Here is a 121896-nt window from a genome sequence, read left to right on the forward strand (position 1 = left end):
GATTAGAACAATTAGGAATTTGTTGTTTTATGCTGTTTTGTTGTACAATTATTATCAGTTATTACTGGCACTTATAATATATACATTAAAACACCAAACAAACTTCAAATAAAAACATCAATAAACATCAATCAACAAAACAACAATCTACTGTCACTTTTGATTAGTGGTATGCATTCTTGCTGAATAAAATTATTATTATTATTATTATTATTATTATTATTATTATTATTATTATTATTTTAAATCTTACTTATTCCAAACTTTTTTTTTATTTATTAAACATTTTTGATTTATAACTTTTTACAGCAGAGTACGAGATCTGCCCATATACAAAAAAACAACAACAACTGTTTTTAACATTTATGATAATAAGTAATATTTCTCAAGCAGAAAATCTGCATTTTATAATGCTTTCTGTAAGATCATGTTGCACTGAAGTCTGGAGTAATGGCTGTAAAATATATTCAAATAAAAAATAGTTTTTAATTGTAATAGTATTTCACAATATTACTGTTTTTTAATTGTTTTGATAAAATAAATGCAACCTTAGCATTAAAATAATTATGAATTATTCTTAATTATTTTTCAGAATAATGAGCTTACAGCTACTATATTAATATTAATATTTTCTATTTTAAATCGAGTTCATATAAAGATAATTAATTATTCTATGAGACCACACAATCTCATATATAGATGAGAATGATGTGACAAAAATTGATATTTCAAAATCTGTCACATCTTTCCCTCAGAATTAACGACCTAAACCCTGAAAGTAAACCACACTAAGATTTTGGGTTGCATATTTATTATAATAATAATTTGTTTATTATTATAAATTTATTTATTTATTTTCATCACTTAGGCTAGCAGCAGTCCTGGTTTGGTTGTTGTCTCCTGGAGGATTATGGAGGGAGGAAAATATAATTTCATATTGCAGTATTGATTGATTTTAATCTTTGCCAGCTCTGTTGTCAGTGTCCTTCTCCAGAATGACCTCTAGAGAAAAGAGGAGCTTTGTGGTCTTATTCCTTTTGGAAACCATAAAACGTCTTTCATCATAAATCATCCTGTAATTCAGATAAAGCATTTTTCATGATCTTCTAATTTTTAGAGCTAGAATAAAATTGCTCTATTTTAAAAGCAGACAATTGGATGGGCACATTGTTTTAATACCACACCTAAAATAAATATATAATAAATAAATAGAAAAAAGAAAAATTTAATTAAGTTGCAAAGAAAAATTTGATTAAGTTCCTGCACACATACAATCAAGACTTTTCGCTTCATATGATCCAACCAGTTTCCACTGTGCGAAGATGCTCACAGTGACAGAACTGCTAATTAAGATGTACAGATAAGTGTGCTGCCCTCACTGTGAAGTTTCAGCACCATAAATTTACGCTGTAATTTGTTTTCCACAGGTCTTTGTGCATGCTTACTGCTTATTTATTCTTGCTTTGAAGTCCCAATTGTTTTACTGCATGATTAAAAATAAAGCAAATGTTGAGTTGACATGTGTTTGGCGCTCATCATTGACCTCATCAGTAATTTCACTGAGCCAAAACTAGCAGTTTATACCCTTTCAGATATCTGGCAACCCATTATGTGACAGATTAATTAAAAGAACAGTTTACTCAAAAATGGAAATTCTCTATTTCCTGTTGCTTTCCAAACAATACCTGGTATTAATTTGAGAACCATTGTGACTGGAGCATGACAGGCGTAGTTCACCCAAAAATGTAAATTTAATTACCCTCAGGCCATCCAAGATGTAGATGAGTTTATTTCTTCATCGGCTTCAACAGATTTTAAGAAAATTAGCCTTATATCACGTGCTCACCTATGGATCCTCTGCAGTGAATGGGTGCCGTCAGAATGAAAGTCCAAACATCTGATTACAACATCACAATAATCCACAAGTAATCCACACCACTACAGCCCATAAATTAACATCTTGTGAAGCAAAAAGCTGCATGTTTATATAATCAAATTCTGATGGCACTCATTCACTGCAGAGGATCCGTGTGATGTGATGCTAAATTTTTCCAAACATTTCAGATGAAGAAACAAACTCATCTACATCTTGGATGCCATGAGAGTAAGTACATTTTCAGTAAATGTTTATTCTTGGGTAAACCATACCCTTAAGTTTGCAAATTCATGATGTAGATGGAATCGTTTGTGAACTGAATCAAATGGTTCAGTGGTTCCAAAAGAACCAGCTCAAAATAATGATTTGTTCACTGATTCAGTTCTTACCCAATACACCCACTTAATCCAGATGCCACTGTTCTTGAATTAAAAGCTTGCTGGAGGGGATGATTATCATTGAATAATGACTGAAATTTAGTTCCAATACACAATGGACAGATTATTTTTTCATGTGTTTTTTAACATAAGAGATCTAGCATAGAATGAGGGTGAGTAAATATTAATACAGTTTTCATTTTTGGGTCAACTGTTATTTAAAATTAAATGATTACTCATACAGAACATCAAACTAATTTTCAAACTTTTTTTTTCTTTTTTATTTACACCCTGTTTAGATGGCTGAAACAAAGGCTTTTGTCTGTGTTCTGTGTTTCAGTTTGCTTTTCAATAGGGCAAAATTGGTGCAGTAAAAAAAATAGATTGTTCATTTTATTTCTGTTACTTTGAGTCACGTTTTCTCCAAGACAAATAGAAATGCAGTTTCCTTTGTGTAACAAGCACAAGTCGGGTAAGGTTTATCCCCTGGAGATGGCCAATGTTGTGTACTTGTCACTAAGGCAGTGGTAAGACTGATGGGAAAAGAGTGAAAGAAAGAAAAGTTGGACTGGGAAGAAATCAGAGAGAGAGAGAGAGAGAGAGAGAGAGAGAGAGAGAGAGAACTTTACAGTCAATATTTATTGAGTGAACTGTGCTTGCACCCTAGGTGCCCTGTGTCAGATCTGCTGCTTTAATTGGGCAAGGATGGTCACTTACCTGGGTAAGACACATCTCCTCTATTTGATTGCTATTCACTTTAATGTAAGCAGCCCGAGACTCTGTCAGAATTGTGTTGCCTTTGTGTATTGAAAAATAACAAGTCTCCCATCCCAGCCCTTGAAATCAATTGGCTTAAATTCAATGAAGTTGATGTGAATGTACAGCAGGCTGGGGAATATTTGCTTTTTGTTTGTGAAGGGTTTTGTAGAGCAGGAGGGATAAATGTCATGTTGTACTGCTTTGAGTGATACTCTTGCTGAACTAGAGCCTGCTTGATGTTTCATTGTGCTGGTAAAATGGCACCAACTCTAGTGCTCACGTGTACTGGCGCAGTATTTTTATTTATTTTTTTACTGTAAAAATGTTAAAAGTTTTACTTTTTTAACTTCTGAAGTACTTATGTACACTCGCATGAAAGAGTATTTTATTCTATGTGGGACAGGTTGCGTCCTCATGGACAGCACCTGTCTATCTGTCTGTCTGTCTGTCTGTCCGGGGTGGTCTGGGCGAATAAGCTGCTCTATCAGCAGCATCCACAACTGAACGGAACAAAAAGTGATGAACTTAAAAAAGATGTTTTTGCATGAGTGCAATTGCTAAATGAGTGCGAATTGTATAAAATGGATCAAACAGAAAACTTTGTTCATTAATGAGCAATTTTATTACATCACAGGCTGACAGAGATGCAGTGTAATAATGCCACTGGTCATCAGTAAGGTGCATACTAAATCTGGTCCTCCAATTTCAGTACATTAAGCCATGGTTAACTGTTTTCCCATGTTTCCAAGTGTTTTAGAGCGTACTCAACACACTTTTTCACAGCGCTCATCCCATACTCAAACTCATCAGGAGTCAACAAGCTGCCAACTTTTCCAAATGACTGCTGCAGGATGGATGTGAGGGAGTGACACGACAGTGCAGATCGCGCATCTCTCTATACTGAAGTAAACTGGAATGGAATTTACTGCATTATGAATGTGACACTTGTAGGAGTTATTAACATTGTACACAATACCCACAACCTCAGGCCAAATTTCAGGCCCTGTAAATAGGCTAGCATATACAGATCATTTAGTAAGCAGAAATCCAAATTTACCTTAACATATTAGAGGAAGATGCTGATAACTCAGCTGAATTGATGCTTGAGGAATGCACTTCCAGCAGCCACGATTATCACCAGCTGGCGGGTAAACAATACCAATCAATCTCTCTCTATCCAAGTCACAAGACCGATTACTCTCTCTCTATCCAATCACGTTGATGGATAAAAATAAAATTAAAACAAGCATGTAAAGACCACAAATGGAGGGAAAATAGTGGAGTAAAAATTACTGATACATCACTTAAAATGTACTCAAGTAAAAGTAACACAATTTTTAAGCTACTCAAAATAGTACATTTTCTAATAATTGTTTAAGATCCTCATCGGAACGCTCTGTTTGAATAGGCGTGGCGGACTGTAGATGCGGAAGTAAATGACCACTGCTATGATTGGCTAACAGTTGTGTATCTTTGACAGCCTACATCCTTCACAGGATGCTTCTGTGATTTAGAGTAAAAACGCATAATTACTCAGTACATATCAAACGATCTGTAATAACAGACAAAGCAACAGTGACCACATAATAAAAAGTTACTCACACTTGTGTGGTGCGGCATTACTGTCGGATCCAATATATTCGGCACAGCATCATCTTTTACATTTACATTTACATTTAGTCATTTAGCAGACGCTTTTATCCAAAGCGACTTACAAATGAGGACAATGGAAGCAATCAAAAACAACAAAAGAGCAATGATATATAAGTGTTATAACAAGTCTCAGTTAGCCTTAACACAGTATACGTAGCAAGGGCTTTTAAATAATATAATAAATAAAAAGAAAACAGATAGAATAGAAAAAAGAATAGAGCAAGCTAGTGATAGAGGTCTTTTTTATAATTGTATAATAAATGAAAATAAAAATAGATAGGATACAAAAAGATTAGAAAGGTATGGAAGAGATTTTTTTTTTTATAGAATTAGAATAGTGAGGGAAAAAGTTAGAGGGTCAAATAAAGATGGAAGAGATGTGTTTTAAAGCCGATTCTTGAAGATGGCTAAGGACTCAGCTGCTCGGATTGAGTTGGGCAGGTCATTCCAGCAGGAGGGAACATTTAATTTAAAAGTCCGTAAAAGTGACTTTGTGCTTCTTTGGGATGGCACAATCAAGCGATGTTCACTTGCAGAAAGCAAGCTTCTAGAGGCACACAAGTCTGAAGTAATGAATTTAGGTAAAGGGGTGCAGAGCCAGTGGTGGTTTTGTATGCAAACATCAATGCCTTGAATTTTATGCGAGCAGCTATTGGTAGCCAGTGCCAATTGATAAATAGAGGTGTGACGTGTATTCTTTTCGGCTCATTAAAAATTAATCTTGCTGCTGCCGCGTTTTGGATTAATTGTACATTCCCAACACAAATTTAAAGAATACCTACCAACATAACTATCAAATATAATAGAACTCACAAAACAAGAGCTTGAACAAGGAGTTGTGCAGCATGTTCGGAAAGAAAGGGCCTGATCTTCTTAATGTTGAATAAAGCAAATCTGCAGGAACGGACAGTTTTAGCAATGTGGTCTGAGAAAGTTAGCTGATCATCAATCATAACTCCAAGGTTTCTGGCTGCTTTTGAAGGAGTTATGGTTGATGTGCCTAACTTGATGGTGAAATTGTGATGAAACGATGGGTTTGCTGGAACCACAAGCAGTTCTGTCTTGGCAAGGTTGAGTTGAAGGTGATGGTCCTTCATCCAGCAAGAAATGTCTGATAGACAAGCTGAGATGCGAGCAGCTACCGATGGATCATCAGGATGGAATGAGAGGTGGAGTTGAGTGTCATCAGCATAGCAATGGAATGAAAAGCCATATTTCTGAATGACAGAACCTAATGATGCCATGTAGACAGAGAAGAGAAGTGGTCCAAGAACTGAGCCCTGAGGCACCCCAGTAGTTAGATGTTGCGACTTGGACACCTCACCTCTCCAAGATACTTTGAAGGACCTCTCTGATAGGTAAGACTCAAACCACTGGAGTGCGGTTCCTGAGATGCCCTTTGTCAGTAGGGTTGACAGGAGGATCTGGTGATTAACCGTGTCAAAAGCAGCAGATAGATCAAGCAAGATAAGTATTGAAGATTTGGATTCCGCTCTTGCCAGTCTTAGGGCTTCAACAACTGAGAGCAAGGCAGTCTCAGTTGAATGTCCACTTCTGAAGCCAGATTGGTTGCTGTCAAGGAGGTTGTTCTGTGTGAGAAAGGTAGAGACTTGGTTGAATACAGCTCGTTCAAGTGTTTTGGCAATGAAAGGAAGAAGGGAAACTGGTCTGTAGTTCTCTAAAAGAGATGGGTTGAGGGTGGGTTTCTTAAGGAGTGGAGTTATACGAGCCTGTCTAAATGATGAGGGGAAAACACCTGTATGAAGGGATGTGTTAATGATGTGAGTAAGTGCAGGTACAACTGCAGGAGAAATGGCTTGAAGGAGATGAGATGGAATAGGATCAAGTGGACAAGTAGTAGGATGATTAGAAAGGATGAGTTTGGAGACTTCTGCCTCAGAGAGTGAAGAGAAGGATGTGAATAAGTGTATATTTGTTTGTGAGATGTGCTTGATGGATTGTGGTGTGGAAAATTGTGCACTGATGTTTGTAATTTTATTAATGAAAAACGTGGCAAAGTCGTCAGCTATTAGAGATGAAGCAGGAGGGGGAGGAGGAGGACAAAGGAGAGAGGAAAATGTTTTAAAAAGCATGCGAGAGTTAGACGAATTGTTAATTTTGTTATGGTAGTAAGTCTTTTTAGCAGTGGAGACCTTAGCAGAAAAGGAAGAGAGGAGTGACTGATACACATTAAGGTCAGTAGTATTTTTGGATTTGCACCACAACCTTTCAGCAGCTCTAAGCTTAGAACGATGTTCGCGTAGAACATCAGATAACCAAGGGGCTGAAGGGGTGGTACGAGCTGGCCTGGAAGACAAGGGGCAAACAGTGTCTAAACAAGATGTAATAGTGGAGCAGAAAGTATCAGTAGCACTGTTAGCATCAAAAGATGCTAACAGTTTAGGGAAAGGAAGCGAAGATGAAACCATTGCAGATAGCCGGGAGGGTGAGAGTGAGCGTAGGTTACGTCGAAAGATGACATGTGGAGGGGTAAATAATGTGGTCAGGAACCATGTTGAGGTTAAGAGTGAGGAGGAAGTGATCTGAGGTGTGCAGTGGAGTAACCAGTACATGATCAGTGGAGCAGTGTCATGTGTAAATAAGGTCCAGTTGGTTGCCTGATTTGTGAGTAGCAGTAGTTGACACTCGGTTGAGATCAAAAGAGGCAAGCAGAGTGTGGAAGTCAGCAGATAGAGGTTTATCTAGGTGGATGTTGAAATCTCCAAGCATAACTAGGGGAGTACCATCCTCAGGAAAGGTTGAGAGCAGCACATCTAATTCATCCAAAAAGTTACCTAGTGGTCCTGGGGGTCGATAGACAACTACAAAATGTATTTTAAGAGGGTAGGTAACAGTAACGGAATGAGATTCAAAGGAACTGTTGATACCCAAAGATGGTAAAGGATTAAATTTCCAATCATTAGAGATGAGCAGACCAGTACCTCCACCTCTTCCAGTCAAACGGGGGGAGTGGGAAAATGATAAATTATTGGAGAGTGCTGCAGGTGTAGCAGTGTCCTCTGGTTTGATCCAGGTCTCTGTCAGGGCCATGAGATTTAACTTTGAATGAGTTATAATAGAAGTAATGAAAATCGGCTTTGTTTACAGCAGACTGGCAATTCCAGAGACCAATAGAAAAAGAAAGTAGTGTATTTGCAGACATAGGCAAAGTGTGTAGGTTGTTAGGATTGCGCTGCCTACATTGTGTGATGCGTGGTTTGCGAGTGGTAGTGATAGTAGGGATATGGAAACACATAGTAAGAATTAGTTATACAAACTGAAACAGAAGTGAAACAAGTAGAAGGAAAAAGGAGTAATCAAAACAATACTTATATCCCTTGCCGGTGTCCCTGCCCAGTGGAGTCGATGGTCTTTACACTCTTCGGTCTTCACACGAGGAGGGCTTATTAGGAGGCCTGCCGGGACCGCTGCCGCGGTTTACTAACCTTTTTTGTATACCCGTCAGACAAAACGGTAATTGAATTCAGCTGAACACACTTTACTGTTTATCACAACAAAGGTCTAAGCAAGCGCACGACACTGACAACGTATGTGATAGAGTACGAGACCAAATGCAGCACGTCTCAACACATTAAACAAACAAGCGTTTCCTAGCAACGACAACGCTAAACACAAATGAGACAAGAAATAAATACACTTACGATCTGCTTTTAACTTCCGCTGATTTAACTGCTTCTCTCAAAGGGCATTTCTGTACAGTCTTTTGCTAGCGCTTGAACACACTTCACTGTTTATCACAACAAAGGTCTAAGCAAGCGCACGATACTGACAACGTATGCGATAGAGTACGAGACCAAATGCAGCACGTCTCAACAGTAAACAAACAAGCGTTTCCTAGCAACGACAACTGCGCTAAACAATTCAATTCAATTCAATTCAAGTTTATTTGTATAGCGCTTTTTACGATACAAATCATTACAAAGCAACTTTACAGAAAATTAAGTTTCTACAATATTTAGTAGTAGCTTATCAGTGGTGACTGTCATTTCATGTGCATATAGCAAATGTTCAGAAAAAATCAATAAAAAGACGTAAACAAGTACGATTAACACTATTAACAGCAATTATGCAATCAAAACTTATAGCAAATGTGGTAGTTCTGTACTCTGGGTTAATCAAACTGAGGTCCTCTGAGGGGCTGGCGTCATCTTTTCTCAGGTGTTCTGGATCCAGACTGGAGCTTGTGTAAATCCTAGGATGTAAATCCCGTGGCAAAGCAGAGAAAAAATAATCACTAATCACTAAACACTAATGAGACAAGAAATAAATGCACTTACGATCTGCTTTTAACTTCCGCTGATTTAACTGCTTCTCTCCAAGGGAATTTCTGTACACTGTCTTTTGCTAGCGCTTGAACACACTTTACTGTTTATCACAACAAAGGTCTAAGCAAGTGCACGACACTGACAACGTATGCGATAGAGTACGAGACCAAACGCAGCACGTCTCCAGTTATCTTTTATAGTTATCTTTTAACTATCTTTTAGTTTCAATCTTTATGAAAAATCAAATTGTGCCTTGTTTTTAAACGTATCCGCTGTGAAATGAAGTGAACAAAGGACCAAGTTCTTACTGACGCGGTCTGGAACTGCATTAAAAATAAAGTTCATCCATTCTTTCCTACTGCTGGGATCAGAAGGAAGGCAATGCAAAGACGGTGTTTTTCCACTACTTGGCACTACACAGCGTATTGTTGTTTTAGGAGCATCTTTATAATTTGATTTCTGCATAGACCTGCAATTATCTCTCTCGTTATTTACCCACTACATACGTGAATCAGTGGGCGGGGCTAAACAGGCAGCGATGTAGAAGCCGGCATTGATCTTCCTCTGCAGAGGCGGTGCTTAGCCACGCTATTACGTCATAAAGAGACACATTCCACAACCTGTCGTTTTGGCAGATTTACTTCAATATAACAATTTAAACTAACAAGAAAGTTTTGAGTTCTGAAACTTACAGGATGTTTTAATAGTAAAATGACTTCTTATATGTCAAAAGATCAAGGGAATTTTGATTTCTCAGTTTATGACCACTTTAAAGATAAGACACAGAGCAGATGCTGGTTACTTCCAGAAAGCTGTACTCCATTAAAACATTTATATTTTTGAATTGCCTTCAGTGGAGACAGACAGATCTTTTTTTCTGCAGTCATTTCCCAGACATGCTAACCAGCCAAACCTTGACCTCCAACAAGCTCTCTGCTCCTTTCTATGAAAGTATACACTGTTGTCCAGAAGTCTACAGTCTGTAAGCTTTTTAATGTTTTTGAAAGAAGCCTCTTATGTTCACCAAGGCTGCATTTATTTGATCAAAATACATAAAAAAGTAATATTGTGAAATAATACAACCATTTAAAATAATCTTTTTTGTTTTTATATATTTTCAAAATGTATTACAGTAATGGCAAAGCACTCTTCAGTGTCACATGATCCTTCATATGCTGATTTGGTGCTCAAGAAATATTGCTTGCTGTGTTAAAAAAGGGACAGGATACGTTGTTTTCAGTATTCTTTTACACTTTATTTTACAGTGTCCTTGTTACAGTGCTATTATAGATTTAAGTACTGAGTAATATTCATACTTGTGCTTACTACTGTATATGCTTAGGGTAAGGATGAGGGTTTGGTGTAGAGTTAGTTGCGTGTAATAAAAGATAATTTATTGTTATTACTGTAGTAAGTACATGTAACAAGGACACAGCAAAATAAAATGTTACCCAGTGTATAGTGATAATTCAAAACAACAGCATTTATTCGAAATTTATTTTGTCTTTATTGCCACTTTTGATCAATTTAATGTATCCTTGATGAATAGAAGCATTCATTCTTTTTATAATATTAATTTAAAAACCATACTGATCTAAAACATTTAAATGAAAGTGTATAAAGAAAAAATTATAAAAAAGTACGAGTTACAATAGGTACCATAAAAGTTGTTATTCACTGACATTTCACATTATTTTTTTCTCCTTTTTTTGTGTGTTCCCACCTCTACTCAAACATTTTTAGCTTGCTTTATTGCTGCACAATACCCCTATTTTTTGTTGTTTTTTGTAGCGGAGAGAGGTTGACAGGCCTAACATTAGTGATTGACAGCAACAGTACAACCTACATTTATGTTGCATTGTTGCATTTATGTCCATTGATGTTCTATTCATATGGCACAACCAAACTCACTTCTAAAATTCATCTATGACTCAGTTTATGATTTATAGTTTCTTCAGTTATAGAATGCAGTTGTCACTCTTTCATTGCCAGACTTCATATGATCATTAGCATATTTGGCACTTTTGACTGCTGCTGTGTGAACGTAGCCAAATAGAGGTCTGGACAGAATTAATGTTTATCATTATCTCTTTTTTCACAAATACATGTGCATTGTTATTTAATAGATATTGTGTCAATAGAGATATTTTGGAACTACTGCACAAACACCACTTCTCAGTTGATTGGATGTAGAAATATATATATTGAAAAAATATTAGTAATATCATAATTTGAGCAGTTGTATTTAGGGGTTGTATCCATTAAAAAAAAAAAATGTTGGTAGACAATATACAAAACTGAACTATAATGAATAAACTTTAAAAATAATGGTTAAGTGTCAATCAGTGTTATTTTAGTATACTCATAATAATATTTTGAATGTTTTTATTTATATTATCTGTTAATATTATTTCTTAGTAATTTTGATGTGATTTTGTAATTTGTTTATTATTATGTTTTTGTCTATATAGTTTTTATTTATTTTAATTTCAGTTTTAATTATATTAATTTTAGTACAACAAGTTAAACTAAAGGAAAGTGAGATATTTCCTTGACAAATAGCTGGAATAAATTTTATTTATTTATTTATTTATTTATTTTTCTAGGTTAAAGTTTATTTCAAGTAACAATTTTTTAAATAACTATTTTTCCAATTTTTATTTATTTATTTATTTATTTATTTTTTGTAAACTAATAACCTTGATGTCAAGGATGTTCATTCCACATGAATGGCTAAAGTGCACATAGAGCCAGTGCCCTTGTTGGCTGGTAATAACTGTAATTTGTAATAATCTGTTGTCGATCTTTTGCCATTACGGTGTAGAAGATTTCCACTGTTCTGCTACACATTGAGTTTAATATAAAATAATTTGTCCTCTGTGTGAGGACCAAATAATGCTGTTAATTGTCAATTCTAGCAGCAGTATGATAGTTTTCCATTTGTCTGTCACTTGGCAAAGCAACTGTGCAAAACGGCTTAGTCACTGCAGTAATTCTGTGATCAATGCGTAATACATAAATGCAGCTTGCAGCCTGTAGATAGAGAAAACTGTGACGGAAAGAGGTGCCACCCCGTCCAATAAACAGCAAACCGGTTAATGCATAAATAAACAACTGGAAGCAACAGTGTTTAGTAACAGAATTATGGTGAATTCAGCCTAATTTACTGGAAGAAACAAACAAGAATAATACATAAACAATGGAACACATTACTACAAATGTGGCGGCAGCCACAATGATGACTTTCAGCACTCTTGTAGACAAGGGAAGCTACTTAGAGACACAGCCTGAAATAGCTCCCTAACCCTGCCATGGAAGAGAAGCTGTCTCTTTAGTTACCATTTACTGCTTCCATTAACTAGGAATGGCGACTATCATTATTGATAAACATTATGCCCCAGCCTTAGGCTATGTCTCATCAGCTCTGTTTCAAAAGGCCTTCTCTTTCTAGCCTGAAGTGAGAGAAAAATGACAGTGAGTTAATGTGAGGGGATGGATGTGTCCCTTGTACCCTTGCCATGTATAACTGCTCTCTTAGATGTCGTTGCAGAGTTAATGGTAGTGGAACTACTGCATCTAGTCATCAAGAACCTTTCTAAGTTTATACAAGTATGCAGAACATCAACAATACTAAGGATTTGTGGCAGTAGTTAAATTTGAAAGGAAATAAATAGCACCATGACAGGTTTTGTTGTGCCCGTGACATACACTACAGATCAACTGAGTGGTTGGAGATCTTGACTGCTAAGCTAAACGTTGTAATTTCAGGTTTCAGATAATGTCATCCATGCACTTAACACCATATGCCCTTGAACAAGGAATGTAACCTCCAGATTTTTCCTAGAGGCTTGTCCCTTTAGTGAAAATGTTCTGTAATAAACTTAGAATGAGAATGTGTCTGCTAAAGGGCGAATAATGCAATGTGGCAATGTACAGGAATGGTTCACCCATAAATGAAAATGTACTCACCCTCAGGCTATTCAAGATGTGGATGAGTATGTTTCTTTATAAGAACAGATTTGAAGAAATTCAGCATTACATCACTTGTTCACCAATGGATCCTCTGTAGTGAATGGGTGCCATCAGAATAAGAGTTCAAACAGCTGATAAAATACAAGTCATCCACAGAAGCAAGGGTTTGAAGTTTAAATTGCCTTGATGAATTTGTTTCTTACAAAAACAGAGCTTTTCACTTCACAAGATGTTAATTGATGGACTTGAGTCATGTGGATTATTGTAATGTTTTATCAGCTGTTTAGACTTTCATTCTGACGGCACCCATTCACTGCAGAGGATCCATTGGTGAGTAAGTGATGTAACGCAAAAAATTTCCAAATATGTAAAAAAACACAATTTATCTTGGATGGCCTGAGGAAATTTTCATTTGGGTGAACTATTGCTTTAAAATGAATCAGCTGTTATTAAAATGCAAAGTGAAAACTGTAGAGCATTATTTAACTTGAAGTTAACCTCTGAAAACATCTCTAGCTCTGAACTGTAGGGTTCATTAAACACTAGTTTGTGATATGCGTGAATCAGCTGCAGCCTGAGTGGAAAGACATGACTTTGATCATCAACAAAAAATGACTGGCATTTATATTTGCCAATAAAAACCTAATGATCCTTATCAGAACTTCTTCTTTTTTGCCTCCCCAGAACTTTATAGTTATCATCATTGCTCTATACTGAAGAATGTATTAGGAAATCTACTGTCTAACATCACATTCAGCACTTGGCTAATTAAATCTTTTACTTTTCTACAGACACAGGCTATACAAACACCAACTGTTTGTAATTGGATGAATGCAAAATCTGCAAAAAATGCTGTTTCTAATGAAAAAACCTAGATGTCTGCAAATATGACTAGAACTATCTTTGCCTATTTGTACTGAACCATACTGGGTAAGTTCTGCTTCATTGCCTCCACTTATTATGTGTTTCTTTTTCATACAACTGCAATCTATATGTTACATGTACAATGGGGTCCTAAATTCTGAGACCTCTAGTAAATATAGGAGCATATAGTGTAATATTAGCCTGACAGTCTGAGTGCACTGATTTTGTGACACTGATTGCAAGAAAATCTTCAGTTTCAGAAGTCAAAATTAGACTTTATTAGAAGAAATAACATAAATAAACATAAATAAAATAAAAGTTGAGATGCCAGCTGACCATCTGAATCTGTCTCTATCCAGACTACCATCTATGTACCATTTCGTTATCGGTCACTGTCCAATGAGCATACAGACTATTCTTTGATAAGACATTCCCAGTACTTTTCCACAATTGTTTATTAGTTTTCATAATGCTTGCTTTCCTTGTAGAAAACCACCTGCTAGTCTGTTTTTCAAGAGATAAGTTCTCATATCTACCACTTTCCAGGTGCCCAAAGATGAAAAGGCATATACATTTTAGGATTTTAATGAGTTTCACACACCTTATCTATTTCCTGTGGCATCTCCCTTCTCCAGTACTTCCTTCTGTATTTTCTATTCATAAGCGCAATCAAGCAGGCCAAGAGGCCTACATAGACAGTTAGTTTGGCCTTTCTAATACACCTAGCTCACATATGAGGCAAACTAACTTTCACAAACATGCAAAGTAACTTCTTCAATTGTTTTCTATAGGGTAAATAAAATGTAATCATCACAGTCTTCAAAGGAATGAATGAAAATGTTAAATATATTAAAGCAGTTATTTTAAAGTGTAACAATATATCATAATATTGCTGATTGTATGTACTTTGATCAAATAAAGACAGCATGCAGCCTTGGTGAACACAAAAGAGAATTCTTTCGAAAACATAAAAACATTCCAACCCCAAACTTCTGAATGGGAGTGCATTTAATTTTACAGCTTTCCTTTTGTCTTACTGAAAGCACAAAAGATGATGTAGACTGTTGATCCATGTTATTAGTGTGATTTTCAAATGTTCAGCATCTTGAGTCAATGTCACAAATTGGCTTATTTGAGTAGTGAAAGTATTTATTTCAGAATATGAAATATTTCCTTTTCATTTTATACTGTAACATTTGTTTGATTTAAATACTTTAAATAATAATTTTAAAAATCTATTTATTTCCAGATTTTTATTTTTATTTATTTTTTAAAGTGGTCCCAGACTTATGGACTCCACTGTGTGTATTTCCAGAATAATGCTCTTCCAGAATAATCTAATCAGAGTTTCAGTGCAAAGTCATCCAGTGGCATTCAGACAGACAAAGATACAGAATGAGCTTCAAGACTGCTGGTTCATTAACTGATTGCCTTTAGCTACAATTTAATTTGTTCACTATGGATCACTGGTAGACAGGAGATAAGGGCTATTGATTCCAGATGATTTATCCTTTATAGAGCAGACTTTGGGTAAGTACGTGCATGACTGTGAATCACAGTGAAATGTGGTAATTGAAGAACATGCTAAGGACATTACAGCTGGTTTGGATATGTTTGCCACTTTGATTTACTTATGTATGTAATTAGCAGCGTCCAGTCTATTTTACAGTAAACTTGTTATGCTATTTTTGAGTATTTGATATTTAGCATTTGCATATTGAAATGTAATGTCTCTGAAGGGAAGAATAAATGGGGAAATAACATTTTATACTTTTATGCCCTCAATAAACCTACATTTTTAAATCATTTTAAACAGAAATCAATTTAATGTGGCTATCTACAACATGAAATTAGTAATGAGTAACAAAAGAGTTTTTCCCCCTCCAGAGATGGCGTCAGATGATGTCAGTCCATTCTCTCAGTCATTGGTATAAAGTTATCAAAATTAATTTGCATTTGGGCAATATTTCATGCAGGAATGCACTCAAAGGAAATTAAATATGAATCAACATCTTGCCCTGGCAGTTTGTATCTAGAATGATGTTTCGTACTAGTTTATTTCTGTCAGTGATTTATGTAGCCTTTCCCCCCGTTCTTATGCTGTATGGAGCATCCCACCTCTTGACATGTTGACTACTGGAATTAAACAAAAGCTGACAGGATTGAGCAGTTACCCACAATTCTGTTTCATGCGGTGACAGGAATAGAGCCAGGCTTCTGTAGTAATGGACATGATAGCAGGGAGGAAATAGAGATGCTATGACAGCCAAACCTCCATGCCTCATAATATGAGAAAGCAAAATATGATGAGATATCATGAGTAATTTTATGAAAAAACAAACAAACAGCATTTTTCTTTCTTCAAGACGACTCACAATGGACAATGACTGGGCCTCAGTTGTACTTTCCTGAAATGCACAGATCTCTCTAAGTGTTACTTTAGTACCACTGAGATATTATTATAGTTTTTATAGTAATATATAGATAGTATTCTAGTTAAATTCAAATATGAGTATACAGTAAATGCAAAAATATAAACAGAGGCTTCATCCCATTTCTAACTAATTACATTTTTATAAACCATTTGGACTCAATTTCAAGCTTTTATTTAAACATTTACAGTTTGGTTACCTATTAACCATGAGCCTTCTCATAGTATGCAGCCATGTTACTTTTGTATGAATAAAGTAAGTTTAATCCAAACTTTTATGTCACTAGTGAAGAACTAAATTTGACCAAAAGTCTGTATATCCCCCAGGATTAAAAAAAAAAAAAAGTTATGGTTGTTTTGTTATTAATGAATGAAGGATATAATACAGTTCATAGTTTAACAGGAACATTTATCAGTCACATGACTTCCATAGAATGCTTTGTTTGTCATGATCTTAATGTATATTTATCATGAACTTCATGATACTCCACCCCAAAATGAAAATTTTGTCATTAATCACTTACCCCCATGTCGTTCCAAACCTGTAAAAGCTCAGTTCGTCTTCGGAACACAATTTAAGATATTTTGGATGAAAACCAGGAGGCCTGTGACTGTTCCATAGACTGCCAAATAAATAACAGTGTCAAGGTCCATAAAAGGTATGAAAGTCGTCATCAGAATACTTCATTTGCCATCAGAAGTGCAATCTGGGTTATATGAAGCGACGGGAACACTTTTTGTAAGCGAAGAAGTGTCTCTCCATATCACCGTATGCTGTGTATGCTCTTCTGTATCATCTGTGCCACAATGATGCAATGTTTCTACATGTATTTAGCTTTGATTTGAAAGAAAACAGTGCATCCTTGTGGCGTGGATGATCCAAAATATCTTAAATTGTGTTCTGAAGACAAACAAAGCTTTTACGGGTTTGGAACGACATGAGGGTAAGTGATTAATGGCAAAATTTTCATTTTGGGGTGGAGAATCCCTTTAAAAGCTATTAATGAGCTAAAACAAACATATATTTGTAAACATTTGACCAATACAAAAGTTTTAATATTTTATAGCTTTAATGACTTTTGACAATTATTCTAAAATGTAAACAATAATTACAAAGAATTAATTTATGTGTCCATACTTTTGACTATATATATATATATTCTGCACGTATGGCATCAACTTCCATTTTTACATTTGCAGGGTGTCAGTACATGGATGGCTAATCATTTTTTTTTAAGTTTAATTCCACCAAAACCAAGAAGAGAATGCCCTTCTTGTTGGGTCTACATGTGTTTTTTTGTTCTTTTTTTTCAAAATTCAACCTTTTACCCTGCTGATTAATAACTCTCTAGTTAATATTTCTACCCACATGAAAAGTTTTGGAGTTATATTTGATAGTTTGCTTTCTTTTGGTTTCCATACTAATATTTCCATCACTTTCTCAGTATAGCACTGAAGTTCTTATTCATGCCTTGGTCACTTCACGGATCGACTATTGTTATTCTCTTTTATTTGGTCTTCCTGATAAACGGCTTCATAGATTTGTTAATTCAGAACACAGCTGCTAGTGTTGCTACCCACTCACATAACTCTGATCACTTAACTCCTATTCTCGTCCAGTTACATAGGCTTCCTGTTTGCTGTCAGATTCAATGTAAAATCTTGCTGCTTACCTATAAAGCACTTCATGATCAAGCTCCAGTTTACCTTTCAAATCTTCTTTAGCTGTACATTCCTTCAAGTTCTCTGAGATCATCCTCTGCAGACTTATTGAGAGTTTCAAATTTTAAGTTGCCTTCTTTTGGTGGCAGGGCTTTCAGTTGTGCAGCACCAAAATTGTGGAATTCTTTGCCACTGCACATTCATTATAAAGCTCAGATAAAAACCTATTTGTTTAGAATAGCTTTTAGTGATTTGATTGTTTGATTTGAATGTTCTATTTTGTATAGTTCTGTTTTTTGCATTGTTTTATATTTTGTTGCTCTTCTTTTATAATGTACAGTGTCCTTGAGTGCCTTGAAAGGCGCCTAAAAATTAAGGTATTATTATTACAGATACAAAAGCACTAAATGAGGAGGGGGGTTGCTTTTGTTTGTACTACTATCACCTGTGCACTCTGCAGGTGCAGGTGGGGTGACAGGTGGTTGTTTTTAGAGGCAGGGGGATGGTTCACTGTGTGGATGCGGGGGAAATGCTTTGCCTCGGAAGTATGCTGACACCTGCCTCTTTTGTTATGCTGATTAAGGCAACAGGCACAGTCTTTTTGTTCAAATCAGAGAACGCGAGAGAGAAAGAGAACGAGCACGGAGGGATGGTCACGCTCCCTGTGACCTATAGCCCCTCCAGTATCCTCTTCTTTAACGTCACAAGGTTCGCGCAACAAAAACGAGCCACCATCAGCTGAGTTCTTCACATCGCGACGCGCGCACGAGCGAGCCACCATCTGCTGAGGTTGTCACACTCGTCCAACTCTTCCGTTCACATACATACACAAATACGCTGGTACTGGACACATACACGCTGATTTATGTCATTTCTAACCGCCAGGAGTTCAGTGAATATTGTGAATTTTGTGAAAAGGGATTTAGCTCGCGAGCTCCGACTCTTAAACTGATTTGAAAGCGGGAAGCGCGAGAGGGGACGCCGAGCCAATAAATCGAAGCTAGCCGCTTTAACGGTCGCCGTCGGTATGAAACTCACGGGGGAAACGTAAAAACGGACTCTCAAAAGAACTTAAAACGTTTAAAACGGACTCTTTCACGTAAGAAAAATACAAACACTGAGAAAAGGATTCCCTCAAACAAACCGTTGGTTTCAGAACTTGGACAGCTCCCTCGTGCAGCCGCCTACACACAGTACCAAACCGACCGTGAGAGGATTCATCGAAACTACTGCACAAAACCGAACCAGTTCTTCTCGGGTTTCACCCGAACATCGTGACGCCATGGCCGGTGTACTTCAGGGAGAGAAGCAGCTTTTTGAGAAGTTCTGGAAGGGCACGTTCAAAGCCGTGGCAATGCCGAGACCCGAGAGCATCATCGTCGCCAGCATCACCGCACGGAGAGCCGTGACAAAGTGAGTTCGTTAGCCTGGGACTTCTTTTGTCCTTTCTCAGTCTTTATCTTGAGAATTGAAATATTGTTTAGCAATCATTTTGTTTCAGAATGGCATTTTAATAGCTTGAAATATACTTGACATTTGAAGTATCAGACTTATTCCTTCTTCTTGGAGTCCCAAATATAAAACACAAATAACGTTACTGGTGGCGATTTATTCCTGAAATTTGTCTCTTTGTATTTGTTTTATTGTCTTTTTCTACGATGTGTTTTGGATTGGTATCTCGGTAAAGTCTGTCAGTTCATCTCATCTGGTTGCCCTCACCTCTTGTTCATGCAACTTTTTGTCCCATTTTCATATTACACAAACACTGAGTGCGAATTCTGCCCGTGCTCTCCATTCATCATTGGCCGTCCTTCACTGGAGGCCAGTCAGTTTTACTTGTGCACACATAAGTGCACAGCAGAGCCAGAGGCCACACGGAGTCCTAATGAATCAAGTCAGAGTAGAGCCCTTCATTATGCCCTTAGGTTAGGACATGAAGATGATCTCAGCGCCTTCTCCTTCACCCTTGAATTAGGAGGCATGGCAGTGTGTCGAATAGAGAGAAAAGGCGAAGTATAGACAAACCAGGCCTTTGCTTCCCTTTCCTTTACTTCATTTCCTGTTAATCAGGATCAAGCCTTACTCCTCACTCGTTATGCCTGTAAGGAGTGCATAACTGATTTGTGATTCACTCTTGTTCCCTATGTGCATGTATCTTTCCATGTACTGTGTAACTCATCTCGTGGTCTCTGTGAAATTGGAGTTCAAGGAACCAGTTGAATGTGTGTATCAAAAAGTGGCATATTACAGTTGTGCAGCTTACATTAGTTTTATATTCATACATTAAATAGTGCAGCAGGACAAAGATTCAGTTGGAGTCTGTTAGCACATAACTGCACAATCAGTAGTCAAAATCTACCTCAAACCTGCTGCTTTCTGCTTCTCAGTATTCTGTAAAAACAGAAAATGTGGCATTTTTGCTTTAAGGGACTTTTTGTACCTTGTGAAATAGTCATTAGAAGTGGTTTAAATAATACTATTGACCTTAAGAATACAACTAGTTGCTTAGCAAAAAACATTTTTTTTTTTAAAGTTCACACAACAATCATTTACTTACAAAATCACTCAAGTGTTTTTTTTTTTTTTTTTTTTTTTTTTTGGAAAATTGTCTTGTGAAATGTCTTGCCTTTTGTCCATATAATGAAAGAGAAATGTTCCAGTCTGTGTGATGACAGGATTTAAATTTTTGGATTAACAATCCCTTTAGAGTGAACAGTCTCTTTAAAAGGTATGAAAATGTAAGATTCAGAATATTTTGAACTCTCAGAATTTATTTTTTTATTTTTTGTTATCATCTGTGTTGAGATTAAGATAATGTTAAGATTAAGAATTCACATGGTTAATTTTGCTTTTAGTAGCCTCTCCTCTCTCTGTCATTAGTCTCTTCGTCTCTATCTGTTTATCTCACTGTGAATATTTACATATTCATAAGGCTACTCACCCTTCAGGGCGCACCTGAAGTTGATGTTGATGTGTACAAGGTTGGAAATGACAGCAACATTTACAACCAAATCAATGTCGCTGATTTAAACAGTGCCATCTGCAAATTCAGCATTCAGGCTTATCTTGGTTGTTTTTACCACAGGCGCAGCTCAGACAAGACAGACATTTTAAGATGTTAAAATGGCTGAGACGTAAAGGATTTCTTTCAGTTTGCAGTAATAAATCACAGAGCATAAGGCCCATTAGCTTGTAGTATCAGCTGCATGACTGGAGAAACATCATTATTGGTTATGTCAGCTGAAAAATGTTGGTCACCTATGCGTACATTAAGCCCACTTTGTCCCGATTTACACTTTTTTTTCTCTACTTAATCGACCATATTTCATTTTGTTATTCCTCCTCCTCCTTTCTCGTAGTGTCACTGAGCTTTAAAGAGGCCTATAGCGCAGGGCACTTACAAAAGGTGTTGCTGATCCTACTCTGTACACCTAGTGTTTTCTGGCAAGTCTAGGTCTCTGATGAGTTCACTCTTGTTCAGACAGAGGGTCCTGCCCCTGGCCCTGCAGCCCCACAAGCTGTTATTCTCAGTGGCAGACCTCATTAAAAATGCAGAGGGTTTTAGCTAGACTGAGTATAAGTGTGTTTGTTTAGTTTAGGAAGCAGATGGCCCATGGGAGAAAGGGTATAGGGGATTACCTCATCCCTTAGGAGATTCTAGTTTAATGAGGAGAAGAATAAGGAGACCAGGGTAACCAACTGCACCCAAATGCAGAAGAAGAGAAAATACTAAAAAAATATTATTTTTTTAAATCCGGAATATATATACTGTATATACACTCACTGGCCACTTTAGTAGGTACACCTTGCTAATACCGGGTTGGACCCCCTTTTGCCTTCAGAACTGCCTTAATTCTTCATGGCATAGATTCAACAAGGTGTTGGAAACATTTCTCAGAGATTTTGGTACATATTGACATGATCGCATAAACGCAGCCATATATATATATATATATATATATATGCATATTGAGGTGCCCTTGAGCAAGGCACTGAACCCCCAACTGCTCCCCGGGCTCCACAGCATAAATGGCTGCCCACTGCTCCGGGTGTGTGTTCACGGTGTGTGTGTGTGTTCACTGCTGTGTGTGTGCACTTTGGGAGGGATAAATGCAGAGCACGAATTCTAAATATGGGTCACCATACTTGGCTGTATGTCACGTCACTTTCACTTTCACTTTCATATATATAAACTGAAACATGCTACTCTTCAATTAACATCAGGCACACAAAACATGCACTGAGCACACATTTGGATTTATACTAAATGATGATTGAGCCCAAGTTCATTTGTATAGTGCATTCCCATACACCAGTAGCTTCTGTTTTGCTTTAAATAAATTAGTTTAGCTGTGGTGTTTGTATTTAATGTTGTTTATAATAAATGCCAGTATAACCATTTTGTTTTATACTTATATTTTGCATTCCTTCTCTGAATATTGTTAAATTTAAAGGATTTGTTGTGGAGTGTTGGGAACTAAAACATATGTTTAAATGAATAAACATTTCATTTTATTAACTGGTATTTTACATTATATTAAAATGTGACTCATACACCAACACAACTTTTCTTTTCTTTTTTTCTCTAAACAATGCAATTTTGACCCTGTGCGAATTATTTTCTGGTGCTTGCTTAGAGCAAAGTGAAAACAAGCTTGTCATCTTTAAAATTCAAATTGCTTTTCAAATCAGCCTGCTATCATTCAAGCTTATTTTCTAGGCCTTTTTTTATTATTATTTTTTTAATACAATAATATTCTAGGAAGTTTTATTTGTCTTGTAGACAACGGTTTGAGAAGTAATTGAGTTTACTGAGTTGCTTGTTTTAAAGATTGGTTGTTTCTCTGCTATTGATTTGATTAGGTGAAACTAAAAGAAATTAAGACTGGCGGTAACTTTTCATTCATTATTGTAACTCAATCAGCTTGTGTAAGATTTTTGACAGCCATTTCCTACTGCAACGTCATAGCAGTTATAAAGAAGGCGGCAAAATTCTGATGGATTAAGTGCTATTAAACTGTAAATCATAATAAAAATACTGTATTATTATGTAACACCTAGGTAGCTTGGTCCAAGCCATTATTTTTTGTCCCTAATTAAGTAGTCGCCCCAAAACCCAGGCTACTGCTGAGGTGATAAAATGAATAGAAGGACAATGATTTCAGTGATCTTTATCAGTGAGATCTAGTACACACAGTCTTTCTTTTGATTTTGCTCTGAAAGCAGAAGGAAGTGGCATTGTTCAAAGGTTGTGTGTGTCAGTGACTAATGTAGAAGCCAGTCAAAACTTTCAGTGCCATTTAGTTCCAGTTCAGTTGATTTAAATCAGCTGAAGCGGTGGTCGCAAATAGAGTTGTTACATTCCAAAGAATGCAATTTCGACACTTTTTTGTTTTTGTTTTTTAGAAGGCCATTTGACTTTCTTGCACACTTTTTTGTGTTCTTTCTCTGTGTTTCTGGGTGTGTGGGGTCTCTGAAGGGGCTGTAACCCCTGGAGCTGAGCTCTGGCTCAGAGACAGCTGCAGAGCTGTAAAAATGCTGATATGGTTTCCAGGCCTGCAGGGTTCAGCTATAATTCCTTTTAAATGTAGCCACTGCTACATTCCAGCACATCATCTAAGAGGTAGGAGGGACAAATTTTTATTTAGCCGGAAGTGAGTCCAACATTCAGTCAGTAACAAGATGAAAGGCACAGCTGTGAAACACCAGGGAGATGTTGAAATGCACTTTGTGATCTTGTTATGGAGGAATTATTGGCAAAATGATGGTAGAGTGAGAAAGCTTATGACTGAATATTTCATGTCTTTGATATTTGTGGTGAGAAAATACAAATTAAGTCTGAATCATCATTATATAATGTAATATTTAACACCATTCATGTAAAAATACTAACTGTGTGTGCACGTAAAGATGTTTGCAAGAATATGTGCTGCCATCCACTTAAGAAATGTATTAAATCTCTCTGGGCTTTTTCAAGGCTGTTAAGAACAGTGTACTTCCACTTGTATATTTGATTATAATCTACTCATTGTGAACTCCACATAAAATTACATTTGACTAGAAGAAAAGTTACACTAAATTTATGCTTCACTCTCATCTTACCTTTCTCTTATGAAGTCCAAAAACCTTAACTATGTTCAAAGGCACTGTAGAACCTTTACCGAATCACCGAAAAGCTGGTGAGATTAAGAAAAATGAGAACGAGACACAACCTGGGGTTATGCTGGAGTAATATTACTAGGATGAATAATCCATAAAATATTCCAAAAAAAATTAAGAGCCATATTTAATGAGTATAAATCCACTTATGCACTTTTTTCCATGCCTTGATAATTTACTGACTAAAACCAATAAATATTTCAGCGGTATAACGTTTTAACAGTAGTTCTTTTTCAGCATTTTTTAAGAGAATTTCAGCTGTAATGTACTGTATGCAAAACTGTCTGGACTCAAAATGAAGAATTATATTTATAGGTTAGATCATGTGCAGAGCAGACATTTTTTTGTTCAAGTGTGGTTCTATTACTAATTTTTACTAAAATTGTAGAAAGATTGTCTCATTCTGTTTACATTTTGCCATAGCGTTTAGAATGTGTGGGCTTGTTTGCTAGGTTGAACTTTGGGAGGTTACATTTGCTATTATTTTATTACTTTTCTTTTTTACAGCAATGTGTATCTGAATAAGCAAGTTATAGTTTTCTTTTTCTATCACAATGTCAATATGCAAATGGATTCAAAACAGGCTGTTAGAAAGTGTCGCAGGGAAGATAGAGCAGGCAAATTAATGTTTATAAGCATCTTGTCAGTATGAATGTTTACTCAAGGACACAATTGAACCAGATTTTCCACTGGCTGTGTGTGTGCAATGTGTAGGCAGCATTAAGCTGATTATTTGCTGATTAGTTTTCGAGGTCTATTGTCTTCTTTTAACAAACAGCCGAACTAACATTAATGTCAAGGTGTAACAAGGTAAAATAAACAGCAAGATCAAAAAAAGTTAATTTTATTTCCTCATTAATGTACACACAACACCCCATATTGACAGACAAACACAGAATTGTTGACATTTTTGCGCATTTATTAAAAAAGCAAAACTGAAATATCACATGATCCTAAGTATTCAGACCCTTTGCTCAGTATTTAGTAGAAGAACCCTTTTGATCTAATACAGCCATGAGTCTTTTTGGGAAAGATGCAACAAGTTTTTCACACCTGGATTTGGGGATCCTCTGCCATTCCTCCTTGCAGATCCTCTCCAGTTCTGTCAGGTTGGATGGTAAACGTTGGTGGACAGCCATTTTCAGGTCTCTCCAGAGATGCTCAATTGGGTTTAAGTCAGGGCTCTGGCTGGCCATTCAAGAACAGTCAAGGAGTTGTTGTGAAGCCACTCCTTCGTTATTTTAGCTGTGTGCTTAGGGTCATTGTCTTGTTGGAAGGTGAACCTTTGGCCCAGTCTGAGGTCCTGAGCACTCTGGAGAAGGTTTTCGTCCAGGATATCCCTGTACTTGGCCGCATCCATTTTTCCCTCGATTTTCCCTCGTCCTGTCCCTGCAGCTGAAAAACACCCCCACAGCATGATGCTGCCACCACCATGCTTCACTGTTGGGACTGTATTGGACGGGTGATGAGCATTATTACATCAAAAAAAAAAAAAAATTACATTAATGGCCAAAAAGTTCTATCTTGGTCTCATCAGACCAGAGAATCTTATTTCTCTGTTTTTTAGCAAACTCCATGCAGGCTTTCATGTGTCTTGCACTGAGGAGAGGCTTCCGTCGGGCCACTCTGCCATAAAGCCCCGACTGGTGAAGGGCTGCAGTGATGGTTGACTTTCTACAACTTTCTCCCATCTCCCGACTGCATCTCTGGAGCTCAGCCACAGTGATCTTTGGGTTCTTTACCTCTCTCACCAAGGCTCTTCTCCCCCGATAGCTCAGTTTGGCTTCCTAGAGCTCAGCTCTAGGAAGGGTTCTGGTCGTCCCAAACGTCTTCCATTTAAGGATTATGGAGGCCACTGTGCTCTTAGGAACCTTAAGTGCAGCAGAATTTTTTTTGTAACCATGGCCAGATCTGTGCCTTGCCACAATTCTGTCTCTGAGCTCTTCAGGCAGTTCCTTTGACCTCATGATTCTCATTTGCTCTGACATGCACTGTGAGCTGTAAGGTCTTATATAGACAGGTATGTGGCTTTCCTAATCAAGTCCAATCAGTATAATCAAACACAGCTGGACTCAAATGAAGGTGTAGAACCATCTCAAGGTTGATCAGAAGAAATGGACAGCACCTGAGTTAAATATATGAGTGTCACAGCAAAGGGTCTGACCATGTGATATTTTAGTTTTTCTTTTTTAATAAATCTGCAAAAATGTCAACAATTCTGTGTTTTTCTGTCAATATGGAGTGCTGTGTGTACATTAATGATAAAAAAAAATGAACTTAAATGATTTTAACAAATAGCTCCAATATAACAAAGAGTGAAAAATTTAAGGGGGTCTAAATACTTTCCGTACCCACTGTATATGCAGTCAACAGTTTCTATTCTACAAGTGAATTGGATCTCAAAACATTTTATACAGTCATTCTTCGCCTGAAATCTGTTTGGCTGTGCAGCATTCCAGGAGTACTCATATACAGTCTAACAACGCTGGGACATTTCATTCTTTGTATGACTCTGCATTCAAGACAGGCTGCATGTGTCTCATTTAAACGATTGATAGAATCAAAACTGTGCTGATATTTAGAAGAAAAAAAACAGCATTCATGCTTGTGTGATATTGCTTACAAACTACAGTTTTAAGTACTACACTACCATCTGAAATAAATAAATAAATAAATAAATAAATAAAAATAGGACATGCATCTGCCAACAATGATGTTATCACCAATATATTGAGCATCCTTTATCACAAGAAAAAAAATGTTTGCCACATAGCAGTGCCTGTTGATGTTTGTGACATTCAGAAAGTAGTATTAAGGCTGAATCTACATGATGTAGATTTGATGATATACCCCAGCTAATTAATATGCCATATGTCCAACTTACATGCCTCCTGTGATTTGTTTGTACCTTTTTTTACTCATGGTGTTGCACTGCTGATGCTGAACATGACTTGCTCAATATATGCAATCTTTGGAGACAATCAGGCAGGTTGTGTCAAACAGAACATGAGATGAGTAGGCAGGCACATCTTACTACAAGCTGTGACTCACGTTTCACAGAGGTTACTGTCTATCAGCTTGTCAGGTACTGATACCCACATGCTTTAGTGCTATTTTCCTCACCACTGGACCCCTGGAGTGATCAAAGGCCATTATTAAAATGCAAACTTATCAAAGTCAAACCTTCATCACTTAAATTAAATCATTTCAAGCTTGGCTGGCTGGCTCTCATTTCTCTGCCTCCCCTTAGGAACACACATTTTCATCCCTTGCCCATCCTCATTTCAGGAAGACGATCTGCCACTCACACAAAATTGCTTCCATTTGCATAACTGATGCTTCATTTGGGCTGGGACTGTTTCCGTGGCGATGTCATTGCACAATAGCGAGGCAGTGACAGCATTAACGAACGAATGGAACTCTCCCACCTCTCAATTTAGGGATCAATCTTGCAGTCAAGGACAAGTGTTCCTTAAGTTGACATTTCCTTTCCTTCACCCTCTGGCTGAGCAGATGTTCAAGCTTCAGCTGTCTGCAGTGTTCTGATAGTAAATCATGGAATTATTTATTCAACATTCAGGATAGCCTTGTAAGATACAAGTCTGAATATTCTATTGGCTTCCATATGTTCTCTTTATTGTTTTTGGCTCTTCTTTTTACTGTGTATGTTTTTGTCAAGGCAGAACAATAAAGGTTAATTAAATAAAATTTTGAAAATGACAGGTTTGCTGTCATTCTCTAGATCCTGTGGCGCATTGTGAAGTGCATTAGAGAGATTTTCTCCTACAGCGAGGATTTTTTTTAAGTGTTCTCCTCTAACTCATTAACCACTCTCTGCTAACCTCACTGTGCACTCCACAAACCCGGGGAAAATGATGTGAAGAAATTATTTTAATTTCCACAAACAATTAAATTCTTCCCAAGTGCAGATTAAGCTATTAAAAGATTGTATCTTCATAGGCTTTGAAGAAAGTTTTTCAGAGGCTAACGTCAAACATACTGTTTTCAGAAAGTAATACTTTCACATATCTATTTGAAATTGTTTTCTGTTCATGTGCAGAACATGAAAGTTACGTAGACAGGTGAGTCATTAAGTAGTTATTTCAGGTTTTAAATGAACAGGGCTTTGTAGAATTCAAAAAATACCTTACCGTGTTGTCATTCTCCAGCTAAGATTTTGTATAGGAAGTGCTACACTACAGTGAATCAGGCCTATTACACAGGACTGAAGTCTTTGATCAAGGCATAGTGATGTGCTCATGTTCCCATCCCCATTATAATAGGACTTTCAGAGGTAATCAGATGCTATTTAATTATTTAAATGCCCTCAATATACAGTATTTCTCTTTTTGCATTTTTCACAGTTTGTGGCAATGCTTTTCTGATCATAGTTTGCAAAGTAATATAGGAAACATATCAGTGTTCCCTACATTGTCTGTGAATTTATTCTTAAGAGACCTGTTCTCTTGATCCACATGCTAAAAGTTATCTTGCTTTGATATCAAATTTCTCTTTGTGTCAGAATCTGTAGGGAAATTGTATGACTAATCATAGTTATTATTCTTTCATCCTCTCTCCCTTTCTACTTTAAAAATAAGAAATAAGTCATAAGAAAAAAGTTATAAGAGCTGACATGAGTGGGAGAAGGACGGCACAAAGTTGACTGGCACCTCTGAATGACTTAGTATATAGAAGCTGTCAAGAAGAGGGCAAAGTAATGTCGAGTGTAGTCCTTTAAGACCTTTAAGACCAACATTCTTTTTTTTTAACTTTAAACTGGTGCTCCATTCCACCTTTTATGGTTTATTATGATTTTCTGGACAGGAAATTAAACATAGTTTGTCTAGTGTTATTGTAATTGTTCTGGAATTTCTTTCTTGGTATGATAATGACGTTCTCTCCTCTCCTGATAATGAATTCTGCTGTGATTATCACATAAATGTAGCCATAAGGATTTAAAAACCTTGTTAAATTTGCCTACACTTGCACAAAAAAACAACATTATATATGTTAGTTTAGGCAATTACTCATTAGCTTCTTAGAATTTGCAATTAAATCCTAATATTAATGACATCATTTTTCTCATTAGCTTCCACTTAATGTAATTAAAGCATGCAGAAGCATGTGTTGTAATATTTGGTCATTTCCTTTAGCTGCCTGCAAATTGAATGGACAGAGTCTAATTAAGCTCATGCAAGTTTATGATATTTACTTCATTTGATTGGCTCACCAGGGGTTTAAGCTTACAAACTGACAAATAACACCAACAAAATGAATCAATTAGACATTATTAGATCAACAGTATTATTCTACAATTGAATTGAAAATAAATTATTTTTGGTGGCAAATCCAGAATGTATTATTAACGAGTCCCTGTTTGACTTGTACATAATGAAATTCTCTGTTTTTAGCTCATTTCAGCTGTCAAAATCTTGTAGTTATAAGGCAACATATGTACTCTGAAGTTTTTTTTCTGAGTAGCATATTATAAATAACCTCTTTTTTAGGATATGAGTCATCAAACATATAGAATGTCACTGTGTTTTGTAAATTGTAGGTCCTTGAGGGTACTTCATGTGACACATTATGGATAACAGAATAATCCACTTGCCCTTGAAAGGGAGCATTCATGAGGAGACTCCGTGAACTGAACGAGCCTCCCTTACATAAAATGGAAATAGCTCTTTGTGATGAGGTACTAAATAATATAGAAGATTAGTGGAAATGATGGCAGCATTTTTATTGGGCATCCACATAATGGCCTTTCTACACCTGCTTGCTAGGAGGGAGTTCACAGTGTTTCTAATGATGACTCACAGAATAAGAACATTTACAGGGGTCGGTTCCCACCAAGTGAATGATTTCCTCCTTTTTTTCTTTTTTTAAACTCCCTGTCAAAGTTTAGAAGCATGCATATAATTTCCCGAATAGGATATTTGTATACAATTATAATAAAATTAATAATTACAAATTGAAAACAGACGATAAAAGGCTAAAAGACTTGGCTTGCTGGTCTGTCTCCATGTGTATGCTTTCTGTGCATGTCCCAGCAGCCACCCATCCTTTCATGTGGAACGGTGTCAGCAGGCAGCCATTACACGGGCCACTGTCAGTAGCATCCAACTCCAAAATAGCTCCTCTTGCAATGTTTGCCCGGTTGGTTTCAGAGCAGAGAGGGGCTGGGTACTGTAACTCACAAAGTAGACAGATGAGTCCTGCTCAGAGTGGGGCCCTCTCTCCATCTGCCCATGTAACAGGGCACAGGTGGGGAGGACATATCTGATCCTTTGTGCATCGAATTAATGAGTAGGTCCAAGTAGTGCATGTCTGTATGTGTGTTTATAGCAGTGTTTTTTAAATTTGTTAATTTAAATTTTAGTTATGATTTTAATAATTTTATGGTGTTTGTATAGTTTTATTTATTAAGTTTTAGTTTAGTTTTAATTTATTAAGTAGTAATTTCTGTAATTTATATAGTAGTTGTTTACCAATTTCAGTTAATGTATGTTTTATTTCAAGTAATTAAATATTTTTTTCTATAGTTTTCCAAAACCTTGGATTTCACATGGTTATTCAGCTTGTGATTGTGATGCACAATATTAATGTTTTTCTTTTCTTTTCCTTTCTTTCTTTCTTTTTTTTTCTTTTTCTTTTTGTTGTCGAATTAATTAAAAAATAATAATTTGAAGAAATTTGTCTAAAAAACCATTTAGAAAAATTCAAAACTCAAAGATTTTAAAGATTTAAGATGTGGTTGCATTTACTGTTGATCTGTGAAATTTTGTGTGTGAAATCCAGTCAGGAATTCGCACGACTGTGAGTTTTGAGTTGGGGCGAAAAAGTTCATCACGCAGATTTTGCTTGTGTTCAGGTTGTTCATGCAAATTCACCACACTGACCACCAGAAATGCTTCTTTAAACATCTCTTCTCAACGCTATTGACAATGGACAATTGGCCTTTTGGCATGCTAAATATTGCAGTGAAGTGAAGTGACGTGTGGCTAAGTATGGTAACCCATACTCGGAATTTGTGCTCTGCATTTAAACTGTCCAAATGCATGCACACAGTAGTGAACACACACTCACCATGAACACACACTCGACCAGAGCAGTGGGCAGCCATATTGCTGCTCGCCAGGGAACCAGTTGGGGGTTCAGTGCCTTGCTCAAGGGTCTCACCTCGGTCATGGTATTGAGGGTGGAAGAGAGCTCTGGTTATTCACTCCCCCCACCTACAATTATAAGCTGTAGCTCACATCTCGTGCACCAGTGTTTGAGAGGTATTTTTAGATGGTACCCCATTATAGATGGTATCCCTCAGTAGTGAATTCAGTAGTGAAATTCAGTAGGTATTCAGTAGTGAAAATACTATGCATTCATTAAACAGGAAAAGCAGAGTAGGGTTCCTAAATTTCATAGAAATTTGTTGCCCATTCTTAATGGGAAAGTGCCCAAGCAACATCACTTGGCAACATTGCCCGGCAACATTGCTAAAAAAGTTGCCCCGTGCATCATCAGCCTTAGAGTGGTTTAGGTGAAATTCCTCCAAGAAAGGTAATGACGTGAAACTATGTTTCATTTGCCCTTGCTCTCATCAGGAACTGCAAATTTGCTACAGAAATTCTGTCTTTCTTTCAAACACACAAAAAACAATCTATATTATATTCGGTTTCATTATTTTGTAAAGAGAGCTGTGAGAAATATTTTGGATGCTTGAATAAAAATGCACTTTGTGAATTATTCAGTGAGCTGTTTTGCATAGCAAAGGCCGGCAGAGAGGAGAGGGTTGTGGAATCGGGTGAATCTCAAGTTGAGGAATGACACAGTGTTGCTTCTTCTTCTCAGCTTCTCATCACGTTAATTACCGTATCTGGCTCTCGTCTGGGCTGCAGTACCTCTTGAGTCACAGCTGCATGTGGACGATTTGTCAGTGGAAAGAAAAAGACATTTGTCTTTGTTTTTCAGGAAGGGATTAATGCGATTAAAGCTAGAGTAAATAACTTTGAGGAGAATTTTTATCTGTTTTAGAACATAACATTACCACTCATCTGTCATTTATGACCAAAAAAAAAAGGTTATTGAATTTGATCTATATTGTCGTGACTATAACTAATGAAAAGTGAGATACAAATTTGAAGTCCTGGAGACTTGAGGTCTTGATTGCCAGGTTGTCTGTGAAGAGGTTTGGGAAATAACTAAGAAAATATAAATGATAGCAAAACCCTTGACGTCTTCCTGCAGTTAAACATACTCACGCCGTATGGATATAAGTACTTGTCCAGGCCAAGACTGTATGTCAAAGGGGGTGGTCTCGCTGTCATCTACCATGATAACCTCCGAATCACACAACTCGATTTCCATGACGCCGATACTTTTGAATATTTGGTACTGAAGGTTGACTCTCTTATTATCATCATTCTTTATCAACCTCCTGAATCATTTTCAAACTTTTTTTTTTCTTAACCCTCGCCTGTTCCATGTTGTAATAACAAAAACTCCATAATGACGGGAAGGAGGAGGCGGGAACCGGCGGACACTCAAATAAGCTTTAATGACCAAAATAACCATAAAACAGCGCGACAGCCCCTCACGGGCGACTGCCGCGCATAAACAAAAACCAAACACAAAATAAAACCCAGGCTCCTCTTTTGTATCCTCTTCACTGTCATTTTTGTATCCTCCCGATCTCCCTCCGTGGGACTCGAGACCGGTGAGTGGAGCAGGTGTCGCTCATTTCCCAATCACTCCACCGGCCTCGCTCCGTTCCCACGGCTCTCGGCCCCGCCCCACTCATCACACATCTCTTCTCCTGTTCTCCTGCTTGGTGACTTTAATATACATGTTGATGTTGTTTGCCCTAACACCACTTAATTACTGTCAGTTTTTGACTGTTTTAATCTGTCTCAGCATGTTTATTTTCCAACTCGTTTTCCATGGTCATATTCTTGATTTGATCTGTACCTCTGGGGTTGGTATTTGCTCCATCTCTTGCTCTGACACTGGTATCTCTGACCATAAACTCATAGACTTTAATTTTAGTTTGCCTATACATAAGAAATTTGCTAAGACTGTCATGTCCTACCGTAATTTTAATAATGTTGACATTTTGTCTGTGCATGCTCCTGTTAAGACTAGAACTGTTCCTGATGTTTTTGATTTATCTTCTCCTTCACTGATTCTTTCAAATTTTCACTCTATATTATCTGATATTTTGTCTGTGCATGCTCCTGTTAAGACTAGAACTGTTCCTTCCACTCACACTTCTCCCTGGTTATCCCCGAACTTCGTGTCCTTAAGAGCTCCGGTCAATGGTTGAGCATCTCTTTAGGAAAACTGGCCTCATTGTTCATCACCAAGCCTTTCTTGGACATCTAAAAAGTTACAAATCTGCTTTACACCTAGCTCGTTCTAGTTTCGTCTCTACCATGATTAATAAAGCCAGTAACAGGTCAAAAGCACTATTCAGCACAGTAAATAAACTTACCACACATCCACCTCATGATGCTGTAGGTTCAGATGAATTCTGGTGCTCCTTTCTAAATGATCTTCTGGACAAGATGGCTGCCGTCCACCGGGGCTTTTCGAACAACACTATCAATTTTATCTTTGATCCTAATCTCTCTGGTCATTCCCTGTCCTGCTTTTCTCTTACCAATCTGTCCTCTGTCTCCAAGCTTATTTCCAAATCCAATTCTTCTTCCTGTCGACTTGACCCAGCTCTACTTCTCTCTTGAAACTGTGTCATTCGATCATTTCTGCACCTATTTCTCAGTTCATAAATGCTTCTTTTCTTCAAAAACGAAAAATCGCTGGTTACCCCAGTTCTCGAGAAACTCAATCTCGATCCTAAAATTTTAACCAATTATTGTCCCATTTCAAACTTACCATTTATTGCTAAATTATTGGAGAGTACTGTAGCTTCAGCTTCAGTCTTTCCTAGTGGCAAATAATTTCTTTGACCCATTTCAGTCCGGCTTCCGTCCACAACATAGTACTGAAACTGCCCTTGTAAAGGTAGTGAACAATTTATTACTCTCTTGCGACACTGGCTTTCTGTCTTTAATTCTGTTACTTGACCTCAGCTCTGCCTTCTATACCATCTCTCATGATTTGCTTATCTCTCGTCTTTCGGCTGTGGGTATATCTGGTACTGCTCTTTTCTGGGTCTCTTCATATATGTGACAGACAGTTTTATATTTCTGCTTGGGATTTTAGATCCCCTACTGCCCCCCTGAAACAAGGCATCCCCCAAGGTTCCGTTCTTGAGCCTTTGTTGTTTATTATTTGTATTTTACCATTGGGTCAGATACTACAGCGTCATGGCTTTAGCTATCATTCTTATGCTTATGACATTCAAATTTACACATCATGTAGGCCTTCCCTATCCACCCAAATAGACAAAATTTATGTTTGCTTGCAGGATATAAAAACATGGCTTAACTGTAATTTTCTGAAACTTAATATGGATAAAACTGAGATCATCATTATTGCTACCCCATCACTTACCACCAAAGTTCCCGCTGACATTTCTTGCAATATCACTGGCACTCTAATTGCTCCATCTAGTATCATTAGAAACCTCTGTGTTATGGTTGACTCCTCTCTTTCATTTCAGTCTCATATTAACTCTCTCAATTCTTTCGTGTAATAATAAAAACTCCATAATTACGGGAAGAAAGGAGGCGGGAACCGGCGGACATTCAAATCAAAGCTTTAATAACAAAATAAACACAAAACTGCGTGACAGCCCCTCACAGATGACTGCCGCGCATAAACAAAACCAAGTCCAGGCCTGGTCCTCTCTCGTCCTTCACTGTCGTCGCTCCCTCTTTTGTATCCTCCCGATCTCCTCCGTGGGACTCGAGACCGGTGAGTGGAGCAGGTGTCGCTCATTTCCCAATCACTCCACCGGCCTCGCTCCGTTCCCAAGGCTCTCGGCCCCCCCCACTCGTCACAATCAGCATTCTTTTGTTTACATCGAATTGTCCAGCTCCGTCCTTTCATTACTGTCAATGATTCAGAAACTTTCATTCATGCTTTTGTTCTCGTCTCAATCACTTCACAACCACTTTAATTCCCTTACCATCTGCTCACCATCTCACCATCTCCAAACTTTATCTAAACAATCTGCCACATCACCCCTATTCTAGCTGATCTGCATTGGCTACCAGTGGCCTATCGTATTAAGTTAAAAATTCTCCTGCTTACATTTAAAGCTTTGTTTGGTCTGGCTCCTTACTATTTTTACAATCTGCTCCTTCCATTTTCTCCACCTCATTCATTGCGGTCCTCTGATTCTCGCCTTCTCTCTGTGTCGCCTCTCTTCCATGGGGGACAGATCATTCAGTGTTGTTGCCCCTAAATTATGGAACTCTTTTCCCAGATCACTCTGCCAATAGCCAATCTGAATTCAAATCACTGCTTGTTTTCACAATGTTATCTTTCTTAAATTAACTTCTGTTTATTCTGTCTTAGATTGTCTTATCTATATATTACTCTCTGGATGTCTGATGTTCTCTTTACTTTCTGTGTTATTGTTTGATGTTATCATCACATTTCTGATGTTTATTATAAAATCTCCTTGAGCTCTGAAAGGCGCTATATATATATATATATATATATATATATATATATATATATATATATATATATATATTATATATTATTATTATTACTATAATAATAATAATAATTACTTTATATATATCAAAAATAAATATAAATAAATTTAAATTAAATATTGCACACCCATTGCCGTGCACTCGGAGATGATATAGTCAGTTACTTCACCTCAAGACATCTATCTGTTTTTCTCTTAATAATTCATGGCAACATAATTAGAAGGAGTCTTACATAAACAAGATGGTTGCTGTAGGGTTTGCTGTATGTTTATTTCTGCTACTGTTGTTGATGGCCTGGAATAATTAGGGCCACTCTTGTGTGGTTTGGTTTAACGACACATGATGGCCTGGAATAATTAGGGCCACTCTTGTGTGGTTTGGTTTAACGACACAGGCTCTATCCTCCACAAATGACATCCTTCTCATAGAGAGAGAGACTTAAGTCAGGACTGAAATAATCAATGATTTGTGGCAGGGCTTGATAACGAAAAAAAAAAATCAATCGGTTCACTCGAGCAGAATCGCGATTTTAACGTTTCTGTTCCTGCGTTCCTCTGATATTATTACCGTTCCGAAACCAGTTCAGATGGAAGTAATATCGGTTAATAATGTTATTTTTTGCCTATAATTTGCCTAATAATCATAATAAAGTACAGCATTTTCTTTACTAAAAAGAAAAGGAAAAAAGAGAGATCTGGTAACATTAGCCAATAACCCGCTGTGCTTAGTCACAGTCAATACAGCATCTTCTTTTCTAGATTTTGGACAAATGTAGGCCAGTGTTTCCCAACCCCGTTCCCCTGAGGCCCCCCAACACTGCATGTTTTCTATGTCACCTTAATCAAACACACCTGATTCAGAAAATCAGCGCATTAGTAGAGACTCGAAGATCTGAATTGGGTGTCTCAGACAAAGGAGGGATACAAAATGTGCAGTGTTGGGGGGCCTCCAGGAACGTGGTTAGGAACCACTGATGTAGGCTACTAAAAAAAAAAAAAAAAAAAAAAAAAATTATATCAACACTTTAAAGAAGTCAAAGTATTTTTAAGATATTTAAAAATGTTTGCTGCATTGTTAAAAAAACACTTGTATAAGATTGCGTTTTGAGAGTGAAAAAAAAAAGTGGCTGGCATTTTATTAGCCTTACTAGTTTCCAAAATAATGAAGGCTAAAATGCCTGTAGAATAAAGCAAAAATGTTTACAAACATTATAAAAACAGTTATTATTTTCTCTCCAAAACAAATCCTCTAAAGTTTAGGCTATAAAAATGTCAATCCAAAAACAAATTAATTTAAGGTGAAGCTGATGCCTACCTCTCTCATACGGCACGAATCCATATGTTTCCATATTCTCGACGTATCTGGATGCTAAAATATTATTTATTATATAGTGTTTGTACTTTCATTGACATAAAACATCATCCTTCACATCGGCTTTATCATTTACATTTATGCATTTAGCAGACATCCAAAGCAACTTACAGTGCACTCAGGCTAACATTTTTTTACCTAACATGTGTTCCTTTGGAATCAAACCCACAATCTTTTGCATTGCTAATGCAATGCTCTACCACTGAACCACAGGAGCACGCAGTGAGATAATTATCAGCACAGTGAGACGTGGTCACACTGAATGCAACAAATTTTGTACAATGGAGCAGTGTGACTTTTTATTTGTTTCTTTAACTGTATTTTATTTTGATAATGAACAGGCTTCAATATAGCAAAATTATGTTGTGTGTGCGCGTAACGCTGGTTGGTTATACAGAAGCAAGACATTCAAAGCTGTCAAGCTTTTGCAAAATAATTTAAACTGTAAAGCTTTTGAAAATAAAGAAAACTACTCTCTGCTGTTTCGTTTTCCTTTTCGAAAACTTTAGAACGTGTCACAATGAACTGTAATTTAGCACATTTTTTCTTTCGTTTCATTAATTTGTCAATATGATTTAAGTAAAATATACTTGGTGTATATGCCTATATTCCTTTTTATGTAAGCCTATAGTTTTTCTGTTTTCTCCATTCACAGAAGCACTGCAGGTGAGTGTGATCTGTTGAATTCATCTTACACTATCCTCAGATAAACTCTTAAGGGCGGTGGATTGCCATTGCGACTTACCTATGATGAGTTCACAGCTGAGAATCTAGTCATATTGAAGTTTTCTTTGATTGTTAATATAACTGATTTTAGTTGGCACTTTTTTCCCCAAACCTTTAATTCAGTTTTTAAAACAAAGACACATTTCTCAAAAAGTTTAACAATGAGTAAGTTAAAAATAAGGTAGCAAAACTGATGACACACCAATCAGAATCACTGCATGCTAACAATGGAGAGAGCTGAGCCAGTATAATTACAGTACAGTACCAATAGGCCTACATTAAATGATGGAAATTTAACTATTCTATATGTACAGTAAACTGTAGCACGTTGGCTTCAGTGTCACATTTCCACAGTCTCAAATACTCAAATTCTTAACTACTTGAAATCAAAATTCAAATACAAAAAATAACAAAAAAAAAATGTAACTAAAAAATTATATGTTATTAACTGCAATGGCCATTTCAAATGTTCGATTCTGTTCGGAACTATACAATTTGATTTCGTTTCTGTTTCTGTTTCTGTCTGAATTTTGTTCATTTCCGGTTTTCGTTTTTGTTCCTTGAACCGGTTCAGAGCCCTGATTTGTGGTGTCCATTTTGAGTCTCAGAGTATGTTAGTTGTTCGGTTGGTTACTGCACAGTATGTTAGTTGTTCGGTTGGTTCATCACCGTTACAGTCATCCTTCCGCTCTGTCTATGGGATGTTGCCACACACTCACTTTGCATACTTATAGATTATACAGTATATTCAAGAAGGAAATAGCCTAGATAACTTCAACATTACAATCTGGTGCACAGTCAAAAAAGATGTAGCAGAAATGTGAGATCTCACAGCAAAACTAATTTAATAATAAGAAGAAAGATTGTAATTGAAAACAGCTTGAGTCTCTTTTATAATTTAACTACAATGGTTTATACAGAAATCAATTGGAGAAGGTTTTTTACTTTGTCACTACAGCACGGCTACAGCACTTTACACAGGAGTTGAGTTTCAATATATTGGCACAGCATTGGTATTAGCACAGTTGTTCTAACAGAGAATCCCAAAAAAGGATCTTTTGTTGAGATAGTTCTCCAGGTTTTTAAAACCTTTTACCACTGAACCAACTTTTTAAATGGCCCTTTTGCAGAGGCGGATCTACCGGGGTGGCATGGGGTGGCAACTGCCACACTAAGAAAAAGCTGTGGGACCCCACCTGCCACCCCAAAATTATCACATAATAAAATATTAATGTAAGCAGTGTTTCATGTGCTACTTTTCAGCCAAGGCGATGACAGAGTAATGCAAATTGATGGCAAAAACACATCTTTTAATAAAATGTGCATGATGGTTGCACGCGCACGCAGCATGCCAGTGTAGTCGGCTTCATTAACAAATTATTTTATGAACCTAATCTTTGATTCAAAATCACAAAGCGCAGCCCAGTTCACTAACAGATTGTTTTTACATTTGCTCGTGAATCAGATAATTACTGTTTTTCAAGTAACTCAGAAGTCCTCTGAGAAATCGAATCTGGTCCAGATATATCTGAGATTCATCGCGTAATTGTTTGGTGATCCGATTCTCCGACCGCTCACTCCACTTTCATCATGGATATAAGCTGTAATAATAACATGAAATCAAGAAGATGCCGATCATGGAAACTAATAGCAGAGTAAGGTAAGAATCTAGTCATATTGAAGTTTTCTTGATTGTTAATATAACTGATTTTAGTTGGCACTTTTTTCCCCAAACCTTTAATTCAGTTTTTAAAACAAAGACACATTTCTCAAAAAGTTTAACAATGAGTAAGTTAAACATTAGGTATCAAAACTGATGACACACCAATCAGAATCACTGCATGCTAACAAAGAAGAGAGCTGAGCCAATCATCTACAGTGGTTTTATACTTACACATACAGTATAATTACAGTACAGTACCAATAGGCCTACATTAGATGATGGAAATTTAACTATTCTATATGTACAGTAAACTGTAGCACGTTGAACACCTTCAAGTGTGTGTTTGTCAAATTTTATTTGTAACCATTTTTTTAATGTGTACTGCAATTTGCCAAACTGAGAAATGACTGCCTACAGATATAGCTAGTCTTGTATCAGAAGACCAAGAAACTGCTGAGATTTGGCCAAATGTGCAGAGAATGTTAAATTTAGATATTTTACTTTTATTTTTTACTGTACTGTATTGTGGTGTATGCCAATATTATGTAATTCTTTGGTATTTGAACTGATCTTGTGCTTTTTATCTAATTCAAAATAAATTTAAAATAATAAAAATAAAAATAATTTTCCCCCCCAAAAAAATTTCATTGCTAAATTATACATCTGTATCTGTAATTTAATTTATGTACTGTAATAGACATTGAGCCGCAAAAATAATTCCTGAATCCTAGTAAGAGTTTTTGTTACAGTTTATTGATCTCAGTGTTTACTGTACTTGTCACACAATTTCTTAAAACCAAAGCTTTTTCAACTGCTTACACACAAAATCTTTACTTGTCACACAATTTCTGAAACCTAACGCTCAAACACCAGAACCACACACCAAATCTGCAAAACCATACACTAATTCTCGCCCTTTGACTCTGTTTTCAATTTCATAAAACACTTTTTGCAAAACACAACACAATTCTCTGTGTAACACACAACAGTCTAACTGAAATTAATATTATGGCAAAGGTGTTTGCAAATGTTTGCTTTTGAGATGTGTTAGTGATATTTTGAATGCAGTGCTTAATTTTGCAAGAGATGTGAGGCATTTTGCATATTGTGTGTACAATTTTTAGATTTGTGTGTAAAGTTTTTTTTTTTTTTGGGGGGGGGGGGTACGCAAAGTTTTGAAAATGTGTGTAAGCAGTTGAAAAAAAGTCAGGGCTGGTGGCATGTGATGGATCACGCCTGAAGGAAATGGAGCCTTATCACCGCCACTGTTTAAAAGCCCAACGCACCTCTCCTCGGGAGACCGGTCTCTTCCCCGTGCATGCACACTGGTGTCCTCGTGGGTCCAGGAAGGGTGCGTTGAGGGATTCCCGTGCCACCAGAGACATGAGCTGCTGGACCCGCGGTCCGGACATGAACTGCACCCGTTTACACGGCCGACGGGCCAGGGTGATGTGCCGTTCATCCCCTGCAAGCGCCGTGGCCAACGAGAAGGATGCGGCCGCTAGAAGAAGCCGCCACCCCTCGCGCCCCAGACCGGAGAGGGGAGCGCGTGCGATTGCCGGACTCTGCCCCTTGCCTGGACCCTTCCTCCATGAACACTGCCCGACCCACACGAACCCCGCAGCACAACGAGGACACCAGATTCCCTGTTTGTTTTGGACACTCTTCCCCTTTTGGACACTTCATTCCCTCTTTTGGTTTATTTTCTGTTAATAAAAGCCTCTCCGAGGCCTGACGCCACACCCACTGTGTCTGTCGTTTGCTCCTCCCATCACAATATCAAACATTGCTTTGATATTATTGTATTTCGTTCTAATTTTAGGAAATTCAAAAGTTTTTGTTGCTCTAAAACTTGCACTAAATGTGATTATACTATCTAAGTAGCCTATGTAAATTTCATAGAACCGACTGTCTTCTTTAGTGATACAAGTTTCACTAAAGTTTTTTTATATTGTGTATTGACGTGGTGCCATGATGGATATAGAAATGTTGTTATTTTCTTTATTTATTTTTTATTTTAAACAGTATAGATGATTACTTAATGGTAATACAACATTTGTGAACACAACTGTAGTGTATGTGTCAGACCATAAATCCCCAAAAACTATGAATGGGGGCTTATTTTTGTGCTGCCAACCCTCATAGACCCCATGCCACCCCTTTGCCACCCTTAAAATTATTTTCTAGACCCGACCATGCCCTTTTGAATAATTACAAATGATAAATTCTATCTTTCTGTACTCATTTTCTGAATTTGTGATCTGTGTCTGGAATTTCTGCCAGTGCCACATAAGGATGGAGCTTGCAGGGTCCATTACTTGTGAATCTATTTTTAGCCATGTGTAATTTAAAGATAATACACTCTATTTGCATTTGCCAGCCCTATCAGTCAGCACAGACTGTATGGCTTTCTCTGTTTGCCTCCTTACTCACCTCGGTTATGCTAACTAACTCTCTTTAATTTCGACTCTTCTTTCAGTGAAATAAAAAAAATATTTAATTTAATATTGTTGTCTTACTTAAAAGGTACACTTAGCAATCCTTATTAAAATGTTTACACATCAGGGCTCTATAGTGCGACCATTTCAGTCACATTTACGACTGAAAACTACTGTGTGCGACTATGAAAAATATTTAGACTCAATCGGGGGAGCTTCAAAGGTTTCTGCTTGCAATGTGTTTTTGTAGCATTGAGTAATGTATCACAGACATATCTGTTGATTCCTTTAACGCAATGTTAATCAGAATTCACTCACTGCTCAAAACACCAGAGTTTTGTTCAGACACGATTTAAATAAGAAATTCATTGTGCAGGGTAGAGAGCTTTGTTGATTATAATGGACCTTTGTGAGATCATGATGAATTAAGATGAATGACAGCTTTTAATGATTTTAAGGGAGTTTGCAAATTTGGTATTGATTTAAACAAGAAGTTAATATTAAGTGACTTGTCTGACTACAACACTGTTGCCTGATTTTTTCATGAAAATAGTTCCAAACAAAGTTACAGCTGAGCCACTGCACATCTCTAAGCAAACACAGCAGTGTTCGTTGAATGAACGTGTGTTTTTAAGTAAATCTAGCAAGGCAATGATTCAATTACCCATTCATAAAGACAGTCACTTTCTTTGGTTCCTGAATGAATAAGCCGTTTAAATGAATCAATTTAATGAATGATTCAGTGATAAAATCAATGACTTGCCGCCACCTACTGGTAGATTTGGTTTAATTTTTAAAGGGGTCATAACATGAGAAACCAAGTTTCCCTTGACCTTTTGAAATAGAAGAGATATTTGTATGCTTAATACATCCTGCAAGTTTTATAACTTCATTAATAGGGCCCTATGAAATCTGTTTTATTTTTTCCTTAATTCCGTTTTATTTTTTTCCAAATTCCTTTTTTGTTTCCAAATTAAATTTTATTAATCAAAAAGCAAGTCTAATTAATTAAAATCATGAAACTTATACATTTTCACATCAATTTATTAAAATCTTTATTTTTTGGCAAACAAAGGGGATTAACTATTAAAATTTAAACCTGAAGAAGAAATGTGTGATTATTCATTAAAAAATAATGTTTGTTTCATTTTAGTAGTAGTAGTCATAGTAGTAGGCTATATAGGGGTTCTCAAAAAATTTGCATCCTTGTGATAAAAGTTCATTAGTTTTCCATCAATGTACACCTGAATAAAAATTAATATTTCATATAAGGGTTAAGATTCATTGACACCAACTGAATGATTTTCAGCTGTCCCAGACAAAAAGATTGGCATCTGAAACATTTTGGCATACAGTGATCATGAAAACCCATATCATACAGGTCAAAAGAGAGGTTCAAAAATTAGCACCATTGTCATGGTCTTGCGACCAATAAAAGAAAACGATAATTTTTAATACAAAAAAAGTCAACATGTTCATCGCATTATGTGTTTGCAGTTACGACTCATGTTTGGTCTGACCAACCTTTTGCATAAATGACTTGCCTCAAGTGCGGCGTGGCACTGGAGGCATTTCTTTTCAGCCTGTGGCACTGCAACTTTCAAAGGAGGCCCAGGATGCTTCGATAGTGGCCACTAGCGCATGCTAATGAGTGTTTCTTGCGTCTATAGAAATTCTCTTCACAATATCCCACACAGATTCTCTATGGGGTCAGGTCAGGAGAGTTTCATGCATGGCGTGACTGAGCAAGTTTATACCATGGTCAGTAAACCAGTGTGACCAGTGGATTTGGCACTAGGAGGTGCCAAAATTGTGCAGTGTGTAGAAAATCTTCATCTCCATAAAGCTTTTTCAGCAGTTTTAATTAGGTTGGAGCAAAACTCCTGTAGCTAGCTGCGTTGACCCTGCCCCTGATATAACACATTCTACTGAAAAATAGCAGCTCAAATCAAACCAGACTTTTATTTTGTGGGTACTTGACACTGGAATACCTTTACAGTTATGTGCATTTCCTATGACCCAGTTTTTACTCCAAACTCAACCTTGTTTCCGAAATGACATGCAAAATTTGCTTCTCAGAAAAAAGTTCTGGATATGAGCAACAGTCCAGTGCTGTTCTCATTTAGAGAGGTCAGCAGACGCTGAAATTTCTGCGAAAGTCACACGCGCTGTGCAGTGTCTGGATAGTTTCTGAAACAGCATGTCAGTGCCATTCATCCGCAGAGACACGCAGAACATGCAGGATTCATATTTAAATTGACTTTTGCTGCTCAATATTCCTCAGATACTAGTCACCTATTTCTCATTTGTGCAGCGTTTTGACCTTTTTTTTCCCACAGAATTTAAATTTTGAGGTGCCGTGACATTCTGCAGCACTCTGGGAACAGCCTTTTCGTTCACAGAAAGGTCTTTCTGTGTCTTACAAGTGTGATATGCAAATGCAAGGTGTCAATGAGGCCTGTGTGTTAGCAGTCAAATGTTGGCAGTCTTACCCATGATTACGGTTTTGCCAAGTTTTAAGTATGGATGGGATTTTTTGAAAGCCTCAGAAATCTTTTGGCATTCTGGTGTTTAGAGTTAATTAGCCGACTACACGGCCATTAGGTCAAGAGGAAGTGTGAATGGTCCAGAATGATTTTGCTAGCTCTTTTACTCACTTTGGATGAGTGCAGTTCTTGGCGAGTGGGGAGGGTTGTACCAGTGTTTTGCTAAGCAGTCTGCACTATCCACTGCACTCATCTAAGGTCTGATTTGGTAGCTGAGCTGAACCAGACAGTTATGGAAAATAAGGACAGATTTGACTGCACAATAGAACTTTATCAGAAGGACCTGTATAGCAGGTTGAACTTCCTCAGCTGGCGAAGGAAGTACAGCCTCTGCTGGGTTTTCTTTGACAGTGGAGTCTATGTAAAACACACCTGAATAGCTCCTTAATAGATGAAGGGTTGCCAAGGAACTTGAATGATTCTACAGGCAGTCCACAGTGCTGTCCATGATGGCAGTGGGGGGAGTACAGGGGGGATTCTTCCAGCTCCAGTTTATTATAACTCTACTAGACAGCCAGCTCTTGAACCCTTTTCCTGTAAGCAGACACATCTCCGAACATGTACGAACACATCCCTGGGGGGTGCCTATGCTGATGGGCAGTATCGAACACATCCCTGGGGTGGGTCATCCTATGCTGATGGTGTGGGTGCTGGATAGAATTTCCCCAGCCTTAAAAACTAAAAAGTGCTGCCTGTCTGTCAGGAAGCTGGTGATCCACTTTCGACAAAGATGGAGGTTTTTACAGAGAGCTAATAAAAACAGGACAAGGTTTGGGATGATAGTGTTGACGGCCGAGCTGAAGTCCAAACCAAACAGGCATCCTCACATAACGTTTATTCTCTGTCCAGATGTTGTAGGATATAATGCAGTCCCATGTTTGACTGCATCATCCACATACCTCAACTTGCATGGTATGCAAACTGCAGGGGTCCAGCATCCATGATGTCCACAGTGTGACCAGCACCAGTCTTTCAAATGACTTCATGATCACAGATGTTAAAGCCTACAGGTCTGTACTCATTTAGTCACAGTAAGGTTGAGTTTTAATTGGGAGGGGATGATGGTGGACATTTGTAGCAGAATGGAGTTTCACAGCACCCAGTGATCTATTGAAGATCTGTGTCAAGAGGGGGCGAAAATCTGGTCAGCACAGAGTTTTTTAGACAAGGTGGTATGAACACCATCTGGGGTTCTGGTGCTTTCAGTCCTCACACTGATGCAGGATTTACTCAAAAACTGGTTTCTCAAACCAGCTCAGAGTAGTGACTCTCAGAGCAGTTCTGAGATCCTGTGTAGTGTGTTTTTGTCCTATTTATACAACAGACTGTCCCCATTCCTGAAGGCACAGCTTTTGTCTGACAGAGCTGTCTGAGTGTTTATAGTCAGTGAAACCACGTGTGAATTTTTGTAAGTGAAATGAGTCCTGGTAGGGATGCAATATGCTCACAGCTCTTTTAAAAACACTCCAATCAGAGTAGTTAAAACAGGCTGAAATGGGGCTCTGGGTTCATTAGTCCAGTCTTTTTACAGTCTTTGTTACAGGTTTCACTGCACTCATTTCAGTTTGTGCCTGTAGGTTAGCTAAGATGAACCAGACAGTGATAAGAGAGCCCTAAAGCTGCACTTGGGACAGAGTGATATGCATCCTTTCTTGTGGTGTAGCAACTGGTCCAGTATTTTACTGTCTCTGGTAGGACTTGTAACATGCTGTCTGTATTTTGGCAGTTCATGTGTGAGGTTTGCTTTATTGGGGAGTCATGAGTCTATGTAAAACTCCCACTTCAGGTCCTGAGAGATGGTGTTGCCAAGGAACTTGATTGACTCTACTGCAGCCACAGTGCTGTCCATGATGGTTTCTGAAGTCCACTATCATCTCCACTGTCTTAAGCCCACTATCATCTCCACTGTTTTGAGCATGTACACATCCAGCTCATTAAAACCCCACCATACAACCAGACACATAACCCTAACACTTAAAAAAACACACATCTCCGAACAGCTATGTACGAACACATCCCTGGGGGGTGCCTATGCTAATGGTGTGGGTGCTGGATGAGAATTTCCCCAGCCTTACTAGCTGCTGCCTGTCTGTCAGGAAGCTGGTGATCCACTGACAGATGGAGGTGGGTACAGAGAGCTAATTTGGACAGGATGAGGTTTGGGATGATAGTGTTGAAGGCCGAGCTGAAGTCCAAAAACAGGATCCTCACATAAGTCCCTGGTCTGTCCAGATGTTGTAGGATATAATGCAGTCCCATGTTGACTGCATCATCCACATACCTCTTTGCTTGGTATGCAAACTGCAGGGGGTCCAGCAAGGGTCCAGTGATGTCCTTCAGGTGGGCCAGCACCAGTCTTTCAAATGACTTCATGATAACAGACGTTAAAGTAACAGGTCTGTAATCACTTAGTCCTGTACTTTTGGGTTTCCTTGGGATGGGGATGATGGTGGAGCATTTAAAGCAGGAAGGGACTTTTCACAGCTCCAGTGATCTGTTGAAGATCTGTGTCAAGATGGGGGCGACCTGGTCAGCACAGGTTTTTAGACAAGCTGGTATAACACCATCTGGGCCTGGTGCTTTCAGTCCTCACACTGATGCAGGATCATAGGCAGAAAACTGGTTTCTCAGCTTTTCAGAGTAGTTCCTCTTAGCCACTCTGATCTCCTTTGTCAGTGTCTTTTTCCCCTTTATACAAAACACCCTATTCCTATACCCATATTCATCTTACTTGGACTGACAGAGCTGTCTGAGTTTTGCAGTGAACCACGGTTTGTCATTTTTGTAAGTGAAATGAGTCCTGGTAGGGATGCACAAATCCTCACAGAAACTTCAAAAACACTCCAATCAGTGTAGTTAAAACAGGCTGGTAAATCCCGCTCTGCTTCATTAGTCCATCTTTTTACAGTCTTTGTTACAGGTTTCACTAATTTCAGTTTGTGCCTATAGGTCAGTATAAGATGAACCAGACAGTGATAAGAGAGCCCTAAAGCTGCACTTGGGACAGAGTGATATGCATCCTTTATTGTGGTGTAACAATGGTCCAGTATTTTACTGTCTCTGGTAGGACTTGTAACATGCTGTCTGTATTTTGGCAGTTCATGTGTGAGGTTTGCTTTATTGGGGAAGTCATGGCCTAATGGTTAGAGAGTTGGACTCGCAATCCAAAGGTTGTGAGTTTGAGTCTTGGGCCGGCAGGAATTGTAGATGGGGGAGTGAATGTACAATGCTCTCTTCACCCTCAATATCACGACTGAGGTGCCCTTGAGCAAGGCACCGAACCCCCAACTGCTCCCCAGGCGCCGCAGCATAAATGGCTGTGTGTGTACACTTTGGATGGGTTAAATGCAGAGCACGAATTCCAAGTATGGGTCACCATACTTGGCTGTATGTCACATCACTTTTTTTATTTTTTATTAAAGTTCCCAAAAATGAATAGGCCTATAAGTCTGGGTGTTGTTGCTCTATGTCTGCGATCTGATTAGCCAGCTGTTGTAGCGCCATGCTCATGTGCAAATGTGGTGGAATGTCAACACTTACGAGAATAAACAAGGAAAACTCCTGCGGCAAGTAGAGTGGCTTACAGTTGATGAAGAGCGCTTCTAGATCAGGACAGCACATCTTCTTTAATGCTGTTACATTTGTATACCACCTTTTGTTAATGTAGAAGCATGTCCCACTGCCATGTGATTTCCCTGTAGATTCTGCATTGTGATCCACTCTGAACAGCTGGAAGCCCAGCAGATGTAACAAGCTGTCTGGAATGGCTTCATTCAGCCAGGTTTCCATGAAACACAGAACATCAGAGTTTGAGAAGTCCTTATTTGTTTGTGAGAGCAGAAGAAGTTTGGCCAGTTTGTGGAAATTTGCCAGATGGATGCTAGGCTGTGGCGTTCTAAAGCTGCGCTGTCAGAGCTTGACAAGCATGCTGGCTTGCTTCCCACTCTTGCTTCTGAGTTGCTTGAATAGCGCTGCTGCTCTGCCAACTACAATGTTCAGCAAAACATCTGAGTAATCAAAAACCAGTAGAAGATTGTGTGGTCTGTATTGCCGAATGCTCAGCAGTTCATCCCTGGTAAAACTGATTGTGTTTGAAAAACAACTGACCGGGGAAAACTAACAAAAAACATTAAAAACAACTGGAGAGATCCACACTAAGGCAGCTATACATGGTGCCATTTGGATTTATGAATTTCATGCCACTTCTGAGCCTCATTAAATGTAAATATACCTACATGCCACTTTTGTGTTCTTCTGTGCCATCTCTGTATTGTAAATGAATTTTAATACTGATTTCTTTTGATCTGTAAATTATTCTTATTATATTGTTTTAATTAGAAATTTTGAAAAAAGGTTATAAATATTCACTTTTAAATTTGACATAACAGATGACATACTTTCAATAAAGTAAAAAATAAAATAAAAAGTGCCATCGCAAATTAGAAAGAAAAAGGCCCCTGTAAAACACTTTAAGAAGTCAAATATCACCTTGTAATGGGAAGGCTTATTTTTGTTATTTAGCAGAAAGTGCTCCTGAAATTTTTGTCTGTGCTCTTAAATTTTTTAAATTAGAAGCACACGTGCTCCTAAAAAGAAAACTAATCGTAGAGCCCTGCATATAGAGAAATTAATAGGATTTTAACATTAACATATTTTAAATGCAATATACATTATTAATAGTTATTAGTATTTGATTTTTCAGTTTTGTGGCATTTGAACAACATGAACATTAATTCCAACTTTTTAAGTACATGAAAACTACCACAATTTATTTTATAGAATGTGATACTGTTTCAGTGGAAAAAGCAATAAGCTTGAATTTGTATTTGTTTCTTTTTGCTAATCTCTTCAGCCATCTAGAATCAGCATGCTTGAAATTAATTGGCCTCCTTCATATAGACTTCCTGCTAAGTTCCTGTCCTTCTCCATAACATGGAAAAAATCTTCCCAAATCAAAAGAACTACAAATCAGAAGTTTCTCATCTCAAACCCAGCCATCTGTCTTCCTTTGTGTATAAAATTGAGCCCATGGGTTTGGACCAGCCCTCTCATCTTTTCAGTCAAATTCCCCCGCCTGCTGCTTCTGAGTGGCAACTGGCCAACATCTAAGCCTGGCACTCAATAGAGTTTCTCTGTGGTAAGAAGCTAAATCTGTTGCAGTGAACCATGCCTCATGTGTTAATGGTGGATCCTTTGCTCCTTCTGAAATGCCACACTCCAATCAGCAACCCCAGCTGACTCTTGTTCTTTCGTCCTCCATGCATCCCTTTCACTGCAATTAGATATAGTGTGCCCACTGATTGGATGCTTTATTCTCTTTGTCTATTAGCTGTGTAATGAGAGGCATCTTTTCTTTCCCCAGGAGGCAGACGGGAAGGAGTCATAGAGATTGGGCTTATCACGAAAAACTAAGTAAGACTAGCAGACAGACTAGCTGATGGGGTTTGTGAGTCATTATGATCTAATACACATTCTTTGATTGTTATCAAATGAAAACATATCTGTTCTTGATGAGGGTGAGATTAGCATTGCTAATTATGACCTTAAGACTAGCATTACAGTTCTCTGAGTGCATTACAGTACTGCTAGTTTGATTAGGGGTGAACTTTGATAACCTTTATTTTCATCCTGGATATGAACTCTTTGTACTATTTTGTAATTTTTTTTTTTTCAGTAGATGAGGTTTTTAGGTGATTGATTTATAATATATCTGTATATATGTGTATATAAATATCTTTTTTTTTCCCTTTCGGTTTTGGAATAAAATATGACTAAATTATTTTTACTTAGTTTTTTAACAGGTTTTGTGTGATTCACTTTTAGCCATACTGGCAATAATATCTCAAAACAAAGCTAGAACATATTGATTTGCTTAAAGGCACAATATGTAAGTTTTCTCTGCTAGAGGTAGCATTTTCAAAACAATAACAAAGGGCGAAGCTTGATGACGCTATGAAGGAGAGTATAATGATTGGAGATGTTGTTTTCACCATCCAGAGATGTCCAAATCATGTTCATGGATGTAATTAATTAATTAATTAATTTCAAACAGGGAATAAATTATACAGAGAAAGCGAGCAAAGAACATTTAACGTTACATTGTCAAAGAACAAGTATGCCTGACTTCAGTCTTGCGCTAGTTTAAAGGTGCCAAAGAATGCATTGATACAATATTTTAAATTGTTCTCTGATGTCCCCAGAGTGGGTATGTGAAGTTTTATCTCAAAATACCCACAGATACATTTTATAGCTTGTCGAAATTGCCACTTTTAGGGTATGAGCCAAAACGCGCTGTTTTTATGTTTGTCCCCTTTAAATGAAAATGAGCTGGTGCTCCCACCTCCCTTTTCAGAAGATTGCGGAGCTTCAAGAGCTCATGCTCATGCGCATACCGGTTTAACTGGTGGTTGATGGTGGCCGTGTTACTGACGTATAAAATGTTAGCACAAACGTATAGGACTTTTCCATTTTTTTGAGGCAGAGAGCCTCACAAATGTGTGGGACGTTCCCGAGTATGACGTCATAGTAGTGAGAAATCTGGAACTGCCAGTGTGGAGAGACTGGTTGTTTTCACACACTGCAGCCACACAATTGTGTTCAAACACATTATAAAAGTAATTTTTGCATTCTATGGCACCTTTAAGCACTCTCAAAAAACTCCCCTTATAAACTCCGATCCTAGACTTCTGGGGGCCCTACACAAAACTGTGTCTTGAGTAAGACACTGTATGACATTCATGTTACATGATTTGACTGATTTTTATGTAGAAAGGGCAACAGTGCAACATTAAAAGAAATCACATAAGCAGTTTCCATAATCAAATTCAAAAACGAAACTAAAATTAAATAATCTTTGAGAGCAAGAGGGCCCCCTTGTGTTTTGGGGGCCCTACGCAGCTTGTGTATTTTGTGTATAGGGAGGAACGGCTCTGCTGTCTATTCACTGTTTGATGAATTAATCTCCTACGTAAATCATACATACATCTGGCACTTTGTTTTTTATGATGAGAAAATACACTCAGCGAGCGCGTACACTGAACAAAACTCCGGTGTTTCAGCGATGACTCATCTAAACGCCTCCAACTGGCCGCTGCGTTCATAAACTCAACAGACTCATGTGTGATTTGCCAATGAATGAACGTCATGATTCAGTTCATCTGGAAGAGAAGACAAAAATGCAGAAGACCTCAGCTGTGTGGGAGCACTTTAAATTGAGTGAGGACAAGACAAGTGCAGTGGGTCAAATATGCGATTTGAAACTGGCCTAACACAACAGCACACCAAGTTTGAAAAATCAGAGTTCTGTAAGTAGGACGCCTATAGTATATTGTTGATGTAAAAAAAAATGAGCTGGTTTTATCCACCATGTTAATCAGTTATTTTACATATGATAAAAACATGAATTTGATTTGCTTGGAAAATACTTGCAAATACAGCAGTCATAAAAAAAATGTACAGTAGCCCAGCCTAATAATAATTTGTCTATATTAAAAGTATTGCTCTAAACAGATCTGTGTGTTTTGTATCACTAGTATAAGGTGTACGTTCTTGGAGAATATAAGCCCTGCCCAAGTGAGGCATGCCTCTTTCGGCTCAGCTGTTCTGTAGTTTATTAAAAGTTTATTAATTCTGAATGTGTCGCATGTCCATATTGCACCAAAATGCAACACTGCACTCCCTTGCACTCCCCGCCAAGCGTGAAGTTGTTTGGATGAACAGTTCTTGATATAATAAAAATGCAAACAGACAGACAGACACAGAGATTCCTGCCTTTATTACACCATGTCTACACCGGACGCAACAGTTGTTGTGTCGCGCCGCAACAGCTAAAGTCTGTCTACACTGGACACGTCAAAGCGACCACTGAAAATCATTTGAAATTTGTGTCAGTACGTCATAAATACAATGCAGCAGTTCACTGTTAGGAATTTGTCGCACCGCACCGCATCCAGTGTAGATTGCGTAATAGGTTCTATTGTATTTTGTCGTGTCACGCCGCTCGCGTCTGGTGTAGACACCTTGTAGAGAAGAATATGTTCAGCCCCCTCTCTCTGAAGTTTTGAATATTCGGTGTTGATTACTACCGAAGCTTCGAAGCTCAAAAAATGGTATTCGGACCTGTCCTAGTACGTTTACATTGACACTTTTTGCTTCCATTGTAACAAATTTATTCTGATTGATGAATCAGAACATAGTGTTTACATGAACGCTCAATAAAGTGATCGGTTTATATGCGTGTTTATATGTCACAAACTTCTGATCAGATTTACTCTTTTGACATGCGCACACTGCATGAAAGTACAGAGTTTCACGCTGTTGTCGCATACAGTTTTAAAAAGCAAACTTGATATATATCTACTTCGGGTCCTAATTAGGCGATGACCAACACATGAAATGTTGTCTGTGGATTATAGTCTTAAGAAACGACTGGGGGGACGTTGTGCTGCTTCACTTCACAGACGCTGAGTGAAAGGGGAGTTTTATAATGACTGGGAATTCACCAGGAAGTACAGCTTGATATGTCATCATTGCGTTATTTTTACGTCACTGCAAATGCACAGTACTTTCCAGTTTGGGTTTTAAATCTGATCAAGTGTTTAAACGTCCTCTCGCTTGGATTACAAAAGGGATAAACCACCCCTTACAATTGATTGAAATCTGAATCAGATCTGTCCAATTCAATCCGATTGATGTGGTTACATGAGACTTTTTTATTCTGTTTGTGCTTCTAGTCCTATTACGATCGGATTAGTAGGGTCCATGTAAATGCAGTTATTGATAGGCGACAATGAAACGGAACAAGCCATTATTTAAAATTGGAATTTCTCTGGATTTACAAATCCTTGGGAATTTTTGAAATAACGTAAGTGCACAACTGCATGAAATATATAACGATGTGGTTTTGGGATATTTTATCATGAAAATCTTACATATTGTGCCTTTAAGGCAATGAGAAAAAAAAACTTTTAATAGCGTCTTTATTTTCATCCTGGAGATGAACTCTATGTCCTACACTGCATTGTTCTCTTTCTATCTCCCAGCAATCATGAAAGCTTTTTGATAGAAGTTAATGAAATGAAATAAATTGGCTTGTAATGCATGGGAGGCTGTAAAGGTAATGGAATTTGAAGAGTGTCAGTGGGAGTGGGGAAATGGGGTGGAGATTGGTTGAGGTTTGTGTCCCCAGGGCTGTGAAACATGGCAGCAGTGATATAGAGCAGAGCCAAAGGTGTCCAGACAGTAAGGTACTCGTTTATACAACCTTCCTCAGACCTTTCATCAATTAAAAAAATCTTGATATCTTTTTATATATCACATCATATAATATAAATCACTGTGATGTTATATGACTGTTATGCTAGATTAGGCTTAAAAAAAAAACAGTATTAGTGATACAGCATGTGAACACAGTATGTTTGTATTGTTTGGCTCTCTTTTGGCATTTCTTAACACCATATTTCTATTTTGAGAGTGTTGTAATATTTTCTGTTATAGTGTTCAATGGAGACATCAAATGCAGAACATGTACTCACCAGCTCCATACAAAATCTTCACAGCTGATCCAAAATCCTGGTTTACATACAGTATTATTCTCCAAAGAATCCAAGGATAATGCCTTCAGGTCCTCTCTGTCAAATGAGTTTACATGACAGTGTTCTCAGGTTACTTATTTCAAAATTTCTTCACTTTTTGAGTTTGATCTTAAAACTAGCTGACAGTATAGGTGGGTAATATGACCATATTATTTCATAATATAGGAAATTTTATTTAACAATAACAATATATCACAATACAGTTATTTTTGTTATTTTATTAAACATAAGATCAAAGTAGCAAATTACAAACAATAGGACTAATGCAATAGAACAAAGGTAAGTTAAATACATTTTGTGATTTTCTCTTTAGTATTTTGTTGTTTGATTAAAATTATGACCGACTGCAGGTAACTGTCACAGTTCCCTACTGTTAGGAGTGAGGAAAAAGGGATTTCACACAAAACGGTCTTTAATGTTCCACAGGGGGAACACAGGGTAGCCAAGAGTAACACATAGCACAACAACGCACTGAACCAACAAACACAGACTGCACAGACTAGGGCTAAAAACACGGGATAATTGGGAAGACAAACAATAAAACATAAACAAGCAAAACAAAACCATAACACTAACATGACAAAACAAGAAAACACTACAACATAATCAAGGGCAAAACACAACATAGACAGTCCAGAATCCTGACAGTACATTAAGGCTAAATTATACTGCTTTAAGAACAATATGCACAAGTACAGTATGCTGACATGTCACCGGGTTTCCACCTAAATGTTAATCTTGACTCCAAACATTAGTGACTTTGTTTAAGTCAAGTGAATTTTGAGATGACTGTCTGTATTTTCAAGTGAGGTGCGGCTCTCTGTGTCTATTGTTCTTCACTCATTTCATCACCACGCACATCCTGCTATTTATTTCTCATTCATGCACATTTCTTTATCAAAGTGTCAATAACTTATATAGTACTGTGGTATGAGGCTTTTCTGATGCATCTGAGAAACATCAAATGGCAAATGAAACAAAAGCAAAACTAAACTGTGCTACGTTTCAGCTGCACATCGCGGACCATTTATCAGCTCAGAGCACGACCCAGACAAACTTGTCTGAGCTCAGAACAGCTTTACTCGAGAGTCAAAGTTGATTGAAAATTAATAAAAAAAATAATAAAATAAAATGAAAGATGAAAAGATGAAATGTAGTTGCAATAAACATGTTAAGAATCCGTACACCTGCAGCAGCGGACTATTAATCTGTTGCGCGAAACTGCGGAAGAACTGATGATGGCACGTTTTGATCTTTGGCTGACCAATGATCAGAAAGGGATGTTTCTTTCCCAACCACGTGTAGAAATCGAATATTCGAGCTGTTTATTCATTTTTCTACCCCTGAATGAAAAACGAAAAATTAAGCAGAATTCTTGTTTTTCGTATTTTGAAAAAAACAAACAAAAAAAAAAACTAAATTTCATCATGAATCATTTAAGGAGAAACCACATTTTCCGTATTTCATTTCTGGGTTAAAAAACTAAAAATTAATGGACGCAAAAGTACACAGAACTACACGGATTTTATATATATTATATATATATATATATATTTATATATATATATAGCTATATATAATATACATATTTTATATATATATGATAGGTCATATTGTATACTATTCATCATACTTCTGTAATTTAACATATAACTCATTCTACTGTAATTAGTGAAAGAGCAAAGGATGCATGTTAGGTCTGTAATTTATGCTTTAGCTATTGTATACTCTTTGTCATTCTTGTGTTTTGTGACAGAGAATTATGGAAAATGTGGTTTGTTATTAGCTGTATACAAATTAAACTGTACAGTTAACATTCATAACTCATGATAAATACAACTCAGTTTTCGTTATAATTCTTTAATTTATGGTCTAAAGTAAACCCAAGGTTTTTTTTCTTTTCGTTATAATTCTTAATTGACACACTAAATTTTAATGAATTAACAAAAGAAAAAAAATCCCAAAAATACAACTCAGTTTTCGTTATAATTCTTTAATTGACACACGCACAAAAGAAAAAAAATCACAAAATAAAAAAAAAAACAATTTACAAAAGAAAAAAAGAAAAAAAATCCCAAGGTTTCAAAGAAAATACGACTGGAGAACTATGGCTGTGCCCTCCTCTGATAAATATGATCATTCTGACATGACTGCATGGTGGAGATGATAAATATGTAAATGAGAACAAAAATCTCTGGGACAATTTGCCCCAATCATGTTCGATGACCTCAAATGAGTCTCTCAGTTAAGCAAATATACAGATAAATGAGTCCAATCAGGCAAGAGAAAATCTGTAAAACTGAGAAGGCATGCTCCGTATGCACGTTTCACCCACCATTACACTGGGTGAAGTTGGAGTGGCAAGCTGTTGATTGCTCATTTTCAGCAGTGCATTTTTTTCTCAGAATGCGTCTCCACAGAATAATTGTTAGGCTGTTGTACAGAGACTTTGGCCTGAGTCAGTGTGTGTGTGTGTGTGTGTACCTACATAACCATATTTTTGGGACAAATTTGTACCCAAAAGTGAGCAAAACCTGACAAAATTGCCAAAAACCTACATTTGGGGACATCCTCGTTTGTAAAACTGGTATAAAAATAAAGTAAACAAGGTTTTTTTTTATTTATTGTAGGCCCCTATGATTTCTGTGATGTGGAAAACGCAGACAGAATCATGGAAACCAGTCATAAAAACGTAATTTACAGTTTAACGTGGAATGTCATGGAATTTGTCTAAATTTTAATGAATTAATCAAAAATAGGTCATTACACTTAAATCAAATCGCGATATGGACTAGTATCTGTAAATATAAAGCCACAAAAGTCGATTTAAATATGAATCCTGCAGGTACTGTGTGTCTCTATTAATGAATGGTAAAGATGCACAGTTTCATTTACTACACACATACTGAAGCACGTGTGGCGCTCGTGGTGATTTCAGCATCTGCTGTCTCACTAGATGAAGACGTAAACACATGAACAACATCTTCAGAACTGCTTTGATAGTCACTTCATGAGCATTTGACCATTTGATTTGAGTAAAACTAGCATCATATCACATACACAGCATGTGGCCTAATGGTTAGAGAATTGAACTTGTAACCAGAAGGTTGCAGGTTCGAGTCTCAGTGCCCTCAATACCCATGGCTGAAGTTCCCTTGAGCAAGGCACTGAACCCCCAGTTGCTCCCCGGGCGCTGGATATAGCTGCCCACTGCTCCGGGTGTGTGTTCATGGTGTGTTGACTTCTCACTGCTGTGTGTGTGCACTTGGACGGGTTAAATGCAGAGCACCAATTACGAGTATGGGTTACCATACTTGGCAAATGTCACTTTCACTTTCAGAACTGTAAAGGTATTCATGTCAACCCATTAAAATAAAAGTCCGGTTTGATTTGAAGACATTGTGACTATTACTGCAGTAGGTGGACAACCAAAATGCCTAATACCGCCACGTGTACCAGCCCTGTGTTAACTGCAAGTCAGTCCCATGTTAAAGTCGTTCACGAAACTACCGCCAGGTGGCGCAAAGGGACAGTTTGCAAACTGACTGGAATTATATTTTGTTTTGTAAACGGAGATCAAATGACTAAATAAAACAAAAATAACTTTATAATATAACATTATAACATCCTTAAAAATCATTAGAAAATTTATCTAAAATTTATTTTTAGAAATTTAATTTCAAAACGTGAGATAGTCATATAGGCTGCAGCTTAATCCATTAAAAAAAAAAAAAAAATTGTACACAAAGGCTCTTACTGCATGTTATGGTTATTAAACAGTCATTATGAAAACCATTAAAACTATACAATTTCCTTATGTTGTATTAAGGGGCTTTCATTTCGATCTACAAGCTAATGAAAGTTTTGAAAGAAAAATCCTGACCTCAGCCATTTGTCCACTGTATAAGCATACATATCTATGTGTACAAGGCTGCACGTTCATGAGACTTGATTCACGTCGCAATGTACTCTGACTCACACCATTAAAAAAAATACAAAAGAAAAGAAAAACACTTGAAAAACATCTAGAATTATAGGCTAAAACTGTGACATGCTAAATGAAATTAATTATTAATAATGAATTATTATTACAGCAAAAATGAGTTTTGGTACATTAATAATTTTTATGTGAAGTTGAAAAATAAAAGGTGCTATTACCATCGGTGCGATAAGTCTAAGTATTCTTAAAAAACATATACTTTTTTATATATAAATATAAGCATTCTTTAAAAGCAGCATCAAAAAGCAGCCTGCTCACTGGCAGTCCAGTTCATATGAAAAAAAAACTCTTGTGTGCGCAAACTCACAAAGGAAAAGGGTTTCCATAGCCCAGTGGTAGAAGGTAGATAATGATTTCAGAAATCCCGTATTGCAGAGTTTTTTTTTTTTTTTTTGATAATAATAAAATAATATATAAAATGATTAATTAAGATGTGTTTATTCTGCATTTCGCTGGTTTATGTTACACCACTTTTTTTTCTTCTAGGTAGAGCATGTCCATTTTACACTAAGCAACCAGCGTGACAGAATTCAGTCCAGCTGGAGGGGGTTGGGGGTAGTTTTGTATAGTTTGTGGGGGTTGAAATAAAGGTGTGAATCTCTTGCTCTTTCATATGGAGAATATCTGATGAGCATTCCAAACTTGCAGAGCAGGTTTAGGCAAAGTGTCAGGCATACAGAGTATTACATACAATATAATATGGTTTGTTTTTTTCTCATGAGACATGAGGCGCATCTGAGAGAGAAACAAAGAAACTGGCAAAAGATGTGCTTCTGGCAAAGAGATAAAAACTTGTTCTTAATGAGCAGCTTTGACTATTTTAATTGTATGCGCAACGCTGCAGTCATTTTGGCAATACAAATGTAAAAATATATTGCAGTAATAAGAAACTGTCCTGAGACAATTAGGCCTAATCATTTTTAGTTTCATTACTGGGCAATTCCAGCATTATTGACATGACATTCAGTCAAAACCTAAAATATAAATTCTCACAGAATATATTCATTACCAGTATATCTTTATGTTTTTCTAAATCCTAAACAGAGTCCAGACATCAGAAAAGTATCTGTCTATGAATGTGTTTTATAGGCTATTTTAGATTTGGTAAATACACATGCTTTATGTTTTGACAAATAAGACCTGAGTTTTTGGGAGACAACATATTTTGTAGACTTTCTGTGAATTACAATGCACAAACAAAGATGCCTAGAGGAAATTTAATAGGGCTGCCTCCCACGTAAGATTTTTTTAGTAACTAGTAGTTACTATTTAGGTCATTATTCAACTAATCACACGTTCATATTAAATTAACACAGTCTAATCCATAATGAGCCATAACCCTCTGGGGTCCGAGTTGATTTTGGGGCCCTTGAGATGTTTTGACATGCCCTAACATTTGTGCTTATTTCAGCAACTTATAACATACTATTGGTCAACGTGTAACTTTTTTGTATTCAGCACAAACTGTGCTTCAATAATATGTGAGCAGGATTGATCTACATGTTTGCATTGTTTAGAAAAAAAAAAATAATAAATTATACGTGGATAGTAAGTATTGGGGAAAACAATGTAGCTGAAATAAGGCCATAAAACCCATACTGAATAGTTCTTTATAAAACTTTTGAGTTATATAGGATATTAGAATATTTACATCAAAATGTTGTGATAATCATTCTGCTTACTCATTCACATAAAACAATATATTGATTTAAATTTTGTAAGACATGTTTTGTGATAGACAAGCTTTATGCACGGGAGTGACAATGTCCATGAATATTTAATGATTCACATCTGAGAGACAAAGGGCAGTTCCCTAATGACCCATCAGTGTGACTGTGAAGCAGGTAAGACAGAATGTGAGGAGACTGAAAAAAAATGGCCTTTTAAATTATTTACATTTTATTTACAACACAGTATAATCAAAACATATATAATGAAGGTCAAAGACACATTATTGAGCATACTGATCTAACCACAGAGATGTGAAATGACTTTGATCATTCCTGAAAACAGATTCTGTTCAGCAAGTGAAACAAGTAAATCATACCTGATATTTAAGTGTTTTCTGCTTCTTTCCATCGATTCAAGGGGAAAAAAAGCATCACCAGTAGTCAAGGAGCTTGTTTTACCAGTGTAGCTGAATATCTGATATAGGTACAGCACTCTCAGAGGAAAACAGTTTGAAGAAACTCAAGTGAAAGCCTACAGTATTATCTGTGGTGCAGGTATCTGATAACTAAAAAAAGAAACAACCAAAAAAAGAAAAAAGAAAAGAAAAAAAAGAAAAGAATTTGTGAGTATATTATAATATATATAATATCAGGATATCTGTATAAATAGAGATTTTGTAGTCATAGACTCATGCATGCTTTGTACATTTTATATCTGAGAAACTATTTAAAGGAGATATAAAGGACATTTTATATCTGAAAAACAAATTATTATTCTTTAGCAGTTATAAAAATCTATTTTTGAACAGAGTATTAATAATAAACACGTCTAATTATTCTTAGATGAAGCATTCATCATGTTACAGTGTACACTCATATTACTTTTATATAGGCTATTGTTTTATATTATATAGAGCTTGAAAACATCATCTCGCAGCAAGAAATTTAGATACAATGAATTGCCTATCATATTCAAAATATTTCCCTCTGTTTCAAACATTTAAGTCAGGATTTATGGTTTGGGAAAACCCAACTTTGAGGCTAGATTATATATAGCCTAGTATGCATGATGTTATAGTATGATTTTGTAGTCATAGGACTCACACATGCTTTGTATACTACTTTTATATCTGATAAACTAGTTATATTGTTTAGTAGGGCTGGGCGATATATTGCATGCGAACATGCTTTTCAGTAAAGCCGGCTCCCTAATTACCGCTAAATCGGCCATCACCTGCTTTGACATGGAAGTGGCAAATAGACAGAGCTGTAGATTACTGACAAGCTACGCAATATCATTATCGATGGTTTGGGAAAACCCAACTTTGAGGCTAGATTACAGTAGAGATAATGAGTTTAGACGAGAAAGAAAAAAAAAAGTATACCCCAACTTTGAGGCTAGATTACAGTAGAGATAATGAGTTTAGACGAGAAAGAATAAATATTGTGTTGGTTTCATATGGATAACTTTATCACAGAATATTCAATATGACTTACTTCATTTAAAAGTAGACACTCCAAGCTTTCTATAGAAATGTCTCTCATGTCTGTGTATTGAGTATTTGCTGAGTTTCAGTTCATTTTAGTGACCCATTTCAAACAGATATGCACGGATAATGAGACGGCTGAAAGTACACCCTGTTTATTTTCTTTATTTCACAAAAGCACAATGTTTTGTTGATATTGTGAGTGTACACAAAAACAAATAGACCATTTACAGATTAAATGCTGTATTACTCCTATATGTACGATCAAGTATGAAGGAGCATTTTAAGTTCTTTTCACTGTTATCATTAAAATCTGGGACGCTGGCGGAACTGTCAACCTCAGAAGGTTAATATATTCCACGCTCAAGCACACGCATTAAGTTTGCCACAAAGCACAGGCAGAAGTAGCCTAATAATTGTAAAAAATGACACATTTTAATTATTTATTAATAAACTAATGTTTTCTTGTTGGCTGCAATATGACATTCACGGTGCTGACTATCTCCACATGGACGCGCCTTTTCAAGAGAAATGCAACCTTCACAGATTACATAATCAGGGAGTATTTGCTTTCATTTTGAATTGGTTTGTTTAAAAGACATTTCAAGCTTTCTGTTGATATATTTTTCAAGTACGTGAGGCACCCCAATTTTTTTTTATTTCATTATCAGGAAAAAATTCAAGTGATCATGAGTGTGACTCCCTGTCATGCATGCACATTAATAATTTTCCACACAAACACTTGAATATGAATAGTAATAGAGCACATTTCTTTTAGGTTACAGTATGGGATCCGCATTGAATATAAATCTTCACAAGCCTACAGCCGAGACAGGTGCAGTTATATATAACCTGTAAACTGAAGGCTATTTGACGTTTTAAAGTGATCTAACGCCAATGTATCTCCAAATCATTGATCATTAGTTGTTCTTGATCAAGATTAAACGGAAGCATGACTCTCATAAACTTATTTTAATAAATCTCTTTTGCATTAAGTAATAAAGATACAAAGCAGGTTAAGTTAAATATTATTGTACAAATAATTATAAAATGCTGTAAACTGCGAAGATTGCAATTTCACATTTTGCATATACATGACAAAGTTAGTTATTTTTTTTATATGCAATTATACAAAATAAAAGCAAACAAGATTTATAATGAAGATAAAATATGTGTACAAATAAAAATAAATCTTGCGCGTCACACTCAGCATCATGCACGCCGCGGAAAGCTTGCACTCTGATATTTTGAGGAATCATATTCACTCCTGCATTTAAATGCGGCTACAGGTTTTTTTTTTGTTTGTTTTTTTTAGTTTTACTTAAACTGTATAAAAGCAAGTAAAGGCGGCTTCCTTTAAAATCACTGAAGTTGTCAATTAATGAAGCTCTTTTTTACGTTGTGTGCACACTGTTGATTATAATGAGAGAACTTGAGTTTAAATGTGAGGACGTTTTATTAATCCATCCATTCTTTTCAGTTTCAGTGATTTAGCTAAATCGTGGCCAGGTTTAATTTAAATTTTCATCTGTTAAGATTAAATATTTTAACTATAGTGTTTTTATTTCATTTTCCCCAACTGCAGCCGTCAAATGTAACACATTGGCTAGGCAAAGCTGACGGCTATTTGCGAAAATGTGCTTTGATGCGTCTGTCTGATAACTTGTGGTTAAAGCACCACTCAGTGGTCAAAAGCTGCAAATGCACTTTGCAGCCGTGGCGGCACTCGTAGCGGTAGAAAGCACTGGATGGCCACCTACTGTATTTTTCAGTAGAATGTACATAGCCTACTAATCACACATTTCTAAATCAGCTTTGTTTGCCAAAAAAAGTTTGCTCAATTTTCAAAAATTAAAAGATAAATAAGGCTACTTTAAGAAAAAATTTAATAAATTAAGTTGTAGAAAAATGTAAATACACAACACAGATTTTCTAAGGAAAAAATTCATAAGGCTACTTTAAGAAAAAATTTAATAAATTAAGTTGTTTTATGCATTCAAATAATTAGATATGCTAAAATACTGAATTTGGTAACAATAAAAAATATGGTAGAAAAAAATAAAACATTTCATATAGGGCCCTAAATGTTATTTTGTTAAACTTTTAATAAATTGATGTGAAAATCTATAAGTTTCATGATTTTATTTTAGACATGCTTTTTGATTAATAAAACTTAATTTATCTATTAAAATGGAGTCCAAAAAAAAAAAAAAAAAAAAAAAAAACAGAATCCAGAAAAATTCAAATGGAAAAAACTATATTTGGAAAAAAAAAATTTACGGAATGTAGGGGAAAAAAAATGATTTCATGGGGCCCTAAAATTGTAAAAATGCAGAAGAAGGGGTGGATTTAGGTTAAAATTTGTATAACTATCTGTATATAAAAACAATAGAATTCCAATTTGTCTGTGTCTATGTGTGTGTGTGTGTGTGTTCTTTTTAAACATCCCCTCTAAAACATCCCCTCTAATGTGTGTGGTGTGTGTGTGTGGTGTGCGTGTGTGTGTGTGTGTGTGTGTATGTGAACATCTGGAGTTTGCCTGGCATTATTTCCTCAGCCTGGGGCAAAAGTCTTCTATAGTGTGAATGTGCAACAAAGAGAGAGAGAAAGATAGGGGTAATTTGTTTTGTTTGAGCAGAGGGGACGGTAGGGAGTGAAGAGTGCTTAAATTGATTGATTGGTGGCTCGCAGAGTAGTGGACTGGGCCATAATTACTCTTTGTGCCTAGTGTGATAAGGAAATTAATCAAACCATTATGTTGCTCCGTTTTATCATCAGGTAGCAATAATTTAATAAACTAACTTCACTTGTCTTCAGAATGACTTTCCTTGCTACGTGTGCTGACTATCTTTTGCACAGAAGGTTAGAAATTTTGCATTACATCTGTTGGTAGGGGAAGGATTTTCCTGTTGTTTATTATATAAACAAGAAAATTATTCTGAAATTATTCATTTTTATCATTCCATCTGTCTGCCCTTCTGTTCGCCACCATACCTGTCAATAGCTCTGCATCTGCTCTACGGAAGTATCACATCAGACTCTACTGCAAACTGTGTAAAAATACCCTCTGGTTGAAGTAAAAAATCTAGGGAGATTTAAAAAAAATTCACATGCGCACCGAGGTTTTAACTTTGTGTTGTTATGTTATTCTTACGTTCCTCCTGCCAAGCAGAACAAATGTGGGAGAAATGGGAGGGCTGGAGTAATCTGCTAAATCAGTCTGATTGTTCTTAAATCCTTCATGTCCACTTGTATCGCTCAGTGGAGCCTTCATGCAGAGTTGGAAATAGGGCAGCCAATTCTCCATTCGTTTCAGTTGTTTGTGGATTTTCTTCTCTCTGACTATACCCCGACTTGCCTCACTCACTTTCTTTTTCCCCTTCACTCTAAAAGTGTCTCTACAAATCAATTACCTTTCCTGGCTCGTTTGGGATTTAGCGAGGACATTGTCTGTGGCAGATAATGAGGTCTGGTGCTATGATTTTCTTTCTCCCATGATGCCACACAGGTTATTTTCTCAGTGGAGGCTGCAGGCCTCATGTTGCAGAAATTTAAGCTGGTGTTATTGTCTTCCCATTTTATCAAATAAGAAGCTACAGCACAGCCTCAGACTAATAATAATAATAATAATTCCTTACATTTATATAGCACTTTTCTGGGCACTCAAAGCGCTTTACATAGAGGCGGGTATCTCCTCAACCACCACCAGTGTGCAGCATCCACCTGGATGATGCGATGGCAGCCATATTGCGCCAGAACGCCCACCGCACACCAGCTTATTGGTGGAGAGGAGACAGAGTGATGAAGCCAACCAGCAGATATGGGGATGGTTAGGAGGCCATGATGGTCAGAGGCCAATGGGCGAATTTGGCCACAGGATGCCGGGGTTACACCCCTGGTGCTCTTTGTCATATATTTCCTACGGAGCCGACACTGGGGGTTTCTTACAGATCAAACAACCATAAATGCCAAACCAAGAACAACACTTATCAAATAACTAATTGCTTGTAGAATTCCCATGGGACTGTTATGCACATCCATTGTTGTAGAATTACCATACTACTATAATTCACAACCATACTTTTCCCTTATGGGACTAGTTATGCACAATTGCTTTTCCATAAGGAGACCATGTTATGCACATCCATTGTTGTTAGGAAAATGTGTGTGTGTTTGAATTACTCAAGAATAGTACAGCTTCTATAATTAGCATTGTGTTGCTCCATTTGCATTGTTCCTGACCTGGTGGCAGTGTGATGCAGCAAGTTTACTTGACTTCAGAGCTTTAGATTAGTGGAGCACACCGCTTGTCAGAAATACTTGTTAAGCTGAGTTGTTTTTCTTGAAATTGTGTGACTAATTCACATTAAGGGACATGAACATGCCTGCAAAGTTTTAAAGTGTTATGGAATGTGCGCACAAAATTTCAATATTGATTGTGATGTTAATTTGACCTGCAAATTTCATGGTTAAAAGCATAGTGTGAGTTTTGGTTTTGGTGAGAATTGTGTTTAATCCAATTAGGGTCAATTTGACCTGGAACATTTATAATAGATTTTTAACATAAAAGAAAGGTTAAAATCACATCTTTAAATTGTACAATATAAAATGTGCATTGCTTTCTGGTCATTCATCAGATGCAGAGGAACTTCTAATTTTTGGAAATTAAATGATTAATAACGAGTCTTGATTCTGATAGACATGTCCATTTGCCTAAACAAGTTTAATTGCCATGTCTTTCCTAAGCATACCCATCATTAGTATCAATATAACAATGAAAAGAGGTTGCCTTTTACCCCGAATGTTACACAAATAATATAATCACTTTCCATTTTGATAGATGGAGCTCTGGAGTCAGTTATTCGATATCTGCTCTTAATTAACATGCTCAATCATGTCTCTCTCAAAACGATCTGCCGCCCACCTTTTTCATGATAGTGATTATCAGTTGTTTGGCTTTGGATATGACAGACCTAATAGAACTGGATATCCTCAGTGAACTGCAGGATGGACTGGGGACTCGTATATGAGATGTGTCCGCAGTGGGAGGATGGTGTCTCGTTTTATGTCTGTTGTCCTCAGAGGTGGACAGTAACAAAGTACATTTACTTGATCACTGTACTTAAGTACACTTTTTAGGTATCTGTACTTTATGTGAGTATTATTTTTTTCTGGAAACGAATGACTTTAACTTCAATACATTTAAAGGACAAATATCATACTTTTCACTCCACTACATTTCTATCAAGGTCCTCAAAGTAGAAAGTCATTACTATGTAGCAGCTTTGAAAGTCAGTGGGTGATTTTTTTCCACCCAAATGTGGTTACGTGAAGTGATTTCCCAGCATTTTTCAGGTTTTATTTATTTATTTATTTATTTATTTTATCAGTCTGTATTTTAGGGCTGGTCCGAATACCATTTTCTGAGCTTCGAAGCTTCGGTAGTAATCAACACAGAATATTCGAAGCTTCTGAGGGAGGGGGCTGAACATATTCTTTTCTCAATACTGTGTCTACACCAGATGCCACACTGCAACAAAATACAATAGAGCCTATTATGCTGTCTACACTTGATGCTGCGCGGCAGGATAAATTCACGACAGTAAACTGCTGCTGGGTTCTATTTATGACACACTGATACAAATTTAAAATGATTTTCAACGGTCGCTTTGTCGTGTCCAGTGCAGGCAGACTTTAGCTGTTGCGGCGCAGCGCAACACGACAACTGTCGCGTCCAGTTTAGACACGGTGTAATAAATGCAGAAATCTCTGTTTCTGTCTATCTGTTTGCATTTGTATTATTTCGATAACTGTTCATCCAATCGACTTCATGCGTGGCGGGTGTTTTGCTGCGGACCCAAGGGAGTGCAGTGTCGTATTTGGTGCAGTATGGACACGCGACACGTTCTGAATTAATAAACTTTTAATAAACTACAGAACAGCGTGAGCCAAAAGGGGCGCACCTCACGTGGGCAGGGCTCAAATGCTCCGAGAATGGACACTGCAGTAGTGATACAAAACTCACAGGTCTGTTAAGATCAATACTTTTAATATAGACAATACTTTTAATATAGACTTTATGTTTTTTTATGGCTGCTGTATTCTCAAGTATTTTCCAAGCAAATTAACTAATTCATATTCAAGCGAATGAGAACCATTTCACAGGGGATGCCAGGGGTCCGAAAAAAAAAAAAAGAATATTCGAATCTCAAAATTGAAAATCGAATGCCAACCCACCGAACGAATATTCAAATAATCGAAAATTCTGGTCCAGCCCTACTGTATTTACAGCAATTTCAAATGTGGATGAATGGCTACACGTAGATGTGTGGGTACACTGCCTGAGATGTGTGAGATCACTACCATGCTGCTTTTGGGTTTAAAAAAATATATAATAAAAATTGGTCAACTCAGTTGTTTCATTAGTCAGTGTATTCAGGTGTAATGTATTGTAAGTTGCTTCAGAGGCATAAGGTATTGCCAGTATTACATACAACAGGAATAAAACTGTTTTACTTTTGGTACTCTGACTTTTTCCAGTTGCTATAACCGGGTCCCCGGTGCATCTACCAACCCAGAAAACGTGAAAAAGACTAACCCAGTAACTTTGTTTTGGTAAGCCTTTATCTGCAAGCATCTGAAAAAACAAGACGGTCAGATTTCTCTCCCTTTGTAACGTGGCAAAAGGGATCTTATTATAATATCACCGCCCCTATGCATATTTCCACTTACGGTGATGGCACCGCCATTCTGTTTTCGCAAGTGACAATGGTATACCAGTTCTAATACCATGGCTAAAGTTTGAGCAAAGCATGCAAACTGTTATATCGTTAGTTGCACAGATCAGCACAGAACATTATTGAGAGTCTCAGCCTCAGAGGAGAAAAGAGAGCATAAACATGCAATCCCTTTTCCATGTGTTTACCATTACAGACATAGAAGACTGTTTTTGTAACTTGTGTGTTTTTAACATAAACTTGTGTGTATTTGACAGTTTAAGCACAATAAGACATGAAAGAGAACATACACATGATAATCAAAACCAAACAGATGTTTTTTTGTTTTTGTTTTTATCAGAGTATCTGACTTATGAACTGTAAATGCACAGCCCTATTATGGAAAAGGGGGTGAGGAGCAGCAGCTCATTATCATTTAACATGCACGAAAACAACGTGTTTCTGCTTCCTCTCAAAATATGCATTTTCAAAATGATATAATAAATGATCTGTGGGGTATTTTGAGCTGAAACTTCACAGACACATTCTAGGGACACTTGAGACTTATATTACACATTGTAGAAAGGGGCATAATAGGTCACCTTTAAGTAAAAATCTGTCTTTACAACTTTCACTTGTAATGGAGTAATATTTGACCAGCAGTATCTGTACTATCACTCAAGTTGTGTACTTTGTCCACGTCCTTTTGAAGACGAAGATTCCAGGAAGTAGTATGCGAGGCTTTTAGTACTAGAGGTAAAACAGCTCTGATTTTAGAGGGGAGCTCTTTATTCATTTATTTATTTTAATAAATATTAATAATAATTATAATAATTATTATTTTAAAATAATTTCTGCAGAATTGAAACAAAGCTAAAATAATATTTTCTATCAAAATTATCTAAAGTTGAGCTCATAAAATCCATCCATACATCTGTATCCATGTAAATAATTTGTTTTATATTTCTCATCTCTGACAGGTCTTCTTGTTGAGTGTTAACAGCACTAATTAGTGTAAGTGTTAAAGCATATAATTATGGGTCATAAGTTAGGTTGCATGAAACATCTCATACATGTTCATATCAGGCTACCATGGTAACTAGCAGCATTCTCAAATAACACTTCTTCCCCTGGTAAATCAGAAAGGCTATGAGTATTCTTAGGATTTAAAAATGATATAATGAAAAGTAAAACAATAAGCAAATTTAATCAGAACTCAACAGGTAATTTGAATTATATTCATTCACAGATACATAAACTGTGAGTGCATCCAGGCAAATTGGGTTATGACAAGAAAGGTTAGCTCTATGTTTAATAAAATGTGTTCATTATTCTCTGTTTTGCTGTCATCTCATGGTGCTTTTCTAAATATCATTGGATAAACATTGTAATTGGAGCTATATACCGAAGGACTGCAGCGTATTTCCTGAGTGGTAATTAAAGCTGAAGTGTGTAGTCTCACTTGTGTCATCCAACGGAATTTCAAAAATAATATATATTTTTTCTAAACAGATTTTTAATGGGCAAAACACTCAGACCCCGCCCTAAACTGATGTCATTGGTTGCTGTATTGCACCACTCAAACAAAATTAAATAACAATTGATAGTGCACAGTGTTTATGCTTTTCAGGAAATTTCCCAAAGGGCTACTTTACAGCCTACATACACACTTTTATAAGACACATAAAGACAATGTGCATGTGCGCAAGGTATTTTAGGCTTCGTTTACACTGCCAGTTAAATGTGACCCAATTCTGATTTTTTTTTCTGATTTTTTCATATGTGACACAGATCGGATCTGTTCTATGACAGTGTAAACAGTAAAAAAGCGCATGCATTCGGATATTTCGAGATCGGTTTCAGGCCTCATTCATATGTGGAAATAAATCGGATATAAATCAGATATGTGCCAATGCAACTGTCATGTAAACAGGCAGATCAGATTTTCTGAGGCATTGCGTTCTGTACGTCATTAAAACTGAGAGAATTTGGTACTTCTCTGCGGTTTAACGACGTCATTTGTGACCCATGCTGGCAAAATGAGTGTAAATTCGCACAGGCTATTTTCCCCAATAGTAATAAATCCCAATCCCAATAAATACACACATATACAGAATTAAAGTATTTCAGAATTCACGCAAATATAATCTGCTCTGTCTTAAGTGAACGCTTGGGGAACTGTTTGAGGAAAACATCTGATGTGTAACATTATATTAGATCCATGCATTACATTATAGGACTTCTGCACTTCATTGAACTGCTTTTGTAGTTTTAATAATCAATTTATTTGTAATGAACACACGTTATTTTTACATTTGATTGTTTTTTGTACACGAATGCTTTAGTTTTGATACAAAGTGATAAAGGTAATGCATTTTTTATTTCTTTCTAAGCTAGCCTACTTGTACTGTTTTTTGTGTTTTTTTTTTTTTGCATCTGTTATAATAGCAAAGATAAAAATTTAAAAATAGCTGTATTGTGATTATTAATATAGTAATTAATAATAAGAAAAGAAGGAGGACTTCACTATCGACTTCAAATTTTTTGTCCGATTCCAACAAATCATAAATCATTTTGAAGGTCTTTTAATGGAGAACTTCATTTTTCCCCCCATTTTTTTTTCTTCCAAATTGTTCATTGTGACTCGTTTTGTCAGCACAAGTCACATTATTCTCATGAGGAAGCACATGTGAAGGCAGTAAATGGCAACAACGCATGTGCGATATTTCAGGCAGCATGGCAAGTGTAAACACATGAATTGGATATGGGTCACAATTAAAAGAACGTGTAAACGGACAGCCAAAACATCGAATATAGGCAACAAATCAGAATTGGGCATCAAGACCTGCAGTGTAAATGAGGCCTTAGAGTCAGATTTAGACAGAAGTCAGATTCAAGTGTTTACATGCTTGATTTTTCCTGTTGATCAGATTATTTCAGGTCAACACCACCTCTTTCAACCCAATCAAAATTTCTCTCGGATGGATTGAGGTGTTTTTTTGAAGGCTTTTCAGTCCGATTGAGCCACCGCTCTGATTAAAAACTGATTCCTGTAAACATATCGGGTGCATGTAATTGTAGCTGCTGTAAATTCTGTAGAAACCTTTAGGTTTTATTTAAGCATTTATTGCTATCCTTGTGACTGCTGACTTTAAATCACCAAAGATGAATGTGTGTTTTTGAGGAAACTGGCTTTGTCTCAATGGCCATGTTTCCACCTGATATTAAGATGAGTAAGAATTGTTTGTTTTGGTGTGCTTTCTTACAACATGTCCCAGATGAAGAGTACTTGGTGCATCTCTTCAAAATTCGATGTGGTCACATGTGTTTTTGACTACCTCTGGATGTGGTTTAATAAGTGGCCAATTCTTCTCTTCCGCGTCATTCTCCATTAACGAGAGTACTATGATGCATGCGTGTGGGTTTGTTGAAAGCAAGCCGCAGCACATGCAGGTTCTACATCAGATCGCCAGCCACTGTGTCAGCAGGATTACATACATATGTCGTGGTACTCTCGTGAATGCCGGCGGAGACCGATGTGCAACTGAAGAATTGTTGAATAAAGTTATTTTTGTTTGCTTTGCGCACAAAAAGTATTCTCATAACTTCATAAAATTACAGTTAAACCACTCATGTCACATATGTACTATTTTAATGATGTCCTTACTACGTACTGGGCCTTGAATGTGGTTTCATCAGAAAGCTCTTGGGTTTCATAAAAATATCTTAATTTCTGTTCCGAAGATGAAGGAAGGTCTTACAAGTTCGGAAAGACATGAGGGTGAGTTATTAATGATTTTCATTTTGGGGTGAACTATCCCTTTAACAGCAGATGGAAACATACCCTATGTGTTTGTTTGGGCACCTGTGTTTGTGTTCATGTCTACAAACTTCTGAAACAGCCCTCTGCATTCTGTCATCTCTGTGGAGATGTGACATTTCTCCCGCCCACCTTTTTGTGTGTTTGTGTGCGTCCTGAGCCATCTGCCTTCTGTTTCTTGATCATGCTCCCTTCTCAGTCTTCCACCTCCTGCATTTCTTTCCCATCACACTGGTATCTGTAGCCAGGTTTCCATCCAAGGATTTTTTATGAAAAAATATTTAGCACTTAAAAATTTTTACCAATATAGCTGATGGAAATGTCATTTATCAATAAAATTTCTCATGTCATGACATTATCTCTTATCAAATTAACCTCATAAACACAAAATCTATACCTAAAATTCAAAAAATGTAAATTTTTTTTAAATTTTTTTTTGCTCACATTTAAGCACTCTTTCCCTGTAGTTCAAAAGCGAATTAAATAATATTCATATTATTAAATTGCATCTAAAATCTATTTTATATTTGATAAGAAAAAGAAGAGCTACCTCTCAAACATACTTATCTTAATTTAATGTTCCTTTAGTAGCCTACATTTACATTATTTTTTTTACAGTGGCACTGATCAGTTTAAATAGCCTGTAGTCCGTGCCATTCAGCGTGACAACCATACCCTCGTGATATTACTATGCCAAGCACATTAATTTTGGCTTGTTAGTAGCTTCTCATATTTTTTTATTCTTGTTTTGTTCAGAGTTCCGTTCTACCGTTAAATTTAAAGTATTTGTTGTGGAGTGAGGGGAACTAAAATAGCATGGTTTCAATGTTTGGCTGACTGTATTTTATTATGACAATGAACAGGCTGCGTTGTCGAGTTAGTAATGCTTAACTGCGCGAGTGAGGCGCTGGCACGATCACTTGTTTTTTTTTTTTTTTTACATTTTACACTTACATATTCTAGCTGCGTGACAACAGCTACACGGCAACAACAAAACCCTTCAAATATAATCATACAATAATAATAAAATAATAAAAACAAATCAAAAAAAACCATTATAAATATACATTCACAATAAAACAATCACAAAAAACATTGTGCTGTTGTAAAATAAAGGAAACAAACAGGATGCCGCTTTCTCAAGAGCGCATCACAATAATGAGCCAAAAATTTTGCATTTATGCTGCTAATTGTTGCAGGTTTTTTTCTTTCGTTTTGTTAATTTATTATTAAGAAAAATATATTTCCCATATTGGCCTATTTATTTCTTTTATATAGCCTATAGCTTTATGTTTTTTTCCATTCGCAGAAGCGCTGCAGGTGCGTGACATGACCATGTGAATCCTCAGGTGCTGTTGTTTATGCTGCTTTTCCATGTATAAAATTAATCACAGGAAAACAAATTTAAGTATTTTTATTGGCTCATAGCCACATAACAATTCAAATTTAATTTAATTGTAATTTAACATAATCTTGTCGGTTAATAATGGCTAAATGAGCATCGGTTGTTGGTTATAAGAAATAAAATAACCAAAATGAACATTTACTCTAAAAGTTAATCAGAAAAAAAATGATAGGCTAATACAACTGAACTGAATAACTATAAAAAATCAAGAAAAAAAAAACCCCAAAACAAAAAAAAAAAAAAACCCCCCAAAACAACAACAATTCATTACACTTGTTAAAAACAATTTTATGCAGGCCTATACAATTTAATAATAGGCTATATAACAAAGTTTTGTTTCAAATGGATGAAGAACAGGCTACTAGCCTATATAATTTACGCAATACGTGAAATGATATATGGAAACAGCTCAAGGGCAATTTTTTTTTTTTTTTTTTTTTTTGCGGTACACCAAAACTTATGCGACAATTCACTTTATTTAGGGATGATGTTATCACTCCACACACCATTTTATCGGTAAAAGGCAAGTTGGATGGAAACAGTCTGTAGACAGCAATTTTCGCAAAGTTTTTTTTTTGCACATATTCTCTTTGTCAATAACAGCGCAAAACCTGGATGGAAACTTGGCTTGTGTGATATGACATTTGCAGTTAGGAGACCCAAGCTAGGAGCGGTGACTCATTCACAACAACAGAAACACATCAACACAACCTGGATAGCTGACATTAGACTGCCACTGAGACCCCACATCACAGCACAAACAACACACCACGGACAGGTCATGGCCCTACATTTTCAGCACTTTTTAATGTAATCCCCCCCCTTTTTATTAGACCCTGTTTTGTTTTGTTGTGTGTTGTTGTTGCTTTTTAAAATCCACACAGTTTATGCTATGAATGACATTGTGCAGCTTGTTAAGGAGTGCTTTTACTCTGCTAAGTGTTTAATAACCCACAACAAAAAAAAGCTATTTACAACCAACCATAATAAAAAACACAATAAAAAAATGCATGAATTAAAATATATTTCCTTATGACTGGCTAAACCTCTCCATTCCATAACTGCTAACAAATAGAAAGGCTCAAGTGTCTAACGGTTCTACAGAAAATGTCCTGCAGCCAAAATCCGCATCTTATTATTTGCTAGAAAGCTTTTCCCTGCTGTGAAGTTTTAATAGTTCCATTTAGACCCTTCAAATGGTCTGTACTTTCCAGGGTAATGGATTACAAGCACTCAAGACAGCTTTGAAAGTTAGCAAGCCCAAACCAATGCAAGTGCGTGTGTGGATGCACATGTTTGAGACAGATATAAATAGCGCGCCATAAATCTGATTCCCTATGGAGAAGTTCTTCCATAAATTCTGAAGCCGATCTGAGAAAAGTCATTCAGTGATGGGGAAATCAATTTCATTTAAAGCTCTCATCATCTAGCTGATGGCCAGTAAGAAAGAGTCTGGGTTTAAAGATGTCCATGGAAAATTAAGAGAAATATTCTATTACAGCAAAAGGCTGTGATATTACAACAGTTACTGCCTCTTGAGCTCCTGAGTTGGTTGTTGTTGCTGTATCTCAGCAGGTTTATTCTTTTTGTCACTAGGGTACGAATTCACAAAACATTCTTAAGAATAACATTATTCTTACCTGCTATTTTCTTCTTATTTTCTAACTTAAGAATAAGACAAAACATATTAATTATTATCATTCACTAACTAATAATGCATCTAAAGACAAAACTTTGTAATTTTTATTTTTCACGAATTGCTCTTAGGAATGTTCTTATCAACTTCTTAGAATTTATTTTAAAGAAATAGCTCCCCCAAAAATGAATATTTGCTGAAAATGTACTCGAGGTCAGGCTATCTAAGATGTAGATGAGTTTGTTTCTTCATTGGAACAGATTTGGAGAAATTCAGCATTGCATCATCACTTGCCCCTAATGGTTCCTCTGCAGTGAATGGGTGCTGTCACAATGAGAGTTCAAACAGATAAAAATATTACACTAATCCACAAGTAATCCACTTCAGTCCATCAATTAATGTCTTGTGAAGTGAAAAGCTGTGTGTTCGTAAGAAACAAGTTCATCATTATGACATAATAACTATAAACCATTGCTTCTGGACAAAATACAAATACAAATCCACCATTATTAATTCAAAATCACAGATTTTTCCTTGTCCACCAATAGCATGTGACCTCTCTCAGATATAAACTTTGATGTTTGGGTCATTCAGCTGCCCTCACACCAACATGTTTTCACTGTTTTGCTGTCTGTAATCCTCTCCCTTTTATACCCAGCAGTCCGATGCATTTTCCAATCAAGTACTGACACATTGGAGGGCTGTGTAGGGCTGTGGTGCCGGAAGGTTGACATTAATAATGTGATTGTGCTTTGCCCTCTCTTATCCAGAGGTGGCAGAGGGCAGGCCTCCTCCTGCCGCTGAGAGAGAGGCAATCAGCATTTAATCTGCAAGACTGATTAACTTCTCATTACAATCAGACACACACACACACCATGCGGGCACTCAGACACACAAATTCATGTACAAATGTACGGGGCCACACAAAACACACACTACTCTCACACTCAAGAGGTGGATCTGTAATTATGCCAAGGAGATCAAGTCAGGCCTACTCACACAGCTTTAGCAATCAGTTTTATTTATGCATTTATTTTCAAACTGTTTTTAAGGAATAGGGCAATTACAGGAAAAGAATGGCTCAAGTGTCATGTGACAGTCTTTGCTGAATCACCTGGGTCTATCTTTGCTCATGTGCTGTTTCAATCAGAAACATTCTGATTCTCAATAGAGAGAGTGTTAAACAGCAGTCTTACAGTTAAAACCACAGTTTAGCAGTTTTAATTTTATTTTATTTTGTATTTGTTTGTAAAGTGTGATTCTAGTAGAAATATATTTTCATCTTTTGTGTGATTTCTACAGGTTGGAACACAACTGTCAGGGTTGGGGTGTGGGGATGAGTCCTCGTCTCATCCCCATTTGCAGGAAGAATAGGGTTCTTTATTAATGATAAAGTAAAACAAAACAAACAAAAACTACCACATTGGCAACTTGGCAGGCAGTGCAAGACAGGATCATGACACAACTAGGGAACATACAACAACAAAGTACGACAGGACTGCAAACACAAGGAAAATAAATAGGGAGCAAACAAGGCAGGTAACAAGGGAAGACAGGTGGGGAAAATAAACCAATAATCAGGTAACAAGGTAGGCGGGGTTAGACAATAGACATGAGAGCACATGGCACACAGAAACAAACAAGAAAAGTCATGTGCTCACACAAAACAAAACCAGAGCATATGGCCAGCAAAACAATCACAAGCCATGTGCTTTAACAAAACACAAACACGCAGCTAACGAGAACACTCATAAGCCATGTGTTCACACAAATCATGACAACATGAAAGCACACAGCCCATGAAAACACAAGCTGCATGCTACACAGCACAAAACATAACATAACATGAAAGCATGCGGCCAAACAAGAACCGCATGCTACACAGAACACAACACACACAGAAGAGTGCACAGTCTGAGTGAACGCGAGACTGTGCCCTACAACAACAAGACAGAACACAGGTAGCATGAGTGTCCGAACCCCGACACAAAACCAAAACAAGACATGAGTGCCGGGATCCAAACACCATGCTCCATAATGAAACAAGGAAACAGAATACGCAGACAAAATAGTGCACTCGAAGCCGCGCGCTCACATGAAAACAAGACATGACAGGACTGTCAGGGCACTGTCACAAAACCACAAATAAACTAGACTGAAGTGACAGAACCGTGACACACAACACACACACAAATCAGTAAATGTTTGGCACTAATGACAGTAATGATGTTTTATATATATATATATATATATATATATATATATATATATATATATATATATATATATTATCCATACAGGGCACTTGATACCTAAGTTAAGCCATACAAATGATATTTATTATAACTGTATTTTTTCTAGCAATTTTATTAACCATCAAGATCTATATGCGTCTAATATTTTACATCAGAAAATTATTTAAATTTTTGTGTCTGTCAGTACATTGATATTGTACATTTCAGTACAAAAAGACATCCTTACAATTAACTTTTACGTAAGCATTATGTTGTATAGCTAACACAAACTGAATTACTCAGTTTTCATGTCAACCAATTATTACATTTTTCAGCCTGGCCAGGTGTATTCATTGAATCATTAGACAGCATGAAAAATATAATTGCAATGACTTGAGTGTGCAATTTTCAAATGTCAGATGTTTTAATGTCAGATCATCAAGAATACACATAAAACTCTTCACTCTACTCCACTGACAGAAAGACGAGCACATACGAGTCTTGAGTTTCCAAACCATGCACCTTACAACCTTGGGATACGCACAAATAATTTCAGAAATGTCAGTTCAACTGAGGCGTGTAAATAAAGGCTTCTCTGTTGACACATAATTTGAATGCTGAGCAGATGACCTCTGCATTTATGAAGGTCTTGGAGAGAAACATGAAAATGCTCAATGTTCTCGAAGTGCTCAACCCACTTCCTTAAACACAGGTGCATTTACAAGCTGAAAAACAAAATAATGGGCCCTTTTTCATGCCTTTAGAACAATGCATTTCAGTTTAATTATAGAGCTATAATTAAGATCATTACATAACTGCCCAAACTTCACAAAAGGCAAACACAAAAAGTCATGTTATGCTTGTCTGGACAGTAATGCAGATTCGACAGCCTGTTGACTGTAAAATATTTGATGCTAATGACTTTTGTTATTTTGTTCTTCCAGACTGGAGACAGCAGTTAGTCTAGCACCCAAAGACGATGAGGAAAAAGTGAAAACGAAAGATGCAGTTCCAAAAACCCATCAGAAAAATGGACACATAAAACGCAGAGGACGTAAACGCCACAGTCACCGGCAAGTTCAGAGGTCTGTATCTTCTAAAGCTGAGTCATACACACATTTTCATCAAGAATGTTTTGGTGTTTAGGAGTAACGTCTCAGGTTACGCATGTAACGATGGTTCCCTGAGAGGGAATGAGATGCTGTGTCCTCTAGCGGACACTATGGGGACTGTTGCCAGCAGGACGGGTGTATACGGGAAGTATAAGAGGGTGCCTGCCGAACACATCACCAACTTGGGTGTCTGAAGTAGATGTGAAAACAGGCAAACCCTAGGCATGGTGAGAGCACTTAGCATCTTGTTTCCTCTCAGAGAACCATGATTATATGCGTTACCCGAGACGTTCCCCTTCTAATGAACTCAAACTGCATCCTCTTGCAGACACAATGGGGAACGAAATGCCCACTCAGTCATGCATAGGGCTGGGCATAAATTCGAATGCAATTTCATGCGCATCTTGTCAGTAAAGTTAATAATCACTCTGCTCCCAGTAAAAGTAAAATATTTGATAAATTACATAAAAGACAAGATGGTGGCGTGAACGCATCGCGAGGCACAGCGTCTTACCAGATTTCGAAAAATAGTGTTAATTTACCTGGTTATTTCCTTTGTGTTCTCCCGATTAAGTAATGCGAACTATAGCTACAGTAAACAGTCACTTTTGGACATCAACAAACGGCGTTCCAACATAGTTTTAGATCATCCTTTCGACTTCAGCGAACTCCCGCCGGAGTTACAGAGATCACCGTGGACAAGCAGATCACTCGCATCGACCGGAAGTGTTCGGCGTTGGCGTCGAGATCGTAAACAAAGATGGGGAAAGCATGGAGGGTGGCGTGCTAAACTAAGGCTAAACCCACACTGACCAGCTCTGCCCAGCATCTTCCTTGCCAATGTATGGTCTCTGATGAGCAAGATGGACGACCTAAAGATCTGGACCCTCACACAGAAATGGCTTATAGACTGCAGTGTTATGTTCTTCACTGAAACATGGCTCTGTAATGATGTCCCAAACAGCGTGGTGCTGACAGAGTAGCAGCAGCCTCTGGTAAAAACAAGGGTGGTGGAGTATGCATTTATGTAAACAAATCACGGTGTACAGACTCTGTCATTGTTGATACCTTCTGTTCTGCTGATCTGGAGTTCCTGATTATCAAGTGCAGGCCATTCTACCTACCACGTGAGTTTACTTGCATTGTTGCTGCTGCAGTTTATGTACCACCGGACATGCACCCAGATGGGGCCTTTATTGTTGCTGGGGTGATGCCTACAAAGTCACTAAGATCTGTTCTCCCTAAATTTCACCAAACACTGGACCATGTATATACCAATGTGACTGATGCCTACAAAGTCACGTCCCTCCACCACCTAGGTCAGTCTGACCACCTATCTTTGTTCCTGCTCCCCAAGTATACCCCGTTCATCAAATGTGTGAAATCTACAATAAGAACTGTTAAAATTTGGAAACTCTCACAAAGATCAACATTGACACTTACACCAGCCACCACAAACTCTCACAAAGATCAACATTGACACTTACACCAACTCTGTCTTGGAGCACATCAACAGGTGTGTTGGCAGAGTGACCAAAAAAAATAAAAATTTATTTCCTCAAAAAGAAGCCCTGGATGAACAGAGAGGTTTGCCTCCTGCTCAAAGCAAGAGATGCAGCCTTCAAGGCTGGAGACTGGGAGGATTACAACTCAGCCAGAGACAACCTGAGGAAGGGTATCTGCCAGGCTAAACTAACACACAAACAGAGGATTGAAGAACACTTCAATTCTTCAGACCCCCGGCATATGTGGCAAGGCATACAAACTATCACAGATTACAAACCACCCAGCACTGCACCTCCCTCCAGCTCTGCCTTCCTCCCTGACGAGCTCAATCACTTTTATGCTTGTTTTGATCAAAATAATAAGGAGGTCTCCCTCAAATCTGAGCATCAATCCAATGAACTGCCTCTCACACTCTCCACCTCAGATGTTTACTCCACTCTGTGTAAAGTGAATGCATGGAAGGCAGCTGGCCCTGACGGAATACCTGGTCGTGTGCTTAAAGCCTGTGCGGAGCAGCTGGCTGAGGTCTTCACTGACATTTTCATTCTGTCCCTGGCCCAGACAACTGTCCCCACTAGTTTCAAAAACCTCCACCATCGTACCAGTACCGAAACACTCCACTGCCTCGGCCCTTAACGACTTCCATCCTGTCGCACTCACCCCCATCATTGCCAAGTGCTTTGAGAGGCTGGTTGTAATCCCAATTAAAATCCTGTCTCCCTGCTACACGACCCATACCAGTTTGCCTATCGCCACAATAGGTCAACAGAGGATGCCATCTCTACGGCACTTCATTCTGCCCTCATCCACCTGGACAGTCAAAATGTGAGAATTCTCACATATGTGAGAATGCTGTTCATTGATTTCAGTTCTGCATTTAACACTGTAATCCCCTCCAAGCTGATCTCTAAGATCAGCCAGCTTGGAATCAGCACACCCCTATGCAACTGGATTCTAGATTTTCTGACTACCAGACATCAGTCTGTTAAGTTAGATAACGTCTCATCCTCCTCCATCATCACCCTGAACACCGGTGTTCCACAGGGCTGCGTACTGAGCCCTCTTCTGTACTCATTATTCACCCATGACTGCGTTCCTGTTTATGGCTCTAACGGACTAGGACTCATGCGCACACCCACATCTACATCAATGGAGCTGTAGTAGAGCGTGTGTTGAGTTTCAAGTTCCTTGGCATCTCTGATGACCTCACCTGGTCCCTAAACACCTCCACCCTGGTCAAAAAGGCACAGCAGCGCCTTTACTTCTTACGGAACCTTAAAAGAGTACACCTGAGTCCCAGGATCCTTGTTGAATTCTACTGCAGTATCATTGAGAGCATACTCACAAACTGCAACTCAGTATGGTACAGCAATTGCTCCGCATCTTACCGCAAAGCACTCCAGCAGGTGGTGAAAACTGCTCAACGGATCACCAGCACCCAGTTAACTACTATTGAGAACATTTATCACAAGCGCTGCCTGGGCAGGGCAAGGAACATCATCAAGGATGCCTCTCACCCTAACCATGGACTTTTCACCCTCCTTCCATCCTGCAGGCATTACAGGAGCCTACGCTCTCGCACTAGTAGGCTCAGAAAAGAGCTTCTTCCCCCAGGCTGTGACCATTCTGAACTCCACACCACCAATCTAACCTGCACCTGCTTTCTTACTGCACTGGTCACAGTACTTTATGTACATGTATTTGCGCTACTCATATTTTGCACAGATTGTACATTGTTCAAGCTATTACACTGTAAACTGTTTAATGTTGTTACTGTACAAAGCACAGTAAACTATTTCTATAAAATATTATTGCACTACTGATTTTTTGCATAGAATACATTGTTTACCAATACTACTGTACACTCAAAGTGAAAGTGAAAAGTGAAAGTCGTGACATTTGCCAAGTATGGTAACCCATACTGGGAATTGGTGCTCTGCATTTAACCCATCCAAGTGCACACACACAGCAGTGAGAAGTGAAAACACCATGAACACACACCCGGAGCAGTGGGCAGCTATATATCCAGCATCCGGGAAGCAACTGGGGGTTCAGTGCCTTGCTCAAGGGCACTTCAGCGATGGGTTTGAGGGTGGAAGAGAGCGCTGTTCATTCACTCCCTTCCACCTCCAACTCTAATTTACTCTAACCTAAAAACTATATTCTTGCACTTTTGGTTAGATGCTAACTGCATTTAATTAGCTATGTACTTGTACTCTGCATAATGACAATAAAGTTGAATCTAATCTAAAAAATATATATATATATATATACCCTTAATATATATACCCTTAAAACCCTAACAGGATAGACAGCTAGAAAAGGGCTCAGGGGGCTGCCAGCTGCCTACTTGAAAAACCCTTATTAAGGGGGCAGCCCGACCACTGAGAATATTTGAAAAAAGCCCACAAAGCAAGGGAGAGACCAGACCTTCAGTCAATGGTTTGCCAGCAAGCAAAACACATTAGAACATTGTAAGTCCAGCCTCAGAGCCCAATGTAAGCAGTAATCTAAAAACACTTTAGGGGAAGCATCAAGAAGTGTTAGAATCAGAGCGCGGTTTAGAATAGGAATGGTTCTCATCCAACACCTCCCTGAGACCCACTCTCTTCCTCTTAGCACTTACTGGACTTCAAGAGCAAGAAGGGGTGTGAGTGGCCATCCTGCTGTTCTGATCCTGCCATTTTATATTAGATTGAGACAGAACAGCTCTCTCAGAGGTTTTAGAGGAAGACTCGGGACGCAGGGAATGAACTTCTTTAAGGCAGTGGACTGCGCCTTCGCCTCCCTGAACTTCTCAGCCACCATCTTAATGGAAGTGGCAAAAAGCCTGGGAGGTGAAAGCGGAGCATCAAGAAGAAAGGCTTTCTCCTTCCTTCCGATGTCCGCAAGATTTAACCACAAATGCCCTTCTGTAGCCACCATTGCTGCCCTCACATGCCCAATGGCACCAGCAGTCTAGATCTCTAAGAAAGTCTGATTGGTAAGTTTGAAACACAGCCATAGTGTGCAAGTTTCCACCAGTTTGACCTGCCACCACATATGCCCTGCCATTCAGACGTGAGGTGGTCTGAAGCAGTCTGAATGCCAGAGCAGGAGTCTTTAAAGAAGATGACTCACTCTGGGAGAGATAGCTCATCTGCAGTACAGGGGGCATCTCCACATATCTGTGCTTAGCCACAATCTCAACATTAGCGAACTCTGCATGCAGAAAAAGATGCAACCGACCCAAATATGGTCTGTCCCACAATCTCACTAACTCCATGTGGAGGTTGGGAAGAAAGGGTTGACTCTTGGGAATGGGGAGGTCATGACCGCCCAGAAAGCGCTCGTCCAAAAGGCAGGGTTCTGCTTTTTGCGTTACCAAATTAAATCAAACCTCTTAGTAGCGCTCAGCATTACCTCCAACATTTTCCCCATATGCGGGACTGGAGCTAGGTGGGAAAATTCAGTGCTCACACTTTCATCTCCATCACCAACCACATCCACATCCTTACTCTAACTAGATGAGCCCAATGTAGTGCTATCTGTGTAATCAGATGACCTAAGAGAAGAAGTATCTGGATCCCGCAATGTTCCTGAGCTCACAGCCGAAGCTTTTGAAAGGTCCATACCCTTCTCAAATTTTTCTGCAAGCTCAACCTGCGAAACTCAAGATCTGAGTTTACCCTGTGCCTCAGTAGCAGCAGGACCCAAACGCAGAAGCTTGTCCCTCATCCCGAGAGAAAAGGGACAAACACGAACTGAGCTTTTTCATTGAGAATTTCTCACAATGAGCACATTCAGAGCCCTCAAGCACCGAATACACGTGCTCCCTGCCAAGACACATAACGCATAGATTGTGTGTGTTGTTGGGTGTCAGAAACCTTGGACATGGAGGCACACACTTTCTAAAATGCTTACTTGCCTTAGTTTTCTCCATAACACCTTCGCACGCACTGTCAAACAAAAGGCTTCTGAATACAACAACAATTGCTGACATATTCGGCAGCCACACTCTTATACTTCTGGCCGCCTGCCTACGTCATGGGCTATGTAGGCCAGTGGGACTGGAGTTGTTTCACATGTGCTTCAGACACTGGTCCTGCTGTCGGCAGTCCCCATAGTGTCCACTAGAGGAAGCAATGCGAGTTCCTGAGAAGGGGAAACACTTCAATATAAAGTATTATTTTGCTGTTCTTGAAAAAAAAAATTTTTTTGTAGAGTCTCTGAAGGTAAAATACCTGTTTTCCAACACCTTTAAAGTGCTTGAAAAAAAGCATGTGCTGTTAATAATGTACAATTTAACAAAAGTACCTTTGTATAGATAAATCTATTCAAATGTGAATTTTATTTTTGTTTTTGACCCCAGAGAAGATCAAACACATGAAAATATGAAGCACCGAATCCACTTCTAAACCACATCCTCACTCTATAAGCATGAATTAGAAACCCCAAACTTTAAAGCGAGACAGGCACAAACACTGTTATCTCCTTGCCACAGTGTAAACATTCAGGCATTGCTGGAATTTTTATCCCGGGTGTCTTTAATGGGGTCCTCTTCCTTCTCATCCACCAAAATTCAGACTCCACCTAGTGAAAGAAATTGATTCAGCGTTGATTCTTAACGCCGTAATTCCACTGATACCTTCAAAGTATCCGTGATAATGCAGGGCACAAGCAGTGCATCAGTACGTAAAACAGGGAATATGCCAACTCAAGTGTTATCTTAAACATGCTATTCTCTAGTTGAATTCATGTTCGGTTTTCTGCCAGAGAAGAGCAGATGCAAAAACATTTTTTTTTGGTTGAAATCAAGCATACAACAGCCGCTAAACAATGCAAGATCAAAGAATGATTAAGTCAGATCAAGCTAAAACTCTGAAATGCATAAAAGGCTTTCCTTCATCACTACAACTGAAGAATCCTAAATCATGAACATATCAAATGTGGAAAGCCTTATTTTATAGTGTCAATATCAGTCTCAATAAAGTGACTTTCTGGGAAGACCCTTCTGTTTAAAGTCTTTTATTAGTCCTTACAGTGCTTTCGCAATGCAGGTTTGTCATCCTTTGGAGTGTGACAGCAGTCAAAAGCTCTCTGTGTGATCTTTTGCTTGCACACTTTTTATTTCATAACTTTCACAACAAGCTTAAGCTTCTGTATTTTGATTTTGAGAATCATGGTGCAGTTTTTTTTTCCAAAGCAGAAAGGTAAGTACAGCAGTGCTGGCAATGTAAACAGCACTGAAGCCCTCAGTGAAATGTCAGTTATCAATGTTGACAGCCTTTTAACTTTCTAACCTTGTCTATTCTCCTGAGTGTGTCAGTGTTCAGTCTAACTCACAAGACGACTCTCTCCACACTGTTCCTTCTGACAGCTGAAGTGATGTTGGCCATTAGGGGTGTGTTCGTTACCTGTGTGCCTTCAAGGTCAGCTGAAACTGACGGAAAGACTTTAAAAGCTGTAGAGCAAACCCACAAGCTAAATAAAAGGCATAACTGGACATATCTTTGTGAAATTCACATTGGTCAGTGAATCAGACAGTGTTGCAGCAAACGTTCTGTTTTATCTCTAAAGCCAAGTTCAGACTGCACGATTTTAGCCCTGAATTTGGCTCGCCGACAGGTTTTGAGAAATCGCCGACAAATGCCCCGAAATCACAGGCAAATCGGTGCTTGTTCACGTGAGTGACAATCACGCAGTGTGAATAAGCAAAGATGTGATCTGAGAGAATCGCCGTCGAGTTGCCAACGCCCGTGAGATATTTGACATGCTAAATATCTGGACCTGTCGTGCTGTGTGAAAAGTGTTCTGACTGAAAACTACATTGGCGATGACCGACAGCCAATGAGAGAGCAAGATACAGAGCAGCGGAGAGTTCGGGGAGGAGTTATAGACCACAATATCAGCAAGCATGGCTTCGTTTCAGAAAAAGGCTTCTTCTCTGTCTATTTGGACCCAAGAAATGGAAGAAAAATTTGTAGAAATTAGTAGAATATCCGGTCTTGCATGTGTGATATCGCGTTGTTTCCTTGTCACATCTCGCGTGTGTTTGGTTGTGAAATGTAGTTTGCATGCCAGACAGAGTTGTTGCCGATTCTTCCTATTGTAAAGTCATGAAACCTTCTGTCGCCGATCCATCGTGCAGTGTGAACACAGCAGCGACTGAATGCTGGCCAAGATAGTCATGCAGTGTGAAAAGAACAGTGACCCGACTACTTTGAAAATGCAGTCTGAACTCGGCTTAACTGGTTGATTTCAGAGCTGATTGGAACCAGGACTATCTGACCACTAAGATATCAGAATTATAATAGCCAAAAGAATGTACGATAACAATTTTGTATCAACAATATTGGCGGGTTGGGGGTGCTAAAACAGTCAAATTCATCTTTAACTTAGTTCTCTTATATGGCCAATAAATCACACTCACAGTGACAAACTAACTTTTTCAGGTGTGGGTGGAGTGTCTCGCGTTTGTCTGTCATCTCCAACAACATGATTTTGTGCAGCAGATCTTAACTTGGACAATTATCAAACTATATAAGTTTTTGTGTTGTGAATTTTAATTATCATCTAAGCTCAAGATGTGTATAGCAGGCTTTATTCATTGAAAGGTTAGTGTGACGACCAGAACTGCACACCAGTAGTGAAAACATGTACGGTTATGTTCATGAAGTCTCCCATGCACTTATATATAGAATCTGTTTGATATGTGAATGAGACAGACATTGTTACAAAAATTAGCTCTGTCCATTGTGGTTAATTATCATTTTAAAACTAAAACCATTAAAAAAAATGCCATATATATATATATTATATATATATATATATATATATATATATTTTGAAATCATGTAAATGTTAACTGAAGAAAAAAACAAAAAAACAAACAAACAGGTATATAACTAAATATATGCTATATAACTAAAACTAAATCTGAAATAAAAATTAATAAAAACTGTACAGACATATTTACAAAAAAACAATAAACATTAAAAATGACAAAAACACACAACAGAATACTAAAACTTTATCTAAAATTAAAATGAAAAAATAAAATCTAATTTAAAATATAAAAAAAAAATAAAATTAATAATAATATTTTATTTAAAGCTGCACTAACCAAATCTCATTTACTTTGCCAGAAAAAGGGCAGGATCAAGATTAAATGAACAAATCCTGGACTATTGTAGTGTTTGCGTGTGCGTGTGTGTGTGTGTGTGTGTGTGTGTGTGTGTGTGTGTGTGTGTGTGTGTGTTGTGGTGTGTGTGTGTGTGTGTGTGTGTGTGTGTGTGTGTGTGTGTACTGTGCGCCTATGTGTCAAGGGTGTAATGTGAAACAAAGGTTCCTAATTAAGCAGAAATGGCACTTGCTTTTCTGCTAATCAGCTTCTAATGCATTTTAGGCTTGCTAATGCAGCAGTGGCTGGATGAACTGCCTTCCTATATCAGACCAAACAGCCTTTTCCATCCTCAGAGAGCGAGTAAGCAGCCCGCTCCCCTGTGAGCACATTCACACAGTCTGCCTGGCTCTCCGTCTGTGTTTTGATCCATCTAAATGGTTTCCTCTCAGTGCTCATATTGAATCACTGACTGGCTGGGTAAAGTCAAAGCTACAACAGTCTGTAATTCATCGACTGTCACGGACAGCACTCCCCTGTGTCTATGAAATATTATTATCCTGCTGTAGCAATGTGCCGCAAGAAGGAAATCTCATTGCCGCTGCCACCGTGCCTTTAACCTGCACCAGTCATGTGTATTTGTCATTGATATCCTGTATACCTTCTCCCACGCTTTCATTGCTGCCTGTCAGATGCATGTCATTCTGAGAGTCTGTGATGTTTTGAGGTGTACGTGTACAGTGTAAAGAGCTATTTAGTGTACATCCATAAACAAATAGCATTACACTTTCAATGTTTTTTTCCTCCTACCTCCACTGTGCTAATTCTTATAAGACAAGCTCTTTTGGTCATTAAGCATATTAACCTTAATATAGTGAGCTAAAATGAGTCTCTTTAATATAAATAAGGTCAGTATCAGAAAATCTGCCTTTGAAAATATTATAGAGGTCAGCTGTTTCATTCCTTGGCCCTTATCTGTGTTTGAATGGTACAGATTGGTGATTTTTTGGGGGGCGGTTGGGGGGGTCGGAGTACAAAGGACTAAAAGTGATGGAAGGACATTACTTGATGTGGCTACATAAGATAGGGGCAGTGATAGTACTGTTTTCTCATTCCAGAATTCCTTTAACTATATCAAATAAACACATTCCATACACCATTCGTTCAGGGGTTCGGAAATTTAACGTTTGCAATTAGGTTGCAATGCCTTTAACTTGTTCATCTCACCGCTTCCTTTCGACTTGAATCAGGAATATTGGTGGTTTGGGTAAAGCGTTTCACATCCACTTTTGATTAAATCTTCTCAGTCGTCTTGATGGAACGAGAGTGGTGTTTCATTGCTGCAATCAAAATAATAACAGTAGCGCCCTGTGCTTTAGTAAACATTGAAAATGTGTGATATAAATGTCTGTTGTCTGTGTATAGTCTCCCTGTTGATGATTGCACTTGAATTGCTTTCCTGAGGAATCAAGACAGTAGTAGATGCAGTGTAGGATCTATTTTAAGCTTCAAATCCTTTCTTGCAATCCCCTAGATATTATTGCCTTTAAAAAAACGATTTTGAGGTGACACCTCAGTGCTTTTGAAACAGCACACATGTCCTGCTCAGTCAGGACATGGCGTCCATTCTCTGATCTTCTGCTTTGTTGTTGCAGAAGTGTTGCTACTAAAAGCATAGGCGGAGTTTCACCATTATGCATGGGGGGGCACCCACTGCCAAATGAACCACAAGCACATTTTTATATGTTCTACATTTCATGTATTTATGTAACACATATTCTACATGTAAAATACATTTAGAATGATCAATAACTGCTATACAAAGAGTAAAAAAAAATTTTCCGAATTGCATAGATGACCAGCAGCAGCAGCATGTATGGTGTGTGCCGTCAGCGCAATAGGCTTAAGCCTGCCGCAAAGCAAAAAGCAAAAGTTATTACCACAAATGTGTCAAGAGAAAATAGTAAGGAGATATTTGAATTATTTGCTAATAAATAGTGTTTTCTGAGTCTGTGTCGCAAGGATGAAGTTGATGATCCTGAGCGAAGAAAACACACCAAAAATATTTTTTTACTCTTTGTACAGCAGTTATTGTTCATTTTAAATGTATTTTTAATGTAGAATATGTGTTACATAAATACATGAAATGTAGAACATATAAAAAAAAGTGCTTGTGGTTTGTCTGCCAGTGGGTGCCCCCCCACGCATAAAAGTGAAACTATGCCTATGCTCTCCGTGCAAACTGTTAGATATGGCACACATTTATCTATGTTTAATGTTTAAACATTGTTATATGCTTGAACTGTTTTATATAATCACTATAATATAATCACTTTGACATTGCATACAAAACTGAACCATTTTAATAGCTGAAAGAGTAAGATAAGCTGTTTTGGGAGAAGGGGAAAAAAATATGCTTCATGTGAAAATCGCCTGTCCAATTCAGCCAGCAGAGACTCAGTCCACCACATTTTTATTTGCAGGTTTATTAAAAAATACAACGAATTTCCATTATTCAGTTAACTTGCTAAAGCGGGAAAATAATGAAAATAGAGTCATCTCATGTAGCCTATCACGACAAGTTAAGAATCATTATGACAAATCGCAGCTCTTGAGGTTGGGGCTTAAATGTAATGGAAATTAATTTAGCCCAAAGTAGGCTGCTTATTCTATCCACTAAAATAACAAGATAATACAAATAAAACAAGAAAATATAATTATTTAATTCTTATATTTTATTCATAACTCAGACAAATATAACATATAATATATAATAAAAAATTTAGATGTTTTGGTTGAAAGTCAAGGTTCATTGAAAAAATGTGCCTCTACCTACATTTTTAAACTCCAAAAACATATATACCTATACATTTAATTCAATGTAGTTTCCAGCTGAAATGAACACTAGTGGCAATAAAACGCTATTTATTGATTATTAAAGAAGTAATTCCTTGAACAATACTATGACCATAGAACACTTTTACCATAGTGCATGATTTGTAAACGAATACATTTTGAGGTTTGCATCACATAACCAGCTTCATATGTATGGCTTTCTAACATAGTAAACATGCTTGGTCACTCACCTGGTACAGGGTTGCACTCGAGTCTGAGTCCTGTGAAACACAAATCATGCTAAAAGAGCTAATAGATTTATAGAAACAAGCTAAAATGGAATGGTTGCTTCAGCCAATGCATTTTTATCTCACATTTGCTTTAGTTAACATTGGTATCACTTAGGTTTAGGGTATGATTTAGTTTATGTAGTACATTATTTTCAAACATTATAGAACACTTACCTTTTATTTTATACCTTTTGTTACATTTCCAAACAGCCACAAGACAACCAACATAATAAAAAATTGCTAGATTCAAGTTCATGAGTTTCAGATTAAACTGAACGCACTTTTAGCACCACTCACTGGACATTGTAATGTCATTTTGCTTCCACAGGCATTTTTTTAATAAGCTTGTGTTGCTAGTGTAGAATGGTGGACATGATTCAGCACATCCAAGAATATTAGTTCTCTGTCTCTATAAATAATTAAATGTACAGCTGTCTATTTCTTCCATTCTAGAAACTTTCTGTCATTTGTACTGTTAGAAATCAATCTGTGTTTGATTAACTCAACCCTGACCTTTGCTTACAGTGAATGACTGGTCATTCATCGTGCTTTAACTTTTGAATAATTGTCATTATATGACCTATAAAATGAAAATAACAGAAACAGATTCTGAAAAATGTGTTCTCTCTTGTGTTTGCTTTTCCAGTGTCTCTTTTGATGCTGATCTGTCCCCTTGTCCAGTCCTTAAAGCAAAGAAAAAGAAGAAGAAGTCACAGAGGAAGAGGAGGAGACACAGGTCAGCCCACAAAACAACTTTTACATTTGCTTTTACATTTCTTTAAATTTTAGATGCTCGATTTTCTTGCTTCCTTTGGGTTATCTATCTCATTTTCTTTTCAAAAGCCTCTCCAATCTGAAAAACAAACTATGTCTTCAATGCATGTCTACAATTTTTTATTATTTACCTCCTTGTTATACACTACTGTTAAGAAGTTTAGGGTCAGTAACATTTTTTTAATGTTTTTGAAAGAAGTCTCTTATGGTCACCAAGGTGGTATTCATTTGATCAAAAATACAGTGAAAACAGTAATATTTTGAAATGTTATTACAATTTGAAATAACTGGTTTCCATTTTAATGCATTTTAAAATGTAATTTATATTGCTGTGGTGGCAAAGCTGAAATTTTAGCAGCCATTACTCCAGTCTTTACCCACATGATCCTTCAGAAATCATTCTATGTTGATTTGCTCAAGAATTTTAAGGGTTAAAGCTTCTAATTAATTAAGGAAGTGCTCGCAGGGTTGCAGGAAGTATGGCAGCGTCTCGTTCCCTCAGGGAACCATGGTTAGATTTGTAACCTAGGGACGTTCCTCTTCAGGAACTCACACTGTGTCGGGAGGCTTTGGGAATGAGAATACCCACTCCGCCATGCTTACAAATCCCTGCGTAGTAAGAGAACAGAGGAGCCAGGAGTGCCTCCCATGTCGAGGTTGTAAAATCTGACAAACGTAAGTGGCATGGACTGGCCCGCAGCATTGCAGATGTTGTACATTAACTCATAGGCCAAAGATATTGCATCCACAATCCATCAACTTAAGGTCTGCTTGGTCCCCGGGAGACCTCTCTTGGGCAGACCAAAGCAAACGAATAACTGGTCAGACTTCCTCTACAGAGCAGCTCTGTGGACATACATGTTCAGTGCCCTGACTGGACAAACAAGATTAAGCTTCTCCTGCTCCGGGTACCTAGGAGGAGGACAAAAAGCCTACAGCACAATGGGCCATGGAACTAAGTTAAGCACATTAGGCACATAACCTGGCCTAGGTTATGGGAATGACTTAGCCATACCAGGCACAATCTCCAGAAAGGAAGGGACCACAGAAATGGCCTGAAGATCACCATCTCTTAAGGAAAGAGATGGCCAGTAAGAAAACAGTCTTAACTGTGAAGAACCTCTCTGGAACCTCCTCCAGGGGTTCAAAGCTAGGCTTACAGAGAGCTACTGAGACCATGGCCAGATCCCAGGACGGGACTCTAGATAGCGAAGCAGGCCTCACCCTCAAGGCGCCATGAAGGAAACGTGTAACCAAGGGGTTTCTCCCCAATGACTGGCCATCGAGAGGGATGTGGTAAGCAGATATGCCTGCCACGTACACCTTCAGGGTGGAGGGGGCTAACCCTGCAGCAAACTGTTCCTTTAGGAACTGGAGTAGATACAACTGCACTGATCCAATAGTTGCCGCACCAAGAAGTGAAAATATTCCACTTCATGGATTACAGTTTCTCTGGACTGGATTATGGTCTCAACAACCTCAGTTGAGAGACCTGAAGCTATGAGCTGTTCCCCCTTAGTGGCCACACCCACAGTTTCCATAACTCCGGGAGGGGGTTAAGGATGGAGCCCACACTGCTGACATGATCTTATCGCTAGCTCACCCTGAGCACAAGCGAGTTACTTAATGCCAAGGCATATCAGCACAATTTTTCATATCGGGCCATCGGCCGATTTTGATAATGTTCCAATAATATCGTGCATCCCGATTTGAAACAAGATGAATAGTAATAATAAAAAAAACATATAGTTAGTTCATATCAGTTCATATAAATTCACATATCTTTTGAATTATATTCTTAATTAGTTGAAAATATATTCAGTTATATAAAATACTTTGGAACACATTCCAAGATTTTCATATATGGGCAAAATATTCCAAAATGTATGTGCCACTATAAAAAAACTGAATGTTGTATGTGTTTTCACTACATGTGACCATATTTGATCTTCCAGATCTCCCTCCTGCAGTCCATCTCCTGTGAGGAAGAAGAAGAAAAAGAAGAGTTCAAAGAAAAGGAAGCGACATAGGTAGTGATTGATTTTCACATCAGATCATGTTTAGAGGTTTGCGTTGAGTACACTATGCTGGTGTGGTGTGTTTGTTTTGTCACGACTGCCTTTAATGTCCTCTCCTCTCTGCCTTCAGGTCTGCCTCAAGGAAGGGACGACACAAGTAAATTTTATATTTATTTAATGTTTTGCTTGTTTTTATGCTCTTTCCTAGAATAAAGGGCACAATGCTTTTCACAAAGTACAGATAATACCTGATGATTATTGTTAAAGTGCTCTTAAGTAGTTTATGGCTCCCCAGAGAGTTTATAGCTCAGAGTTCCTCTTTCATAGCTCAGGAGATTAAATGGAGAGAGCTCAGTTATGTATTGTTTAAGTATCCACTTTGTCTCAGATGCCTCTCTAAAAATTATTATCATAATTATTCACATACTGTAAGAATATAGGGATCTATACTTCCCATATAGATTACACACAGAATTCATTTAAACTTATTGTTTTCTAGCAGAAACAGCAAAGAGATCTCATCTGTGAATTTTTTTTCCTATGGGACCTTTAATTTAAACCTAATCAATAGTTGTTCTCCTATTTTTACAGTGGCTCGAGTCCCAGACGTAAAAGAAAGGAGGACAAAAAGTATAAAAAGAGGTTGGTGATTTCAAAATGTGCCTTAATAATTTAAAACCCATCAGCTCACACTTTAGTTGAAAGTATTCATGCACTGAAAGTTTATTGAGTTATATTCAAGTTCCTCTGTGGTTTATCCTTTAGTGTCAAAAGCTTAATGCATTTTACAGTACACAGTGTACACCTGCATGAACTCTCTTGCACAAGAGTCACATATTCTAGATTAGATTACGGTGTATTGACAGCCGCACTGTAGTGCACCTCAGCTCCTCTCAGAGAGTGCTGCTATTGTTGTGTGGTCTCTCAAACTGAAGGAGGGCCGGTGCAGTCTGAGAGCAGCTCCTCACTGATGCAGGCAAGCAGCCAGAGAGAGAAACATGAACCAATTTCACGGCACTAGTCTGCTACACACACAGCCAGAGAAGAAGTGCCTCGCTGGGCTTCTGATCCTCAAAACGTTCAGGTTTTGTGAGTTTGTTAAATCAGTACATCTCAAGTGTTTTTGCTTCACAATCCAAGACGCTAAATTCTTTGTCCTTTGCAACTGAATTGCACTTGCACTAAAAATGTTTACATAAGGTTCAATTCATCTCCGTCTTCACTTGATTTATTTTTATATTTTATGATATACTGATGCTAAAGATGATTTAGGAAATAGTCAGGACATGAGAATGTTAACTTATATATATATATATATCCATCTGATATATATATATATATATATATATTTATTATATATATATATATATATATATATATATATATTCTCTCTCTCTCTCTGATGTGTTAAATGAGAAGTTGATTTGGTGCTCAAGAAACATTATTTCTATCAGTGTTGCTTAATTCTTTTTTGTTTGTTTGTTTGTTTTTGGAAATGGTCAGTAATGCCATCAAAACATATAGTCTATATATATATTTAAAAAAAAAAAAACAATACTCAAAAACCATACCTTAGCTCTTTGCCTGTCATTGATGAGTTATCTCGTCATTTAGAAGACAACGCTTTCCCGCCATTGATGAATTTTTATGGCTTTTCGTGTTTTCACTGTTACACTCAGGGGCGCTATTACACATCTTCTGAATGAGTACAAAACCTCCTGAGCAAAAACACACCTGAACAAGTCGGAAAAACTAGCAATCTCATATGTAAACAGATGCATTTGGAGGTGTTCATGGAAGCGATTTACTGGATTTATGCTTTGATAATCGTACTGAATATTATCAAGATGTAGTTTTTGATAAAAATGAGATTTTCTCCCCTTTTTGCTCAAAATTATATATTTTTATGAAACCTTCAATTGTTGATAAAAAAAGAATGCTTTAAGGTTTTTTTTGTTTGTTTGTTTGTTTGTTTTTTAAAAGTATAGGCTTTGATCTTTATGTTGGTGTATTGCATATTCAAATATTCATACAGAAAAATATACTGTAGGCCATGAAAATCATCAAAATCGATAGCAGTGACTGGCAACTTTTTTCAAAAATGCTGGCGGGAAAGAGTTGATGTTTATTTCTTACTGCAATGTACTAGCTATAACAGCTGCTGTTTAAAGTGTATTAATTAAGCTCAATCTATTAAACATGGTCTGCTGTTTCATAATATATAGTTTGTTGGGCAGCTAAATTCAATTTTAAACTTTAATTGAAATCGCTCAACAATATCATGTGAATCTCCTCTCAATAACTGAACGTGTGACTAAACTGTCTTCATTTCAGACCCAATTAACACTTACATGTTTTACATGTGCCACATTAAATTATAACACTTCAGAGACATTCACACAAAAAGGCCTAACTCTTCCTAGGGTGTTATGTCATGTTTTTTTTATTGTGTTATGGCATTATAATTACTCTTGCGGCTCACTGCTTGCTAGGGTTGGGCCAATAGACGATGTCATCATTCATTGCTGATGGCTGACAGACATCACAATGTTGAGCCGGCATCGTGATTCACCCCCCCCCCCCCCCCCACAGCGACCCCTAGCCCCCCCCCAACAACCCACAACCCTACTGCTTACTCTCCCTTTCTTTTCTCTATCACTCCCATGATAAGATAAGAGGTGTAATGGGAATTTAATGTAAATTTGAATCTTGATGTTGCTGTTCCAGCACAAAATAGTATAAAATGTGGGTGAGATAGTTAATTTTTTGAATGTATGTCTCTGTTGAATACCCTTCAGGGCAAGGAACCACTCTCATCGCAGACACCGGCGCTGGAAAGCAGAAATTAGGAGTTCTTCCAGTATGGAAAACAGGTACAGTTGTGACCTTATGAATGAATAATTTGGAGAAGGTCACATTTAAATGTAAAATTCAGTGGAACTCCGTGGCTGAGTCTAAAACCGAAAGCAGCTGCTGTCCTGTCCAGTCTATCAGTGGCACTATAACATCACATCTATTGGTCTAAAACCAATTCAAGTAAGAATAGAATACAACAAAATCCTAAATTGACATGCACGTTCATTTATACACATTACCACATTCATATGGATTAGAACATTCTTATTCTGAAAGTTTTAAATGAATGTTCCAAAAAATAAAAATGTTTTGGTGTTTTTGGAGAATGTTGGGGGTCAGAGATATTCATGGCTTCATGCTGGCCAGTCAGGTTTTTTATCTTATCAGTGAGCATCCGGTGCCACTGTGGTGATGACTGATAAAGGTAGAGGTGACACAAAGGAAACTCTTTTATCTGCCTCTCACAGCTGATGTCCAACATTTGGCGTGTAGATCAGTTGAAACGGGAAAGGGAATGAAATTTGAGATCTCATCCCCGTGAATGGTTTCACCTCTTTGGAGTAGGTTGTAGGGTGATGGGGTTGAGGTACTGTAGAGGTGTAGCACTGTAGGGAATAGTGATGAAATAAAGTTTCAGGTTTTCTTTGATAGTAAGTATCAGTGAAGATTGCCTGCAAAGCATATAAATGTCAATCCTGACCATGTACAGATATTATGACAAATGCTCAAACAAGTTAGGACGTTGGAGTACATGCTTCCTTATTGCACAAATGAGTATAGTTTATGAGATGTAAAATAAGACCATTTTGTACTGGGTCAAATGAGTATTTTTTAAAATACATTTTGAATTAGATAAACGCACGTAATCACAGATAGTTTTTCATGCATTAAATTGGCCCTAAATGCTCTCCCAGGTGTCACCACTCTGATTACTTCATCAGTCATTCATGCAAAAGCCGCTCTCATTCATTCCTCACACAATTTCTGCGTTTTTCGGGAGCGGAGAAAAACGAGCTCAGGTTTCAAATTGAAATAATCATAAACTGGAGATGATGGCTTTTAAATCGCGAACTGATCTCTCCTTTATTTGGAATTTCACAGGGATATTCAAAGGACAAAATCATCATAGAAAGAGAGCACAGTGAAGGTTTACATGGTTTCATGAGTTGAAAAGGCACAGAGAGCCCACTCACGCCACACAACAGGAACAATGGCCATCAGTTCCCATTCCAGTGAATCCTCATTCACTTCACAAAGACCTATTACAGATAGTCTATGTCCTGAGCTGATGGAAGACTATAAAATAGAAGTCTGCATGTTGCCAGTTGTTTAAGTAAATGGACATTAGCCGGATCTCTCTTCAATTACTATTTCAGCAGAAATATAATTTTGGTAGATTCAAAAGCTTTTGTTGAATAATTTCTTCTGACAAAGTGCTTAATTTTACACTTTTTGCCACTTTCTTTGATGCTTCTCCCAGTGACAGTAACATTTTCATATGCTAACCTGTGGAAGATTCACCTTTCCTCCTCACTGCCTATAGAAATGGAAAATTTACTATTATACCTATTATACCTTTGCTGTTCCACATTATGATCTTATTGCTACTGTTGTAAAGTAAAGGTGCTGTGAGCATTATCTTGATAAACTAAAATGGTTCTTCTTACAGTGCTATGTATATTTAATGTGAATATGAATATTTTAATTCCTCCTTGAGGAGAAGGGGCGTTAACAATGATTTTATGTGCTTTATGTATGTAGATCTGAAGATTGTGCAAAATCTGGTTTCCAAGACAGTGGCCATTCATCAGCTGTCCATGGAGGCAATGCATGCAGGTCGGCAATCAAGCTGACCAGTAAAATCGCCTCTAAGTGCTGCTGCCACTTTTCTGAAAGCACCGTAAGTGTTTCTGATGGCTACCTGATGCGCTTACAGTGCCGAACTCTTGGTCATCTTAAGGCCCTCGTAAAACCAATCATTTCTTTTTGCTTAATAGGTGCCAAGACCAAAAGCTATGTTGTTTTTACTTGTCTGTTAACTAATGCATTTGAAAGTCAGCTAGTGCACATTTTTCCCTCATGGAAAAATATTTGTTGTTGATTTTTTTGCTTGTTTTTCAGTTCTTTTACAATAACTGTGGGTAGGATTAGGATTGAAGCTAGCCATAGTTAAATCACATCTATTTTAATTTTCACAGATTAAGTTTTTCTACAGTCCTTTGTGTTTTTTAAACTGGCTAATATTGCATTGCCATTTCCTTTTTAATGGGAACAATAATCACCATTGTAGCAATGCCTTTGAGTAAGGTTATTTTTGTGGTTGTAATTTTTTGCCAACATGAGATTTGCATATTGCACACATGCTTGACACACAATTTAAACTTAAGTTAATTAACTTTTTAATGAGAGTGCTTTTCGAGTGTTTTCCGCTCTCAGTAATTACACTTGTTAAAAGTGACATGTAACCCACTGCCACACTCTAAATGCATCCACTCCAACCAGAAATAGCAAACATCATTCAATAAATAAAAGTTCACCATCACTTAAGAACATGGTCCTGGGGAGTAGTCATATAATATCATAATTTAATGTTAATTATTAACATAAACTTATATGATGCATCATCGATTTTTAAACATTACTTTCAGAAAGCTTTTCAAATAAACTTTTGTATAATGGCTTTGAAGCCTTCTGTGATCATTTGAATGCATGACAGATAAATCACTTTTCCTGACATAATCATTAAAGTTACACTAATTACATTCTCTAGTCTTTTAATCATTGCTAATATTTCTGTCTTGTACTAGCATATTTAAAGATTGTCAAGTGTGTGAAGAAAATATTCCTTCCACACATTTTTAATTTGTTTTCGGAAAGTACTTAAACTATAGATGCTGACATAAATGTCTCTTTTTTTGTCTTTCTTTTGAAGAAAAAAATTTGTATTTTTTTTTAGATACATTTATTGCACAGTTGGTTAGCAATGGCCTCTTTATGTTTAAGTAAAGCATGCTTTGCTCTGTTGTGGTTTGTTTCACATACTGAAGCTTGCAAAAAGCTGATCCCCTAGAGAATAAAATCTATACATAACCTGCACATAATTGTTTTTGTCTCACTTCACAGCTAGATCATTACAAATAACCACCGGGCTCTCTCACAGTTGTGCAAGTTCTACCATAAACCAGAGTTTGATTGCTTTTTGTGCAACTGCAGCAAACTAGAATTTTACTGAAGTTTAGCTGCTTCTTTCCTTTTTCCATGAAGGGTGTAGAGTATATTTAAATTTATTCCATCAGTCCCACAAAAGAAAATAACTAATTTAAGACCTACAGGTGCACAACAAAGGTAAAGAAAAAGGCTCATGCCAGTATGTGGCAGAGTGGAGTTGGATTTAAAGAAGAGAGGGTTATTGTCTTTTTCATGCACTTTACCACTCTAATGATGCACTTATGTCACCCGCTCTTCCTTTTTTCTTACACCTTACCTACTTAAGGAGGAAGTCTTGATTGGTAAGTCGATGCTATCCGCAGATTCAGGGACTTACTGTAGGCCGCTGGTGGACTGTAAAATCTCTTCCGACAGGGGACTAAAGCAGAAACATGTTCTTTTTATTTTTCTTAAGGATTTACCTAGCTAGAGTGATGGAGATATTTCTTTTGTCTGCAACCCTTTTCATATAATAATATTATTTTTTACTTAAGCCCATTCTGTGATGTCTGTTCAGTGTTCTTTAAAGGAAAAATACTTTCAAATTGGGGATTTCTGTTTCCTTTTACTCTCTCATTTTTCAAACATAAAAGTAACTGGAAGTTTATTAATGTAGGTTCTTTTTTCTCTTTTTTTTCTCTGGATGTTTCTTTAATTTGCCTCTTTAATAAGCATTGGTTCATTGTTTATTTTCTCTCTTCAGACTCTGTTTCATTAGTTTCTTTTGTAAGAGTTCTTGCTTTGTTCTTCTCCTTTTCAAATTTCTTGCATGTGACAGATTTGCATGGCGTTTTTTAAATCTTTTAGTTTCTGTCCCAAAAAACTTGATTAATTTCCTTTCTGTGCTCTGTAGGGACATTTGTGCCTTTTAAAGAGTACTCAAACTGCATCATGCAGGTAGCAGATTTTTGATGTGGCCTTGTTTTTCTTTAGAAAAACAACAAATTTGGTTTGTCTGCCTACAGGTCTCACCATCACGTTCTGGGGTTGAGGGTTTAAACAAAATGGTGATCGTCCAGGACTCGATATCCAATAAGGGCAAAGGACATGCAGATTACGATTCGGGAAATGACACGTCCTCTCCGCCGTCAAGTAAAACAGGCATCACAAAATCAAAGGTTACAGGAAACGGAAAGTTCTTGTGTCAGGATCTGACATCTCCTGAGAAGCTTAGGCTAGCCTATGGGGATAATACCTCAGATTCAGGCAACTCACTAACCAGCTATGACTCTCTGGGGAAACCAGTGGTCAAAGTAAATACCCTACACAGCTCTGTCTTCAACAAGCTCAAAAGGTGAGGCTTTTTTTAATGTATTTTACATCGACTTTATATCTGTCTGAAATGATTCCATTACAGTTAGAATAAGTGTAAGTAAAAATAATATATGGTATTCATCAAATGTTTCACTGTTTAACATTCCATTAGACCATGACAAGTGCATTAAAAATATCTAAATTTTTAGCTTCCATTTCACTCTTGACATATTACCACTGATGAGTCACTTTTTAAGTTAATAACATCACAAATCAAGCCAAATGTGGATTTTATTAACTTTTTTTTAAAGCCCAGACATAGATTTTCTTATTAAATTTAAAATAAAACTAATGGAAAAATAAGAAATATTACTTGGCAACTGGCTGAAATAATTTTTCTTTATATATTTTATTTCAGTTAACATTTGTAGATTTAGTTTTAGTTGACAATAATAACGTCCCGGTTACGTATGGTAACCCTCGTTCCCTGAATGAGGGAATGGAGATGTCACGTCGGTGACCGACGAATTAGGATATCGCTTCGATAGACCAATCTACTTCGAGTGTAAACTTAACAAGCCAATACACATTGGCATACATAATTGCATCCATCTGCCGCTGATCACAGCATGAGTATAATAAGGCAGCAGGTGCAATGCATACCAGGTTTTCGCTGAGGAGCTGAGCCGGTGACCTGGCCGCTCATCGGTGGTACAGCAACCGTGGCGACGGCACGTGACGTCTCCGTTCCCTCCTTCAGGGAATGAGGGTTACCATATGTAACTGAGACATTCCTTTCAGTCAGTCACTCTTGACATCACGTCATGCCAAGGGTGCTGCCCCTTCCAGTGCCCTGTGCGAGCTGCCTGCACCCCTATTTGGTGTAGGCCGGGGCTCGGAACAAGTAGATCCACTCACCATTGTCAAAGCAATACCTCACTGGGTGAGACTGGATAACACTGGGAAAACGCTCCTGTTCCGCTTGGAACAGGGACGCTACGGAAGCCCCATCCTTGCCGAAGGAGTTTTCAGAAGCAAATACACATATATGAAACCCTCTTGGGAAGCCAGAAAAACACGAGGTGATTGAAACCCTCTTGGGAAGGCAGAAGTCTGCCGGGGAAACATGGGCTCTAAGGCTATACTGTGGACTATACACATATGAGTACCACTTAGGTCTAAATATGGAGCCCATCGTGAAGGCCCGGCACCGGATGTTCCGCCGCGTCCGGCTGCCGAGGGAGGTGGATGATCTCAACAGGGTCTACAGTTCGGACACTCTGGAGTAGTTTTAGCAAGCCGACACTAAACGGGGCCTCTCAGTGCCACTACCAGTTTGAGGTGAGAACACAGGAGGATACCGGCTCTACACGAAGGCTATAGAATCTAGCGAACGTGTTAGGGGTCGCCCAGCCCACAGCACCAAGAGCCAGTGCCCAGGAGGATGCAACACTCCTGGTTGAGTGAGCTCGCAACCTGAATGGGCAGGGCACACCCTGTGCCTGATAAGCCAGGGTGATGGCATCCACAATCCAGTGGGCCATTCTCTGGTTAGAGACGGCACTACCCTTCTGCCGGCCTCCGTAACAGACAAAGAGCTGGTCTGAGATCCTGAAGCTTTGTGTCCGGCAAACTTTGCATCACAATGCTCGGACGGGACAGAGCAAAGCTAGGGCTGCGTCTGCCTCCTCCGGGGGCAGTGTTGCAGGTTCACCACTCTGTCTTTGAAGGGTGTAGTGGGAACCTTGGGCATGTAGCCGGGCCGGGGCCTCATGATTACCTGGGAGTCAGCCGGCCCAAACTCTAGGCACAAATCGTCGACTGAAAATATGTGCAGGTCCCCTACCCTCTTGATGGAGGCCAGTGCAAGCAGGAGCAGAGTTTTCAATGAAAGAAACTTCAGCTCAACTGAATGCAAAGGCTCGAATGGGCCCTGCTGTAGTGATTTTAGCACTAGAGTCAGGTCCCAAGTGGGTGTAGAGGGGGGCCGGGAAGAATTTAACCTCCTGGCCCCTCTAAGGAACCTGATGATGAGGTCATGCTTATATAAAGACTTCCCATTCACAGGGTTATGGTACGCAGCAATAGCAGCAACCTGAACTTTGAGGTTGGAGGGAGACAGCCCTCGCTCCAGCCCTTGCTGCAGAAAGGAAAGCACGACCGCAATCGGGCATCTTCGGGGGTCTTCTCGGCAAGAAGAACACCACACAATGAACAGGTTCCACTTCAAGGCGTAAGCGTGTCTCGTAGACGGTGCTCTCGCCGAAGTGATGGTGTTCGCATATGTAACAGGCCGAGTGGTGTAAGTGCTGCTGTGGCTGCCATTTGCTCCAGGAGCCTGTGAGAAAGTTTCAGTGAGACCACACTCTTGACATATTACCACTGATGAGTCACTTTTTAAGTTAATAACATCACAAATCAGAGACGTGCTGTCTGTTCGACTGAATCCAACAGCATACCGAGGAAAGAGATCCTCTGCGTCAGGGAGAGTTTGCTCTTTTCCCAGTTGACCTGAAGGCCCAACAGGCTGAGGTGCCGGAGCACCAGTTCCCTGTGCTCCTAAACCTGAGACTGTGCTAGTATAAGCCAATCGTCTAGATAGTTGAGGATGTGAACACCTTGCTCTCTGAGGGGAACAAGAGCCGGCTCTGTGACTTTCATGAAGACATGGGGAGACAGGGACAGCCCGAAGGGCAGAAACTGGCCCATCCTTCGGGGTCGTACCCGGAAGAATCGACGCATGAAAGTACGTGTCCTTCAGGTCGACCACTGCAAACCAATCTTGGGGTTGTACCCACCCGAAGATGTGTTTCTGCGTCAACATCTTGAACGGTAGCCGATGAAGGGCCCGTTTCAAAACTCGCAGATCCAAGATTGGCCGTAACCCACCACCTTTCTTGGGTATGAAGTAAGGGCTGTAAAACCCCGACCTCATATCAGCTGGAGGGACCGGCTCTATCGTGTCCTCCGCCGTCGCCCACAGAACAAGGGCATCGGCCACTTTCACTGTAGTGAAGCGGATACTGCTGAACTTGGCGGGACACCGGGCAAACTGAATTGCATAGCTGAGGCTAATAGTCCGCAGAAGCCAGCAAGACAGGCTGGGTAGCACTGACCAGGTGCCTAGAAACCGTACAAATGGGACCAGTGGAACCACAGCAGTACCCACAGTGGGGCAGCGAGGTGGAACACAGGGACCCAACTCGGGCGGCTTGTGAGCAGGCCTGAGAGGGGTGTGAGTGTGGGTTGCAAGGCTCACCTGGTTCCACAGGTTGCCAAAGGGTGCGTGAGTAGTGCCTTTGTTGACGCTCTCGAACCGCTCGCTGCTGCCAACTGGCAAAGGAGGAGGATCAGTGAGGTCCAGTGCTTGGCCGTCTGTAACTCTCCGTGCCCTCCTGGGACCCAGAGATAGAGAAAATCGCTCTTTCATCGAGATTTCCAGATTCTCCACCTGGCCCTCCTCCAGGGGAGGTAGAGGTGTCTTCACCATTCCCCAAAAAGCAGCTACCTCTCTCTGGGTAGCCCGTCCCGGGGCCTCTTGCTCTTCCGATGGTTGGGGCGGCCTGCCTATGCCCAGCTCTACGGCGCCACTTTCTGAAGGCTGCTGCAGATGTGGCGCAGGAGCAGGGGCGGATGCAGGGGGCCGCCCTCAGCGATGAGCAGGCTGGGGCGCTGCGGCCAGCATATGGGTGGAGGCAGCAGCTGCCTCCCGGGCAGAAGGTCGAACCACCTCAATCTGCTCCCATGCAGCCGAGAACTGCTGGGCCAGGTTCTCGACCACGTTGCCGAAGAGGCCGTTCTGGGAAACAGGGGCATTAAGGAACCAATCTTTGTTGGCGTCCCTCATATCAACCAGACACAGCCTTGGCCTGGTGCACATGCAGTAATGCCATAGCGTGTAAGGTGGAAGCAGCTTTCCCGCAAGCCGTATAGGCACTGCTGGTTAAACCAGACAAATGCCTACAGGCCTGTGAAGAAAGCACCGGTTCTCCCCGACAGGAGGAGGCAGACATAGGACACAATTGCGTCGATACTGCCCGCTCCACTGGGGGGATTGCCGAATACCCCTTCGCTGCACTGCCGTCGAGGGTGGTGAGGGAGGAGGAGCCTATCGGCCAGTTTCTGGCAGTGAAAGGTGCCATCCACGACCTGGTGAGCTCATCATGCACTTCTGGGAAGAAAGGCACTGGGGTGGGGCGAGCCACCACGAGAAACCAATCATCCAGTCTCGAAGGCTTGGGACACGGTGAAGGTTTCCACTCGAGCCCTACCCTCTCGGCGGCCCGGGAAAGCATAGCTGTCATTTCCAGATCTGATTCAGGCTTTGCCACCGTCTGGGAGGGCAGCAGTGTGGCCAAATCTTCATCGGACAGCTCTCCTTCTGATGCTGAGATCGACAACTTGTTCGACGGAGGTCCACTGGATACCGCTGGTGCGCTCTTTAAAGAGGGCCCAACTCGTTCCATGGGTCGCTCTGTGGATCGGAGATGCAAGAGGAGTGATGGTCCCCAGAGGGTTGGTTCCCTGCGGGGTTTGCCACCACTGTTATCCTCAAACTGTCCACACTACCTCTGGAAATCGTTCTCGTCTGTCGGCTTCCAGAACAAGCCCCAAATCGAGGCAACGGGACTCCGTCCCCCTGAAGTTTAGCGGAGCCTGGTTCGCAGCTCCGAGATGGTCATCTTCTCGCAGTGGAAACATGACTCGTCCACGAAGGCCACCTCAGCGTGCTTGTTGCCCAGATACGTGAGGCAGCGATCGTGACCATCACCCGGTGCCAGGTAACGACTGCACCGAGAAACGCACGGGTGAAATGGCACCCTTATAAGGACGATCCGTCGTCTTTTTAAAAACGCACCCGCGGAGCTCTTTTAGAGAAATTTGCTCTTTGGGAAATGCTCTTTTAGTGCTGAGGCGCACAGGGGAATTAGCCGCTTGCAACACGACAGGTGGTAGTGCAGCCTGAAGTGCGCAACCCACTCAACTCGGGAACGACCACCACTGAAGAGCTTCTCGCCAACACACGAAGCTTCAGAGAGCATGCTGAACTCGCAGTTCACATCAGACAGAGTTGAGCAGAATGAGACTGTCGCTCGGCTCTGAAGCGAAAAGCTGGTGTGCATTGCACATGCAGCCTTATTATACTCACACTGTGATCAGTGGCAGCTAGATGCAATAATTGTATGCCAATGTGCATTGGCTCATTTAGTTTACACTTGAAGTTGATTGGTCTATCGAAGCGATATCCCAATCCGTCGGTCACCAACGTGACGTCGAGAGTGACCAACTGAAAGGGAATCCTGGAACAGAGTGCAGTCTCTCTCTACAACTATGCAGATCTCCTATTATATTTTGAAGTATCAAAGTAAAGGTCTAAAATAATTTCCTCCATATAATTGCAGTGAAAAAACGAGCAGGTACTCTGATTTGGAGAAGACACAGCCTCTGGCTCTCGTCACTGACAGGAATCGGAGTCAGTCTTCTCATAGATATCAGGATAGAACGAGGTCCAGCAGTAGAAGCAGATACTCAAGGCACTATTCCAGAAGCCGATCCATGTCTTCAGGGAGAAGGTGGGTCATGCAGCTGCTATTTATTATAGAAACCACAACTCTGATTTGAAGCTTTATTTAGTTGCAGACTTGTATTTTTGTTTCTGCCTGTATCATCTCCCTCGGCTCATTTACAGATCATATTCCCGTTCATCCAGTTACTCCCTGGATTCACGGAGAGACAGTCTGTCTAGTGCGAGCAGTTACCGCAGTCTAAATTACTCACGGTGCACACCAGACAGGTGAATTTCAGCTGAAAGAAGATGTGTAATTTTATCTAAAATAATTGTTTGCCAATGACTGCAACATTAATGAAATCTGTTATTAAACACATACATTCTCACATCTCTTTTATGTGTGGATGAAAAGTTCCGAGAGCGGAAAAGGGACTGCAGTTCCTGCAAGAGCAAAAAGCACAGCAGGAGAAGAACTTGTTCCCCAATGAGAAAGAGAAGAAGAGATTCCCCCAGTCACCTCGAAGCCCGTAGAATTACAAGGTCTGTTCTTACAGAACTACTAGTGTTACAACACAAGCTAACAACCTACTGTATGAATCACATGGAAGTGCTCTGCTGATCTTTCTTTGGAGATCAGTTAACCAAGATAGATATTTTTTCTACACCTTTCCGCACTGATTATAGAGACAAATCTGTAGAAACCTGAGGAATGGATTTAAACATGGAAAAATTGTTAAACTAAGCTGAAAGTATTTTATTAGGTTTCTAATTGCTGAATAATAGCTGAATTATATTTTTGATGAAATGAAAGTTCGAAAGAACAGCATTTATTTGAAATCTTATATAATTGTCTTTACTGTCACTTTTGATCAATATAATGCATCCTTGCTGTGCTATATATATATATATATATATATATATATATATATATATATATATATATATATATATATATATATATATATATATATATATATATATTAATTTCTTCTTAACCCCAAACTTTTTTGAACAGGTGTATTGTTATTATTGATCAAATAAATGCATCCATAAGATACTGCTTTCAAAAAAAAAAATTTTTTTTAATCTTAATGATCCCAAACATTTGAATGGTAGTGATTATACATATGGACAAGTAATTTTGCTTATTTTTTTTCAGTTTAAAAAAATTTGTTAAAATGTCATTGTTTGTATTCTCTTTCCACATGCCTTCCTGTCCTGCACAGTGCCAGAAAGAGGCCGATCCCCTACTATCGTCCCAGTCCCTCCGTCAGCAGCCGATCCTCCAGCCTCCTGTCCTGGCGCCTGTTTTCTCTCAGTCGCAGTCGAACTCGCAGTCGTTCACGGAGCCAGAGCCGAAGTCGCAGTCACACTTATTCTTCATACAGGAGCTACAGTCGCAGCTCATCATGGAACTCTATATATAGCAGACGCAGACACAGTCGCATTCGGAGCAGAAGCTATGACTCAATGGTGAGCTATAGCAGAGCCCGTCACTAATTTACGGATGAACCAGATGCCGGAATGCTGAGCTAAAGCACAATCCCAGGACTGCATCTTACTGTAACTGAAAGTGAAATGGAGCAGCACTGAGAACATGCTGTGTTTAGATGTGGAACACCAGCCAGTGACAGGATCATCTGTTCAGTGTCAGATAAGACTGAAGCTTTCCATATTGTTGTGTACTAAACTGTGTGCTTTCATCCATCCTGCTCAAAGGAAAACTTGTCTATCAATCACAAAGCCTGCTGTAGTAGGAAGGACCGGACCGGAGGTTTTAATATGTGTGCTGCAATCAATGAGTTCTGATATACCTTGTTTTGCTCATAGGTGTGAGGATATTGTTAGTCGTTTATCAAAACAGCCATAGTAGATAAAAGGAAGTGCAGGCTCACTCATGAGACATAAAGCCCATGTATGAATCTATTGTATTTTTGTAGTGTTTTCTTTTTTATAGGATATGGCAAAAGTGCTTGAGGTGAAAGATTTATTGCTTCCATAACAGCTTTTACTGAGAGCAGCCGCTTCTGTGTTGCACACACCTTCACTTTTGAAAAATGTGCCATCCAAATCGGCCCCACTGGCAAACGCACACCCCATCAGCCCAAATGCCAGCTTTATTTATCTTCTGTTGAACTGGAAAACAATTCAAATGTCATTGCCCGTGATGGAGATGATGATGGTGGAGGTGGACAATCAAAATGCAGGTGTCCGTACTGTTACCAAATATGTTAAAGTACATATTAATCTTGCAGACCTCAAGTGACAGAATGAAGATATCTTTATCCACTGGATTCAAGGCTGCATCTGAGTGAACACAGAAAAGGTACATTTTCCCTGTCGTATTGTTTCCAAGATTCAAAGCACTGCTATACTTATTAGTATTATTATTATTGTTTTGTCATTTTTTTAAATGCATAACCCTTGAGCTGTGTAAAATTATTTATTCTTTTAGTGCCTAATTTTTTGTATTTTTAACTCTCATTATTTCTTATGGGTCTGCAAATAGTAAGGTACAGATATTTATTATTTAGATCTCTTGAATTATTTAATCGAACACTTCACATATTGTAAATGACGATGATATTTATAAATATATATGAATATTTTATAAAGCATATTTATTGGTTAAGATAAACTATAAACTATTACAGACTGGGTGAAATGAAGATGGCTGTCATAAGAAATCAGTCAGAGTGGCTAGATCAAGGATTTTTTTAAAGGATCAAAGATATATATTTGGAGTGTGATACAGCTTGATGAAACGGCGTGTAAAAATCATCACCTTCATCGCGACAGATGATGGCAGTTTCTTTGTTTCTGTGTCATAAAGTCTATTTGAATGCTTGTTAAACGAAGGCATGGTGATCTCTATGCACTGTATATTATTAGCTGTCTGACTGTTGTGAATTTGACACTTGTACATATAAGTTGTAGAGGAAGGGGGGGAAAACTTGAAGTGTATCAGAAATGTTTTATCTTCTTAAATTCATCTTGTTCTCTCGTCTCAAACCGTAAATGAGTTTAGTAAATGATTATGTAAATCTGTTGTGTAAATATGCAAACGTTTAGTGTGGCAATATAAGGCATGGGCTTTATTTATTGAGATGGAGTATTGGTACTGACTCTTTACAAGGCTGGCTTTCTAATTTACATAATTTGCATTCCTTCTAAACAAACAAACAAAAAATGTTGAAATGTTGCCATGAATCCAACCTATTTTACAAAATCCAAGTCAAAACATGCTACTTCTGTAATTACAAAAAAAATATTGCAATATCCTATAACACAATTAATTATTTTAGTTTTGCACAGAATGAATGGTAAAGATATAAAGCAAGTGTGTCTTTGTTTAAGTGCAAAGTTAAAAATCTCAGTGCAGGGCATCAGGCTGGATGATTATGTCAAGAACATTCCCAATTTTGCCCAATTTTACAATGTATATACAATGTTGTCTATGTGCACAAGAATATCAATGTCTCCCTTGCTAAAGTAAATTAATGCCTAGTTCTCTGTGGTCTGAATATGGTACTTCAAAGAGTTCTAAATAAATTATTAATCTAATTAATTCACCCACTATTTTGCTTATTTAAAATTGCAATCTCTTTGTTCATTGTCTTTGTGTGTGTGTGTGAAATTGTATTTTATTATATTCATATGATTAATTTCTGTCTGAAGAGTGCTGTAAAAATTTCAGTTCATTGGCTGGATATTTTGTTGTCTAACGAAATTACATTTAAAGTGAGTATTTTTGGGTCACTCTACACTTTTCAACAGATAGGAGACATCTTAAAATATAACTGGGTGTTTTTCTTGCTCATCTTTCAAATTTCTCCTTCATGAAGTATGCAAGGACTCATCTGAAGAAGGAAATGCAGATACCGCATGCCTCTGTTGTATTTCGTCACATTTCGTGTTTAGAACATTATTAGTGTTCTTCATATGAGTGTGTGACACCTCTCCGGCCTTGAGGAGTGAGTAGTTTTCTATTATGAAGTGAATGAGTCATCTGGGGGAGGGTGAGATTGGACCAGTCGCTGTCCGGTGGAGCCAGTCACAGCCCGAGGTCTAAACTTGGATAGGGAGGGTCTTCAGTCAGCTGTCGTGTGTCGCCGAGTACTTTCTGGACTTTGTAGACCGGTAACATATAAACCAGTGGAAAGAGCACTTAAATCATCAGTTAACTTCAGCACAGTGGTACAAGTAAACTTAGGTGCGTAATCACGCGCCTGGAGACCTACGGCAAGTTTTTTTTTAAACGGAATTAGTTTTGCGCTGTTTTAATAACTTGTATTCGTACTTCTGACAGGAACGCGACGTTTTAAACAAGAAAAGTTAATTAAAAGTTTTTTTCCAAGTTTCACCATGGCAGAAGGGGATTACTACACTATGGGAAACCGACAGAGGATTCAGCGGGATCCGTTCCGGGAACAGTCGCTCGCATCTCGATTTATGGACGATGACTTTGGACTGCCTCCTTTTCACGACGAATTATCTATGGACTGGCCCGGCTGGGCACGACCTCGAATGAGCACCCGCCTGGACGCGCCGTGGACGGGCTCGCTGCGCACGGGATTCCCGAGGACGAGCATGGGCTCGCCGCAGGGCTTCAGTTCCAGGTACAGCGAGAGCCCGCGCCGATCCAGCGCGCCCCCGACCAACCCAGACGAGCCGTGGAAAGTGTGCGTGAACGTGCACAGCTTCAAACCTGAGGAGCTTAATGTCAAAACTAAAGACGGTTTTGTAGAAGTGTCAGGTGAGAAAACGTGAACTTTGAGAAGGACGAGTAATTATTGGTAACACAATTTACATTACCTTACATTATTCCTTAAATATTGGTTGCATTTTTTTACGTTTTCCTAATATACATAAGTATTAATTTAATTGCAGAGGGCACAACTCTGTATTTTTTCTATACAAATTGGCATTTCAAATTATTTTATCAACAATTAAATTGAAAAATTAAATTAAATTTTTTTTTCATTCTTTTTTTATGTATTATCTCGCACTTGGCTGGGCAGCAGTACTTGAGCTACATATATATATATATATATATATATATATATAAGAAAAATGACACCAGACTTTTAATAATCCCCTTTGGACACCATATGATTGTTCCATACCTCTCTTCTGCTGTCTCTCTGTGGTTTGAGAATGGAAGGCCTTTGGCATGACTTGCACATTACCAGCAAATCTCTTGTAATCAGCCACCTGCTGAGATCCCTTGAGTATCACTCACATAAACACACTGAATTAGACCTCAAATGGAGAGGTCCCACACTGCACTTCCTTTGCTTTTTTTCTCTTTAATGACCAAAGTCCTTTAGTAAAACTTATAAAGCGGAAAGGGCAAAGTACAGTCGCTGTCTGCTCCAGAAATACTTTATATTTGTTGACTGTGACGGCACAGAAACACTGTGCTGGTATGCCAGCTGGGTCACTCAGTCACAGAGGGAGGAGGGTGGGACAGCAAAACTTAACATCACATAACCTCATTCTAAAAGTGTCACACAGAGATATCAAAGTGAACTACCTTACGCTCTGATTTACCAAAGACCTTTTCACAGACCTCAGATTCTGTTTTTTTGATTTTTGGAACTTGAAAATCAGCAAAACATTAAGTTCAACTTTGTCCTGAGAGAAAGCATTGTCAAACAAATGACACAGCCACGTCTCAACATCTTTGTTAAATAGGGAAAAGGCTATTTCACAGTATGTCTGTATGGAAATGTATGGAAACTTGTATATGCCACGGAATTAAAGTTTTAAAAAGGTTTTTTGCGACTTGTTATATCGCAATTGAGTTTATATCCCATAATTCAGACTTTATTCTCAAAATTGCAACTGCAAGTTATAAAACAGCAATTCTGAGTTTTTTTTTAAACAGAATTTGGAGAAAAATTGCCTGAATTGCGTAAATATAAGATATAAACTCGCAATTTATAGAAAGTCAGAATTGTGTGATAAAAAGTACAATTACCATTATTATATTTTTATTCTGTGGCAGAAATAAGCTTCCATATAAATATTGATTTAAATTAATTGATTTAAACTTTTCTCTTTCATTCATATACATTTTAAACTGTTTGCAAGAATTATATCAGCTGCAGATTATGATCCTATTGACAGGAGAATAATCAAACAAATGTGTTTGTGCTCATAGTGTATTGTAGATATGTAGGCCGCAGTAAGACACAGTATGGCATGACTGGCATTTAGTGACAAACAGCTGCAGAGAATAAAGCCAAGAGGCTTTTAAACAGGCCTCCTTGATTTGAAATAGCACAAAATATAGTGTTGCCTTTACAATGACTGTAAAATGTGAAGGCTCTTCAACAAAAAAGCCTTATATGGACAGAAAGTCTGAGACTATAAACCTGTCCGGGTCTAATTTAATGTCAGTGTGGTAAAGGTTACACTTCTGTGCCAAACATTATAGCTTTTCATGAGCAACCAGTGCTTGAACTGACTTCAAGTTACCTGTATATATTGATGTTGTATTTAAAGCGACATCTTTTTCAAAAGCAATTCTCTACACCTCTTATTTAAAAGCTGCAGAATGTCATAAGTGTTGTATGGTCGTATCGATCATCCCGCTAGAAGGCATCGATCTCTGCATTAACAACTGCCTTTATGTCTTTTCACCAGGGAAGCATGAGGAAAAGCAAGACGAGGGTGGAATTGTTACCAAAAACTTCACAAAGAAAATTCAGTAAGTTTAATGATTGTATCAAAAGTTTTTGGGGCTTCTGATTTGGAACCTTCTAGAATGATGAAGCAACTTCCAGAGGAATGTCACTCAGGGTTTTTAAAGCAACACGAAGCATTCCCCCTCCTCCACCCACCCCAACTTCTCAACTTTCTTCTCACTCTTCAGAGTCAAATTGGATGGTTGAGGCAGAGGAAAAGAATCAAAGTTAAGAGATAAAACAGAAAAGAGAAAACTCTTGTTAGACTCAGACAACATATCATGTGGCTCTGATGTCTGCAGTAATTAAGCGACACAGTGATTTGATTTTTTTTTCTGTCACCATGCTGTTTCTCTGACAGAGACTCTGAAAGAGACTCTAAGAAAGAAAAATAAATTAATTATTGAACGAACGCAGCACTATTTTAGTATTTTAACACAAGAAATTCACAAAAGATTACACTATCATTCAAAAGTTTGGGGTCCGGAAAGAATTTATACTTTTATACAGTATGGATGTATTAAATTGATTAAAAGTTACAGTAAAGACCCTTCGTAATGGTTTAAACGATTTCTGTTTAAAATAAATGTTTTTATGTTCATAAAAGAATCCTGAATGCATCACAATTTCCACAAAAATATTAAGCTACATTGAAAATAATGAGAAATGTTTTTTTAACAGCAAATTAGCATATTAAAATGATTTCTCAAGGATCATGTGACATTGAAGACTGGAGTTATGATGCTAAAATTCAGCTTTGCATCACAGGATTAAATTACACTTTAAAATATATTTGAATTATATGTTATAATAATACTTCAGAATATAACTATTTTTCCTTTATTTTAAAATCACATAAATGCAGTCTTGGTGTGCATAAAATACATAACATATAAAAATAACAAACAATCTTACTGACCCCAAACTTTTGTATTATTCATTTATTATTAGTTTAGATAATTTATGTCTTTCTTCCACTTTTAATTAAAATTGCATAGTTGATCTGATGTTGACAGACCATGTTGTTGGTGGGAAATAGAGACTCACAACTGATTCTGAACACAACTGAACAGCTAAGTTAAGAACACAATGTTCTTGTAGAAGATGTAGGTCACGCATAAATATTGGGTAAAATTGTCTATTCTCAATTCAACTGAGCTTTTTTTATTGATAGCTTTCAGTATTGTCATTTGCCCTTCAGTAGCAGAGCTGCACAGCACAGGAAGGCTGTAGCATTGCTGTGCTAATTGAATAGCGTCAGACCTCTGAAGTCAGCTACATGATAAGGTTTATATAAACTCCACAGAAGCTTGGCAACAAGTGTGGAAACTTCCAGCCTTATTTGACCATGATGACTTGCAAAGCTCAGAGACTCTCTCTCTCTCTCTCTCTCTCTCTCTCTCTCTCTCTCTCTCTCTCTCTCTCTCTCTCTCTCTCTCTATCTCTGTCAGAGTCTCTCTGTCTGTCTCTGTTGTGTCCTCTCACTTTTACAGAGATTAAAACACAACAACAAAACAGTAAAGTAGCTCTGTCCTAAACCCTAGTGAGCTCTAACTAGGCACCATTTTAAAAAACCATAGGTGTCAAATGCTGATCCAAACAGCATTAGACTGAAATTAAGTAGCATTAAATGTAGTTTTGTATGATGTACTGTTTGAAAATTTAGGGTCAGTTAGTTTTTTTTTTTTTTTTTTTTTTTTTTTTAAAGAAATTAATACTATTATTCAGTAAGGATGCATTAAATTGATCAAAAGTTTCAGTAAAAGACATCATTTTACAAAAGATTTCTGTTTTAAATAAATGCTGTTCTGTCTATTTATCAGATAATTCTGAGGAGGAAAAATGTATTATGGTTTAGGCAGCTGTTTTGCGTTCAACAACAACAAAAAAATAAAAAATATAAGCACCAAATCCTCACATTAAAATGATTTCTGATGGATCATGTGACATTGAAGGCTGTAATTACTGCTGAAAAATTAACTTTACCATCAGTGCAATAAATGACATTTAAAAATGTATAAAAATTTTATTTTATTATAATTATTTATTTAAAATGTTTTTCTTTACTAAGTTATTTTAAATTGAAATAATATTTCACAATATTACTGTATTTTTTTTATCAAATCAGTTCAGCCTTGGTGCTCATAAAATACTTTTCACAAACATTTTAAAAAAATCATACAGATTCCAAACTTTCATATATATTCAGTGGCCATGTTTTGTTGTTGTTGTTTTTTTTTTTTTTTATTCGTAACCGGGGGGTCTTGCAAGTCTCAAACCTTTTGACAATGATAATATATTATAAACATTTTTAATATTCAATTGCTGAAAAGAAAAAAAAATTCAATCTAATTAGAAAGTATCAGGTTTTTGTGTGTTCTGTATATTTTTGTGATTATTAGAGTAGGGCATTTCATCATTAGTTTAAAAACTTGTCAACTCTATAATAATTGTGTTGTATTATAAGTCAAACTCTATAAATAACTGTGAAAGTGACTCACTCAAGGGGTTCTTTTTGTAATGTGTGGAGTTTCAAGGAAGGTTAGGATGTTCCTTTTTTGCAGTGCATTTATTAATAAATTGCTGACAGTGGAAATTATTTATTTCATATACTGTGTTAAGTACAATTATTTTATCTAGCATTTTCCAACCGCTGCATTTGCCTCTCAAATCTCTAAAGCAGCCCTAAAAGTTCCCTCACCTCTAGGCTTTTGCAACAGGAAGTGGCTTTGTATGATATCACCATCCATTCATGTTCAAAACAAGTTCCACCCTTTCTCTGTAGAGCAGATATGAATTTATGGTAATCCAGCCTTAAAGGCATCACAATTCAAACAGACAGTAAGAACTCCTCTCATTAAAACGGCTGCAGTCAGCCTGCCTGCTGGATGATTAGACTAGTGTGTAGATGGAAATTTCTGGTGATAAACTTTGCATCAGGAGGCGATTTGTAATAATTGGCAACAGACTCTATTTCTGAGCCCAGCACCTGGAGCAGGACTCGCTCACTTTCTCTCTCTTTCTCTCATTGCTAGTGATGGCAGGCAGAACATTTAAATGAAAACCACGAAATGCACTGAGAATTATCTTCTAGCCACAAGCTGCCACACAGAAAATGAAGTTTGTTGAAAATGAAACCAAAATGAGAATATACTGAGTACACAAGGGTATAGTTTGAGCAACTTTCACAATTCTGGGTTAATATCAACTTTAGACTTGAGTTAGAACTCAGTTAGTCTGGGTTATGTTCAGGCAATACTGTGTAGTTGTTAATATTAAATTGACCTTTGTCAACTTCTTATTGTAATATTTGAGTCGAAGCTTTGTGTCAGAGCAAATGCAAGGTACATTCCCAAAGCACTTTTTAAGTTGAAAAGTACGGTATTTATTTAAATATTATAGCTATCAGATATGTACAACCACATTTTACAAAGGACTAAATCAGAATCTGGTTCCATCTGTGTCAAAGAGGTATATCTTTATTGGCATTGATGGTTCCATGAAGAAACTTTAACATCCGTGGAACCTTTTCATTGCACAAAGGTACTTTATAGTGTGAAAAGTTTATTTAGATTATTAAAATGTTCTTCACCCTAAGTAAAATAGTTATTTTAAGAACTGTTTACTGAAAGGTTCTTTGTGGAACCCAAAATGGTTATTTTATGGCATTGCTGTAAAAAACGTTCTACTTATGGAAAAACGGACATCATTCTAAACTCTCTCATCTTTCACAGAATCCCATCCGATGTGGAACCTCTCACTGTGTTCGCCTCTCTGTCTCCGGAAGGGGTTCTCATCATTGAAGCTCGGCAGACCCCTCCGTACTACCTTTACAGCAACGAAATGCCAGCAGAACACATGGAAGAACCCGAGGCCAGACCTCAGGAGCCCAGCATGGCTTCAGCCTAAACCAGGGATTGAATAAAGGCTTACACACCCATGGTATTTATTCCAAGCCAGTGCCAAAATCTAGTTTAATCGGTTTCATAAATTTACTTAAACCAAATGTCATTAATCTGCTAGTGAGTAGTCCATAAATCAAATGTCACTCTACATGGTACAAGGTTGGATCAAATGCCAGTAGTTTTCAATTACTATGTCAATGAAGAAAAATGAATGTGATAAAGCTACCAGTCAAGTGACAAGCGAAAGGTACAAAATGGGATGAGACCATGATGAATTTCTGTAGAAATTAGTCTATGGTCATAAACGTACTCTACACAAGTACCTTGATGCGAAAGCATGGGCAAACATTGTAATGGCAAGACTCAAACCTCAAGGGGGCGATAGAGCTCCCTTCAAATAAATTGTTCTTCAAAGTGTTCTTCAAACATTTTTTTAAATATCTTCTTGTGTTCTGTAGAAGAAAGTCATACAGATTTGGGACAGCATAACAGTAAGTAAAGAATGACTGAATTTTAATTTCAACTATACATTTAACTAACTTTCTAGCTTAAGTTAAGATTCTTCTTAAACTGTTGCTCCATCATGTTCGGATCAAATAGAGGACAACACTGGTAATGCAATACATGCTTGTTGCAATATAAATTACTTTCAGACCCATTAAGATGTGAAACCAAGCTTGCGGAGCTAAAGTTTATGTTCACATACTTGTGTAGAGTCCGTTTTGGACTTTCTGTCCCTCATATAGACCTAAACTTGTTTTCATCCTGAATTCAGATGGAAGCGCTGTTTAAATCATCTGAATATTTGTTACAGTGGACTATGTCTTCTCTGAGAACTGGGCCTGAATGATGGAGCTCTTTCTCAAAGGCTGTTTATTGTCTCCTCTTCTTTTTCTTTTCTTATTTGTGTGTTTTCTTTTTTCTTTTTGTGTAGGGATGTAAGCTATGCATTTTTATAATAAATGGAATTTACGAAAGCAAGCCTTTTATTTATTACTCCTCTCTGCAAATCTCTAAAGTTAATAAATGAACTGTATTGCCGATATAGCTTATGTTATTTCTCCTGCAATTTATACCCGTTTGCTTATCTCACCTATATAACCTCCTGATGCTGTCGAGTAATAAATCAAGTATCATGCTCTCATTTGTCTCACAATCCTCTGTCCTCTATCACATCTGGGTGTTCGCTTGGCAGATTGGCTGTGTGCTTATGGGAGCGACTCCATGGGAGCTGTCTCTGCATGGTGGCGGTAATTGGGTGACAGATTAGTGTGGAGATTATTCCAAACGCTTTGGCTCGATTTCAATCTCCTCGACGTGAAAATATTGAAGAAAATGGTTCTCCATTGCTGATTAACTGATGCGTTTGCCCATTGGATTTTTCTCGTCAAATCGATTTGCGTTCTCAAGTTGTCTAATTTTGAGGGTTTGAGGTTAATGAACCACGAATATAACCATGCTCAAGAGGCGCTGGCATCATAACCATCAAATTTATGAGAATTACACAACATTTACTAGAACTCAAGGGATGCAATGTATTAACTGCATAAAAGATTCATATAAAATTCTCTGCAAGCATAACAAGAAGTCAACTAGGTGCCACATTGACAGATCTCTGTCTGTCACCTTAAACTGGAACATTTCTCAGCTTTCCCTGATTAATCGCTCTTGTTATTGTAAAGCACAACAAGAAGCTTCACACAGTCTTGCTCAGGTCTTTATTAGTGCTAAGAAGATGCATGTTACAGTAAATTCTAAAATATTTATGGGTTTTAAGAGGCTAAGGAAAGAGCTGGGATGTTGTTATCTTGTAGCTTACATTTTGCCTTCATCCATTTCCTTTTGAAGCACCTGCTGAGGCTTGAAGACCTCCTGGGTTTGCCCAAAGGTTGATTGCTCATCTTCTGTAACAGCAGGTTCTGTATATCCTTCTTCACCTTCCATTTCTTGAGGCTGCGTGACCTCTGCCTGCTCTCCTTGCTCGGAGGTGATGGTGTCTGGAGTCTCTGGAGCCTGAGGCTTGTCTGCAGACTCATGGACTTGCTCTCCCTCTCGCTCGGTGCCCTCAACCGCCTCTTGAAAAGCACCTTCTTTGTCTTCCTCTCCGGGTTCACCGACCTGCTCTCTTTCAGACTCAGTGGTACCTGGTGTAGCTTCTGAGATGGACTGGGGTTGTGGTTCTCTAGATGGATCTACATCAGATACAGTCTGCTGGTCTTGTTCGGTGATCTGTCCACTCTCAGGAAGCTCAGTTGAGACTGAGGGTTCAGGCGTTTCTCCTTCAAATGATTCCGGTTTAGCTTCTGCTTCAACTTGAGGCTCATCAGCATCTTGTTTCCCTCCAGCGGTTTCCTCCACCTGTGGCAAACGCGAAACAGTCTTTAAATGAAGTCAAGAGCTTAAATGCCACATCAAGACCCTAAAATGCCAGGGTCACTGTACACAAAAATGATAAATTTTCTGGGTTGTGATGAAAGGCCATATGTCCCCTGCGGGAAAATAAGCTTGCATTTGATCTCTTTGTTGGTTATTAGAACAATTATGAGCCTGGTAATTGGAATTGCTGAGTGATTCATTTATAAACTGACTTCAAATTCGGCATTTGACATTTACAAAATTGTAGAATTGTATACCTCTAATTACGCATGAAATCCGTATTGCTTTAATGTACTTTTTTTTTTTTTTTTGCAGCCTATTATGACGGCATAGGCTTAACAAATTGCCATAAGTGAAAAAAGACATGCAACAAATAAACAATATCTACATTCTAAAGTGATGCAAATTAATTTGAATGGCCACATCTCATGCAATAATATAATACAACAAAATAATTGAAATAATAGGTTTTGAGAAATCCTTTTATTCTTGCATGTCTGTATTACAACCTAGTTTCTCCTGCAAACTTAAATTGCTGTCAGCTTTTTGCCAAAAGACTGGCTAAAATTACAGCTCCTGAGAGACAGTTACTCTGCCAGCAATGTCTAGTTCTTACACAAAACCAATTACGTACCGGAGGATGGATGGGTAGTGTTTACCCTTGGATTTACCTAGAAAAGTTTTCAATAATGAAAGCACCACTTAAATATAATGGTGACATTTTATAAACAAGTGCAATGCATGCCACCCAGAACACTCAGTGCCTAATTTTGAGCTTCATTAAGTGAATATGTTCAGACTGTATGATTGACTAATCAGTACCTGGATGGGGATATTGACATCAGCAGGGAGGGGAATGCTGGGTAATGGTGTCTCCACTGTAAGGATCCCATCTACGGACAGACGCGACTGGAGATTTTCAGCATCAACACCACCTGGAAGTCTTAGAAAATGGTGAGAAAACAATCCACATTTGAATGATTTCTGAAGACTGGAGTAATGATGCTGAAAATGTATCACATCAAATCTTTCCCATCACAGGCATAAATTGCATTTTAAAGTTATTGTGATAATATTTCACAACATTACTGTTTTTACTGTATTTTTGATTAAATAAATACAGCCTTGATGATCATCATCAAAAAATCTCACCCACTCCAAACTTTTGAATGAACGTGTTGACACTTACGTGTATTTTCTTGTGAAACATCTAGCAATGTAGCCGTGCTCATCTTGTCTTTCCTCATGCTTTCCTATGGATCAAAGATGTTAATACAAAATCGAGAAGAATAACTTTAGCTCATAGAAGAGCATTTTATATATTTTGTCAAACCTTGGCTCGTAGAAGAACATTTTATATATTTTGTAAATTTTTTAGTAAATTATTCTAAATGGAATTTCCAAAAAATAAATAAATAATGTGGCATTTGGTAGCTGATATTAAATTCTTGCATTGTTGCATTTGGTAGCTGACATTAAAATCTTACATTGCTCTTCTAAAACTATTGTAAACAGCATTTTGCCAAGTCTTTTATATGTGTGTGCATGTCTGTCCTCTTTAATGCATGCTATATAATAGTACTATTTATCATCCATACCTGCAATTACCAAAAATCCATCCTGTATTTTAACGGTGATCTCAGAGGGAGCGAAGTGATTGACATCCAAGCTAATTTTCCACTTGCACATCTCACCAGCTTCTTCCGACACCCCTCCACTCATCTCCCTCTGCAGCTTAGACATGGGCTGTCCTGGGGCCTGAGTGAAGGGAGCGAACACGGGTGTCCGCAAGTACCCGGGCCAAGATGATGTCCCCAGCCTTCTAAAGATGCCTTCCATCCAGCTGAGGTCTTGAGGGTCCAATAACGGAGGCAGGCCGTAATGTTGGTTAAAGATTACGCTAGGCCATCTGTAGCTCAGGGGATTCCAAGATACATCATGACAATATTGAGGCCTGGATGGTGACTTGATAGCATCCGCCATAGTGAGAAAATCGAAAAGTGTAAGGAAAAAAAATGCCTTGGAAGATCCAGCCACAGTATGACTAAAGAAGCACTAACTATACAAAAATGAGACCACTGCGCAATGAAGGCAAACCCAAATGTGACCGGCAGACATCGCAGACACTGTTTATATAGCGTCCTTGTGTTTTAGCACTTACTAAGCACTAACCATGATGCGACCAGAAGAGAATGTAGGAATGAAGTGATGGCTAGGTATTTCAATCTGCTGCTGGACGGGTGGAGGGGCTCTATGGGAGATGCTAATTAAGGATATTTATAGATCTAAAATGGAAGCAACAAATAGCTGTTTGATGAGAACGGACAAGTAACGTCCTGCTTAGCCTTTGACAGGCAAACAGCTTTTTATTGAACTAATCGTTAATGGTATTGTAGAAACTATTAAAGTGTTGAGGTGTCTACATAGAGGTTGTGAAGGTGTCTAAGTGCTTGTTAACTTTATTTCCAGGAATCTGAATGAAAGAGTGCACAGGGGATTTTCTTTAATGTGCCCAGTGCAGCCACCTCACCCTTATTAATCTCAGTGCCGCCGACTATAGAGGCGTACAGCTGACTGCACAATTATATTTGCTCAACACTTTATTGTTGTGTTCAGGTTCTATTTAATATACTGAACATTGGGAGTCTGTGCCTGGTGTGCAATATGATTAAAAAATATATAAAAGAATATTATTTCACTCAGTGTAATTATAAAGATGCTTGTTATTCCAAACTTATACAGTATGGGCAGAGCAATATCTGTGATGCACAACTGTGCTAATAATCCATCCAGCATGGGTTCAAATACTGCAGACAGGACAGGTTCAGACCGGTTTTTAAATTGTCTTGTTACCACTGGAGACCAAACGGCCAACATTAGGCTGAGTTGCACTGTAAGACTTTATGGTGAAGACTGATGCTGCTTTTAAATAAATGAATATATCTGAACTGCCTTTCAAAAGTTTGGGGTCGGTAAGATTTTATTAATGTTTGTGAAAGAAGTCTCTTATGCTCACCAAAGCTGCATTTACGGTATTTGATTAAATGCAATAAAAACATTGTGTGATATTGTGAAATATTATTACAATTTAAAATAACTATATATTGAATGTAATTTATTCCTGTGATGGCAAAGCTGAATTTTCAGCATCATTACTTCAGTCTTCAGTGTCACATGATCCTTCAGAGATCAATCTAATATGCTGATTTATCGATCAAGAAATATTTCTCACTATTTTTAATGTTGAAAACAGTTGTGCTGTTTAATATTTTTTTGGAAACTGTGATACACTTTATCTTTTAATGAATAGAAAGTTTAAAAGAAGGCTATTTATGTGAAATATATTTTTTTCCCATGCCAAACTTTTCAAATACAAACTAACCCTAGTCTTTTGAATGGTAGTGTACAGTATATAAACCATTATAATTATAATGGACTTATTATTGTTCTTCTCTCAACCCAAAACAGTGAAAATGGCAGTTCAGAGCGATGTTT

At 38.0% G+C, this 121896-nt stretch overlaps 3 protein-coding genes across 4 annotated transcripts; 2 read left to right on the top strand and 1 right to left on the bottom strand.

Annotated features, from left to right (window-relative positions):
• The first annotated feature begins 18407 nt into the window (after positions 1–18407).
• Positions 18408–108663, top strand: LOC109057950 (serine/arginine repetitive matrix protein 4-like). 2 transcript variants are annotated; one of them, XM_042753472.1, is made up of 13 exons: positions 18408–19293; positions 77910–78050; positions 90457–90546; positions 92540–92614; positions 92733–92759; positions 93194–93244; positions 95401–95475; positions 97220–97358; positions 99631–99959; positions 105322–105492; positions 105609–105713; positions 105840–105968; positions 106655–108663. In XM_042753472.1, exons 1-13 carry the CDS (start codon positions 19163–19165, stop codon positions 106926–106928), a joined length of 1737 nt encoding a protein of 578 aa, XP_042609406.1. In that variant the 5' UTR covers positions 18408–19162; the 3' UTR covers positions 106929–108663. The 2 variants fall into 2 exon arrangements, with proteins under 2 accessions (XP_042609406.1, XP_042609412.1); XM_042753478.1 differs by having other exon boundaries at positions 105630–105713.
• An 840-nt stretch (positions 108664–109503) lies between these two features.
• hspb8 (heat shock protein b8) lies at positions 109504–117169 on the top strand. Its single transcript, XM_042753496.1, has 3 exons — positions 109504–110184; positions 112080–112143; positions 115855–117169. Exons 1-3 carry the CDS (start codon positions 109794–109796, stop codon positions 116027–116029), a joined length of 630 nt encoding a protein of 209 aa, XP_042609430.1. The 5' UTR covers positions 109504–109793; the 3' UTR covers positions 116030–117169.
• Positions 117170–117729: 560 nt separating this feature from the next.
• On the bottom strand, positions 117730–121348 carry si:dkey-1k23.3 (heat shock protein 67B1). The gene is made up of 4 exons (XM_019075174.2): positions 120000–121348; positions 119591–119654; positions 119224–119344; positions 117730–118383 (listed from the first exon to the last, which is right to left on the bottom strand). The coding sequence occupies exons 1-4, from the start codon at positions 120382–120384 to the stop codon at positions 117841–117843; spliced, it is 1113 nt and encodes a 370-aa protein (XP_018930719.1). The 5' UTR covers positions 120385–121348; the 3' UTR covers positions 117730–117840.
• Between the last annotated feature and the right edge of the window lie 548 nt (positions 121349–121896).

This window comes from Cyprinus carpio, chromosome A5 (assembly GCF_018340385.1).
Source record: "Cyprinus carpio isolate SPL01 chromosome A5, ASM1834038v1, whole genome shotgun sequence".
NCBI lineage: Eukaryota > Metazoa > Chordata > Actinopteri > Cypriniformes > Cyprinidae > Cyprinus > Cyprinus carpio.

Coding starts and splice junctions, on each gene's coding strand:
- hspb8 (XM_042753496.1), top strand. CDS start 109,794: ATGGCAGAAGGGGATTACTACACTATGGGAAACCGACAGAGGATTCAG. Junction 110,185..112,079: donor CGGTTTTGTAGAAGTGTCAG/GTGAGAAAACGT, acceptor TCTTTTCACCAG/GGAAGCATGAGGAAAAGCAA. Junction 112,144..115,854: donor AACTTCACAAAGAAAATTCA/GTAAGTTTAATG, acceptor CATCTTTCACAG/AATCCCATCCGATGTGGAAC.
- LOC109057950 (XM_042753472.1), top strand. CDS start 19,163: ATGGCCGGTGTACTTCAGGGAGAGAAGCAGCTTTTTGAGAAGTTCTGG. Junction 97,359..99,630: donor GCCACTTTTCTGAAAGCACC/GTAAGTGTTTCT, acceptor GTCTGCCTACAG/GTCTCACCATCACGTTCTGG. Junction 105,493..105,608: donor TCCATGTCTTCAGGGAGAAG/GTGGGTCATGCA, acceptor GCTCATTTACAG/ATCATATTCCCGTTCATCCA.
- si:dkey-1k23.3 (XM_019075174.2), bottom strand. CDS start 120,384: ATGGCGGATGCTATCAAGTCACCATCCAGGCCTCAATATTGTCATGAT. Junction 119,655..119,999: donor TGGATTTTTGGTAATTGCAG/GTATGGATGATA, acceptor TTTGATCCATAG/GAAAGCATGAGGAAAGACAA. Junction 118,384..119,223: donor ATGTCAATATCCCCATCCAG/GTACTGATTAGT, acceptor CGTTTGCCACAG/GTGGAGGAAACCGCTGGAGG.